The sequence below is a fragment of the Leuciscus leuciscus genome, assembly GCF_965113295.1.
Source record: "Leuciscus leuciscus genome assembly, chromosome: 1".
NCBI classification, from domain to species: Eukaryota; Metazoa; Chordata; class Actinopteri; order Cypriniformes; family Leuciscidae; genus Leuciscus; species Leuciscus leuciscus.
The window spans coordinates 71,821,562-71,941,352 of NC_138725.1; the positions used below are offsets into that span (position 1 = coordinate 71,821,562).

Here is a 119,791-nt window from a genome sequence, read left to right on the forward strand (position 1 = left end):
TTTTTATTAATCAGTTTGGGTAAAAGTGGTGTTTTATAAAAAATATATATATATAGAAATTAAATATTTGTGTGTGCTGTAAAGTGGTTAGAAAATGTTTTATCGGAATTGGCTAAAATTTGTATCGGCAGGTCAAACTCAATGAAAAATCGGAATCGGCCTAGAAAATTGTAATCAGTGCATCTCTATAATCTTTCTGATTGGCTGGTATCAAACACCATCACATAATCTGATGTTCACCTAGATGTTTTATTTATTTATTTTAACATTTGACGTAGTTTTGTCGATGGGTTCAATAACACATCCTGCAAAAGGGGGGCCTTGGCCAGAACCTAGTGGTATTTGGGGGGGCCTTGTCATGGAAAAGTTTGGGGACCCCTGGCCTAGTCCACAAGACAAAATACATTGTGTGTCATTACCTGAATGATCCACAACCGGTTTTCTTTTTTTTGTAATGGTTGTTCATGAGTCCATTGTTTGTTCCGAACAGTTAAACTGCTCAATGGTCTTCAGAAAAATCCTCCAGCTCCTGCACATTCTTTGCTTTTCAAGCATCTTCTGCATATTTGACTCCTTACTAGCAGTGACTATGATTGTGAGATCCATCTTTTCACACTGGTGACAACTGAGGAACTCATACACGATTATTACAAACCCTGCAAATATTTAGTGATGCTCAAGAAGGAAGCATTAAGAGCCAGGGGGTGTCAACTTTTGAACTGGATCATTAGTGTAAATTGTTCTTATTTTGTTTAAAAATGAATGAATTAATTTAGTCCTTCCCTTCAGAGGCTAAATAAAATATTAGCATGTAAAACAAAATAAGAAAAATTTAAACATCACCATCATCCTGCTCAAAAGTTTACCCCTGGCTCTTAATGCATCGTGTTGCATTCTTCAGCATTACCTTGCAGATTCTGAAAGATGTACAGTAGGTAAACATATGACTGTAACTATACATTGCAATTATTTTGTAAGGGTTAAAATATTATTTTAAGAGCTTAGTGTTGAGACCTTTCGATGGAATTTGATTGACAGGCGATCTGACCAATCATAATGCAGATAACCACCATTTTTGTCCGACAAACAAATCAAACCAGTTAGTAGATTAAGGTCAGCGGACTTGAACTTGAAAAATGGTGTGTATTGATGTCTTTTTTGCAGTTCTGATGTCATTCATTTTTAATTCGTGATATAACTAGAATAGATGATCAGTTAATGTGCTGCTTGAACCGAGGCCCTACACATTAAAGTGCCACAAAACAGTATTGTTTGAATTTCATAAAAATTACAAAATTTGAAAGCTGAGACTTTTATTTCATACCAAAAGTAGCCTGCTCTGTCTTGTCTGTTGGCGCAGTCAGTGTCCTCTTTGCTCTGCAATATATTTTTCACTGTGTGAGAACATGTGGAGTGAGAGTGGAATGGCTTGTCGTACGTAGCAACAGTAACTAAGAGGAATAACAGGGTAACTGACTTTGTGAAAGGTCAATTTCAAATAATTTAAATCTTTGTGGACTCGGCCTGACTCGGCTCGAACTCGGATGTTAAGGACTCTGACTCAAGTCCGACTCGGCCCTCTTTGGACTCGGACTCGATTGTCAAGGACTTGGACTCGACAAAGGTGGACTCGGACCCAATACTAGTTGGAAGTCTATTCCACTCATGTGTTCCTCTAAAAGCCAAAGATAGCTGACCAAAGGTAGTTCTTCAGGGAATGGTAGGTTGTCTGCTACGCCCACATCCAGAAGATAAGTTTGTCCTTTCACCTTGATGTACATCTGCCGTAGGAAACAGCTTTTCATCCCCATGAACACTGCGAGTGGATTTCTTGTCACAAGGATTAATCCAGACCGGTGAAATAAACTGTCTTTGCACCGAAGTCTGGTCGCTGCCAGTGTCAACTAGAGCATGTGGTCCTTTACCGTTTACTTCTACAGTGGTCAGGTTTAAGGACAGTCCAGGCTTTACAGGATCTGCATGAGCTCTAGGCATAACAAACTTGAGAGAGCTTGCCAACATTCTTTGGACAAACAGGTTTGGGATGACCCTCTTGGCCACACAAGTAACAAATATTGGCACTTTTTTAGGTGATTTAAATGATGTTATGGATTCAGATTTTCCTCCCACTTATAGGAGTGGTATTGTGACAGATGATAGACATGGGGTTTGCGAGAGTCTCTGCCACCCCGCCAACTCCATGGCTGGAACACATCTGCTAATGATGAAGCTTCGGCAGCCGTTTCAGGGCCTCGCTCACGGATCCATACTTGGAGCTCAGGAGAGAGCATTCGGAGATACTGCTCAAGAATAATTATTTCTCCAATTTCTGTTTTACCTTTTGGTCGAATCCACTTCCCATACAACTCCTTCAGCCTGGCATACAGCTCTTTGGGAGTCTCAGATGATTCAACTTCCAGAAAACAAGATCTTTGTAAATAAGTTTCTGTATTAATGTTGTACTTTCTCAGAATAGCAGAGTTAACACTATCATAATAAAGAGAGTCATCAGCTCATTATTGGCCGACGCTGGTCATGTGTGTGATGCGTGTGATGCTGACCAATAATGAGCCGACACTCTGACGTAGAACCCAGAAGCGCTGCACTGTTTACACTACAGCAACAGCGTAGGAGAATGACGTGGAAGAGAAGAGATTGTTGAATAATGTCATTATTTTGGGGGATTTTTGCGCACAAAAAGTATTCTCGTGGCTTCATAATATTAGGGGTTGAACTACTGTAGTCACATGGACTATTTTAACTCTGTCTTTACCACCTTTCTGGGCCTTGAAAGTTGCAATGAAGTTGATGTCAATGGAGGGACAGAAAGCACTGAGATTTAATAAAAAATATCTTCATTTGTGTTCTGAAGATAAACGAAGGTCTTATGGGTTTGGAACGACACGAGGCTGAGTAATTAATGACAACATTTTAATATTGCGGAGACCAGGGAAGAGAAGCGGGTGTTCAGATTATATAGAGGTCACACATTAAACCAGTTCATCACAAAGTTATCAAACGACTCTAAAGCTCTTTAGCTGACAAGTCATGAGTCAAAATCGACGGCGCTCATTTTTGATGAAGACATCGCTAACAACTGGCTGAAATTCAAGAGGGAATGGGACGTGTACAGCAAAGCAGGACTGTCGGACAAATCAAAAAAAGTGCAAGCTTACGCTCTCCTCAATTTAGCCGGTTCGGGTGCACTAGACAAATATGAATCATTTCACTTTCAAGAGGGTGAGGACAAAAAGGATCCTGATGTGTTAATTAAAACATTTGATGAGATATGCTTGCCAAAACGGAACATGATAATGGACAGACATGCATTCAATATCACAGTGCAAAAACCTGATGAAGGAATTCAGTCTTACTATAAGACTGTTGGCTAAAAAATGTGACTTTGGTACGCTAACTGATGAACTAATACGTGACCGAATTGTCTGTGGCATCTACAATGATGCAGTCCATTCTCAACTATTAAGGGAGAAAGACTTGACATCAGAATCAGCAATCAGAATATGTATGTTTGAGCGTTCTGGAAGGAGTATAAGGAGCTCAGAAGAGAGGCTGAAGTGTTTGCAGTGCAGAAGAACAAAAGACGATGTAACAATTGTGGAGGTGAGCACGATTATGAGCGCAACAAATGCCCAGCTTTTATCAAACGCTGCAACTCATGCAACAAATGGAATCACTTTGCCAAGTGTTGTCGATCCAAGCCTCAATATTCAGCTGGGCGGATGGCGCCATCTAGTGGAACTGGTGAAAAAAACCTACACAGAGTAAATGAAGTGGAAAGTGAAGTCCACCAAGATTATTTTCTTTGTGAAAGTGTGGACCTGCTTGTAAACAAAGGAGAAAATATTCACCAGTCTCAAAGCAACCTGTAACAAAAAGGTCAAGCTGAAAATAGACACTGGAGCTAAATGCAATGTTATGTCTGTATCCACATTGCAGCACGTTGACCCCAACGCTCAAACTGACTTTTGTGTATGGGACAGCATGAGGTTAAATCTCATACAACTTATCCCAGAAGTACATGCTGTACAACAACAGGCTCCCCGAGATGAGTGATTATGAGGACTGGTTTCGTACTGACACGGCTGGGAAGCCATCTTCATATTTTGAGCAAATATTATTAAACGACAACTTGCACGGATGAAGGTTTACCAGAAGACTACAGCAACGAGCTTGCACATCTGCTCCTGCATGAGAGGAATGACTGTCAACACCAGCAGGAGGCAGCAGCGTTCATCACTCAAAAGCAACTGGAACTTGGACTGTGGTTATACAAACCATTAACAAGCAGCACCTGATTCATTTTGATAACTTAATCTTCACTTTCTTCATTTCAAGACGGCATGGCATTCATGAGAACATGCTTGTTTCCTTAGTTCACTCAGGTAATCAGAAAAAAAGCCCCTGATGTTCTGAAATGTTTAAAACACGTCATAAATCAGTGTTAGAAACAGTGAGAGGCAAAAACACACGTCACAAATTTCACTAACTACTATTTTAAGCTCATTTTTTTTTTTTTTACTTTTCTTCTTGCCAGTATTTTTAATTAATTTATTGCTCCTTTATTGCTGTTCATGTACAGATGAAGATTCCCTGATCATTTGCTGTTAATGCTCGTGTGGTTGAATGATATAAAGATATAAAGAGCACAGAAACTGGTGATTTACACAGAGCTGATTATAACAGCAGGAGTTTACTGTGTGTCCGGACTTAAGAAATCTCCAGCGCTCACTGCATCTGCTAGAAGACAAACTTCAGCATGAGCTTTACAATCCAGATTCACATGATGTCGGATCATATGAATGTCAGGCCATCAGGAGCATTTTATTTCTCATAGTTTAGATCGTAACGTTACTGTATCAAATAATAGTCATTTTTCATTTGCCATTGAGTCACTCTAGATCATTATTAGTCATGTGATCGTCTCAATCTGCATAATCAACCATATTCAGACATTCATCTCTGCTGTGCTCTTAACAAATGATATTTACTAGCAGTAACACTGGTTTAATTTGCTCTTTCCACTGAAGATCAGAGGTTTCATATATTTTAAAACTGAAGACATGGTTTATTTGAGTATTATTTACACAATGATACTACTTTTATTATTCGTTCTTGATTATAGAAGTGAAAACTGACTTAGTAAGGAAGTAGTTCATACATTTTGAATGGTTAAATGCTTTATTTTTCTACAAAAATAACAAATCAATAAGAAAACTTGTTGTTTAACATGCGGTTTATTAAACAGGTTGCAAATCATCTTACATCCGCATTAAAGCCAGAATATTGTCTGCAGAAAATGACACAGTTCAGGCATTAGTTACAGTCTTGAACTATTTTAAATAGTTTCTATATTCATGATTTCTATTACACTACGTCAGAAGATATTATTACTCGTTTGATTTCTTGATGTTTGTGCTGGTGATTTTTGAGGCGACAGACGCTTCACATGTCAGATCTTGGTCTTTGTCCCACTCTGAGCTCTCAATGGTTAAATAACTGCTCATCTTGAGTTTCTGATCAGGCTGCTGTTCAGCAGAGCCGGTGAAGACGCCTGTAGTGAGTTCCCGTTCACAAGCCAGCGCACATCAGCAAAAGCCACAGACATGTGATTGATCAGACACACCAGAGTGACTTTACTGGAGCTGATCAGATCTTCTCTGGATGGACGGAGGATGTTCAGCACAGGAGGAGCAACATCAGCATCTGCATCAGCATCAACACAAATCACCATTAAGGAACTGATGCTCTCTCTCTGTAATGCATCTGATGTCCAGGCGAGTGCAAAGTTGATTGAGGTCCACTAAGGGCATGTCTGTGACTCTAAGCGCATCATGAAACGAGTTCCACCTTGTAGTTTCAGGGACCAGCAACTTTCTTTTGCTGAATTCCCCCAGGATCTCTGATGCCACAGTTGATCGACTAACTTTTGACCACAAGGCTGAACACTTTCCAGTTGCACTCCTGTTCACTGCTTTGCAATCTACCTTCACCCACACAACTTTAAGTACATCGTTCATGCTTATAAGGTTAAGGGTGTGGGATGCACATCGGTGATGTGGAGGGAGAACATATCTTTTGTTGGTCTCATTGTCATCCCGTAAAACTTTGTGCAAGTCTGTAAATATGACATTCGTCTTCATTATTCTCTGCTTCATCATCATCATCAGCTTGAAACATTCTGAATGCTTTTACAAATGTTTGCGCCATTGTCTCTGACAGTGGCAGTTATCTCATCACAAAGAGCAAATGAGCTGTAAATTAGCTCTATATTCACTGCAATGGCATCGTACGTACAGTATGTCTCCCATGAAATCGTCTGCAGGCGATTGCAGCTTTTTGTGCAAACAGCGGTAAAATACGTGTTTTTTTCATTTTTTATATATGGGATAGTTCACCCAAAAATTAAATGTACCCCATGATTTACTCACCCTCAAGCCAGGTGCATATGACAATCGGAGCTGTATAAAAAAATGTCCTGGCTCTTCCAAGCTTTATAATAACACTGAATAATAGAAGTCCATAAAAGTGCATCTGTCCATCATAAAAGAGCATCTCTCCATCATAAAAGTAATAATTAGTAAGTTAATAAAGGTCTTCTGAAGCGAATCATGTAAGTATAATATTTTTGGGTGAACTAACCCTTTAACTAGCAGAATTTGTTTTGATTCAGTCTATTTGCAAAAATGAACTGTGAATGATTCATCATTTTTTAATTATCACACACACACACTGTTAAAACTGTTTATAGTAAATGTATTAATAGCCTATATGTTTATGTATATGTTTATGTATAGTGTGCCTTTAGACAATGAAAGCTCTGATTCAGTGATTATGTTGCAGCATCACTCAACACTGAGCACTGAACACATTTATTAGGGTGTTTTAGTCAAATATATGTTGATAAATTTAGTCTAGGCCACTGATGTTTATTACTGTGTCCTGTTGTATGGGTGTGTATTACAGGTTTCCTCAATTTCTAACACTCTATAAATGATTCAGTTGGCACAATTTACCAAACCATTCATTCAGTTCTTAAAGGGGTCATATAATGGTACATGCACTTTTACAAGTTGATTGCACTGAAATGTCTGTTGGCAGTGCCTGTACACGACCATCCTATCATGATTAAAATCCATCCAGTGGTTTTGTTTTAATCTCCTTATATGTTTGACCATCTATGAAATCAAGCCGTTCGATATTGTGACGTCATAAGATCGTACGCCCCTCCCGCGATTGTGATTGACAGCCGTGCTTCAACACAAGACCCGCCCTGAGCAAGCTGTGACAGCCGTCGTCATAGTAGTCCACCATTGTTGATATTCTGGAGTAGAATGGAGTCTACACGATTGTGGTGTTCTGTTCTTAGATGTAATAAGGAACACAGCAGTCATTTGGATGTTCCTAAATCTGAGCCGTTATAGATGCAGTGGCTGAGTTTTGTTTTTGAATGCCCAAAGGATTGACGCGGGGATTCCCTCACGGGGATTCCCCACGATCGTCCATGCTTTCATGTTTACGAATCATTTCACACCAGACAGCTTTACAAACGAGAAAAAACGGATCGGTACCAACGTGTTACTGCTGAACCTCCAGAAGATGTGAGTGTAATCAGGGACGTGGGAACTATATTGTGAGAGGGGGGGCGGGATTCTTGGGGGGGGGGGGGGGGGGGGGGGTTAGTGTAGGCCTAGTAGCCTGTGTTATGTATCCTGATTGACTTTATGATTAGTTAAACCTGTTTTGCACATGCATCCCCACAGAGTTAACCATTTCAGACAGTAGGCTACCGGAACCGGACAGCCTCTGTCTCGTTCACTTCAAGTCTGTGGGCGTTACGCACAGCTCAGTGTGGCCGCTCCAATTTACCTTCAATGAAATCTATGTCAAAACGCGTCAAAAGAGGCAATGCATTTACGCAGAGCAGGGTCATAAACGCGCAGAAAACGTGGCCATGTGTGTCTGGAGTTCAGCGAGCTCCACGGACCACTCCTTCAGTCTATCCACGGAGCGCTCTAAAGTCAACAGCGCTGAATGAATGATGATCTGCTTTTATGTCATTTTTCCTTTTTTATTCAGAATATTCACAAATGTGTTAGCTATGGCATGAAATATCTGATATTCCGATTGTCAAATATATGCAAGTGGAAGTGTATTGTTGTTTAAACACCTTTATAACGATCGCGTTAATTGAGCTGTATGCGCGATGGGCGCCGCCGTGTTAATTTGTGCCGCAGACGCAGTTCAGAGAATCGGATCTGTTGGATTTACAACACGTGTAAATTTCACATTCATCCACTTCTCCCGAAATACATAAAAGTAAGTGGCTGGTGAACTGGGAAAAGAATAGAGTAAACATTAAAGTTACTTGAATAAAACGTGTCGAATTATAATGGAAAGGATTATTATTACCTCCGAAAACAATACATTTAGAATTTGTAAAATACACACTGATGTCTATAGACATCAGTGTGTATTTTACAAATTCTAAATGTATTGTTTTTTTAGTAGCCTACTTAGGCTATGTGAATTTATATGTCTGAAACCTAAAATAAACAGTATGTGGTTGAAAACACTGAAAAGTTGTGATATATGACAGCTCTGAGCGCGCCTGTCTCTGGCTAAATTCAACATTTGAATTTAGCAGTTGATCATGTGATGCACTGACCGTTCTGATCACACCGGTGTGAAACGCTCCAGGGACCAGCCTAGACTGATCACAGACTGATTTTGGTGTGACCGTACGTGCGAAAGGCTTAAAAACAAGAAATTTTATGACACAAAATGTTGAAATGTAGGCTTAAATCAAACACATTTAATTCAGATTCTGTATATATAAAATGGAAACCAAAAACAACGAAAAAAAACAGCTGGCTGACCCCTAGAGGGGTGGGGAAAAGGGGTGGTGATGGGGGGGGGGCGGCCGACCCCCCCGCCCCCCCTGTTCCAACGTCTATGAGTGTAATGTTTTATTAACCTTTATATTAGTATTTATATTAATCTTTGCGAAATTTGCAAACCTTGCTGCAGGCTTCACGATGAATGCATCTAAGGTTTACACTCAGGGTACATTACAGCATGTTTTCTATGTACGACGTTCTCAATATAATTCATAATCCCACGTTTATAATGAACAACGCGTGGTTATTGTGTTACAAACGGTGTACGCACAGAACAGAGGGGCGGGGTGAGCAAAGCTCATTATCATTTAAAGACACATGCACTGAAACGGCGTGCTGAAAACAGAGCTGTTTTTGACCAGGTAAAATTAGTGTTTTCTTACAATACTAATGAGAATTTTTAATTAAAGTATATTACAAACTTTTCATTTAGACCCTAAAGAATCATATTAGCTTGTACAAAAATGGCATTATATGACCCCTTTAAAACAAAGACACATTTCTCAAAACAAAAAAATGTATTTCATCTGTTTTCACACACATTACAATTTTCTCCATGATTTCTGCAAAACTCAACATAAAATTTTTACACGAGTTTAACCATGTTCTCATAATGATCAGACTCTCCACACACTCACAGTGAAGCAAGAAGAAGACAAACAGAAAAGAAAAAGCACAGAGTAAATATTTTCGTATTTTACTTTTCCCTAATTTCATAAGCATCCTTTTCAGCTGGAAATAATTATTTCATCAGCAACTTTATCAAACGTTGTGAAAGTCATTTATTTCTTGTAAAGAGTTCATGATTTCCATCCCTTGTGACCCAATATCTGAAATCTCAGAAAGTGCTTCTTCATCCCTCATCTTCTGCATCACAATTTTCCTCACATTTTGAACTGTGATTGTTTTCCAGCACTATTTTCTCCACTACTAATGTGATTTTCCACATCTTCACTCCTTACATTGTTCACAACCATTTCTGTTATTTCATTATTCAAAACCACACTATCCTCAATCTTTTCATGTTGTAATGAACCTTCTGTTTTATTATAGTAATAATAAAAATAATTAATTATGTGTCACTACAAAAAAAAAAAAAGAAAGTGATTTTCGTCAAAACAGAGTTTGGGAAAAGCACACACACACACACGCACGCACGCACGCACGCACACACACACACACACACACACACACACACACACTCTGCCATCCACCTGATCTAAAAGAAAATGTGATTCATCATACCAGTCAACCTTCTTACGTCTTCTCCAGTTCCGACGTTCACTTCTCCAGTTCCGACATTCACATGCCCATTGTAGACGCTTTCGTTAGTGGACGGGGTCATCATGGACCCTCTGACCGATCTTGTATCTTTCCTATGAAATATCTGTATAAAAAAACATTCTTTCACAGCACATGGACTTTAAAGGAAGGAAATCTGTGCTAGTCAGATTCAAACTGAAGCAGCTCTTTATGGCCGTAACAAGTTATCAAGGGGTTTATTGTGCACCAGCTGCATACAGTAATCACCAGTATGTTTCTATACAGACGTTTTAGCCTTTTATGTTCAAACCGAAGACAGACAATGATGGAGAGACTCAAGAACAAGAGACAACATGTAGACAACATTTCTGAATGGTTAGTTGATGAATGTATGTAGCTTATGTGTAGTTATCTTCTAGTCATTGATTAGCATGCTCTGTCTTGATAATCTATAAATCGCGTTCCGGGTCAGAGATTATGTAAATTTTAGGGTTGGTGATGTCACTAACCCGGGAGGAATGTCGTGTAGTCCCTACCAGCCGTTTGTTGTAGTCCTTAAAATGCAATTTCTTTAAAAGAAAATATCTCCCTTTGCTTTGAACTTTGAGTGTTGTAACTTTGCAGATGTTGTTTATGCTCAAACAGCAACATTACACACTAACTAAAGTTAGAAAAGTGAAATCATAATCAACCACCCCTTTAACTTCTTGATTGTAACACAGAAACCGACTATTTGCATAAAAATGCAAGTTTTGTCTTATGATCTCACGTTCCACAGAAACGAACGACAGTCGTTCCCAGTCGCTCCCGGTGTAAATGTCAGGTTACTCCGGATTCCAGTTATGATCTCCATAATGATGCCGGGAAACAAATGACTTTCAGCTTAAATAACACTAAAACACACTTCAGCAGCTGCTCATCTCTTTCTCAAAGATGTTGAGATGTTTTATGTTCTGTAAGCTCTCAGTCGTCCTACTGGGATTCCCTCATACAGACACATTCAACATCAACTGAAAAACACTGAGATTGTTCAGTGACTGGAGCCGTTGTTCCAGCATGTCTGTGGAAATGGAATTGTCATGGCAACAGCAATGATCATAAACTCTGAAGAGGAAAACACAAGTGTCCTTATCGTCTCTCCTAATCTTGATCAGATCGTCCTCTGTTTCTCTAACTTAGAATATTGTTCAAAAGAACTGCTAAAATCGGATAAATATGTTTAAAAAACTAAGTTCAGTAGCTTTAAATTCAGAAAAACTTTTATTAAAGTCTAGCACAATATTATGTTTCAAAATGAATGTATGCTGGATATGACACGAATATGGAAAAAGACAGATTTTTATTTCAATCAGTATCAGGTTATTATCGTATCCACAGAAATAACAAATCTAATAAATACAACACAGGATTGAATGCACAAGTTATTAAAAATACATTTGAAAACCGTTCAAGTAACAGTATGACACCTTATAAACGTCCTGTAAACATTTGTAATACATTATATCTAAACTGCCTCAGTACCATAACATTCAAGTAGAACTAGAAGATATAAAAACTAAATCAAGTTTTACTCGCCTAACTGACCAATCATTTCAGTCAGAGGAATGAGGTAAGTGTGTTTTCCTGAGTATAACGTCTCTCTTGTATTCTGTCTGCAGTAAACACTAGAGTTCAGGAAGTCAAACGGTTTCTACTCTTCTTCATGATGAAGAGGAGAAGATCAGGTAACCAATGGTGTAAATACATTACTGTATGTCCTTCAGTTTGGATGTTTTCATTATTAATGAGAGGGAAGTCGTGGACTAATGGTTAGAGAGTCAGACTTGTAACACAATGGTTACGGGTTTGATTATCAAGGAAACGACTGAGATGCCCTTGAGCGAGGCACCTAACCGTCTGTGTGTGTGTGTGTGTGTGTGTGTGTCGGTGTGTTTTCACTCACTGCTCCTAATGTGTGTGGACTAATTTGGATGTGTTAAATACAGAGGACAAATTCTGAGCATGGGTTACCAAACTGGGCCTTTGCGTCACTTCACTTCACTTTCCTTTCACTTTAACAAATCATTGCTGCTCTCTACTGGAAAGACATTGAAATTGAAATGGAAAATGAAAAATATCAAAAGCATCTTCAGCATTCACAGAAAAATAATGCCAGTATTTATACATACAAATCGCTCTTTTTGTTTTTAGGTGAAGTGTGTGATTCTAGCATCTACAAACAGTTAAAAATAAAATCAAAAATGCAAATCTGCAAAAATAAAATCTATCATCCGTCCATCAAATATTCAGATTATGCTGATAACACACATACAGGAATATTCCAACAGCAGTGAAGCACGTCAACATCTTTTACAGAATAAAAGCTTAACCACATTATGGATCCTCAGTGTTGCCGTGTCAGGTTTTTTAAGATGCTCAAACAAGTTGTGCTGTTGCCATTTGTGAAAACTAAAAGAAAACATATTCATTAAAAAATAAGATTAACATAATATGATATTTTCATGACTCCAAAACATACTAAAATAGACCACCAATTAATTTTACGTTTTGATACATGAAATATCAAACTTGAAACCTTTATAACTCGCCTGAATTAAACATGAAAAAGCCTCTATAGCAAAAACACTGGATTGAAAGACTTCGCTGAAATATTTAACCCTGTTTTTATGTTAAACGATTCCAGTTAGAATATTTACTCTAGAAGACATAAAAATACTAAAAAAATTAAAATAAAACATGAGAAAAATGACTGTATTAACTACACTAAAACTAAATTATAGTGAAAACTAAACTAAATTGAATATAACCGAAATAAAAACTAAATTCAAAACTATAACAGTTTAACAGTATAACTAAGACAGTTTAGAGATGGATTTAGTCATTTTACAAAAAAGTTAATGCAACAGAAACACACTGTTGATTATGACTGAAGATGATGATGAAACATGAATATGGAATAAAATCTGCTGCTAGATTCATCTCTGGGACTCTGATGGGCCGATTCTTCAAAAGTGTTCACACCTGTTACCTTTCCACGAGCCTCTAGATCTCTCTAGATCTGCATTGGTTGTTTCGCTTGTTGATTCCAGAGAGAGTTTATTATCATCACCAGATCTCAAATCGTGGGTCTGTGAGGAAGAGCTTTCTGGATTCAATCCTGTTGTTAAAGAGCCTACAGATACAAACACACATTTATATTAGAAACAGCAGCTGAAACAAACACACCATCATGAACAGAAATCAGATTTGTAGACATAAATTGTTCCATTGTTTTAATTTCTTTTTAATGGATGATAAATTGTAGTAGATAGCAAAGGAAAAGCAGTAACAAAATGGCCTCGAATCACAGAGAAATCACTTCAACTCAGAGATTGCAGTTTTATTTTTGAGTCTCATGTTTGTTGCATACTGTAAGACTTCAGCTCAAATAACTTTAGAAGGGAATGTGATTCTGTGACGTTCAGACACACACCTCACTGTCTTTATGTCACTGTTGCGACAGACGATACTGTAGATTCTCTGAGCCCCAGTGTCAGTGATGCTATTGCCACTAAAACTGCAGATCAAACAAACAAATCAGACAAAATGCTAAAATATTACATTATACTTCATACTTCTTTGTGTCTCAGTCACTCACTCAATGTTTTGTGCTTTGTGGAGGTTTGGGAGCAGCAGATCCAGGCTGGGATCAGTGAGACGGCACTGACTCAGATCCAGTTCAGTCAGTCCTTCAGAATATTCCAGAATCAGCGCCAGACCTCGACAGACCTGCGGCTCCAGAGGAGTCTGACTGAGGTCCACCTCGTCACCCAGAGCTCGAGAAAGAGACTCCGCTTCCTCAGGACTCACATGAGCCAGAAACTGAAGAAGCAGAGATTTATCACAGCTGAAACACACAGAGAAAGAGATGATTTACATTTAGATTTACATTAGATTTCTGTCTGTTTGTGTATGAATGTAATCTGTTGATGTTTCTCACCAGAGTTTCACAGCATGTAACACTGGGAACAGCTGGTCCATTCCAGCTGTGTTCATCTCACAGTCCTGTAGAATCAGCTGTGTGTGTGTGTGAGCTCTCTGAATGACTGTGGACATCACACGGCAGTCCTCAGTGGTCAGATGTAGAGTCTCAGAGTGTGTGTTTGCTGTCAGATCCAGAGCAGAACGGCAGGAGAAGTCCAGCTTGTGTTGCAGGACGGAGAGCAGAACTGAGGAAAACTCCTGCTGGACATCAGAGACACTGCAGCAGCGAAGCATCTTCAGTAACAGCAGCCTGTCAACCCTGAACACACACACACACACACACACATCATCAACACTGCAGCAGCGAAGCATCTTCAGTAACAGCAGCCTGTCAACCCTGAACACACACACACACACATCATCAACACTGAACACACACACACACACACACACATCATCAACACTGAACACACACACATCAACACTGCAGCAGTGAGGCATCTTCAGTAACAGCAGCCTGTCAACCCTGAACACACACACATCATCAACCCTGAACACACACACACACATCATCATCAACACTGAACACACACATCATCAACACTGAACACAGACACAGACACACAGTTTTTTGCCCTATAAAATACAACTAACAAAATAATTTGTCTTTAACTAGTTGCAAAATAACGCAAGCTTTTATCCATAAGGCTTTTATATCAAAACAAAATCTGTTGAATGTAACAAACAGGCCGAGAGAAAGAGGAGAAGAGAGAAATAAGGAGTTTCTCAAATGAAAGGCTGCATATCTCGACTTTCACGTCATTCAACACTGTTATATATTTATATATATTCAACACAATATATTTTTAATATCAGATACACTAGACTCCGGTGTTTAATGCTCCAGAAGGACCGGTAAAGGAGGAACGCAGCCTTCGCATTGAGAAGCCTCTCCAGAGAGAAGCAGCGAGACCTAATGTGGGAGACGTGTCTGAAGAGAGGCACAATGCTCTCCAGCTCTTCCTCTGGTATGGAGGTCCACAGCAGGTCGAGTGAAACTGCAGTGCAGTGCTGGAGTGTGAAGCGCAGCGCCGCACAGTGGACAGAGTCCAGATCTCTGCTCTGCAGGGTGATGTAGTTCTGCACTGAACTCAACAGACTGAACACACACTCAACAGAGCCGCTCTCATAGATCTCTGTGATTACAGACAGCATGAAGACAGAGCTCATCCTGTACACACACACACACACACACACACACACACACACACACAAATCATCATGATTAAAGCTTGATCGTTTCTATCACTTCTTGTTCGGTTCGAGATTTTATATGCAAAAAAACCCTTTAAATCTTGCCATTCATTTAGAGGTTTCATCTCTTTCATCTCAATGGTTTTCATATCATTTCTAAAGTGTTTTTGAGATAGAAATAATTTATTGAATAGCTTACCGTTTAAACTGAATCCTGTTCAGAAACGGCAGGATTTCTCTGATGTTGCACTGAATGTTGCTCTTTCTGAAGTTCACAGTGATTTGTTGAATTCTGTGCTGCAGGAAATAGTGAAGCTCTTCCCAGCTCAAGGAACAGGAAGTCAGATCTCCACCCACTTTCTGCAGGAAGTGCTGAGTCAGTTCCTCTTCCTGAGCTTCATACACACATTCAACCAGCTTCTGGAGACTCTCTTTAGGTGGTCTACACATACAGAATTCAATGTTTTATTTCTATGCCATGATAAATATAAGGTCAAACACTGCTGAAATGTGTCTTATACCTGAGCATCATTGGGCCCTGGTGACACAGTAGGACACATAGAGAAACAGACGCCATCTTGTATTCAGTCAGGTTCAAACACTGGACAGTCCAGAGTCTCAGAAAGACGGCCAAACTGCTCAGGACTCTGGACTGCTTCCTCTCTGACAGCCGTTTACCATTCAGATCAAGTGTGAGTTCATTAATAGTGACAGGAGTTCGAACCCTCATTGACCTCAACACCTGCACTATTCTCAGCACCATATAACCACTCAGCCTAAACAAAACAATACACACTGTAAATATTAGCCAATCTCAATTCAGGAAATTATTCAAGATCAACATTTGAAATGATTATTAATAATCCTGTATGTACCTGAGTGTGTGTATGTGTGTGATGTGTCTGAAGAGAAGCCTTGTTCCTCTTATAGAGATGGCTTTAGGTTTTAGAGAGAGGTTGAGTCTGTCAGAAGAGAAACGTAAGACTCTTCCCACAGACCTGCAGGTTTTACTGGGTAAACTTCCTTCCAGACTGACGGAGGAGCCAAGAACCTCCAACAGTGAAGTCACCAGCTCTGGATTCTCTCTGAGCTGAACCACTTTAACTAAAGTTAACAAACACCGCTCAGAACAGCTGAAAATACAATAAATACTTGATTACAATGACATATGACTCATTACAATTGGAAAAAGAAATGAACAATGCATTGTATTTCATTTGTAAAAACATCTAAAGACTCTTAGATTGACAGAACATGTTTTTCCATTCCCTGCGCTACTAGTCCATTGTTTTTCAATTTAATCATGTGCTAGACAGACGTGTTTCACCGCTGCGCTTGCGTCTCTCACAGGCTTCGTTCTAGGATTGTGTGACTTGGGGGGAATTTTGAAAACTTATGTAATGTTTGAAGGTCACACTTGGTTCAATTTATGATTCACTTTGATTTCTAATGAAATTGTATTAAATACTAGATAAAATGATTAATTTTTTTAAATACCTTTGTCTTTTTAATACTTTCTATGAAAAATAAACTACTTAGTATTGTTTATTGCATAAACAGTAATTTGAGAGGAACTTTAAATATATGCACAGTTCAAGTCACATGATGTTTGTTTACATACAGTATAGACCACAAGACATAATAATAACTGAATTTACACAAAAGATCCAGTTCATATGTGTTGTTACCTGAACGATCAAAAGCTGCAAACATTCACTGATGCTCAAGGCAACACAACACATTAAGAGCCGGTGGCTGTAAACCTTTGAAAAGGAGGATTGGATCATCCTTATTTTATTTTACGGTCTTATTTTTTAGTACTGCTCTACAGAAGCTGCATAAAATACTTACATATTTCCAGATGACAAATTTACCCCCAATCATCCTGTGTAAATATTTACACCCCCTGCATTTTAATGCATTATGTTTCCTTCTGGAATGTCAGTGTAGGTGCCAGGTTTGTGTTGATGTCTTTTATTTTGAAAAAATTTTTTTCGGTTTGTTACGTCACTTGTTTTAGGTGCATATTACCTGTTAGTTTGTGTGTGGTTGGCATGGAGGAAGGGGGTGAGTAGCTGGGACGCTCACTTTCTGTTGACCGTTTTCATTTCATTTAGATTTATTTCATTTCGTTTACTTTACTGTCATCATCATCATCTTCATGTTGCTGTTCTTTTCAATGTTATAATAAATCACCTGGATCAACAAGTGGAAACGCGTCAATCTTTAATCCCTCTACTCAGCCTCTTAGCGGTTACTGGCTGCCGCTAGATTTAGTCAACAGAAACGGCTACTGTTGGATTTTGATTATCGTGGATTGGAAAGGATTTCTTCGCACACCGCACGCGAAATGCTGACGCACACACTAAAGTGAGATCGTGCCTCAGTATCCTGACGGCAGAAGAGGTATGTGAGCGGTTTTGCTATGTTTGGCTGCAACATTGCTGTTTATTAAAAAAGAAGACGCTATTGTCGCAGGCCGTGCAGTGTTTGGATGGATTATTATTGGATGGATAGCGGTTGTGGAAGAAGTGCAAGTTTACTACGCGTTGTGGTGGTGCGCCCATTCATGAAATTGTTGGCTTGATTTATGCGTTGAATACAGCGCTGTTTGGATTACTGGGATTGCGTTGTGGGAAATGGACACAGATGAGTCTGTGCACGCTGCTATAAGCAGCAAAAGAGAGCCTAAGCTTACGGCAAAGGCCTTGGCGCTTAGAATTGAGACATTGCAAAAGGATCGCAAGTCTAAGGTGAATCAAATGAAGAGCTTAATTTTATCAATGAAAGATCTCATGGAATGTGATGAAAATGCTTTACAATTGTCTTCAATGGTGGTATCTTTAAAATGTTTGAAAGATGATGCATCTGTGTTGCATAAAGAAGTACTTCCTTTTCTTCCTCCTGAGGAACAAAACAAACAAAATGAGTGGTTTGATGCTATTTCTAAGCACAATGATGGATTTGTGGAAGATGTTGAACTATGGTTGAATGAAGCTAAGAATCTGAGGAAAAATGCTCAAATAACAGAATCAAATTCTACTCAACGTTATGCAAATCCTTGCCCATCACTTTCTGTCATTCATGATTCAAGAGCAATGAATAATTTTGCTGAACCTCAACTAAGTTGTGATTCTAATATTCCATCTTCTGCTGAACCAGTTTCATCATCTCATAATATGCATGTTCCAAGTGAATATCCGAACTGTGATCTGGACGATGGTGATGTGCAGAATCAAATACAGCCAAAGGATAGTGTCTCTAACGTGGGCAGGAAAACGACAACAACTCATGGATCTCGAACCAGTCGATCTTCCATTGTATCTGCTCATCTTAAGGTTAAGGCCGAAATGGCAGCCTTGTTGGCACATCAGAAAATGTTGCCACGGAAACATGTATTGGAGAAGGAGGAGGAGGATTTGAGGAGGAGAAAAGAACAAATGGAACTGGACACTAAAATTGCTGTATCCATGGCCAAGATGAAAGTGTATAGCGACGTGAGATCAAAACAAAGTACTTATACAAATTCTTCTGATGCCAGTGCGTTAAGGGCAAGAAATACTGGAACCAGTTCTCTTAACCCTAATGTGGAGCCATTTTTACCTTCGAGTTCACATTCAATGCCACAACAGCCACCTGTATTTCATACACAGGCTCAAGCAGCACCAGAGAATCCAATGCGTTTTCCAACTCAGTCCGCTCAACAACAGCAACAGATTGTAAATTCTAACACAAGGTTGACACATTCTACATTACCCAGCATCAGTCATGATGGTGGACATGGACCCGGAATGCAGGGTGCACATGGATCGAGTTTGCAGGTTGCACATGGATCGAGTTTACAGGATGGTTTGGAAGGAGGAAGTATCCTTAAGCTTATTGACAAGCAAAATGAAATTGCTGCCCTATTAGTTCAGCAACACAACTTGTCTTCACTTCCACCAAGGGAGGTCCCATTCTTTGATGGAGATCCATTGCGTTATCACGACTTTATGCGAACATTCGAAGAGGTAGTGGAAAAGAAAGCAAGTGGCCATGCAGATTGCTTGCATTTCTTAGAACAGTATACTAGAGGGCAACCTAAAGAGCTTGTTCGAAGCTGTCAACTGATGATTCCTTCTCAAGGGTATATGAAGGCTAAGGCTTTGCTCAAGGAGCATTTCGGCAATGAGGTAAGAATAGCCTCAGCTTACATGAAAAGAGCGCTCTCATGGCAAGCGATAAGATCTGAGGATGCTAAGGCTCTGCAGGACTACAGCTTATTTCTTAGGAGTTGCTGTAATGCTGTAATGATTTACAGGAAAGACGTAACCATCCAGCTTGCTTTTCTGATATTGTGGACTTTGTAGAAAGACAGGTAAAAATAGTTACAGATCCGGTATTCGGAAACATTCAAGATGTTCTGCCTAGTGGAGGTAGAAACCTGAATACCAAATTGCCTCATTCGAAACCTAAAAGTAGTTTTGCCACTACAGTCACTGCAAGTGGTGCAAAGGAGTGTGTTGGGAAGGCTGTGGATAAAACCTGTCTCTTCTGTGAAGGAGCACATATATTGGACTCATGTAAAAGGCTTGTTGAAAGATCTCATGCAGAAAAGATGAATTTTCTGAAGAAAAAGGGGATTTGTTTCGGTTGTTTATGTACTGGACATTTCAGCCGTGATTGTAAAGAGAGAAGCACATGTAAAATATGTCATCTCAAACACCCAAGTCTTCTTCATATTTTTCCATCAGAAAAAAGTGCCATTCAGCATAAAGATGAGTCAAAGTCAACTGTGGAAAGTGCTTTGGTCTCGCTCCAGTCCAGTGCTCTTACTGGGGCTGGTAAAGAAAATTGTGCATTGTCTATCGTTCCTGTATGTGTGAAATCAAAGAAAGGAAGTAAAGTTGTGACCACCTATGCCTTTTTGGACTCTGGGAGCTCTGCAACTTTCTGCACAGAGAGTTTGATGTCCAAGCTCAATCTCTCAGCAAAGAAAGTTAACATTCTAATGAGAACCATGAGTCAGGACAAATCCGTTTGCTGTTATGTTTTGAAGGATCTGGAAGTGTCAGGATTGAATCAAGAGCATTACTGTGCTTTACCAGAGGTATACACGCAGAAGACCATGCCTGTAGGTAAAACCAACATCGCCACACAAAACGATCTTGCTTGTTGGCCTCACTTAAGTCATCTGTGTTTGCCTTCAATTGATGCTGGTGTGGAGTTATTGATTGGCGCTAATGTGCCAGAGGCGTTGGAGCCATGGCAGATTATCCGCTGTCAAGACAGTGGCCCATACGCTATTAAAACCATGTTTGGATGGGCAGTTAATGGACCAATCAAGCGACAGGAAGAGTATGCTGTTAAGGAACATTCTCACATGACTGTCAATAGGATCACCGTTATGAAATTGGATGAGTTATGGGAGCAACAGTTCAAGGTTGACTTTCCTGAATGTGTTCAAGAGGAACAGCAAGGATTGTCAAAGGAAGATCATCAATTCATGGATTTTGTTTCACAGTCATCAAGACTGACCAATGGGCATTATTGCATTGGTCTTCCACTTAAAAACGAAAGGGTAGTCATGCCAAGGAATAGAGCAATCGTGGAACAACGTGCTCTGAATCTTAAAAGAAGGCTTCAAAGAAACGCTTCTTTTCATGCTGACTATACTACCTTTATGGAGAGTGTCATCGCTAACGGCCACGCTGAAAAGGTTCCCACAGCTGAACTGGAACGACTTGATGGACGCTTATGGTACATACCCCACCATGGTGTTTATCACCCTAAAAAGCAAAAGATCAGAGTGGTGTTTGATTGCGGAGCATCATATCAAGGAACATCATTGAATGAACAACTTTTGCAAGGTCCAGATTTAACATGTCCGCTGGTGAGTGTTCTTGTGCGATTCAGAATGGAGTATGTTGCCATGATGGCTGACATAGAAACGATGTTTCATCAGGTTAAGGTAAATCCTTATGATTGTGATCTCTTGAGGTTTCTTTGGTGGACTGGAGGAAACATTGATGCCAATCTGGAAGAATACAGAATGGTTGTGCATTTATTTGGAGCAACATCATCTCCAAGTTGCACTAGCTATGCATTGAGAAAGTGTGCAGAGGACCATAAGGATCTGTATGATGCCAAGACTGTGGACATTGTCTTTAATAACTTCTATGTAGACGACTGTCTTGTATCTGTGTCTACAGATTCAGAAGCTGTTCGATTGTACCAGAAGCTCACGGAAATGTGTGCTAAAGGTGGATTCCGATTAACCAAATGGATAAGTAACAGCCGCACTGTGTTAAATGCCATCCCTGAGGAAGACAGAGACAATAAAGTTAAGAACTTGGATTTGGAACATGACACACTACCTTTGGAAAGAGCATTCGGTGTGCAGTGGTGTGCGGAGTCTGATGTTTTCAAGTTCAAGGTGACCATCAAAGACAGACCTCTTACTCGAAGAGGAATTCTTTCTATCATTAGTTCCATCTATGACCCTCTTGGCTTTCTGTCTCCAGTGATTTTACGTGCCAAAATGATACTTCAAGATTTGTGTAGAGAAAAAATGGGATGGGACAGCACTATTCCAACAGTGTACATTCAGCGATGGACAAGTTGGTTGGAGAAACTTCATGAATTGGAGAAATTCGATGTCCGCAGGTGCTTAAAGCCGGAAAACTTTGGAGAAGCTATATCTGCCCAATTGCATCACTTTTCGGACGCCAGTGAGAAGGGTTATGGCATGGTGTCGTATTTATTACTTCATAATGATCAACAATGTGCTCATTCCTGTCTTTTAATGAGTAAAGCAAGAGTAACACCTTTAAGACCTATCACTATCCCTCGTCTGGAGCTCACAGCTGCCACACTTGCTGGTCGCATGGATAAGTTGTGGAAGAGAGAGCTGAAGATGAAACTTCAGGATTCGGTATTTTGGACCGACAGCACCTCTGTCCTCAAGTACATCCAAAATGAGACTTCTAGATTCAAATGCTTTGTAGCCAACCGAGTTGCTGAAATTCGAAGTGTTTCTGAAATCAGACAATGGAGGTATGTGAATTCATCCAACAATCCAGCTGACCTAGCATCCAGAGGTCTAAAGGTTGATTCATTCTTAAAGAACCAGATATGGATTTCTGGTCCTCCATTTCTTGTCCAACCACATGAGTTGTGGCCCGTGGATCCTACTGATGTAGGTGTGATGTCTTCTTGTGACCCAGAAGTGAAAAGGAGTGTTCTGGTGAATACTGTGCAAGTTCAACAAGAGTATGATTTTATGCCATATTTTAATTACTACTCTTCATGGATGCGATTGAAAAAAGGCGTAGCTTGGATCCTTCGATTCAGGAACAGTCTATTTGATCTCAGCAAGGAAAGGAAAAGGTTGATGACTGCTTACTCTTATATGGACAAGTTGCAACGAGAGACTGTTGTTAAGAAAGAGATACAAAAATTTAGATCCAATATGCCTGCAACATTGTTGTCTTCAGATGAGTTGGAAAGAGCTGAATTGGAGATTATTCGTCTTTGCCAAAAGAAGAGATATTCTGAGGAACTGGCTAGTCTACGGAAAGATGGATTGGTAAAACGGAATAGTGAACTCTATAGACTTAATCCCGTGCTTAAATCAGATGTCATCAGAGTTGGTGGGCGACTGGACAAGGCTATGATGCCTGAAAAAGTTAAGCATCCAGTAATACTGGCCAAGGATCTACACATTTCAGATTTGATTCTGCGACAGATACATCATGACATTGGACATTGTGGACGAAATTACATGCTGGCTAATTTACGGCAGAGATATTGGATCCCTGGTGCTAGCACAGCTATAAGAAGAATTCTGTCCAAGTGTGTGGTCTGCAGACGTCTTCATGGAATCCCGGGTCATCAGCAGATGGCAGATTTGCCACAAGATAGAGTCACACCTGACAAACCACCATTCACGCATGTTGGAGTGGACTGCTTCGGTCCCTTTGAAGTTAAAAGGAGAAGGAGCGTTGTAAAACGTTATGGAGTGATATTCACATGTTTAACAATAAGAGCTGTTCACCTTGAAATAGTAAATTCTCTTGATACGGATTCTTTCATCCATGCATTAAGACGATTTATTGCACGTCGAGGACAAGTTGTCGAGATCCGTTCAGACAACGGGACAAACTTTGTTGGTGCCCAACGTGAACTGCAGGAGGCTATAAAAACTGGAATCATAATCAGATCAATTCATTTTTGCTTCAAAAAGGAATTAAGTGGAACTTTAATCCCCCGACTGGTTCGCACTTTGGAGGAATTTGGGAATGGCTTATAAGATCAGTAAGGAAGATTCTAAATTCTATCCTTAGAGGGCAAAGTTTAGACGAGGAAGGTCTTTACACACTTCTTTGTGAAATCGAATCAATCCTTAACAATCGTCCAATATCCAGAGCATCTCTGGATGTTAATGATTTGGAAGCCCTTACTCCAAACCATCATCTCCTCTTAAAAACAAAGCCATCTTTATCACCTGGACTATTTAACAAGGATGATCTGTATTCACGACGACGTTGGCGACAGGTCCAATATATGGCGGATCTATTTTGGAAGAGATGGATCGGGGAGTACCTACTTCAACTACAAGAACGCCAGAAGTGGCTGGTGAAGAAACGCAATTTTCAAGTGGGAGATATTGTGCTTGTAGTGGATGATACTGCTCCAAGGAGTTCATGGATAATGGGCAAGATTATTCAGATCATAAAAGATAAAAAAGGATTGATACGTCAAGTAAGAATCAAGACCAAGAGTTCCTGCTTGACCAGACCCATTACTAAAGTTTGCCTTCTTCTTGAAACGGAGGATTTTAACTAGGCTATTCTACGACCGACTGACTAATTGACTGACTGACTTGTGAGAGCTCTCAAATGACTTACTGAAGACTTTGACTAAAGACCGTTTTGATTGACCTGTTTACTTCAGTTGATTACTGACATTGTTCACATTGAAGAATTGGACATTTACATACATACACACACATGTGTATACATTGTTTATTTGTGAAATTGCGATTATGTATGCAGGTACATATTCAACGATGTGTAACTTGCATGATTGTGTTGTATTATGATTATTACAGTTTTTGGGTGTAATAATCAGGGGCTGGAGTGTAGGTGCCAGGTTTGTGTTGATGTCTTTTATTTTGAATTTTTTTATTTTCGGTTTGTTACGTCACTTGTTTTAGGTGCATATTACCTGTTAGTTTGTGTGTGGTTGGCATGGAGGAAGGGGGTGAGTAGCTGGGACGCTCACTTTCTGTTGACCGTTTTCATTTCATTTAGATTTATTTCATTTCGTTTACTTTACTGTCATCATCATCATCTTCATGTTGCTGTTCTTTTCAATGTTATAATAAATCACCTGGATCAACAAGTGGAAACGCGTCAATCTTTAATCCCTCTACTCAGCCTCTTAGCGGTTACTGGCTGCCGCTAGAGTCAGTAAATGTTTTCAGTTTGTAAATTATGACTTCAGCTAATAGGCTTCTTTGACACAAAGAGAGCAAAATACTGCTAAAATAATTGAGAGCTGAGCATAACTGAACAAAACAATTCCATATTTTAGTAGAATAGTTATATACATATTTAAACTTTTTTTAAAATTCATTTTCTAGATTTTTCATGGCCTGAATCACAATTTTAAAATGACCAATTTAAATTTACAAGTTTTCCATGATCTATTTCACGTTTGTAACTGATTTAGTCTTTATATATTTTTTTAAATAGTGTGTGCTATCACAAACAATAATTGTATCCTGGGAATACACAGACACTGTGTGTCTAAACCAGACGTGAGCGGCAAATATAACCCATTATAATCAGTGATGCTGTCTACACTGGATGCAGCGCGACGACAAATTCCTGACAGTAAATTGATGCTTTCTATTCCTGACGTACTTCCAGCTCTCACACTATTTCTAACACAAAGAACAAATTTGCAACGGTCGCTTTGTCGCGTCCAGTGTAGACAGCGTTGAGCTGGGACTGCGCGGCATGACAACTGTAGCGTCTGATGTTGACACATTCTGTCACTAAAATAAGAATAGTATCAACCTGAGAACACTGACACTGTAAGTTGTTGTAGATTCTCTCACCTCAGCTGTGAGATGTAGGGCAGACACTGAAGGAAACTCTTCATTTTACTCTCTTCCTCTGAACATCCTCTCAGCTCTACTGGTTTCTTCTCTGTCTGGAGTTTCAGCACTTCCAGGAGGACGGAGGTCTTTCTCTGGGAGAGATCTATGATCCAGACATCAGGTAACTGGAAAACTGACTGTAATGCTGGAAGGAAACTCCTGCCTGTTTGAGTCTCATAGTTCTTCACATGTGAGTAAAGATCCAGCAGGAAATCACTCTGTTTAATTCTGTCAGTCTTTTGATAAGGAAAAGATGTGTAGGTGCAGACTGATGATAACAGTTTCAGCTTCTGCTCTCCTGTCTGTGTCTCAGTCTCTGCTGCTTTAGTCAAGAGTCTCAGAAGAAACTTCACTTCATCACTGATGTTCCTAAAGTCAAACCTGTTTCCAAAAGAAAATTAAAATGTTGTGTGTGTAGCAATCTATCACAAGGGAAATATGAGTATTTAAATATTAATTAAATATAATGAATAATTGTGTGTCTGATTGGTCCAGTCGGCACATATGAATAGACATTTCACAGAACTCTGAAAGGGGTCACACACACACACACACACACACACACACACACACACACACACACACACACACCGAATGAGAAGCGCAGCGATGGGTCTTTAAAACTGAAACACATTGTTTTCTATGAGTGTATGAACACCGGCAGCGTCACTCGACGTCTGTCCGCGGCGCACAGATACAACACTGTTCATAATCCTGACGCACCACTGAACATAGTTTATAATTCAATTATATTAAATTTGTCCAGAATTGTTGTTAATGTACATACTGACTTCACCCTGTGCTGCAAGATATATTTAGTTTTACAGAGTGAATAAAGTCTACCCTTACGAAAAAGAAGTTTATTCAAGTGTGCTATTAGAATACTTCTTTTAAACTAAAAATAAGAAAGTATACTTTCAGTCTACATTTTATGTACTTTTCAGAAATATACTTCAAATTGCACTTAAGTGTACTTGACTTATACCGACAGAAAAGTCTAATGGCCTCTACTTGTTGATCGAGATATACTTAAAAGTATAATTAGGTATTCTAAGTATTCTTGGCTTGTACTTTTGTTTACTATTTTGATTGAGTAGCTTATTAAATACTTTTTTTTTTAAACATAATATTACACACTGTCTTATAAACTAACATGGTCATGTTTATATAGTAACAAGCTTTCGGGTGGAATAGCTTATAGAGTAAATAAAATAAGCATGGAACTGAACCTGATCTTGTACACAGCGATAATAATAATGAGTTTATTCAAGTGTGCTATTAATATACTTCTTTTCAACTAAAAATAAGAAAGCATACTTTCAGTCTACATTTTATATACTTCTCAAAAATATACTTTATGTACTTCTCAGAAATATACTTAAAGTTACACGTGTACTTGACTTATACTGACAGAAAAGTCCAAGTATATTTGGCCTGTACTTGTACTCAATCATTTGATCGAGATATACTTAAAAGTATAATTAAGTATTCAAAGTATACTTGGCTTGTAGTTGTGTTAACACTTTTGATCGAATAGCCTATTAAATATAAATAATATTGATTAAAATATTAAAATATTATTTTTTGATTATTTTTGAATATTATTTTTTTGAAAATATTGATTCAAATATTGATATAAAACAGATATGTTTCTAATTATGTGTATCTGAATATTTGTTTAGGCTAGTCCACTGGTAGTGTACATAGGAATTTACTTTAATTCTACTTTACTCATTGACTGAATTTTCCAGCTATCCATATCTTCACTGTTATACGGTAGGGGGCGCTATATGACACATCTTCTTCTAGTACAGAATCTCCAGATCAAAACACAGGAGAAGAAGAAGCTGAAACAAGTGATAGAAGATTGCTCACTCAAATGTAAAATAACGTGATCATCAAACATTAAACAGCTTGTAAATTAAAACTGCCTAATGTTTCCAAATGAAATGAAGCGTAACCCATGAAGAGAAAACAACAGTGAAGCTTTGGGGGTGTTGGACTCGATCTACGCTATCTGTGTTTTGATCATCGTTCTGAATCTGATCAAGGCGTAGTCTTTGACAAAAATGAGATTTTCTCAACTTTTTTGTTTAAAATGTTTCCTTTCTTTATGAAACTCACTAACATTCAAGTGTTGATTAAAAAGGATGCATGAAGCTAATAAAATGTTTTGAAAATTAAAGTACAGTTAAAGGTATTTTTCAAGTATAAAAAATAACATTTGAACATAGTAGTATAGGCCTACTGCAAGTGCAAAAATAATATATAAATAGTCAACTATAAGTATAATGTTAAGTTCACTTAAAGAAAACTTGTATAAAACTACAAAACTAGTAGTTTACTGAGAGTACACTAAAACAAAACTTGCAAGTATACTTGCAGTATAAAAATACTTAACTAGTAGTTTACTGAGAGTATACTTCAAAGTGTACTTTCATAAACTAAAAATTTGCTACAAGTATTGAAATAGTAAACTTCTAGTATATCCATAAGTTCACTTGCAGTAGAAAAGAGAAACGTAATTATGAACTAGTTGTGCACTTAAAGTTTACTACTGTTACACTTATAGGACACTTAAACATATACTTTTATATACTAAAAGTGGGCCAATTTAGTCCCAAGTGGTATTAAAATAGTACACTTACAAGTTTACTACTAGTACATATTGACATCAGTAAACTTACTGCATAATGTATACTTCAAAATATACTTGAACATTACTTAAGTATACTTCATAAAATAAACTTGAAGTATACTTCTTTTTCATAAGGGTAAACAAGAATAAAGTCTAAACATATTGGACAAAACGTATAGTAAACTCAGCCCTATCTAATCTTTCATTTTGCCCTGTTGTGCCATTGCTAATTATTAAACTAAAGTATAGTATATTCATTTCATTGAAAGAAAAAAGTTTGGTTACTATTCTAAACTTCTACTGTATATCAAGTAAATCTGTTATAGTTTGGTTGACTTTGAAATTGAGCTTGTAGACATAAAATGTGCGCAGATTCAAACCGATTCAAAATACAGTGAAGTGAAACTGATAGAGAAGTAGGTGCAGTAAGTGAATATCCAAAAGTTCAGGTACCTCAGCTGTGAGATGTAGGGCAGACACTGAAGGAAACTCTTCATTTCACTCTCTTCCTCTGAACATCCACTCAGCTCTACTGGTTTCTTCTCTGTCTGGAGTTTCAGCACTTCCAGGAGGACGGAGGTCTTTCTCTGTGAGAGATCTATGATCCAGACATCAGGAGACTGGAAAACTGACTGTAATGCTGGAAGGAAACTCCAGCCTGTTTGAGTCTCATAGTTCTTCACATGTGAGCAAAGATCCAGCAGGAAATCACACTGATCAACAGGATCATCATCATTATACCACTCTTCATCAAAAGGGAAGGTTTTGTAACTGCACACAGACGACAGCAGAGTAGAGAATCTTGTTCCTGTAACTGTGACATTTTCAACTGCAGCAACACTGAGATTCAGCAGGAGTTTCACTGCAGACTTCCTCATTTCTTCATCATTATAGAACCTAAACCTGATAAAATACAGAGAAATACAAATCTCATTAATTTATGACAACATACAACATTTATAAATCAACTATACAGTACATAAAAACAAGTATTCTGATAAGAAGAAACATAAAAGCAACATTTATGTAAGAGGACAGAATCTAATGACATTTATTACACTTTTTCCCAAGGTCCATATAAAGTATAACGTGTAGCGTCTGGCCTGAATCACGATGACCAATTCAGTTCTAAACTTCAGAAAGCTTTTAATCTTTTTGGACTTCATGTAAATCACAGGCCTAGTGCCGATGAGTCTGGATCAAATTGCCCCCATTGTCACTTTAGTGTCCTGGCAGAGGCTGAACAGAAACACCTTTGTGAGCGTCAAAAAGATCTGAATCAACTCAACTTCCCTCCAACGCCAGGAACGAAAGAACATGTGGCTTCTGGAGAAACACACCTAATATACAGAGACATTCTTTCCATTTAACTCATAATTAAGTCATCCCAGAATGTATATGATATATTCCTGTGTGTATGAATGTCCCCAGCTTATATTAGCTTAGTTACAACTTTCTAGTTGTGTTAGTTAAACTCTAAGTGCTTATAGTCTAGTGTAAGAATGTTTCTCTGCTTTGATATCTTCCAGCCATTTCTTTCTTGGTATCGAAATATTCTTCTTGTTACGCCTTAATTAACAATGTTTAGTGTGTTACAATAAAATGTATAATACTATTTTTTACCATCTTTTAAAGTAAAAATGGGCAATTCTGACATCATCACTAAACATGCAGATTAGGCGTCAGAAGGAGACAAAGAAACTCTCTCCCGCTAAACGTTCCTAACTACTATTGGTCATTTCAGCCAAAATAGGTGTGGACTGATTTATCCTTAAAGGACGATGACAATAGCTCGTTTTCACTCATTCCTTCTTCCCTGTCCGCTCTTTTTCCTGTCCTTCGGATGAGACAACATCTTCTTGATTTCAGCAATTTTGCTTTTGAGTAAACCTCTTAAACTTCCCGTGAACGACGCACCCTCCGGAAGAACCCAAAGAACACTTCAAGCTCACGAACCACGAGGATCTACACACACACACACACACACACACACACACACACACACACACACACACACACACACACAAACACACACACACACACACACACACACACACACACACACACACACACACACACACACACACACACACGCTATGCACCAAAGAATAAGTGCAAGTATTATTTCTATGGATATTTAGATGTGTTTAAGATTGTTTGCCCCTGCCTTAAGGTGATTTGATTCTTTGCTGGCTCTCACAGATTAACTGTTTGTGATATTTGCCATTCTGTGATCTCCTCTCTCTCTCTTTCTTTACTTTTTGTTATTCTGTATATATGTATTCTTTTTTTACATGTAGTCGTATGTATTCATGGTTTCATTTATTAAAAACCATTATACGCTTGATTGTCTCTGTTGCTGCTCACAGATCATAATCACTGAAATGTTTGATCTTCAGCCATAAGCTTTTATACTGTTGAGTACTTTAGTTAGTAATCTAATAGAACAGAAAAGTTATTCATGACCAGAAGAATAATCTTTCTCAAGAGTTGATAAGAAGATCGTACTGTTTCCTTTTTGAGCTTATTTGCACAAATGTTAGTTGAGGTTTCTAGAACCTGTCAGTTTAATTTTCCTGACTATTTTCCAGCTTCTCTGTGACACTTAGAATAACAGTTTTTTCTTTTCTTTTTTTAAATCAATTTTACACATTTCTGCATCCAAAGGTAAATACAAAACAATATTTTTTTTAATGATCCATTTAATACACAAAGACCTACTCCAGCTTTTTTAAACATGTTGAGCAAAAGGCTGTAGAATATCAGGTACCTCAGCTGTGAGATGTAGGGCAGACACTGAAGGAAACTCTTCATTTCACTCTCTTCCTCTGAACATCTTCTCAGCTTTACTGGTTTCTTCTCTGTCTGGAGTTTCAGCACTTCCAGGAGGACGGAGGTCTTTCTCTGGGAGAGATCTATGATCCAGACATCAGGTAACTGGAAAACTGACTGTAAAGCTGGAAGGAAACTCCTGCCTGTTTGAGTCTCATAGTTCTTCACATGTGAGTAAAGATCCAGCAGGAAATCACACTGATCAACAGGATCATCATCATTATACCACTCTTCCTCAAAAGGGAAGGTTTTGTAACTGCACACAGACGACAGCAGAGTAGAGAATCTTGTTCCTGTAACTGTGACATTTTCAACTGCAGCAACACTGAGATTCAGCAGGAGTTTCACTGCAGACTTCCTCATTTCTTCATAATTATAGAACCTAAACCTGATAAAATACAGAGAAATAAAAATCTCATTAATTTATGACAACATACAGCATTTATAAATCAACTATATAGTACATAAAAACAAGTATTCTGATAAGAAGAAACATAAAAGCAACATTTATATAAGAGGACAGAATCTAATGACATTTATTACACTTTTCCCCAAGGTCCATATACAGTATAACGTGTAGCGTCTGGCCTGAATCACGATGACCAATTCAGCTCTAAACTTCAGAAAGCTTTTAATCTTTTTGGACTTCTTCATGTAAATCACAGGCCTAGTGCTGATGAGTCTGGATCAAATTGCCTCCATTGTCACTTTAGTGTCCTGGCAGAGGCTGAACAGAAACACCTTTGTGAGCGTCAAAAAGATCTGAATCAACTCAACTTCCCTCCAACGCCAGGAACTAAAGAACATGTGGCTTCTGGAGAAACGCACCTAATATACAGAGATATTCTTTCCATTTAACCCATAATTAAGTCATCCCAGAATGTATATGATATATTCCTGTGTGTATGAATGTCCCCAGCTTATATTAGCCTAGTTACAACTTTCTAGTTGTGTTAGTTAAACTCTAAGTGCTTATAGTCTAGTGTAAGAATGTTTCTCTGCTTTGATATCTTCCAGCCATTTCTTTCTTGGTATCGAAATATTCTTCTTGTTACGCCTTAATTAACAATGTTTAGTGTGTTACAATAAAATGTATAATACTATTTTTACCATCTTTTAAAGTAAAAATGAGCAATTCTGACATCATCACTAAACATGCAGATTAGGCGTCAGAAGGAGACAAAGAAACTCTCTCCCGCTAAACGTTCCTAACTACTATTGGTCATTTCAGCCAAAATAGGTGTGCACTGATTTATCCTTAAAGGACGATGACAATAGCTCGTTTTCACTCATTCCTTCTTCCCTGTCCGCTCTTTTTCCTGTCCTTCGGATGAGACAACATCTTCTTGATTTCAGCAATTTTGCTTTTGAGTAAACCTCTTAAACTTCCTACGAACGACTCGCCCTCCGGAAGAACCCAAAGAACACTTCAAGCTCACGAACCACGAGGATCTACACACACACACACACACACACACACACACACACACACACACACACACACACACACACACACACACACACACACACACACACGCTATGCACCAAAGAATAAATGCAAATATTATTTCTATGGATATTTAGATGTGTTTAAGATTGTTTGCCCCTGCCTTAAGGTGATTTGATTCTTTGCTGGCTCTCACAGATTAACTGTTTGTGATATTTGCCATTCTGTGATCTCCTCTCTCTTTCTTTCTTTACTTTTTGTTATTCTGTATATATGTATTCTTTTTTTTACGTGTAGTCGTATGTATTCATAGTTTCATTTATTAAAAACCATTATATGCTTGATTGTCTCTGTTGCTGCTCACAGATCATAGTCACTGAAATGTTTGATCTTTAGCCATAAGCTTTTATACTGTTGAGTACTTTAGTTAGTAATCTAATAGAACAGAAAAGTTATTCTTCATGACCAGAAGAATAATCTTTCTCAAGAGTTGATAAGAAGATCGTACTCTTTCCTTTTTGAGCTTATTTGCTACGAATGTTAGTTGAGGTTTCTAGAACCTGTCAGTTTAATTTTCCTGACTATTTTCCAGCTTTTCTGTGACACTTAGAATAACAGTATTTTCTTTTCTTTTTTTAAATCAATTTTACACATTTCTGCATCTAAAGGTAAATACAAAACAATATTTTTTTTAATGATCCATTTAATACACAAAGACCTACTCCAGCTTTTTTAAACATGTTGAGCAAAAGGCTGTAGAATATCAGGTACCTCAGCTGTGAGATGTAGGGCAGACACTGAAGGAAACTCTTCATTTCACTCTCTTCCTCTGAACATCCACTCAGCTTTACTGGTTTCTTCTCTGTCTGGAGTTTCAGCACTTCCAGGAGGACGGAGGTCTTTCTCTCTGAGAGATCTATGATCCAGACATCAGGTAACTGGAAAACTGACTGTAATGCTGGAAGGAAACTCCTGCCTGTTTGAGTCTCATAGTTCTTCACATGTGAGCAAAGATCCAGCAGGAAATCACACTGAACAACAGGATTATCATCATCATAATAATACCACTCTTCATCAAAAGGGAAGGTTTTGTAACTGCACACAGACGACAGCAGAGTAGAGAATCTTGTTCCTGTAACTTTGACATTTTCAACTGCAGCAACACTGAGATTCAGCAGGAGTTTCACTGCAGACTTCATTTCTTCATCATTATAGCACCTAAACCTGATAAAAATACAGAGAAATAAAAATCTCATTAATTTATGACAACATACAGCATTTATAAATCAACTATATAGTACATAAAAACAAGTATTCTGATAAGAAGAAACATAAAAGCAACATTTATTTAAGAGGACAGAATCTAATGACATTTATTACACTTTTCCCCAAGGTCCATATACAGTATAACGTGTAGCGTCTGGCCTGAATCACGATGACCAATTCAGTTCTAAACTTCAGAAAGCTTTGAACCTTTTTGGACTTCATGTAAATCACAGGCCTAGTGCTGATGAGTCTGGATCAAATTGCCCCCATTGTCACTTTAGTGTCCTGGCAGAGGCTGAACAGAAACACCTTTGTGAGCGTCAAAAAGATCTGAATCAACTCAACTTCCCTCCAACGCCAGGAACTAAAGAACATGTGGCTTCTGGAGAAACGCACCTAATATACAGAGATATTCTTTCCATTTAACCCATAATTAAGTCATCCCAGAATGTATATGATATATTCCTGTGTGTATGAATGTCCCCAGCTTATATTAGCCTAGTTACAACTTTCTAGTTGTGTTAGTTAAACTCTAAGTGCTTATAGTCTAGTGTAAGAATGTTTCTCTGCTTTGATATCTTCCAGCCATTTCTTTCTTGGTATCGAAATATTCTTCTTGTTACGCCTTAATTAACAATGTTTAGTGTGTTACAATAAAATGTATAATACTATTTTTACCATCTTTTAAAGTAAAAATGAGCAATTCTGACATCATCACTAAACATGCAGATTAGGCGTCAGAAGGAGACAAAGAAACTCTCTCCCGCTAAACGTTCCTAACTACTATTGGTAATTTCAGCCAAAATAGGTGTGGACTGATTTATCCTTAAAGGACGATGACAATAGCTCGTTTTCACTCATTCCTTCTTCCCTGTCCGCTCTTTTTCCTGTCCTTCGGATGAGACAACATCTTCTTGATTTCAGCAATTTTGCTTTTGAGTAAACCTCTTAAACTTCCCGTGAACGACGCACCCTCCGGAAGAACCCAAAGAACACTTCAAGCTCACGAACCACGAGGATCTACACACACACACACACACACACACACACACACACACACACACACACACACACACACACACACACGCTATGCACCAAAGAATAAATGCAAATATTATTTCTATGGATATTTAGATGTGTTTAAGATTGTTTGCCCCTGCCTTAAGGTGATTTGATTCTTTGCTGGCTCTCACAGATTAACTGTTTGTGATATTTGCCATTCTGTGATCTCCTCTCTCTTTCTTTCTTTACTTTTTGTTATTCTGTATATATGTATTCTTTTTTTTACGTGTAGTCGTATGTATTCATAGTTTCATTTATTAAAAACCATTATACGCTTGATTGTCTCTGTTGCTGCTCACAGATCATAGTCACTGAAATGTTTGATCTTCAGCCATAAGCTTTTATACTGTTGAGTACTTTAGTTAGTAATCTAATAGAACAGAAAAGTTATTCTTCATGACCAGAAGAATAATCTTTCTCAAGAGTTGATAAGAAGATCGTACTCTTTCCTTTTTGAGCTTATTTGCTATGAATGTTAGTTGAGGTTTCTAGAACCAGTCAGTTTAATTTTCCTGACTATTTTCCAGCTTCTCTGTGACACTTAGAATAACAGTATTTTTCAATCAATTTTACACATTTCTGCATCTAAAGGTACATTTTTTTTTTTTTTTTTAATGATTCATAGTACACAAAGACCTACTCCAGCTTTTTTAAACATGTTGAGCAAAAGGCTGTACAATATCAGGTACCTCAGCTGTGAGATGTAGGGCAGACACTGAAGGAAACTCTTCATTTCACTCTCTTCCTCTGAACATCCACTCAGCTCTACTGGTTTCTTCTCGGTCTGGAGTTTCAGCACTTCCAGGAGGACGGAGGTCTTTCTCTCTGAGAGATCTATGATCCAGACATCAGGAGACTGGAAAACTGACTGTAATGCTGGAAGGAAACTCCTGCCTGTTTGAGTCTCATAGTTCTTCACATGTGAGTAAAGATCCAGCAGGAAAACACTCTGTTCATCATCATCATAATTATACCACTCTTCACCAAAAGGGAAGGTTTTGTAACTGCACACAGACGACAGCAGAGTAGAGAATCTTGTTCTTGTAACTGTGACATTTTCAACTGCAGCAACACTGAGATTCAGCAGGAGTTTCACTGCAGACTTCCTCATTTCTTCATCATTATAGAACCTAAACCTGATAAAATACAGAGAAATACAAATCTCATTAATTTATGACAACATACAGCATTTATAAATCAACTACAGTATATAGTGCACAAAAACAAGTATAAGGGGAAACATAAAAGCAACATTTATATAAGAGGACAGAATCTGATGGCATTTATTACACTTTTCCCCAAGGTCCATATACAGTATAACGTGTAGCGTCTGGACTGAATCACGATGACCAATTCAGTTCTAAACTTCAGAAAGCTTTTAATCTTTTTGGACTTCATGTAAATCACAGGCCTAGTGCTGATGAGTCTGGATCAAATTGCCCTCATTGTCACTTTAGTGTCCTGGCAGAGGCTGAACAGAAACACCTTTGTGAGCGTCAAAAAGATCTGAATCAACTCAACTTCCCTCCAACGCCAGGAACGAAAGAACATGTGGCTTCTGGAGAAACGCACCTAATATACAGAGACATTCTTTCCATTTAACCCATAATTAAGTCATCCCAGAATGTATATGATATATTCCTGTGTGTATGAATGTCCCCAGCTTATATTAGCCTAGTTACAACTTTCTAGTTGTGTTAGTTAAACTCTAAGTGCTTATAGTCTAGTGTAAGAATGTTTCTCTGCTTTGATATCTTCCAGCCATTTCTTTCTTGGTATCGAAATATTCCTCTTGTTACGCCTTAATTAACAATGTTTAGTGTGTTACAATAAAATGTATAATACTATTTTTACCATCTTTTGGAGTAAAAATGGGCAATTCTGACATCATCACTAAACATGCAGATTAGGCGTCAGAAGGAGACAAAGAAACTCTCTCCCGCTAAACGTTCCTAACTACTATTGGTCATTTCAGCCAAAATAGGTGTGCACTGATTTATCCTTAAAGGACGATGACAATAGCTCGTTTTCACTCATTCCTTCTTCCCTGTCCGCTCTTTTTCCTGTCCTTCGGATGAGACAACATCTTCTTGATTTCAGCAATTTTGCTTTTGAGTAAACCTTTTAAACTTCCCGTGAACGACTCGCCGTCCGGAAGAACCCAAAGAACACTTCAAGCTCACGAACCACGAGGATCTACACACACACACACACACACACACACACACACACACACACACACACGCTATGCACCAAAGAATAAATGCAAATATTATTTCTATGGATATTTAGATGTGTTTAAGATTGTTTGCCCCTGTCTTAAGGTGATTTGATTCTTTGCTGGCTCTCACAGATTAACTGTTTGTGATATTTGCCATTCTGTGATCTCCTCTCTCTTTCTTTCTTTACTTTTTGTTATTCTGTATATATGTATTCTTTTTTTTACGTGTAGTCGTATGTATTCATAGTTTCATTTATTAAAAACCATTATACGCTTGATTGTCTCTGTTGCTGCTCACAGATCATAGTCACTGAAATGTTTGATCTTCAGCCATAAGCTTTTATACTGTTGAGTACTTTAGTACTGCTCTTTGCGGATGATGTTGTCGTGTTGGCCCCATCAGACCAGGACCTTCAGAATGCACTGGGACGGTTTGCAGTCGAGTGTGAAGCGGCTGGGATGAGAATCAGCACCTCCAAATCCGAGGCCATGGTTCTCAGTCGGAAAAGGGTGGTTTGCCCACTTCAGGTTGGTGGAGAGTTCCTACCTCAAGTGGAGGAGTTCAAGTATCTTGGGGTCTTGTTCACGAGTGAGGGAAGGATGGAACGGGAGATTGACAGACGGATCGGTGCAGCTTCTGCAGTAATGCGGTCGATGTACCGGTCTGTCGTGGTGAAGAAAGAGTTGAGCCGTAAGGCGAAGCTCTCGATTTACCAGTCAATCTACGTTCCTACTCTCACCTATGGTCATGAGCTGTGGGTTATGACCGAAAGGACAAGATCCCGGATAGAGGCGGCCGAAATGAGCTTTCTCCGCAGGGTGGCAGGGCGATCCCTTAGAGATAGGGTGAGGAGCTCGGTCACTCGGGAGGAGCTCAGAGTAGAGCCGCTGCTCCTCCACATCGAGAGGGGCCAGCTGAGGTGGCTCGGGCATCTTTTCCGGATGCCTCCTGGACGCCTTCCCGGGAAGGTGTTCCGGGCATGTCCCACCGGGAGGAGACCCCGGGGAAGACCTAGGACACGCTGGAGGGACTATGTCTCCCGGCTGGCCTGGGAACGCCTCGGTGTCCCCCCGGAAGAGCTGGAGGAAGTGTCTAGGGAGAGGGAAGTCTGGGCATCCCTGCTTAGACTGCTGCCCCCGCGACCCGGCCCCGGATAAGCGGAAGAAGATGGATGGATGGATGGATGGATGGAGTACTTTAGTTAGTAATCTAATAGAACAGAAAAGTTATTCTTCATGACCAGAAGAATAATCTTTCTTAAGAGTTGATAAGAAGATCGTACTGTTTCCTTTTTGAGCTTATTTGCTACGAATGTTAGTTGAGGTTTCTAGAACCAGTCAGTTTAATTTTCCTGACTATTTTCCAGCTTCTCTGTGACACTTAGAATAACGTTTTTGTTTAGTTTTTTTAATCAATTTTACACATTTCTGCATCTAAAGGTAAATACAAAACAATATTTTTTTTAATGATCCATTTAATACACAAAGACCTACTCCAGCTTTTTTAAACATGTTGAGCAAAAGGCTGTAGAATATCAGGTACCTCAGCTGTGAGATGTAGGGCAGACACTGAAGGAAACTCTTCATTTCACTCTCTTCCTCTGAACATCCACTCAGCTTTACTGGTTTCTTCTCTGTCTGGAGTTTCAGCACTTCCAGGAGGACGGAGGTCTTTCTCTCTGAGAGATCTATGATCCAGACATCAGGTAACTGGAAAACTGACTGTAATGCTGGAAGGAAACTCCTGCCTGTTTGAGTCTCATAGTTCTTCACATGTGAGCAAAGATCCAGCAGGAAATCACACTGAACAACAGGATTATCATCATCATAATAATACCACTCTTCATCAAAAGGGAAGGTTTTGTAACTGCACACAGACGACAGCAGAGTAGAGAATCTTGTTCCTGTAACTTTGACATTTTCAACTGCAGCAACACTGAGATTCAGCAGGAGTTTCACTGCAGACTTCATTTCTTCATCATTATAGCACCTAAACCTGATAAAAATACAGAGAAATAAAAATCTCATTAATTTATGACAACATACAGCATTTATAAATCAACTATATAGTACATAAAAACAAGTATTCTGATAAGAAGAAACATAAAAGCAACATTTATTTAAGAGGACAGAATCTAATGACATTTATTACACTTTTCCCCAAGGTCCATATACAGTATAACGTGTAGCGTCTGGCCTGAATCACGATGACCAATTCAGTTCTAAACTTCAGAAAGCTTTGAACCTTTTTGGACTTCATGTAAATCACAGGCCTAGTGCTGATGAGTCTGGATCAAATTGCCCCCATTGTCACTTTAGTGTCCTGGCAGAGGCTGAACAGAAACACCTTTGTGAGCGTCAAAAAGATCTGAATCAACTCAACTTCCCTCCAACGCCAGGAACTAAAGAACATGTGGCTTCTGGAGAAACGCACCTAATATACAGAGATATTCTTTCCATTTAACCCATAATTAAGTCATCCCAGAATGTATATGATATATTCCTGTGTGTATGAATGTCCCCAGCTTATATTAGCCTAGTTACAACTTTCTAGTTGTGTTAGTTAAACTCTAAGTGCTTATAGTCTAGTGTAAGAATGTTTCTCTGCTTTGATATCTTCCAGCCATTTCTTTCTTGGTATCGAAATATTCTTCTTGTTACGCCTTAATTAACAATGTTTAGTGTGTTACAATAAAATGTATAATACTATTTTTACCATCTTTTAAAGTAAAAATGAGCAATTCTGACATCATCACTAAACATGCAGATTAGGCGTCAGAAGGAGACAAAGAAACTCTCTCCCGCTAAACGTTCCTAACTACTATTGGTAATTTCAGCCAAAATAGGTGTGGACTGATTTATCCTTAAAGGACGATGACAATAGCTCGTTTTCACTCATTCCTTCTTCCCTGTCCGCTCTTTTTCCTGTCCTTCGGATGAGACAACATCTTCTTGATTTCAGCAATTTTGCTTTTGAGTAAACCTCTTAAACTTCCCGTGAACGACGCACCCTCCGGAAGAACCCAAAGAACACTTCAAGCTCACGAACCACGAGGATCTACACACACACACACACACACACACACACACACACACACACACACACACACACACACACACACACACACACACACACACACACACGCTATGCACCAAAGAATAAATGCAAATATTATTTCTATGGATATTTAGATGTGTTTAAGATTGTTTGCCCCTGCCTTAAGGTGATTTGATTCTTTGCTGGCTCTCACAGATTAACTGTTTGTGATATTTGCCATTCTGTGATCTCCTCTCTCTTTCTTTCTTTACTTTTTGTTATTCTGTATATATGTATTCTTTTTTTTACGTGTAGTCGTATGTATTCATAGTTTCATTTATTAAAAACCATTATACGCTTGATTGTCTCTGTTGCTGCTCACAGATCATAATCACTGAAATGTTTGATCTTCAGCCATAAGCTTTTATACTGTTGAGTACTTTAGTTAGTAATCTAATAGAACAGAAAAGTTATTCTTCATGACCAGAAGAATAATCTTTCTCAAGAGTTGATAAGAAGATCGTACTCTTTCCTTTTTGAGCTTATTTGCTATGAATGTTAGTTGAGGTTTCTAGAACCAGTCAGTTTAATTTTCCTGACTATTTTCCAGCTTCTCTGTGACACTTAGAATAACAGTATTTTTCAATCAATTTTACACATTTCTGCATCTAAAGGTACATTTTTTTTTTTTTTTTTATGATTCATAGTACACAAAGACCTACTCCAGCTTTTTTAAACATGTTGAGCAAAAGGCTGTACAATATCAGGTACCTCAGCTGTGAGATGTAGGGCAGACACTGAAGGAAACTCTTCATTTCACTCTCTTCCTCTGAACATCCACTCAGCTCTACTGGTTTCTTCTCTGTCTGGAGTTTCAGCACTTCCAGGAGGACGGAGGTCTTTCTCTGGGAGAGATCTATGATCCAGACATCAGGAGACTGGAAAACTGACTGTAATGCTGGAAGGAAACTCCTGCCTGTTTGAGTCTCATAGTTCTTCACATGTGAGTAAAGATCCAGCAGGAAAACACTCTGTTCATCATCATCATAATCATACCACTCTTCACCAAAAGGGAAGGTTTTGTAACTGCACACAGACGACAGCAGAGTAGAGAATCTTGTTCTTGTAACTGTGACATTTTCAACTGCAGCAACACTGAGATTCAGCAGGAGTTTCACTACAGACTTCCTCATTTCTTCATCATTATAGCACCTAAACCTGATAAAATACAGAGAAATACAAATCTCATTAATTTATGACAACATACAGCATTTATAAATCAACTACAGTATATAGTGCACAAAAACAAGTATAAGGGGAAACATAAAAGCAACATTTATTTAAGAGGACAGAATCTAATGGCATTTATTACACTTTTCCCCAAGGTCCATATACAGTATAACGTGTAGCGTCTGGACTGAATCACGATGACCAATTCAGTTCTAAACTTCAGAAAGCTTTTAATCTTTTTGGACTTCATGTAAATCACAGGCCTAGTGCTGATGAGTCTGGATCAAATTGCCCTCATTGTCACTTTAGTGTCCTGGCAGAGGCTGAACAGAAACACCTTTGTGAGCGTCAAAAAGATCTGAATCAACTCAACTTCCCTCCAACGCCAGGAACTAAAGAACATGTGGCTTCTGGAGAAACGCACCTAATATACAGAGACATTCTTTCCATTTAACCCATAATTAAGTCATCCCAGAATGTATATGATATATTCCTGTGTGTATGAATGTCCCCAGCTTATATTAGCCTAGTTACAACTTTCTAGTTGTGTTAGTTAAACTCTAAGTGCTTATAGTCTAGTGTAAGAATGTTTCTCTGCTTTGATATCTTCCAGCCATTTCTTTCTTGGTATCGAAATATTCCTCTTGTTACGCCTTAATTAACAATGTTTAGTGTGTTACAATAAAATGTATAATACTATTTTTACCATCTTTTGGAGTAAAAATGGGCAATTCTGACATCATCACTAAACATGCAGATTAGGCGTCAGAAGGAGACAAAGAAACTCTCTCCCGCTAAACGTTCCTAACTACTATTGGTCATTTCAGCCAAAATAGGTGTGCACTGATTTATCCTTAAAGGACGATGACAATAGCTCGTTTTCACTCATTCCTTCTTCCCTGTCCGCTCTTTTTCCTGTCCTTCGGATGAGACAACATCTTCTTGATTTCAGCAATTTTGCTTTTGAGTAAACCTTTTAAACTTCCCGTGAACGACTCGCCGTCCGGAAGAACCCAAAGAACACTTCAAGCTCACGAACCACGAGGATCTACACACACACACACACACACACACACACACACACACACACACACACGCTATGCACCAAAGAATAAATGCAAATATTATTTCTATGGATATTTAGATGTGTTTAAGATTGTTTGCCCCTGTCTTAAGGTGATTTGATTCTTTGCTGGCTCTCACAGATTAACTGTTTGTGATATTTGCCATTCTGTGATCTCCTCTCTCTTTCTTTCTTTACTTTTTGTTATTCTGTATATATGTATTCTTTTTTTTACGTGTAGTCGTATGTATTCATAGTTTCATTTATTAAAAACCATTATACGCTTGATTGTCTCTGTTGCTGCTCACAGATCATAGTCACTGAAATGTTTGATCTTCAGCCATAAGCTTTTATACTGTTGAGTACTTTAGTACTGCTCTTTGCGGATGATGTTGTCGTGTTGGCCCCATCAGACCAGGACCTTCAGAATGCACTGGGACGGTTTGCAGTCGAGTGTGAAGCGGCTGGGATGAGAATCAGCACCTCCAAATCCGAGGCCATGGTTCTCAGTCGGAAAAGGGTGGTTTGCCCACTTCAGGTTGGTGGAGAGTTCCTACCTCAAGTGGAGGAGTTCAAGTATCTTGGGGTCTTGTTCACGAGTGAGGGAAGGATGGAACGGGAGATTGACAGACGGATCGGTGCAGCTTCTGCAGTAATGCGGTCGATGTACCGGTCTGTCGTGGTGAAGAAAGAGTTGAGCCGTAAGGCGAAGCTCTCGATTTACCAGTCAATCTACGTTCCTACTCTCACCTATGGTCATGAGCTGTGGGTTATGACCGAAAGGACAAGATCCCGGATAGAGGCGGCCGAAATGAGCTTTCTCCGCAGGGTGGCAGGGCGATCCCTTAGAGATAGGGTGAGGAGCTCGGTCACTCGGGAGGAGCTCAGAGTAGAGCCGCTGCTCCTCCACATCGAGAGGGGCCAGCTGAGGTGGCTCGGGCATCTTTTCCGGATGCCTCCTGGACGCCTTCCCGGGAAGGTGTTCCGGGCATGTCCCACCGGGAGGAGACCCCGGGGAAGACCTAGGACACGCTGGAGGGACTATGTCTCCCGGCTGGCCTGGGAACGCCTCGGTGTCCCCCCGGAAGAGCTGGAGGAAGTGTCTAGGGAGAGGGAAGTCTGGGCATCCCTGCTTAGACTGCTGCCCCCGCGACCCGGCCCCGGATAAGCGGAAGAAGATGGATGGATGGATGGATGGATGGATGGAGTACTTTAGTTAGTAATCTAATAGAACAGAAAAGTTATTCTTCATGACCAGAAGAATAATCTTTCTTAAGAGTTGATAAGAAGATCGTACTGTTTCCTTTTTGAGCTTATTTGCTACGAATGTTAGTTGAGGTTTCTAGAACCAGTCAGTTTAATTTTCCTGACTATTTTCCAGCTTCTCTGTGACACTTAGAATAACGTTTTTGTTTAGTTTTTTTAATCAATTTTACACATTTCTGCATCTAAAGGTAAATACAAAACAATATTTTTTTTTAAGTATCCATTTAATACACAAAGACCTACTCCAGCTTTTTTAAACATGTTGAGCAAAAGGCTGTACAATATCAGGTACCTCAGCTGTGAGATGTAGGGCAGACACTGAAGGAAACTCTTCATTTCACTCTCTTCCTCTGAACATCCACTCAGCTTTACTGGTTTCTTCTCTGTCTGGAGTTTCAGCACTTCCAGGAGGACGGAGGTCTTTCTCTGGGAGAGATCTATGATCCAGACATCAGGTGACTGGAAAACTGACTGTAATGCTGGAAGGAAACTCCTGCCTGTTTGAGTCTCATAGTTCTTCACATGTGAGCAAAGATCCAGCAGGAAATCACACAGTTCTGGGTTGTTATTGCGTTTCATGTCAAAAGAGGAGCAATTGCACTGAGATGCTTTATGGAAGAATTCTCGAAAGAATGCAATTTTCTTCAGTGGTTCTTTCCAAATCTTTAATCTGCAACACAGAAATCATATATCAATAACAACAACACTAATAATAATAATAATAATAATAATAATAATTTTAAATTATAACAATTAAGCAAATTAATAAAGAAATACTTTACTATGCCAATCATTATATTGAACTGTAAAATAAAGGCATTTAATAATAATAATAATAATAATAATAATAATACAATTTAAATGTACAGAACATCAGTAAAATTATAATACTAATATTTATGTCTTAATTTTTTTGCTTTCAAATGTTAAACTTTTATTTTGGTGGAGACCTTAGAGCTTCTCTGTTTAGTTCATAACAAATCTCATTGCAGAAAGTTGAAACATATTGCCTTTTCAAACGCATGTTACAAGCGACCCAAACTTACAGCACTAGCAGAGAAGAGTTAGTGTGAGCCGATTTTTACTGACAATAGACGTGTTAAAAGTCGGCATGAAATGGAAGTTGTGACCGTTTCTTTTCCCCCATATTGTGACATATATCCAAGTGAAACGGGAATTGCTTGTTGGATTGCTGTTTACTTATTGTTACTTATGTCATGCAATAAAATACAAATTCATTATTTAAAAATCATACAATGCGATTTGCTGGATTTTTGTTTTAGATTCCGTCTCTCACAGTTGAAGAGTACCTTTGATAAAAATTACAGACCTCTACATGCCACGTAAGAAGTGCGTAGAGGAGGGGAAGGCATTCTGAATAAAGATTACGAGGGAACATGATTTAAAAAAAGTGATGTGCACAAATAAATATTTCATAATGAACACTGCAATATTCCATTTTGATTTCATGGTGACTTTAACTTTAACTAACTAACCCTGGCTGAGATGCTAAGCGTGTTCTCCACTCAATCGCTGATGGCACCGTCCACTAGCTTGTGCAGTCCTGACGTTTTTCTTGCATTTTGTGCTGTGGGCTGTACCATAGCACATGGGGTGGCCGCAGACTGTTTTACATCATTTATTGTCTCCTGCGTGGACGTCGAAAAGAATATAGTTTTAAAGGCAAACACAGAGGATTACCTTTATTCGCAATTGTTTTTGTGCTAAATTTAAAGTTCTTAAAAATGCAATAGTGTGAATCTTATCTCAGCAAATGACCTCTCGTTGCATCTATCCCCAGCCAGTTGTGGGGTAGATTGTAACTACTGAACTCTTTGTATTTGACATTAACTCACATAATCTGTGATTGTTTTGTATATGTCCAAGTGAGTTATATTTGTAGCAGACAAATGTGGCTGCCATGTATCACATTTTGAGAGATCTAGCACAAACAGCGGCTGAGTTACAGATGCACAAACATAAGGTGTTACTTTATCTCGGTCTCCCCTATACAACATATTCAGGCCTACATAGTAAACTCCCCAGATATAGATATTTTCATTGTTCGTTTCCACGGCAACATTGAACTTCCGTGCTTCTCGTTCCCTTAAATTCAGCACAGTCATTAACTCGGTTCACTACAATAGAAGCTGTTCGCCTGGGATGAGTTGAGGTTTTATCTTTCTGATAGGTTTATTATTAAATGGCGAATTCCAAAATAATTTGGGTGCATCAGGCATGCAACAATATAATAAAGTAATAAAGTAAATAAAGAGAAACGAGCAGGGCAGCAGGCAAAATAAGTTGCCGGGCCAGATCTGCCTAACATTTAGCACAGTTATTAACAATAACAACTATGGCACATCATGTGAAAAAAGGTGTTCATCTGTGTTAGCCTTTTAAACTATATACTTCTCAACGAGCACGCAGTAGACTATAAACCATAACTAATTTAAATGATGTTTGTGCTTTCAGTGTGATGTGTATGTGCTTCAGATGAACAATGCAATCAATCATCACAGTTTTAAACGTGTCAAAATAAATATTCCCAAACGTTAAGAGGTTAGTTAATACAAAAATTTAAATTCTGTCTTAATTTACGCACCCTCATGTCATTCTCACACATCACACACACATACATACATATATTTGAACGTCTGTGTTTACTACAATATGTGTGTTGATCAGTAATTATGTAAGTCATCATATAAAGCGATCATGTCTCTTCTCTTCAGAAGACTAGGATTAAACTGATCGATTGTTTTTTTAGTTTTTTTTTTACAATGTTTTTATGGCCTTGTTGGATCTTTTAAGTTTTAGGGAAATGGACTTTAAATAGAGGGACAGAAATCTCTCAGGTTTCATAAAAAAAATGTGATGAATGAAAATCTTATGGGTTTAAAACGACACGGGGGCGAGTGCATGATGAAAGAATAAATATTTATTCTTAAAGTATTTATAATACCTTTTAAATACAGTAAACTCAGTCTTGGAGTGAAAAAAACATATTGCGAATGATTTTTTTACATCCACGATACGTTGTCACTTTATTTATTTTTTCTATTGCTATTTATCGTTTCACCCCTATTCCCTAGTACCTGATCTTGGGTGAGCAGCTGAGCATCATGTTCATTCCTGCTTCAGTCATATTACAGTAATCCAGATTCAGATAAACCTCTTTATCTCTGGACTGAGTGATCACGTAAGCCAAAGCACAACACTGATGAGGGTCAAGATCCTCTTCAGGCTCAAGCTGATGGTCCATCTTCTCCAGAAACATTAAACACGCTTTAGGAGACTGGAGCTCATACAAGCACTGACACACATAGAGAAGATCAAACTCTTCACTTTCACTCTGAGGTTGGAGGAAAGTTTCCAAAAACTTCTCAACGAACCAGTCAGATGTTTTCTTTATCTGATCCTCAGGGAAGAGACATTTGATGAGTTTAATGTTGTGTTCTCCCAGAAGTCCACATAAGAAAGGAAGAACATGTTTCATGTGTTTATTCTCCTCAGTTTGACAGAGTTGTAGGACTTTCTCAATTTCACCTGGATGTAGAAGAAGCCACAAAGCTGAGAAGAATTCCTGCATTGTGTTGTGGAGAAAAGCACAGTACGTTGTTGCAGATGTTGGCGAGTCTTTTCTTTTGATCATCTTCAGAAACGCACAAGAAATGTCTGTCTCATTACAGCTAGTAAGGTTTAGGGTTTTCTGCATAGTTGCATTGAATGCCTTTTCCATCAAAAAATAAACCTGATCTTTGATGTCTTTCAAGTATTTATCTATTTGATCAATTTGTTTCTTGACAGCAACACGGAAAATGTGGATGTACATTTCTGTGACTGTGTTTGGATGGTTGAAAACGTGGTCGTTTTTAAATTGAATCAAGTCTACAATCATGAATGCATACATTGGCACATGGCTGAGACTGAACAGCTCTTGATTCTTCAAAACAACATCTAGAAGAACAGGATCGTGACCCAACATCTTCTGATAGTAAGCGTTGATAGACACTTCACTGAATCCTTGGACATACACTTTCTGTGTCGGCCAGTCGGAGAAAAGTGGATCATATTCCACCTCTGATCTGCATGTTATTATAATCTTGGCATCAGGCAGGAGCTCGCGGTTCATGATCTTCCATAAGGTGTAATTTTCTTTTAAATCTACTACGCCATCAAATACAATGACAACATTCTCAGAGTTTTCCTCAATATCTTGAAACACGTCCTTTCTGTCTTTTTCCATTGGTTTTAAATATACGTCAAAGAAAAAAGACTCCAAATTGGCAATGCTAGAACTGTGAGCCAAAGCACTTTCATCAATGTAAAACATGTAGTCCAGCTCTCGGTCATCTTTCTCTGCCCACAGACGCAACATTTCCTGGACAACTGTAGTCTTTCCTATTCCAGGTTTGCCTATGAGGAGGATGTTCTTTTCTTGGCATCTCAGCAGATCCACAGGTGAAAGTGCTTGTTGCTCAGTAGGAATGTAAGAGATCAGCTTTTTGCGCCGTAGCTTTTTGCCTTTTTTGTTTTTCCATTTTATTTTGCATTGAGGAGTTTTCTCCACAGAGTCTGTCTCTAAAACAACAGGTATAAAATGGAAATGTATTTGTGCCTTGTCATCCCGATATTTACCGCAACATTCTCTTTGGTCCTTCAGAATCCTTTTTGCTTTCTTCTTGAGTGCTGTTTGGTAGTTTTGACAGGGCTTTGTACCTGAGACAGCAACAAAAACCAAGATTTGTATTGAAATGTGTTAATTTACTGTCTTTTTATTGAAATGTTTTTCATTTATCTACTCACCAAATGAATAGCTGACCTCTGTATCTTCCCATCTGAAGGGAAAACAGCTGATCCAGGAGTGTAAATCAGGATGTAATGTCTTCTTCTTAGTGACATCCAAAATCCTGAGTAATTCATAGCATGCCATTTGCCCTTTCTTAATGACCCAATCCAATATACATCTGGCTTTATCAAACTCTGTCATCTCGGCTTTGAGATTATCGACCTCATGGTCATTGAAAACCCTCTGCTGATAAAGATTCTCAATGATCAGAGGAAGGTTCTTCATATGGGTCACCAGGTTTCTCCTGGCGTTTTTGAGGAACTCAATAGCAGTTTGCCGTGCACACGCCATGCTGCAGGCCTTTCAAACCTGAGGTACAAGACAGAAGTTTAAGCATTTTCATGCAACAGTATTACATGTCTTAATCATATTTATTAGCCGAGAACTGGAGAGATTGGATCCAGCAATTTGAACTGTATCTTATCTAGGGTTGGGTATTGGTTGGGTTTTATCCGATACCAGTACCTACTCGGTATTTTTCAAACGGTTCCGGTGCTTAAACGGTTCTTAAACCGGTACTTAAGAAAACGAAACCGCACACACTTTATCAAAAAAAATAATACCTGTGTGTGTTTTCTGAAAAAGATTTTCTGATTTCTGATAAAATTTTAAATTGTGCTGATGTAGCCGAAAACACTTAAGTTAAGATCAAAATTTTGTCTTCTCATATTATTTATATATATATATATATATATATAATATTATATTAGGGGAGAGTGGGGCACAAAGTAACGCTTTTTGACTTTCTCAGTTTGTGTAAATCTACTTATGGTTCAGAGTATTTATTTTTGCCCACATTAATTTCCCACATGTCTAGTACAATTATGTGTTTTTGTTTTATTAATACAGTATATACTTTTTTCTTGATATACCCCAAAAGAATGGAAGTGAAATGTGACAACATGCCCCATAGGTGGGGTACATTGTAACATGTGTGGGGCACATTGTAACATAACATATGACAGCTTAAAATGTTATCTGATCTCATAAAAAATATACAAAACAAACTAAAATATTTTCTAAATAAAATACAATTAAAAAACGTTTTCATATAAAATAATGGCAATTTTTAATAATTAAATATAAACTCATTTTTGAGTTTTGACTACGAACACATGAAAACACAGCTATACAACATAGTTCAAAAACAAATAAATAATTAGTAATTTCTGAACATTGACTCTCAGTCTTTATTCACCCTTTTCTCACGTTTTCTCAATAAAATTAATAAAAGTATAGAATATAATAGCATATTTCTAATAGGGGCACATTGTAACGCAGTGTTACAACATGTCCCCGCCTGCACAACTGGGATTTAAACCCTGCTAGTGTCTTCTGCTAGTGATGTAGTACTCGAGTCCGGTCTCGAGACCGATTTCTGCTTTCTCGGACTCGACTCGGACTTGTTCCTTCAAAGACTCGGTCTTGACTCGGACTCGGCATAGGCGGTCTCGTCCCCATCACTAGTCCACTAGAATACATACCACTAGAAAATTTTATTTGCTCTGCATGTCCGAACTATGATTAAAAAAGTCAGGGTGGGCTTAACATGTTGATGTCAGAGCAGCACTGTTGAAGCAGTTTAGAAAAATAGGCAGAAGATGATGCATGTGGTAGGGATTTTTTTAATGATAGTAAAAGCATAGTCCATTTTAAGACGTTAAGACTGCTCCTCTAAACAATTCCCAATCTAGCTTAGTCTGTAGGCCTAACTGTTTATTATTAACTGGGGTGATATTAAATCATGAATATGAAAACTGACATGTTTTTATGGTCTTGGTCTCGACTCGGACTTGCTTCCTCAAAGACTCGGTCTTGACTCGGACTCGACTGAATTTGAAAACCAACGGACTCGGTCTCGACTCGGACTCGACCCTTCAAAGACTCGGTCTTGACTCGGACTCGGCATAAGCGGTCTCGTCCCCATCACTATCTTCTGCTAGTTAGCGAAGCATTAAAGAACTATCTCAACTGTTAAATAACATCTTGGAGATTAAAATCATATCAGATTTGTCTTATTTTAAATAAACACAAAAAATAGAGATGAAAAATTAACTTAAGTAAGAAATTTACTTTTGCGATGGTTTAATAAATGTCTATGGATATCTTCCAAAAAAATATATATTTTGGCGGATTGTTTTTTTCTATATAGTGTTGATATGGCAACTAGTAAATACACAAAGTTTCGTCATCCAAGCATGTGCGGAAGTATTTAAAACAAGCGTGTTACAACCAGTGATGTAGTCTAGTTTTTTGTAGTGAGTATACTCTAATACCCCCCCCCCCCCCAGAGCGTCACCCCATAAGCACCACCACACTCACTATGCATACTATGCATCGACATGTAATTGAGAGCATTATGAAATACTAAGTGTTATCAACATGTCAATTTATTATAAACAACACAAGACTTTAACAGCCAATGACATTTACAGCTGGGGAGGCTGGACTGATTTTCTACTGTTTAGTGTTAATCACCATCTAACTCAGTCAGTTAAGAGCTACCTTTAGCCTTAGATGTTATATGAATAATGTTGCATTATTGAATTACCTGAAGCACAGGTTTTATCAGCTGACAATTTTCAAAAAAAAAAAATTAAAAAAAAATATTTTAAACATTATAGGCACAAATACAAATTTACTTTTAGAAATGGTGTTTTTGGGAAAAAAAAGTGTTATTTTAAAATACATTTTACTGTGCAATTTCTTTCTAATTAATTTGAGTTAGACCGAACTTTTATTTTGGTGGGTTGTAGACATTTGAGTTTCTGTGTGTTTTAATAAACTAATATTATTATTATTATTATTATTAGGCCTGAAGTATACTCTACTGTGCAATAGTAATATATTTCTGTTATAATTTCTTCAAGTTATACCGAACTTTTATTTTGACAGGTTGTCGTAAAGACATTATAGTTTCTGTGTGTATATGAAACGAATGAATGATGATAGTTTTATCAAATGAAATTGTGAAATTCTCGTCAAGTGACTCTCATAGCAGCTCTGCGATGAAGTGCACATGTGTAGCTGTAGCCTACATCATTCATGTCTCAATACAGTGAAACGCTGAAAACACCACGAGCGTGAGTCACCCGTGCTTCTGTGTGTGTGTGTGTGTGTGTGTGTGTAGTGGAGCACACATTGAGCGCTCATTCCCAGAGACGCGTAGAACAATTGCAGTCTCTTTTAGCTTTAATATTCATAGACACTAGTCCATATCGAGATTTGATTCATTGTACAGCCCTACTTTTGATTTATTCATTCAAAAATAGCCAAAATCCGTGACGTTCTGCCCTATAGCAAGTTCCATTTGTGACTGGATTCCGCGATTCGATCCGTCGCTTCGCAAACACAGACGGTGTGAATTTATGAATGAAAGTGAAAGTTCTGACACAAAACGAAGTTGTTACGTATCCTCACGCTTTTTTAAGTGGGTATACGCAAATCCTTGGCCTTTTCTAGTGGGTATACGGCGTATACCTGCGTATCACGTAGACTACACCACTACAACTAGCCCCGCGTTAGGTTGTGCCCCGCGCTCCCCTATATTATATATTATAGACTTTTACAAAACAGAAAAATATCTGACACTGAGCAGAAATATTTAACACACATAGTATAGCCTCATATAAATATACTTGATATACTTCATACTTGATATGCAAGATTTGCAGTTGGCATTAAAATACTAGACTTACCCGAAGAGGAACACTGCACTTGAACTTTAGTCACGAGTGTCAGAGGTTTTGGGTTCTAATCCGCATTCGTAGTTTTTTTTTTTTTTTTTTTTAACCGATTATGCTCATCAGTGGTTGTATATCAAGCAGGGACACTTTGTGTGCATTATATGTTGTGATTTCACCAGAACGAATAGATAAGAGGCGCCATCTAGGGCCTAAATCGAACTTTACACCTAAACATGACTTAATGATTTTATCATTTATCATATGATTTTAACAGTCATATAAAGTCTGTAGTTCGCTCATGTTTTTACCATCTTAGGAACATTGCTCAGATTAGATCGGTAGTCTCAAGAAAAGAGATGGAGATGCTTGTTCATGCCTTCATCTCGTCAAGATTGGACTACTGTAATGTTCTGTACACTTGTTTGAATAAGTCTTCTATGCAGCGACTATACAAGTTGTACAAAATGCTGCAGCAAGGCTTTTGACTGGTACCAGTAAGTGGTCTCATATAAGACCTGTTCTCAAGGACCTTCATTGGCTTCCAGTTGAATTCAGAGTGCAGTTTAAAAATTTAGTTATCACTTATAGAGCCCTGCACGGCCAGGCACATCTCTATATTCAAGATCTTTTACACAAACATTCACCGGGTCGGCTCCGGTCTTCTGGTATGGACCTTCTAATTGTCCCTAGAACTCGTCTAAAGACTAAAGGGGACTGTGTCTTTTGTACTGTGGCACCGAGGCTTTGGAACTCACTTCCATTAGCACTGAGAACTAAGGATTCTGTCAGTTCTTTTAAAAAACATCTGAAGACGCATCTTTTTGGGCTTGCTTTTATTTGACAGCATTGGTTACTTGTGTTTTTGTGTTTTGTGTGTTGTTTTGTTAGATCTATTGTTTGCATGTCTGATCTTTTCTTGTAATTAACAGTTTGTAAAGCACTTTGTGACTTTTTGTCTGTGAAAGGTGCTATATAAATACATTTTACTTACTTACTTAAATTTATGTGTACGTGAATGAATCACGTACACATAAAACGCTTGCATACACATATAAGTAGTCACACATACATGTATACTGCTGAATGCTCCAACTATATGAAATGCACAACATCACATCTAAAGTCGCTCGCACACACACACGCAAACTCCACACACGAGACGCGCGGAACTCTCCGCGCACATACTCATCTGAGACGCGAGCACACACACACACACACAAACTCTCCGCGCACATATTCATCTGAGACGCGAGCACACACACACACACACACACACACAAACTCTCCGCGCACATACTCATCTGAGACGCCAGCACAGACACACACACACACACACACACACACACACACACACACACACACACACACACACACACACACACACACACACACACACACACACACACACACACACAAACTCGCGCACATACTCATCTGAGACGCGAGCACGCACACACAAACTCTCCGCGCACATATTCATATAGACGGCGCCTCATAAATAGATCGATCTCTGCAACGTATTGAAGCGCGCGTCCGAGTGAAGAAAGTGCGATGTGCGCGAGCCACAAGAGAAAACACTGTATCCGCGCCACTGATCGCAGCGCCAACGAGCACTTTGATCACTTGATTTAAAGGGCACCTATTATGCAAAATTCACTTTTACATGGTGTTTGAACATAAATGTGTGTTGGCAGTGTGTGAGCAAAACCACCCTAGAATGATAAAAATCCACCCAGTAGTTTTTTTACTATCTCAATAAATCACAAGCACTGTCTCAGAACGCCCTGTTCTAGATTTCCCTCACTGTGACGTAGAAATGCGCTAAGCCCCACCGACGCGGTTTGATTGACAGTCTGGTTTTGGCATAGACCCCGCCCTCGGTGATCTGCATCCTCCATTGTTTCAACGACAGCCGGTGTGTAATGTCTCATAAGAAGTGTAACTTAGGTGTTCTGTTGTGGAATTTAAGAATGGACATAGTAGTCTTCACTGACATCAGAGCCACTGAAAATGCAGCTGATGGATTTTATTTATGAAGAAACGGCGCCACTTAAACTTCCTTCATTTTCTGACTGACTGTTTAGTGAACGAGGGTCAAAGTTAATCAAGTGTGGATCATTGCCTACAGTTCGCGATTCAACGTCACCTCCAGAAGTAAGTGTATTTTATGATTTTTGAGCAAATAGTCATTTCAATCGATGTCAGCCAGTTCAACAACAAATGCGTCTAAAGCTATTTATTGTCGTCGTCATAGATGTCTCAGCAAACAACGTCAGGCAGTTTTATGTCACGTAGGCTATCATTTTTGCAGCAATTACAAATGTAAATAAATTAAGGTCTGCTCTATCTCCATAGACAGTATATAAACGTCTATCTCCCTCCCCTTAAGAAAAAATAAAATAAATCGTTTGTACTTAGCAAACGTTATCACAGTATTTGTGTGTGTGTGTGTGTGTGTGTGTGTGTGTTGCACATCCATAATTGCAAAGGGGACGTGATTAAAACTTTGTAAGTACATAAATGTATCAAATAACCATTCCGAGACGTTTAGTCCATTCTCATTCGTGTCTCTTCATCATCTGGGTCCAGCAGCAGGGCGGGGATATGCAGCTCATTAACATTTAAGGTGGTACACTCCAAAACAGCTCTTTTTAAAACAGGCCCCAAAAATGACATTTTCAAATGGTTATAATAAATTAACTGTGGGGTATTTTGTGCTGAAACTTCACAAATGCATTCTGGGGACACCCAATACCAATATTACATCTTGTAAAAAGGGGCATAATAGGTGCCCTTTAAAAAAACACAGTTCAGCGCTAGATCGTCTCTTATTTAACAAACAAACTAAATGAATGCTCTGCTGCTGGATATGTTTTGTTATTGGATCATTCGTGCCGCGAGATGTTTTATAGGGGGCGGTGAAAAAAGTCAGGCACCGAAATCAGGCACCGAAAGTTGCGTTCTTATTCGGTCTCGATACTACCGTTTATGTCAGAACCGGTTCCCTATTGGAACCGGGTTTCGGTACACAACCCTAATCTTATCACAAGCGCAATCTTGTGAAAAAAGAAGTTGGAAAAAATGAAGTTTGACACTTTTCTGCACGTTGCTGTCAGGGTTTGGGTAGATGAAAGTAGCAAGGACTCAAGTGCAGGACAATGGGTATTATTAATTAGGTAAAAAATTTAAACAAACAAACAAACAAACAAACACTACCCCGTGGGGGAAAACTAGACAGGTGGTAAGCCTTCAACTAGACTCGAAACATGGACAGGAAACACAAGGAGAATAAATAAAGGAGAGCAAACAAAGCAGGTAACAAGGGAGGACAGATGGGGCAAATCAATAATCAGATAACAAGATGGGAGGGACTAGACCATCGACAGGAGAGCACATGGCACAAGGAAACATACTGTACATGACAAGCCATGTTCTCACACTAAACATGACAAAAACACGCACATAGCCAGTAAAACAAATCACAAGCCATGTGCTAACACAAAACGAGACATGAACACGCAGCCAATGAGAACACTCATAAGCCACGTGTTCACACAAAACATGACAACATGAAAGCACACAGCTAGTGTAAAATACAACCTGTATGCTGCACAGTACAAGACAAAACATGACATGAAAGCCCGTGGACAAAAGAGCGTACGGTTCAAGCGAACTCGAAACCGCACACTCACACAACAACACAGAGCACACGAGAACGAGCGAAAGCTCATCCTGTGCGCTCATAACAGAACACAAACATGCGGAGCATGAATGTCTGAATCCCGACACAGAACCGAAACCAAACTAGCCCCATGTGCCGGGATCCAAACACCACGCCCCGCACATGAAATAAGGCACACAGTCAAGACAAAACAGGAGTTTCAGGGCTCTGTCACAAAACCAAGAAATAGACTAGACAGAAGTGACAGAACCCTGACACTACCCCTCCTCTAAAGGGACGCCACCTGGCGCCACCAAAAAACAAGACAGAAACATGACAACACACCAACAGACAACACAAGACGGGCAGATCAAAAAACAGGGAGGGAGGGAGGGGAGTCAGGTCAGGGCTATCATGACAGTCCAGGAAGTCTTTAGCAGAGACCAGGGAGGGCCGGGAGGGTTGAGCCAGGGAGGCTCAGGCAGGGCTAGAGTCCTGACAGAAGGCCAGGGAAACCTGGAAACCTGTCAGAGGACCAGGGCGGTGCCAGAGGGACAGACCAGGCAGGTTCCGACGGGTCTGGAGCCCTGGCTGAGGGCCAGGGTGGTGCAGGGAGTTTAGGTGAAGCAGGCAGGGCAAGACACTCGGGCGGCTCTGGGGTGGCATCCTTGGCCATTTCTGTGAGAGCGGGTGGCTCAGGGACGACAGCGGGCTGCTCAGGAACAGCCTCCAGGAGCTTGAGCGGAACAGATATGACTCGCATGATGGACGGAGCCGGCAGAGCAAGGAGCTTGGGCGGCGCCGGCAGGGCAAGGAGTTTGGGAACGGCCTCTGGGCCGACAGCAGGCTTCAGGCCTTGTGGGACGCTCATAAGTTCACACAAAACATGACAACATGAAAGCACACAGCCAGTGTAAAACACAACCTGTGTGTTACACAATACAAGACAAAACATGACATTAAAGCATGCGGCCGATGTAAACACGAGCTGCATGCTATGAACAAGTGAAAGCTCATCCTGTGCGCTCATAACAGAATACAAACACGCGGAGCATGAATGTCGGAATCCCGACACAAAACAGGAGAGTCAGGGCTCTGTCACAAAACCAAGAAATAGACTAGACAGAAGTGACAGAAACCCTGACAGTTGCAGGAGACGATGCAATCAAGGTATTCAACACGTTTACGTTTGATGATGTTGACAACTTCAAGACGTTAAAAGAGCTGTTTGCCAAATACTGCGAACCATGGAAAAACCTGACACACCCAAGATATTTGTTCTTTATTAGAGCACAAGGCCAAACAGAGTCGATTAATGCTTACGTGACGGAAGTAGAAATACCCTGTACCTTGTGTCAAAATGATTTATGGCCCCCTTGATTTATTGTTTTATGACATGTGTTTATGACCGGATGTGTGTACATATTGGGGGTTTTATGACGATTCCGGAATTTTTATGGTTGTGTGTTTTATGATTGTAATCTGGTTGGTGTGAGAGGAAACGTTTTTGTTGGAGGGGTGTTTTTATTATGGATAATATTCACAGAAGTCTGAAATTATGAATATGAGAGATCTGTCATGGATTTGTTTTTCAGAGGTGTTTTGACTGCAAACTGCTTGGTGTGACAAGGAAGTGAATAAATATATATATATATTTTTTTTTGCAGGGATGTTTTTATTATTGGTGACGGATAATTTCCACAGATTGGTGAAATGGAAGTGAATGTTTTTTTGCAGGGATGTTTTTATTATTGGTGGGTAATGTTCACAGAATGGTGAAATTGTGTACATGAAGAAATCTGTCATGGATTTGTTTTTCAGATGACAATGCAGCTTCCATAATGTCTGTGGGGAGAATAAAAACGGGTGAATGAAATTAAGAAATAGCATAGACAAATTGACAATTGACCAGTGACAGTAACACCAGTGACAATTTTCATGAAAAATACCATATCTTATCAATCATGGTATACTAACTAAATGAAGTTGTTTATTCCATAAGTATTCTAGTTTATTTTAATTTTAATTTTTACATCCCCCTAACAGTAAAGTGGGTCATACCAGTGAGTTCAACTAAAGCTTCATATGAAATCATGAGATAAATGAGAAGATTTTTGATAACTGAAAAGAGGCCATGGGCCTTTCTTTATAGATATTCATGAATTTGGAAGAAGGAAGTCGAGTGATGTCATCAGTATGATTTTTATTTTAAAATATTAGATTTTTGTTGAACAGTAACGCCAGTGACACAACTCCAGGGGACCACTACTTTCAAATATTAAAAATCAAATATTGCCACATAGATGGCTCAATACGACGTAATTGTTCAAATAACATATTGTTTTATTTTAAAATGTAAAGAAATTGTAACCCTAAAGTGTTTTTCAAGTGTGATATTTCTGTAAAGGCTAGGGACAGAAAATGGACGTTGCCTTAAAATCACCCAGAAATGATTTTGCATAAATTTTACCCGAGCTATTATTTTACATAACAGCATCTGTTCAAAACTTTACAATTTTAAAGCACAAACTGTGCTTAGTCGTCTTAAATCTTATTTATCCAAGACAGTATTTTGTCCACCGACACACACCAGCATGATGTATTTGTGGCGTGCGTATGTATCTGTATATGCGTGCGTGAATGAAAAAGTATCCTAAATGAAAACCGTGCAACCCAGTGTCACAAAAAGACTTGTAGGCTATATATTCATTATAATTAGATTTTCCACTTTAAAGTGTTAGCTTCTTTTGTTCGTGATTTTTTTTTTTTTTTACGATTTTTTCAAAATAAAAATCTGTACATTTATTCACGTTTATATTATTTTTGTCTATTTAAATTCTATTTACAAACTCACCACACACACACACACACTAATGGCCAATAGCTGTAATTTATTGAAAGCCATCTTTCTTCTGAAAAAGATGACACCTTACACTTGAAGAGCGCACACTGTTTTAGAATTTTATAGTCAAAAACAAATTATGTGAAAATCACCAATTGTAGCTTCAGATTCTAAAGGGTTAATTCACTGTTCTCAAACCAAGCTCATGCTCCACTCGTCACAACGGTGGTAACCCCCAAAAGAACAAAATACCAGAAACTTTTCTAAACTATAGCAAAACAAAACATTAAACATTACTAAATCTCCCACTATAACATTAATCAGGTACAAAACAGTTTTAGCATTTACTCTCCCCTTTAAGTGTCATGGCAAAGCATGCTGGGGAATAGAGATCCCAGCCCAGTTTCAGTTAAATTTAAGTTTGTCTAATTAAAAGAAACAAGTTCATAGAACTCAAAACAATGAAACAATTCAATATAATTAAAATGTGTAAGTTTTGTGAACTCAAAAGAAAAGAAAGCTCTTAATACTCATAAAAGTTAATTTGATTGAACTAATTTGTATAATTTAAGTTGGCCCTACTCAACCAATTCATTATTTTGAGAGTTAGGGTTTACAGAAAATCAGCACACATAAGCCTCTGTGGTCCATGATGTAGCATAAGTAAAGTTGTCTTGAGTGGATATTTAATTGTACTCGTCTTCAGGTCTTCAGAAGTCATAACTTCAGGGGTCAGTGGGGATCCCGAGAATATTTAATTTCCCTTAAAACCAAAGGTTAAGCTAAAAGACACTAGTTTCCAGTGTTCCCTACCAAAATCAAATAGTGTATACAATTTGTATTACACATTTTTTTGTTGTGTTCTGACACAATGTCATTAATTGGTACTTTTTCTTTTATAAAATGTACTTTTCTTACGTCTACAAAGTTTCAATTTCAATTCATTTTCCTAGCAAGTATAAAGTAAAAATATGATAAATATGCCTGACGCAATGTTTTAAGAATTAGCTGTTGCAATACTCCAAACAGTAATAAGACGACTGTTACACTTAAAACAAATCCCTCAATTAAGTTACACATTACGAGTCAAGGTGTCACAGATAGACAATTTGTCATGTTTGTCTTCACAATGTGTGTTTTTTAAAGAAAAACAGTCTTTGTCCCTCATCAGTTTAACATATCTTAATTTTTCACGATTATAAATATTGATTGGCATCAGCTCACAGCTCAATCGTTACCAAATGCTAATGAAGAGATAATCTACACTGAATGTCACTGTCACATTAGTTTGCTATTACTAGTGATAGTGGCTCTGGTATCGTCACATGACTGTGAGTACACATATAAACCACAAAGTTTTGACTATGAAGCAAAAAACAAAAACAGCAATTCGTTTTAGCAGTATGGAGATTGAGTTATAAGTTTCTTTGATTTTGTTCTCATTTTTCTAAAACAGACTATTTTAAACTGTTTACCACGGTTTCATTCTTAACATCACCATTCTTATTGTAATGCCGGGTGTTATTGTAATGTTTTGTGTAGTGTTTTCTTTACACTTTCCCCTGGATATCTGTTTCCTATGTAATGTTAGTGAACTCGAGGTCTTCTCGTCTTCTATTTGTTCATATACGACAGTATTCACATGAATTTGCTTGATTTAATAACTTCCAATGCTGTGTATTATATCCATATAATGTGTTACATAACGCCAACATGTATTGAAAAGACCAATGTGTTACAGCAAAACCACTATTTGTAGAATGATATTGTAATGTATCGAGTTTTTGCCTCTGTTATTCTGTTACTCGACATTATCTCAGTGTTTTTGGCTATATGTTTATTTGTTTGTTTAACCATGATCTAATTTTCACACCTCAAATCTTACAGACGTAATATGTTTATTCAGAATTTAGACTACTGGTTAAAAGTCGACGTGTAGGGTTATATACAATCGGTACATTGTGTTTCAATTTCACTATAGCTACAATTTAATAAACACTTCAGGCGCTGCACTTTAACATTTTAATCTTTGGTAAAAGTTAACTTAAAGTCTGCACAAAAAGATATTCCATCCTATCTGTCCATTCTAAATGTATGTTATGGATCTATTGCAAACAATTCACCCATGTGTAACGATAACCAGCTGGAGTGCCCTAGAAAGCCTCCAGAGGGCACTCCACACCAGACTATCATGTTTCACTCACAAACTACATTTCCCATAACTCACTGCCCGGACTCATTATCACTGATCACATTCACCTGTACCTCATTCACTGATTGCATTCACCTGTCTCATCCTGTTAGTCTGTCTATTTATATCATGTTCATTCATTCACTCACTGCGAAGTCTTGTTTTAGTGTTACACTGCAATTCTGAGCGTTTTCCTGGTTTTCTTGTTTATTGGTTTTCGGATTTCTTGCCTGTTCCTTGGATTACTCTCTTGCCTCTGACCCCTGCCTGTCTTGTTTTTGTTTTGTCTTGTTTGTTTGGACTGTCTACCTGTGTTTTGACCTTTTGCCTGTACATTGGATTACGCCTCTGGATTACCCTTAATAAAGCTGCATTTGGATCCTCTACCCTCGTGTCTTGACCGTGTAATGTTTAATCAAAATTTTGTTGGAAAATATGGTAGATTTACTTGGCAACAGGCTCTACGTAACGGGGTTATGTGGCATTTAATTAACATTGTTTATTTCAGTAGAATTAAGTTTATTACATAAGGTTAATTCAATGTCATTTAGTAGAATCAGGTTAACATTCTTAATTTTGTCCAAGTTCAATTATCCTAAAATTAATATCAAACAAAAATGAAAACAAATAATCCAATTATTTAATCGATTCTTTTATTTAGTGAATGCATTCAGCAATTTGACAACTTTTACAAATGCTATCTAATAAGAAAACCTTTTACAAAATCTTTACTCCATAAAGACTATTAATGTTAGTTAGGCATTTGCTAGAAGACGGTTATGTTACATCCATTGTATGTCTGAAGTAGTTGTTGTTTTTATTATTATCAAATCCACTTTAATTGTTCTTAGCACGTCCTCACCCCAAACACATGGTCTACACCTCACCACGGTAACCTCCAAAAACACTAACATATCAGAAGTTATTTTAAATATAAGCATAAACGAACATTAAACATTAACAAGTCACCTATTTTTTTTTTTTATCATGATGAAAAACACATAAAAATTGACACCCCTATCCAGTCCTGTGCAAAGCATGATGGGAAGGGGAAATCCTGTTCCTAGTCTTTATTGCTATTTTAACCTAACTAAACTCATTTATGTTATCTCAACTCAAATGGATTAAGTAAAACGGTTGAAAAGAATCGTGTTGAATTAACTTAATTTACTTAAAGGGATACTTCACCTCTGGAAAGATGAATGTATATTTAAAATAGGTCACTTATGTATTAGAAATGTGAAATTATTTTTGAATTTGGAGCTTTCTAGACTGAGAAAAGCCAGAAAATGTATTTTTGACTTATGTGAATGAAAGACATCAACTCCCAGAATGCACTTGCTTCACTGCCCTAGGAGGCCACTCCCAAGCCGCGCCTACCGGTAAGAGAGCGCAGTTGAAAACAAGGCTAGGCTACTAGTGACGAGTTCGCCCACAATTCGGCTTTTGCGTTCTACAGTCGCCATTCATTATGTTTACTGTGGCGAGCAGGACGAGGCTGAGGGCCGTGGGAGAACGGCGCGAGGCCGGTGGCGTCATTACTGATGAGCGACACCGATCTCGTATCTCTCATGGAGGAGCGGGAATTTTCTTAGCAATGTTAAAATGTACATCGACCGATCACTTGTTTAGCATTCATGTAAACATTACATTCAGATTCACCAATAGGAATGAATTCAGTTAGATTGAAACAAAAGGTGTGCATGTAAACAATGAATGGCGACCACAGAAAGCAAAAGCCGAATCCCGGACCTTTTGGACGATCTCGACGGCCGGACATGTCCGGGAAAAAGAGGATGGTAACCCCTAATACTCAGCTTTCTCCTACTTCTCAGCTTTCTCCACAGAACAAGAGCCTGCTAGCTTAGCTTCCAAAGAAAGATGGCTGACACTATGTGTACATTCTGTGAGTGAGATCCCACCCTCTATGGGCGGGCTGAAAACATGCGGAACAGCTCCTCCTACTGGCTGTAGTCTTTAGCCTCTGGCCAGAAAATCCTCCGATGACGCAAAATGACGATTTTTGCGTCATCGGAGGATTTTTTCCAGACAAAAAATACATAAATCTCTCATCTCAGGGGGATATGAGGGTGGAAAGCACGGTAATTCGAAAATACTACAGGTTTTCTACTAATACAAAGCTTAATGCTAAATCCTTAAGTATCCCTTTAAGTAAATTGAGCAAGCATCAAATGTTATTTTTGGTCTACTTAACTGAAACATATTCTTTGGACATGAAAATATTGAGTTAAGCGAAACGCAACTGTTTCAAGTCTGTTTAAGTGTAACAGTCGTCGTATATGTGATAGAAAAACCATCAGGCCTCACTTTTCACACTGGGCCTGTTATGTGTCTTGTGACCGCTTCGCAGACAGACCTAAAAGAATATCGTAGTTATAATTTTTTCATTTTTGTAATTTTCTTATGCTATATTTGTTCATTAAATAAATTAAAACAAGCATTATTCACTTGTTTCATCGTGTGTTAACTCTATATTTATCCGGTTGAAATTTGTAGAAATAAGATCAGTAGGCTACATTTAACCAGTTAACACAAAAATAACCAGTTAATGGCTTTGTGTCAGAACACACCAGGTATGAAGCTATGATTGGTTTTTAACTTTTTTATTCTAACTTTAAAGCTAGAATATCCTTTGAAAAGTGTAATACAAAACATACGGTCTTTGTTTTGGGGGGATATTTGGAAAACTACCTTACACACGCTGTGTTTTCACCGAATGAGCCATTGACCGTCCTTAATGGTGTCATTGTGTGAGGAACTGTTTGGAGTATTGCAACAGCTAATTCTTAAAACATTGCGTCAGGCATATTTATCATATTTTTACTTTATACTTGCTAGGAAAATGAATTGAAATTGAAACTTTGTAGACGTAAGAAAAGTACATTTTATAAAAGAAAAAGTACCAATTAATGACATTGTGTCAGAACACAACAAAAAAATGTGTAATACAAATTGTATACACTATTTGATTTTGGTAGGGAACACTGGAAACTAGTGTCTTTTAGCTTAATCTTTGGTTTTAAGGGAAATTAAATATTCTCGGGATCCCCACTGACCCCTGAAGTTATGACTTCTGAAGACCTGAAGACGAGTACAATTAAATATCCACTCAAGACAACTTTACTTATGCTACATCATGGACCACAGAGGCTTATGTGTGCTGATTTTCTGTAAACCCTAACTCTCAAAATAATGAATTGGTTGAGTAGGGCCAACTTAAATTATACAAATTAGTTCAATCAAATTAACTTTTATGAGTATTACGAACTTTCTTTTCTTTTGAGTTCACAAAACTTACACATTTTAATTATATTGAATTGTTTAATTGTTTTGAGTTCTATGAACTTGTTTCTTTTAATTAGACAAACTTAAATTTAACTGAAACTGGGCTGGGATCTCTATTCCCCAGCATGCTTTGCCATGACACTTAAAGGGGAGAGTAAATGCTAAAACTGTTTTGTACCTGATTAATGTTATAGTGGGAGATTTAGTAATGTTTAATGTTTTGTTTTGCTATAGTTTAGAAAAGTTTCTGGTATTTTGTTCTTTTGGGGGTTACCACCGTTGTGACGAGTGGAGCATGAGCTTGGTTTGAGAACAGTGAATTAACCCTTTAGAATCTGAAGCTACAATTGGTGATTTTCACATAATTTGTTTTTGACTATAAAATTCTAAAACAGTGTGCGCTCTTCAAGTGTAAGGTGTCATCTTTTTCAGAAGAAAGATGGCTTTCAATAAATTACAGCTATTGGCCATTAGTGTGTGTGTGTGTGTGGTGAGTTTGTAAATAGAATTTAAATAGACAAAAATAATATAAACGTGAATAAATGTACAGATTTTTATTTTGAAAAAATCAAAAAAAAAAAAAAAAAATCACGAACAAAAGAAGCTAACACTTTAAAGTGGAAAATCTAATTATAATGAATATATAGCCTACAAGTCTTTTTGTGACACTGGGTTGCACGGTTTTCATTTAGGATACTTTTTCATTCACGCACGCATATACAGATACATACGCACGCCACAAAAACATCATGCTGGTGTGTGTCGGTGGACAAAATACTGTTTGAATATCTTTGGATAAATAAGATTTAAGACGACTAAGCACAGTTTGTGCTTTAAAATTGTAAAGTTTTGAACAGATGCTGTTATGTAAAATAATAGCTCGGGTAAAATTTATGCAAAATCATTTCTGGGTGATTTTAAGGCAACGTCCATTTTCTGTCCCAAGCCTTTACAGAAATATCACACTTACATTTAAAAATAAAACAATATGTTATTTGAACAATTACGTCGTATTGAGCCATCTATGTGGCAATATTTGATTTTTAATATTTGAAAGTAGTGGTCCCCTGGAGTTGTGTCACTGGCGTTACCGTTCAACAAAAATCTAATATTTTAAAATAAAAATCATACTGATGACATCACTCGACTTCCTTCTTCCAAATTCATGAATATCTATAAAGAAAGGCCCATGGCCTCTTTTCAGTTATCAAAAATCTTCTCATTTATCTCATGATTTCATATGAAGCTTTGGTTGAACTCACTGGTATGACCCACTTTACTGTTAGGGGGATGTAAAAATTAAAATAAACTAGAATACTTATGGAATAAACAACTTCATTTAGTTAGTATACCATGAATGACAAGATGTGGTATTTTTCATGAAAATTGTCACTGGTGTTACTGTCACTGGTGTCTCTTTTCTTATGGGAGAACCCCAGCGACACCGGTGACTCCCATTTATAGATAAACTTTATTCGAAGCTATTAATTTAGATTGTATGCCAAATGTAACAATTTAGTCTCATCTACATAATTATGGTTGAAGAATAATGATCTTTGGTCTTATGTGTGTCATTGGTGATTCATTGTGTCATTGGTGTCACTGTCTTTTCTATCACGTTAAATAAAATGTCACATGATAATAATTTTACATCTATTTAATTCTGATGCACTCAAAGTTAAGATTTAAAGGATTGCATCATTACTTGATTTTAACAGGTTTTTCAAATATTTTCATTGTAATAGCAAATACATGGTAGTGCAGATGAACTAACATCATTCAAGCATACTTTTAACAAACCTGATTAAAATAAATGAAACATAATCGCCTTATTTGTTGCACTATTATTATTTTCTGTAACTCTGACTACATGTGCTGAAACATAGAAATTATATTTCATAAAAACCTTTAATATTGCCAAAGAAGTAAGGTAACACAAGCGTCAAAATGGTAGGCCTACATGCAGTCTTTAAATAAATGCACAAAATATAAAAAATCATTAAGCTGTCATTTTTGTGTATTCATAAAGTCAAAGGGTGTTCTATAATGTGTTCTAAGTTTAAATGTTAGAAAAAGAAATCTGATCTTCAAAAGGTGTCATTTTTGGGTTTCATCTTTCTTTCACACGTTCTCCTAGAACAACAGGCTGGGGGACAGCTCACCCAGGAAGAGGACGATTGAGCTTATCAGCACAATCACTGGATACGAGTAGGCTATATAAAATGTAACTTCCTGACTCTTTTGTTTTGACCCCTGACTTTTATATGCTAATACATAGTAACTACGCATAGAGGAAGGGGAGGGCCTGTGCCCCTGCCATGATGGAACCAATCTTCATTTTCAATTTAGCAAACGGAGAGCAAACATCTCTTCTGCTCAAGGATTCTAAATTCAAGGATCTATGATTTTAACCAGAGACAAAAAGACCTCCTAATTTCACCGATGGTAAGTTCACTTCAACACCTTTAAACCTTAAAACACTTAATAATTTAACGTCTTATTTCAAACAAAACAACCTATTTTATGTTTTATCTATGTAAGTCAGTGTTTTGTTGTGTATTAGATTAAAATACTCATACTTGATAATTGAACAATTCAAATAATATGAACTATTATTCACTATTTTATGTTTTATCTATGAAACGCAGTGTTTTTTATGTTTTATCTATGTAAGTCAGTGTTGTTAGATTAAAATACTCATACTTGATAATTGAACAATTCAAATAATATGAACTGTTATTCACTATTAAAATACTTATACATGATAATTTAACATTTCAAATAATATGAACTATTATTCACTATTTTATGTTTTATCTATGAAACGCAGTGTTTTTTATGTTTTATCTATGTAAGTCAGTGTTGTTAGATTAAAATACTCATACTTGATAATTGAACAATTCAAATAATATGAACTATTATTCACTATTAAAATACTTATACATGATAATTTAACATTTCAAATAATATGAACTAATATTCACTATTAAAATACTTATACATGATAATTTAACATTTCAAATAATATGAACTATTATTCACTATTTTATGTTTTATCTATGAAACGCAGTGTTTTTTATGTTTTATCTATGTAAGTCAGTGTTGTTAGATTAAAATACTCATACTTGATAATTGAACGATTCAAATAATATGAACTATTATTCACTTTTAAAATACTTATACATGATAATTTAACATTTCAAATAATATGAACTAATATTCACTATTAAAATACTTATACTTGATCATTTAACATTTCATTATAATATGAACTATTATTCACTATTTTATGTTTTATCTATGCAAGTCAGTGTTTTGTTGTGTATTAGATTAAAATACTTATACTTGATCATTTAAGATCTTGTTTCATATAATCTAAATTGTTTTATTTATGGATGTGACTGTGTAATCTGAAAACAATTCACTCTGACATATTTCTTCGGCGCAGAAAATTCCTCTGAAAAACAAATCCATGACAGATCTCTCATATTCATAATTTCGGACTTCTGAGAATATTATCCATAATAAAAACACCCCTCCAACAAAAATGTTTCCTCTCACGCCAACCAGATTACAATTATAAAACACACAACCATAAAAATTCCGGAATCACGAAGGTCGTCATAAAACCCCCAATATGTACACACATCCGGTCATAAACACATGTCATAAAACAATAAATCAAGGGGGCCATAAATCATTTTTGACACAAGGTACAGGGTATTTCTACTGACGGACTTAAAGAATAAAGCGAAGGATTGTGAATTTGGAGAACTTACCAAGTCACTTATACCGGACCGGATTGTTTGTGGTATCACAACTGACCAGATCAGAGGCAGGAGAAAAAAAAATACTATGGAAGTCAATGGGGTCCATCAACTGTCTGGTTAACGACATTCTTAAAAATATCAATATTGTCTTCAGCAGAAGAAGAAAACATTTATTTGAAACTTAATTTTCAAATTCATTTGGTTTGAAACTACTTGAGGGTGAGTAAATGATGACAGTATTTTAATTTTTAAGTTAACTATTTTCTTTAACCCTACAGAGGGAAGGGGATATTTGCCGTGTCAGTGAAGGGAGTCAAAACCTATTAAAATCACTGCAAGAGTAAACAGAAATTCCCATGCAAAAAATTCACAAGCAGAAGAATGTGAAAAAGGAAAACGAATGTGTTCAGCCAAAGAAAGATTAATCCCTAACAGAATGCACAAGAAGTGGATTTAAACACAAGCCAAAAAATGCCCTGCATACAGACATATATGCAAAGCCTGCATATAAGCACACAAACAGAGAAACAATTAACTGCAGAATTCTTGGAATCGGAATTATCAAGCAGGGAAAAGCAGGATGTCCAAAAACAGGCTAATCATGGTGATCTTTCGTAGTGCAATTTTTATTCTTTGGTGTTTGGTGTTATCACTTATCAGTTACTAACGCAATATAAAGAAACTTATGAGCATCATATGATACAGTGTTATTGTAACAAAGTATGTTGTTATGGGAAGGAGGCGGGAACCGGCAAACATTTAAACAAATTAATAATAAAACAAACACAAAACGAAAGTAAAAACGGCAGCCCCTCACGGACGACTGCTGCACACACATAAAAAAAACAGAACTAAAAAGTCCAGGACTGGTCCTCTCTCGTCCTTCACTGTCGTCGCTCTCTTCCTTTTTTGGTTCCGTAGCTCCTCCTCCGTGCTCATTCTCATTCTCGCTCATTCTCTCACGGCCCTCGTCCTGCTTGCCACAGTCATCTATCTATACGATATCGTAATTAGGATTTTGCGAAGATGATGATGGTTGCGGCGGAGAGAGTATGCTCTTATGTGCGCCGTACCAGAGTTCGTTTGGAACCGGACCGAGACCAGTTGTTTGGTCCGCAACCGAGTGCGATTGCTGTATTCACACGTGCCCAAGGGGGGAAACAAACTTGAGTTTGATTCAATCGAACCAAACAAGACAGGTGTTAATACACCCTAAGACACAGGTGCAGATTGTAATGTCATATCAGTGCGAGAACTGGATGCGTTAAAGATTGACAGAAGTTACATGAGTGAATCACGATGGAGACTAGTGACGTATCCGGGTCACAAGATCAGGCCCTTTGGTCAGCAATACCTTGAATGCCAGTACAAAGACAAGGGCTGTGTCCGAAATCACACTCTCTTGAGTAGGTACTTGTTTTAAATAAGTAATTACTTCACGACTGTTAATAAAGTATATTCTATGTAGTATGAATGTGTGTAGTATGAATGTAATATAGACGTACTACATCTGCCATGTTGTCATTATCATGTGACCTACCAGCGTCGGTTGCATCACTTCACTGCCTCATGGGATAGGAAAGTTTCCATCGTATGCACACTTCAGAATCTTGCTGGAAGTAGTAGGTCATCTGGGTACTTTTTGCCTGCTCTTTTATGAGTACTGTGAATTTGGACATACTTATTTTGTCACATACTGTTTTTCACCGGCTATATAGTAGGGAAGTATGTGATTTCGAATGCAGCCAAGCTGTACACTCTTGAATTTCAGGTCATAGAGCAAAATGCCAGTGCAACTCTGGGAAGAAAATCGTGCAACACATTGTGAGTAATAAAAAGGATGCATGGAATAAAAAGAGACACCTAAAAATATATTCTCAGTCAATTTGAAGATTTGTTCACAGGACTGGGTTGTGTTCTGGAAGTCCACCACATTCAGATATAGCCTGAGGTCATGCAATTGATTCACAGTGGCCTTAAAAAAAGACATTGAAAGAGAACTGAAATGTAAAAAAAAAGAGATGGGTGTCATTAAAAAACAGACTGAGCCCACAGAATGGGTAAATAGTATGGTGACAATAGTAAAACCCAACAAGATTAGGATCTGTATAGAACCTCAAGATCTAAACAGAGCAATACGAAGGGAACACTATCCTCCTAAAATGCTTGAGGAACTTGTTGCAGAAATGCCAAGTGCCAAGATGTTCTCTGTGGTGGATGCAAATCAGGGATTTTACAGATCCAGCTGGGTGATGACACTTCTAAACTCTGTACATTTAATACACCCTTAGAGAGGTACATGTTTTACAAGGCTTCCTTTTGGGATTTCATCAGCTCCAGAGGTGTTCCAAAGATGTTTGTCTCAGCATCTGGAAGGAGTTGTTAATGTAAGACTCATATACAGCAGACTGAGGAAGCTGTTAGAGAAACTGAGAAGCATAAACCTAAAACTGAGCAAAGACAAATGCAAGATTGGCCAAAGTGAAATCTGCTAAACATAAGTCATGTGCTGAGCAAAGACGGACTGAAACCTGACAAGGAAAAAGTGAGAGCTATTCTTGAGATGCCGGAGCCACAGGACAAGTCAGCCCTGCAGAGGTTCTTAGGCATGTTGCAGTACTTAGCAAAGTTCATCCCAAATCTTTCAGAAGTGACTGCACCTCTCAGAAAGCTGCTGGAAGGAGAAACACTGGCACTGGGATAGTGAACAACAAGACAGCTTCAATCGCCTGAAAGTGCTAGTGAGCTCAGCACCTGTGTTGTAATTTTATGATGTGAGCAAGCCAGTTACCTTGTCTGAGGATGCCAGCTCAGAAGGCCTAGCTGTGATTCTTCTATTCTGTGATTCTTCAGGAGGGACAGCCAGTAGCGTATGGCTCGAGAGCACTGATAGACTGTGAACAAAACTATGCATAAGTTGAAAAAGAGCTGTTAGCAATTGTGCATGGCTGTGCAAAATTTCACCTGTGCAGTCACGTTTCCACTGTCACTTTCGGGCTTCCTCTGGGTCAACTGCCAGGGTTTTTTGGCCTACCGAATACCTTGGTCCAAAGCGGGCCAACTGGGGCCTTGAGGAGTAGTTATGAAGTCAGAGACAGAAACACCGCGGATGATTTCATATACCAGCTAACATCAGCATTAAAGACATTTTGTAATCTTTCTAACAGGCTATTTTGACGAAGACAGACAAATCCGTTTACAATTCATTTTCTTATATTTCTTCCTTGAGTCATATTGAGTGTTTGCTAGTTGAATAGCCTGTTATTATGAAGAAAACGAGGTCAACCAGAAGACGATAAATGAAATTTATTGAAGATTGGACAATTGATGATTATTAAAGAGATAACATGTGAGAAAAATGAGAATTTGCATTAAAAGAAACTAGGGCTGTCAAAGTTAACGCGTTAATAACTCGTTAACGCAAAATCATATTAACGGCACTAATTTTTTTAACGCGCGATTAACGCAGCGCGTATTTTCTGTTTGACCCGTGGCCCAACCCCTAGTTGGAGAAATGGAGATACACAGTGTTGCCAACTTAGCGACATTGCAGACCCCTTTAGCGATTTTTTCCCTTCAACAAAGCGCCCAAACCTTATTTAGTTTCTGAGAATCTACCGGTACCGCTGGTACTGCTCTCTCAGCACGCGCGCGCGCCTCTCTCTCTCTCGCTCGCTCGCTCTCTCTCTCTCTCTCTGCGTCTCACGCGGAGGAGCAGCGCTTTAATTCAGTTAAGCACAGATATTATGTTGCTTGACTAATTTTACAAGTATAGCCGAAATCAGAGCACAGATATTGTCTTTATCTTATGTGAATTTGATTTCACCAGACGACGGCTCGATTATCAGAATTGTTGTGCAGATTAACTTAACATCTTGGAAGGGAGAGCTGGTTATGTCTTAATGGGTCGCGTTTCAGTCACCATTTCAAATTCATTCCGTTGTTTGACAACAGAAACAGTAAAATATACCAATGAAAACAGTTTTATTGAGAATTTAGCTTCATCAAAATGAGCACAGAGAGAGACAAACTACAATGTAATAATAAATAATAAATGTACATTTAGCATTTTCAGAAGAGCTGCCCTGTCATGCAAAATCTAAACATGTTTGTGTTAGTAAATTGCTCAGTCCAAAGAAAGAGAAGTAATGGTAACCTGGCATTTTTTTGTTCTTTCTACATGTGTCTAATAGACATGAACAAGTTCTTTGAAAAACATCTATGACCTTTGAAACATGTCTCGTCCTAATGCTCTATATTGACTATGGTTTCAATAATAAACATACATTTGCATAAAGCATCTATATTTATCCATGCCCACGTTGATTAGAGTATTACAAACTTGAAAAGTATTAATTTAAGGTACATTTAGAACAAATAAAAAAATGTGCCATTAAATGCGATTAATCGCGAGTTAACTCATGACAATCATGCGATTAATCGCGATAAAAATTTTTAATCGATTGACAGCCCTAAAAGAAACACAAGTCTAGGAACAGTATATGATTCTATGAACAGTATAGGCTATGACCAGGTTTAACTGGCAGGAGGTGCGGCCGGGACAGTGTCCCGACAGCGCCTCCTGCCATTTAAACCTCTTTTGCCCTTAAACTAAAAAACTCTGATAATGCACACTTAAGGGTGTGTTGCAGTACTAATACACCTGCTTTATTATCATTACAATGGCACATCAAACAATAAATACAACTTGTCAGTAAAAAAAAAATACAGACCGAAAGAATTCACTTATCACACTCAAAAACAGCTTAGCGGCTTTAACTCCAAAATGGCACGATGTAAAGAAGAAATGTTTTTGCGGGTATGGTAGGCATTGCGTGCTGTACGTGCGAACGAAATTTGATGTACGAAACCGTACGTCAACCGTACGTCTCGAAATTTGATGTAACAAAAGCACAACTACCGTTCAAAGTCAAATTTTACTAAAATCATGCTATATTTGTACCGAATAACACATGATACTAAGAGAACACATATGTGAGTTGTTGATCACAAAAAAATTCAAAAATCTATCTGTAACCTTATCTTAGAAAACGACATTTATCTGAAAAGTGTCGACGAAATTTGACAAAATTTTTTAGTGGTTTTCAAGGAAATCTCAGTGTTTCATCCGTCCCGCATTTCAATCGTCCCGGCTCTCCCCCGTAATGGTAGGCGTGCATAGTCTTTTGCATCGGGTATAAATATTTCTACCTTCTACGGTGATCAAAATCTACATCGGATCACAAACAGAAGGCAATCAAACATGAAAGTGAGTTTTGAGGTTAATTATTTTAAAAGTCTTTAATGCTGGTGATGTTAGCTGACAGAATCATCCGGCGATGCCATGCCTTTCTCCCGGCTCAGGTAAACTCCGCCTCTGTTCGAATCGGAACCACTCCTCTAGCCTCGAGCTGGCCCACTTTAGACCAAGGTATTCGACGGGCCAGAAAATCCTGGCCGACCGTTGTGTGCCATGCTGCTTATATTTATCAGGCAGTAAAAATGAAAACGTAACGTAGCCCATGCCTGTAATGTATATTGAAATATCGTAAATGTGTTTAAAAATCATATCACCGTTATTGAAAAAAATTATATCGCGATATATATTAATATTGAATTATTGTCCAGCCCTAGGTAAAACATCAACATTTTAAATATTTAAGTAAACAACAAAAATCCCAACAAACAGCCGCTTTTATCATGTTCGTTTTGCGATCTCGCTAGTTTCCAGTGATTTCTTGATGGGTGAAATGACCCGTCAAGAAATCAACTCATGATGCACACATGGGTATTGTAAAGCACAAGGAAAGAGCCAGTTCTGGCCAGGGATGGCAAAGCAAATTGAAGATGTTGCCAGTAAATGTGACATCTGCAAAAAGCACAGAAACAGCTATTCCAGAGAACCGCTTGTCACATCCTATCCCAGAAAGAGCTCGGTCGAAGGTCTGAATGGATATTACACTTCAGAGATGCTGATTATCTCCTCTGTGTGGACTACTTTTCCAAGTAGCCTGAAATTGCTAAGTTAAATGATATGACAAGTAAGCAAATCATTGCGGTTCTCAAATCAACGTTCGCCAGACATGAAGTTCCAGATGAACTCTTTCAGATAATGGTAGAGAGATTGTAGGTGCTGAAATGCGAGTGTTTGCAGCCAGCTGGGAGTTCATTCATACTACCTCAAGTCCTGGATTTCCACAGTCAAACGGTCAGGCAGAGAGACGTTGCTCTCCTGGAGTATAGAAACACACCATTGGATGGGATAGGACTTTTCCCTGTGCAGTTACTCATGGGAAGAAGCCTGAAATCAAAGATTCCAGTGTCAAAGAAACTGCTGATGCCCAAGGTTTTCAGGCATGTGTGAAATCGACTGAGAAACAGGCAAGTCAGACAAAAGCAGTACTTTGATTGTGAGACAAGAAAGCTACCTGAAATGAAGGAGAAAGAGTTAGTATTAGACAGGATAGCACCTGCAGTGGTTCTCGACTAAAATGAACAAACACCAGACAGTCACATCTTCAGAAGGAATAGTAGAGACTGGCTGAAAGCAAAGGAAACAGTGTGTCCTTCAACTCAAACTGAAGCTGTGGAAGACTTACCTGTTGTTTCACCAGATTTAGAGCTGAATTCAGAGCAGGAACACAACATGGACAATAATGCCAGTGCAAGTTGTTAATCTTCTGTGAATGCCCCGAATTCACCAGTGAGAAATAGTAAATTTCATTCAATGAATAAAGAGAGACTGCCAATATTTGGTAGACCTATCAGAGTGCCTAGTAGGTACCGGGTGAAATACAGTGACTGTATAGTTCTAACCCTTGTGAAAAAAAAAAAAAAAAAAATGATATGAAATGCTAAGTATACTTGCAGCCAGACTAATTCAGTATACTTCAAGTGTGTTAATGATTAGTTAACTTTAAGTGTGCTATTTTGAAACAACTAATTTTGTACTAAGTATATTTTAGTTGTAATTAAATTGTAGTAAAGCATAACTTTAAGTGTATTTAGTGTACTTTTGTGTACTAAACTGGAACAACTTCAAGTAGTGCGTAAATGTAAAAATGTTTACGCATTTTAAATTTTATAAAATATAAAATGTGTAAATGTAAATATTACAGTGTACTTTATTTGTGTTACAAGTACAATACAAAATCATAACTAAAAGATTTTTTGTGTGTGTGTGTGAGGTGGGAGAGAAAGAGGGGGGATGGGATCGGGAAAGGTCACGAGCCAGGACTCAAATTCGGGATCCATAGGCACTTGCCCACGAGGCTATTGATGCCAACCATAAGTGTATACCAAAGTGCACACCTTGTCTTCAATAACAAATGCACATTAATAGACAAATAATAGGCTACTGAGCTATACTTTGTACAAAATACTATTGTATACTATAATGTATTTTGAAAGTATACTTTCAATGCATTGTTACAATGATCATTTCCAGCACATAGTTAAAATATACCTAAAATATATTTTTAAAAAGTGCAAATAAATACACTTTTAAAAAATAAACAGAATTTTCACTTCAAGTATATTTTTCTAAAATGTATTTTTAGAAAATATACTAAAGTACAATTATTTTAAAGTGTGTCAAAAGTTATATTGTGAAAATCGGTAAAAGCATGATGCTAATATACTTTTAATATATTTAACGATAGTACAATTTTTGTTAGTATATTTGCAATGTACTATTGAAAAGGGAAATATATTTCAAATACAATAAAGTATACTTTTTGTCATAGGGAAGTCCTAAGAGTAACATAAGTGTATTGTTATATAGAAGTTTTTTTAACATAAAAAAAAAAAAAAAAAAAAAAAAAAAAAAAAAAAAGGAGATGTCTTCACATGTATGATGTGTAGCCTCCGAGTTGTAATGTAATGTAGTGAACGCTGTGAGGCGCTATTGCATCATCATCTTCATTATAGGCAAACACGAGTAACAACCAGGTAACAACAGCCTGAACTTCAGTTCAACCACTTGCGATCTCCTGTCATCAATTACAGTGGCATTTATTATGAAATTTAATTTAATTATTAAATGATTATGCAACTGTTGTAAATTGAATCTTTAACTCAACGTTGTCATATAAAAAAAGTCATACTTCTAGATTAAGTTCCATGACTCTACACAAAGATAGCCTCGAGATCAGTCTCCGATTCACAAACAAGCGTAAAAACGAAACCGAAACCAAAACACTATTTGTCTCAATGAGGGCTAGATTAGTTCGTATTTAATTCGCGTAATTTATTAGTTTCACAGTATATTCTGAAAAGGCTCTGATGGGTGAACAGACGAAGACAATAATACCGTGTAGCCATTCATGCGACGCGATTATAGAGATTAAACATGACTTCAAAGACATGGGCTACAATTAGGAAATGCCACGAACGCATGAGTAGAAATAAATTAAACGAACTTTGATGAATAAAACTGAAGATGCGATCCATGCAGTACAAGCAATGTGCGGATTACCAATACACTTGGAAGAGTTTGTAAGTGTTTTTTGATCAGACTATTATGAAATTGAGTTATGAAATAGAACTGATTAAATTAGATTCCAGCGACACATAGTACATTTACAATATCAAACGAAGCAATGTTAACCATTTGGACTGGATATAAATTACCTGCCATTCACCTACAGCAACTTCCGAGTTCCAAAACTGTACTGGAAACTCCAGCAGAGTCTCTGCAGCGCTTGTTCTTCTTCTTGCTTGTTTATGGCGGTTGGCATTAAACTTTTAGCTGCTTTACCGCCATCTGCTAGTTAGGAGTGTGGGTCAAGAAGATGGCATCCCCCATTATTATATCATATTATATTCAAATATTAGGCACACAAATATTGAGTTGTGTTGAACTGACTCTTGAATTTCCAAAAATATATGTGGTCTTTTAGATTTTGTATTGGAAATTGGATTTGTTCACCAATTTGTTGCATTTGTGCCTAAAATTTATGGAAGCATTTGGGTAGCAATATTCAATTTGAAATGTAATATGCTAAATGACAATGCAATATGTAAAATGGGAATACATTTCTGTATTTCAATTTACATTTTCCATTACATTTGTGCAACGTTTGGTGCAAAATGAAAATGTAATAATATATTTTACATTTCATACACTAGTTTTAATATGTAAATTGAATACATGTTAACGCTTTATAAGTTGCAAAATTAAAATGAAAATGTATTGCAGAAATGATTAGATATGTTTAACATGTTCAAGCAAAAAATGTAGCAAAATTATCATTTACATGTTATTTTTCTTAATTGCATTTACACTCACAGTTGAGACAGTTGCGATTGCATTTTCATTAAATGTCTCGCAATGAATGTAGCAAAATTCAATGTGCAAATTGAAAATGCATTCCGAGCCGATCACATCCCCCCTCCCACCCAGTCAATCACTATTATAGTCACTATTGCATCACCATTCTTCATTATAGGCAAACAGTTTGTAAGTTTGTTTGTGTTCTTTAATCATGGCTTTAATATACCTCTGATATAAAATAGGACCTCTGTTATAAAATAAAACAGAAATATGGTCCATTTAACATAATAACATAACATTTAATATAAATTACCTGAGTCACCTCGACAGCAACTTCCGAGTTTCGACAGGGAGACCGGGGATGGTTGTAACACAGGTCAGTTGTAACAATTCCAATCTGTCCAATCAGGAACTAGTTACAAATCACCTGATTCATTTCGCACATGCTCAGTTTAGTCCTTATTCCACTTATGATAAAGAAGAGCCCTGGGGCAAACATAGCTGATGTTAGAGTGGAAAAAACTATTTTGAGGTAAGAAAGTAACTTTTTTTTACTTACTTTGTTTATTTTTGTTATGGGAATTTATCCTTTGTAGTTCATAAAACTCATCAAATTTAAATGTTTATTGTGTGCCTTTGTCTTTTAATGCAGGTTGTCAGGGCTAATGTTTTGCCTGTTACAGTAGCTGTAAGGTGAGCTAGTTCATGGCTACATGACTCTGGGTTAGTTAACAACAAGACTCGGGGTTAGTTGTAATAACGAAACATTAAACACCTCACACACACACACACACACACACACACACACACACACACACACACACACACACACACACACACACACACACACACACACACACACACACACACACGTTCAATTGAAATTTTATCATGGCCATTGGCCAATACTATAACTGACAGTAACAAACGTGCTCACACAAACACAATGTTCAAGTCTTCAATTTACATTTTATTATGGCCAATACTACGACTGACGGTAACAAATATGCTTACACACAAACAATGTTTGTGTTCAAGTTCAGTTTATAATGGTCATTTACTATGACTGAGAGTGACAAACACATTGAGACTGAGATTGACACACACAGAAACACACATCAGTCATATTGAAAAGTCAGTGTTGAATAAAAAGCTTTCAATATCCTTTTTTTTTGTGTGTGTCATAATCCTTATTTCATTATGTTACATATAACCCCGGTGGATATCATCAGATATCATAATCTCACCCCAGGGTATGTTACAACTAACCCAGACTATGGGGTGAATTTAACATTTCACTCCTCGTGTTTGAAACTAAACCATGCATTTCCTGTTTGTGGTGCAAAGATAATAGCATGTCATTTGATAGAAGACACTTGTAACTATTTTGAATCACATTTTGAGCACACTGACTTAAAATTACTTCAAGATATAGACAGAAAGGTAAAACATTTTACAACCATCCCCAGTCTCCCCTACAGGAAACTGTTTCTGCAGCGCTTCCTCTCCAGAACCGGGATGAAGTTTCTCACAGTATTATTAATGATACCTTATCTTTCACGAAACTGCAAATTACCAGTAACATTCCCTGAATCATCAACATTTATTTTCTGCAAATGCTGATAATAGCAGGACATTTAATCATAAGCAGGCCCATACAGAATCTATGGACTTTTTGCTTATTTATTTAAGACAATCTGAAGAATGGCTTTATATGTTAATATGTGTTAAACTGAACTAAGAGGACCTGAAGGGTAATAATAATGTTCAGCAAGACACATTATTGCCCAAACAGGGAATTTTTACATGCATCTACACACACATATACACACTCACGGTTCAGTGCCAGGCAGTGCTTGTCCTTTTCTCACAGGTAACAGGTAAGTCAAACTCTTAATTTATTTAATTATGGGTTACTTCTTTATCCTGAAATAAAACTTTACAGACAGATCAGTAATGAGTACATCAACTAGGATTTAGACGGTTATACAGAGGGACACTGTAACCTATACCGTTTTTTTCTCATTTTAAATTGAACAGAGAAGAGTAAAAACAAGAGTTTGCAATATTAAACGCAAGCGTTGAAAGCATATTCATTAATGTTAAGACTCTTAAAAAGAAACTTATCTGTGTCAAAATCACTTTATTGTAAATTATCTTCTCAGTGTGGAGCAGATCTTATGGTGTAAACAAAACCAAATGATGCAAGATATCATAATGATGACAGGAGACACTAAAGGTGCAAGACCTAAACAAAAAACAATTGGATAACCCTTTATTTGTTTACATCAGTATAGCCTACACATAAAAACATGTTTATTATATGTATATTAATGTACACAAATATTGACCTTTAATAGAATATCGTTTATCAATCTATAGCCTTTTTTTTTTCTATCTGTAAATAGCATTAAATAAAAATGCAATACTCTGAATACCTTAGATTTCATTTGTCTCGTATTTAATGAATTGCAAAGAGCACTTTGTATGTTAGTGCAAATTTATCTCCATGACATTGACTCATTATATTATTAGAAACGACAGCATCATGTAAGTTAAATATTAAGTTTTGCAGCTGAAATGTGGGGATGAGGATGATAGATGAAGGATGAAGGAACTTTGCGCAATGAAAAGAGTAGAATAATCTGATCTGGGAACTAATGCAAAGTCCAAGATATTACATCCCGGTGCCATCTTCTCCTGATGAATATCTTGAATTTGGAGGCATTTTAACTGCATAATAACAGTGAAAGCATGCACTCTCAAGGTGTGTTTGGGTTTTGCAAAGCGAGTGGCATCTATAATGTCAGTTTGCACATTGTTAAAACAATTATGGGTAACACTTTAGAATAATGGTCCGTCATTAATAAGTAACTATGCAGGAAGTAATGCAGGACTAATTAGTAGTTCTACATTAACACTTCAGCTAATACTATTAACTAATGTGTAAACAAGCTTAACTAATCATTAAATTTAGGACTCGAATTTAGATAGTTCCTTATTAGGTAATCAATAATTTATTTAATGAGATTGGCATCGTTAAGAACTAATATGTAATTATGACAAATTATAAAGAATTACTAATAAATTACTAATCACAATAATAATGTGTCAATCACGTTACTCTCAACGTGGTCATAAAATGCATCACTAATTATTCTAGTCACTATACAGGAACTACTAGTGACGTGGACCATTATTTTAAAGTGAAAAATTTGTTTTTCACTTTAAAATAATGGTCCAGATCACTGGTTTCAACCATATGTGGAACATTCTTAGACTTGTTCATCATATTGTATCCTTGAGTGGAGGCCCTCCTGTCACGTCCCAACACTCTTTACCATTCCAATACAATTCCATATTTGAATAAGGTTTGTGTGTGCTCTGTTACAAGACACACACATCTTAAAGATTTTTTTTTTTTTCACACTCACACTGAAGACTAACAACTTGACTGTTTAATGTTATGTATCTGTATTCTTTTTCTTTATTCATTTTCATAATAATTTCATAATGTATTGCAGGTTGGTGGAACACTTTTGGAAAAAGTGTCAAGTCACTTTGATTTCTTTTGGCCACTGATGATGGACTGTGCACATTGAAAATGACATTAAAAACATGTCCATATATGTCTCTGTAAGTCGTTTATTTACTAGACAAGCTATTGGTTTGGAATGCAGTTAAAAAAAAAGAGATGGGTGTTTATAGTTTATACAAGTTTAGAGAGAGAGGGATTTTCATTTTCTTAAGCTAAAGCAAAAACACACCTTTATGAGATACAAGTTAAAGAGAACTTGGTAAAGACAGAGTATAAAACCTACATTAAGTGCACATACTCTGCATTTTAGCCCAGACCAGTAAGCTATTTTAAGAAAAATGTATATAAGATATAAATTAGATCATTAGATCATCTCATTTATAAGAAACAACTCAAACCAGAATCTACATTCAAACCATATGGGAAAAGTTTTTAATGTGGGTTTTATCATGTATGACGATGGAAATAATAATCCAAATATTTGAGTGAGTGTGCAGTTCAACTCTTTACTTAGAGAGAGAGATTTACATACATACATACATATATACATACAGTATATGCCTATTATAAATATGTCTTTTGTGTGTTCACATATTTCCAATATCTACTGTAATGTTGCCCCAGAAACCATGTGGAGTGTGTTTTAATGCAAGGAGTAAACCGGGTCTTACCAGAAGAGGCCATCTCACGCAAGCAAAAGACAGGCAACAAAAGAAAATTAAAAAGAAAATTAATTTTGAAAGTGAGTAGAGAAGACGAGGGGCAGCTAAACCTACACGTGGTTAGCTAAGTTTGAGCCAGACAAAACATCAACCTGACCGTCCAGAACTTTTTGTCTCTCGAAATAAATTATAGACCCATTCATTGATATATAGAAATTACTCTAGCTTTATCTAGCTAATCGTTTATAAATAATAAATGTTGCATAATTGCTAAACAACAATAACTTTAGCAGATTATTTAACATACCTCAATTCGTGTCACTGTACAGCCTCCCCCTACTGGACACATCAGGAACAACAGGGGCGTAAAACTGCCTGGGGCGTATATCTACCGGCTCCAGGTCTGCAGCCTCCCCCTACTCTTTTCAGGACAGTAGCCTACAGGAATATACTGTGAATTAACAGCGCTCAAAGTCGACACTCAGAGGCTGTGTTCAAAATCACACCTCATACCCTCATTCACTATTCCCTGCATTAGTTCACTAATATAGTCCAGTTGACAGAGTGAATGAAAAGAAGAGAGTGAATTGAGACACCGATAAACACCCGATAAGCAGAATCACTGAAGAACAGAGAAACAAGAACAGTAAAGAGAGAAACACAAGAACTACAACTGACTTCCAGTCACACTGAGTGTGAAACCAGTTTACAAACCAGTTTAACATTATTTCTTTCATACATGTACAAAAGTTCTTGTTGAGAATAAACATATATTTAGTTGTTGATGTTTTATTGAGTATAATAAAGTGAGTAGTCACCATGATGGTGATCAGTATTTGCTTTAGGGCTCTTGACCCTTGACTTTTTACCATTAGTTTCTCTCTGGCTGCTGTGACTGTGTTTATAAAACACATTGGTTATGGCAAGAAAAGGCCAAGAGGAAGTTGATCACGTGTTTTTGGATATTGTGATGATACCATAATCATTCTGGACGTGCCTAATTCTCAAATGTTATCATGTGTGTAAGATTTTAACTTATGGTTATTTAATATTCATCATATATCTGTAAAGTTACAACATGAAATCCAGCAATGTTCCAATGGTGACAATCAAAAGTTTCATGTTGCAATGCATGCTGGGTTCCAGTACAAAACTCCCAGCGTGCACTGCTGCATGAATAAATAAATTATTGCCACCATTGTTGAGAGACGTGCTGATTTTTTATATCTCTTTGTTTCTACCAGACAGCGTAGCTCTGTTTCTTTGGTTGTGAATGATGTGTTAAAAAATAAATAAATCATCATTGTAACTCATTGCTGTAGTTTCACAGTGGTGGTAATGTAACACTTTTGATAAAGGATTAAACTCTGAATGAGATTAGTGAATGAACATATGATGATTTTGTCAACATAATCAATATAACAATTCCTTCTACTCCTATATGGGCTGGAATCAGATGAATTTTACTACTACTCCTACTCTATTAATTCTATAAACAGCTTGGGCTATTTCCAATAAAATATCCTGTCTTGCTTCTGATTGCATGTTCTTAATACTGGTTAACGCACTGCTTGAATCTGACCCTATTAACACTTCCCTTGACACACTATTTTCAACCCACTCAAGGGCTAAGAGAATGGCCAGCATCTCCTGTAAACACTGACATTTTATCATTTACTCTCTTATTTAACATAACATTCACTTCTGGTATAATGAACGCAGCTCCTACTCTATTACCTTCTGTTTTTGATGCATTTGTATTAGTGCTGTCAAAGTTAGCGCGTTAATAACGCGTTAACGCAAAATCATATTAACGGCACTAATTTTTTTAACGGGCGATTAACGCAGCGCGTATTTTCTGTTTGAACCGTGGCCCAACCCCTAGTTGGAGAAATGGAGATACACAGTGTTGCCAACTTAGCGACATTGCAGACCCCTTTAGCGATTTTTTTCCCTTCAGAAAAGCGCCCACACCTTATTTAGTTTCTGAGAGTCGCTGGTCCTGCTCTCCCAGCACGCGCGCGCGCATCTCTCTCTCTCTCTCTCTCTCTCTGCGTCTCGCGCGGCAGAGAGGAGCAGCGCTTTAATTCAGTTAAACACAGATATTATGTTGCTTCTCTAATTTTACATGCAAGTATAGCCGAAATCACAACACATTTATTGTCTTTATCTTATGTGTATTTGATTTCATCAGACGACGGCTCGATTATCAGGATTTTTGTGCGTCCAAGATTAACGTCTTGGAAGGGAGAGCTGGTTATGTTTATTGGGTCGCGTTTCAGTCACTATTTCATATTCATTCCGTTGTTTGACTACAGAAACAGTAAAATATACCAATGAAAACAGTTTTATTTAGAATTTAGCTTCATTAAAATGGGCACAGAGAGACAAACTAATGTAATAATAAATAATAAATGTACATAAGCGTTTTCAGAAGAGCTGCCCTGTCATGCAAAAATCTAAACATGTTTGTGTTAGTAAATTGCTCAGTGCAAAGAAAGAGAAGTAATGGGAACCTGGTATTTCTTTGTTCTTTCTACATGTGTCTAATAGACATGAACAAGTTCTTTGAAAAACATCTATGACCTTTGAAACATGTCTCGTCTTCATGCTCTATGTTGACTATGGTTTCAATAATAAACATACATTTGCATAAAGCATCCATACTTATCCATGCCCATGTTGATTTAGAGTATTACAAACTTGAAAAGTTTTAATTTAAGGTACATTTAGAACAAATAAAAAATGTGCGATGAACTGCGATTAATCGCGAGTTAACTCATGACAATCATGCGATTAATCGCGATTAAATTTTTTAATCGATTGACAGCCCTAATTTGTATATATCTTAGTAAACATAGAATAATTCTCCTCTATGTATCTACTAACCTGATTCCTATCAATACTATTCTCTTTTTTCCACTCTAAAAGGTGCAAATCTACCTCTAACTCCCCTAATAGCCACGCGCCGTCTCTCTTCAAACGGCCGCTCTTTTAAATCACCCGTTCCCAACACACGCTCCAATAGCTGCTTGATTATCCACTGCAGCTGTTACTCATCAACATAGGCGGCCATGACAGGCCGCCGGAACCGGCCTGTTGTCACACCGGAAATGTTTCCCCAGGGGGACTCGTTCTCTATTCGAAGTTCCCATTCGTCACCCGGTGACATTTATAGTAAATTTATTTATGTTTATGTGTTTATGTATAGTGTGCCTTTAGACAATGAAAGCTCTGATTCAGTGATTCTTTTGCAGCATCACTCAACACTGAGCACTGAACGCATTTATTAGGGTGTTTTAGTAAAATATATATTGATAAATTTAGCCTATCACTGATGTTTATTACTGTGTCCTGTTGTATGGGTGCGTATTACAGGTTTTCTCAATTGCTAACACTTTATAAATGATTCAGTTGGCACAATTTCCCAAACCATTTATTCAGTTCTTAAAACAAAGACACATTTCTCAAAACAAAAATGTATTTCACCTGTTTTCACACACATTACAATTTTCTTCATGATTTCTGCAAAACTCTAACATGTCCTGATTTTACACGAGTTTAACCATGTTCTCATGATGATCAGACTCTCCACACACTCACACATCTTCACTCCTTACATTGTTCACAACCATTTCTGTTATTTCATTATTCAAAACCACACTATCCTCAATCTGTTCATTTTGTAATGAACCTTGTGTTTTATTATTTCAACTGAAAGAAACTTTTGTTATTAATAATAAAAATAATTTGTCTCTAAAAAAACAAAACAAAAAAAAGAATGAGATTTTCGTCAAAACAGAGTTTGAGAAACACACACACACACACACACACACACACACACACACACACACACACACACACACACACACACACACACACACACACACACACACTCCTTACTGTCTCTATACGTATTCTGTTTTATTTCAGTGAAGTTTCTGTTATTTCGTAAGTATTATGGGTAAAATCTCTCTACAATCTGTTCTGAAACATCAACACAGTTTCACTGATGATCCATAATCAACATTAAACCCAGGATAGAGCGTCTGAGTGAATGTGGTCTGGACTGTGTGGATGAGGCTCATTGTGTCAGAGACGCTGTAGAAGGACAGAGTTCCTGCACTGTGATCCACACACACTCCTATTCTTCCGCTGATGGACTTTAGAGGGAGAGAAGTGTGTGTGTTATTGTGCCAGAATGTGTATCTGGAGGAAGAGCAGAACAAACTCCAGGACTGATCATTACCTCCAAACGCACACTCATTACCCGATCCCTTCCTGCTGATGCTCTTATATGACACTGATATATCAACACCACTCCCAGTCCACTCAATCTCCCAGTAACAGCGTCCACACACACTCTCTCTACACAACACCTGAGAATAATGATCAAATCTGTCTGGATGATCAGGATACGGCTGCTCTGTGCCAGTGTTAGTAATAACTCTTTTCCTCTTAGACAGACTGAGGCGTTTATTCACTGTGTTCAGATCCAGAGTGAGCTGATGGGAATCTGATGGAGAGAAAACACATCAGAAACAGGAATTATGAATCTGTCAGATCTTTTAATGTATCTGAACTCTTCATGAATCAATGTTCAGTGTATAATCAGTGTCTCAGTACAGCTGACCAAATATCCTGTGCAAATCATCATTTACATGATCAATTATAAAACTCTTCTATCATGATTTATTTCTCCTTCTACAGGAAGAACATGAACACATTCAGTGAGTTTTTCTGCTTGTTTTCTAGTGACTCACATTGTAGGAAGTCGTTCCTGGTCTTGGGATTCATGTTGGTGAAAGTGACTGTGGAAATAAACAGACATGAACAGTGTGAAGAGAAATGACAAGATAAAATACATTCATTTCTGAGATATTTCTAATATGATGTTCTATAATATTAGATGATGGACTCATTTCTGAGAGCAGATTAATAATCTCCAGGGGCTTCATTTATAAAACACACACATCGGATTGATCCTAAATTCCATGGATTTCATCCTCCGTCATGTGTATATAAACTAGGGCTGTCAAAAGATTAATCGCGATTAATCGCATCCAAAATAAAAGTTTGTGTTTAAATAATATATGTGTGTGTACTGTGTATAATTATTTTGTATATATAAATACACACACATGCATGTATATATTTAAGAAATATTTGCATACATATACTGTATATATTTATAGATCATTTATATTATATATAAATATATTTTTTATATATATAAATAACACATTTTTCTTAAATATATACATCCATGTGTGTGTATTTCTAGATACACATTTAATTATACACAGTACACACACATATATTATTTAAACACAAACTTTTATTTTGGATGCGATTAATCACGATTAATCTTTTGACAGCCCTACTATAAACGCTTGTCCACGATGATGAGTCCGTATTTCTGAACCATCAAGAGATATTTGTGGCCGTTCTGTAGGAGGATTTGATGGACTTGAATTTAATGTATTAATAACTGTGATTTATAAACTGGGATGCATTTAAGGACATTTTTGTGTAAATGGACGTTTTATAAATCGTAGGAACATTTCGGAAACGGTTGTACGTTCAGATTTGGGATCTTTCTCCACACGTCTGTATAAACGAGGCGCAGGACTTTACCTCCGTCTGAGATCTTCTTGATCTCCTCTTTGCAGAAATCCTCCAGTTTGTCTCTCAGCTGACGGACAGATTCTCTCATGCCATCAAAAGAGGAGAGAGAACTGAAGGAAACGTCGGGTTCGTCTGTAGATTCAGGAGGTGCTGAGAGAGACTGGAAACTCTACAGAAAACAGAAATCAAAACTCATCATCTCCACACTTCAGCCAATAACCTGCACTATATCAGATCTGAGCGGCTCTTGTTGACTTGACTTCTCTTCAGTGACTCGCTTCAATCCAGCACTTTCACACAATCAGCACATTCTTCTCATATTCATCATTTAATGCTACAAACTGTAGTATTTGACACTTAATAATAATATAATTGAAATATATATATATACTTAAGAGCAGATTGAATGTAATGCTTTCAGACACTTTATTATCTTTAAAATTATAATTAAAATAAGTATTTTAAATAAATGAATGTTTTATGGTCTAAATTTATATTAAATTAGCTAATATTTAGAGAGCTTTTTGACCAACTTAAGTATGATTTAAGTATCTGTATATGTAATTTCAGAATTATTTCTATTGTCTTTGAAATATGGTTAAAGTTACTGCTGAATGAACTGACACACATGTATGATAAACTTAAATATAGTCAATGTAATTTCTATTGAAAATTGTTTGTTCAATTTTGAATATAATATTGAATAACACACTAGAGTTTTAATTATAATCAAGTACTTTACATGTGCTTTAGTATGTTGGTCAACATCAAAATAACTGCACTTCTTTTAAAGTATGACAAAAGATTATTAAAACATAATGATTTCTAATATACAAATTAAAACTTTTAATTTGACTGTTACAAAGTGCAATTTTTAAAAAGTCTATTTAAAGTGTGTTAAAAACATATTTGTCACATGGACACTGTTTAGTTAATTTTCGTTTTGGTTTCACTTGTTTTGTTCTCATTTGTCTCCTAGGTTCCCTTATCGGTCAGTCTGCGTGTTGAGAAGATTTGAGGAAAAGCAGTTCAAAGGTTACGAGTAGATTGACTATATGTAATGTTTGACTGGTTAGTGGCACTGAAACTTCACAAGGACTCTTAAGGATCCCAAGGTCAGGTTTTGGTTGGTTTTTATACTCACTTTCTGTCTGGAGTCTTTGAGAACAAATTCATCAATGTGTTACAGGTAAACAGTAATGGAAATTAAAATCAATACTATCAACTTTGAAGATCACCTGACCCAATTTTGGTGCCAATTACTGAAAATATTTTAGTAGAAATAAAAGATTTCATTAAAAGAGGATGAAAAATCTAGTTGGCTGGATATTGATACCATCAAGTTCACCGATTTCATCAAGACAGAAGAAACCAGAAGGAAAAATGAGTTAATATTTAATGGTACATTTCCCAGGGCTTTGTAAGTGTGTCTCTTTAAACAGAGGATGATCAGATGAGAGTCTGACTGATGATTATATGATAACACAACACTTGACTGAATCTGACTGAATTCCTGACAACATCTCAGTCAACGGCTCATTCTGCTCTCATGAAATGTTTCTCTGTCATAGCAGGATCTTGCTCAAGTCCACTATGATCCTGTTCTTCTAGATCTCTGTTACCTGCAGGAACTGGATGTGATCTTGTGTGTGTGAAAGCTGCTCCAGCTCAGCGTCTCTCCTCCTCAGATCATTGATCTCCTGCTCCAGTCGCTCCAGTCGTCCTTCAGCTCGACTCACTGCAGTCTTTTCCTGATCTCTGATCCGCTGTGTGACCTCAGAGCGGCTTCTCTCAATGGAGCGGATGATCTCAGTGAAGATCCTCTCACTGTCCTCCACTGCTGTCTGTGCAGAGCGCTGTTACACACACATCACAATCACACAGTGGCTTCAGCACGACTGACAGAGTCCAAACTGAGACGTCTCAAACTTCTCTTCTTCTCCAGACTCACCTTATGAGACTTCACAGCCTCTCTCAGATGCTGAAGATCTTTCTGTCTCTGCTGGATTCTCTGACGGATCTTCATCTGCGTCTCCTTCAGCTGTTTCTGGAGGACAAACCAATGACAGGGAATGACACATAAAACTACTGTCATACAAACATTAAAGTTACATGAATCCAGAGTTGGTGAAGTGGTTAAAGATCTTGCATGGTAAGTTTTTTCTGTCTGGTTCAAACCACAGATTCATGGTTTCCTGAAATGAATGTCAGCAGTATTTCATCAGTGCCTAGTTTTATATAATTAGTATCATCATTTACTCTCCGTCATGTCACTCCAAACCTGTATGACTTTCTGTCTATTGTGAGACACAACAGAAGATATTTAGAAGAATGTCTCAGCGGTTTACAGAGGCCAAATAAAATACTGTATGGTGACACGTCAATAACATCAAACCTCATTGGTTCTTTCATGTCACAGTCACATGACTAAACACCATGATGTCATGACACAAACACCAGAGAAGCTTGATGTTTTTGATGTCATCATATTTGATTTGGGCTCCACATACATGAGTTTATTAATGATTTGATTTGATTTGATTTGTGAATAAATTTGGCTCTTTTAAAAGTATCATATTTTAAAAACTGCACTTATTTTGGAAATTATACACTTTAAAAGAATATAATTGTGAAATAAGTGTGAACTGAACGTAATGTTTTCAGACACGTAATTGCATGTTAATTGCTATTAAATGAAAATGTATTATAGTTTAAATGTACATATAAAGCAATTAGCTGAACTTAAGAGTGACTTTTTGACCCACTTAAGTAAGATTTAAGTATATAATGTAATTTTATAATTCTATTGAGTTAAATTGAAATATTAAATATTATTATATTTTTATATATTATATTATATATTTTTAAAATATACTTTTAATTTGAAGTACACTACAAGTAATAATAATAATAATACATTTTATTTATAATGCGCTTTTCTCAGACCCAAAGCGCATACAGTAAAATAAACAAATACAGCAAGAGCAATAAAAACAATTAAGGAAAAGCAGCCTTGAACAAATGTGTCTTAATCAACCCTTTGAATTGTCCCAACGTTGGCGCACTTTTGATTGTAGAAGGAAGTAGATTCCATAGCTTGGGGGCTTTGCAAGAAAAAGCTCTTTCCCCCATGGTCTTGAGCTTACACAAAGGCTGATGTAATAAGAGGGAATTTGCAGAACGGAGAGAACATGATGGAGGATAAGGGCTAATAAGATCACATAGGTACTCTGGAGCGATCCCATGTAGTGCCTTGTATGTTAGAATGAGAATTTTAAAATCAATTCTCGCCTTTACGGGAAGCCAGTGCAGCTGTGAAAGGACCGGTGTGATGTGCTCACGAGGAGAGGTACGAGTGAGCACACGAGCAGCAGAGTTCTGTATATAATGTAGCCTGTTTAATGATTTTGCTGGAAGGCCAGAGAACAGGGCATTACAATAGTCTAGCCTAGTCTAGCCAACAAGTGCGGACAAGTGCATGTCAATACACTTAAGCGTACTTCTTTCTTTAACCACTAGTTGTTTAGATTACTTTTATGCTTTTTCTCCTTTTTGGAGCTTGAAGCTTTTTTATTCCATTGACTTACAATGACTTTCTCACTGACTTTCAATGAATAGACTAAAATAGATCAGAAATTCTTCAAAATATCATCTTTTATATTCCACAGAAGAAACTCAGTCAAACCGGTTTGGAACAACATGAGTAAATGAGTGAGTAAATAAAGACACTTTCATTTCTGTGTGATCAATCCCTCTCAGTTCATACCTGTTTCTCTGTCCTCTGTGCTGCAGTTGATACAGTGTTGTGGTTTTTATGTTCACTCTCCTTACACCACACACAGATGCACTGTTGATCAGTGATACAGAACATTTCTAGCTCTTTATCATGTTTACGGCAGATCATGTCCTGCAGTCGTCCAGTGGCATCAATCACTTTGTGTGGTTTACGAGAGTGATATTCCTCATGACGGTCAAAATGAGTTTGACAGTAAGATTCCTGACACATCAGACAGGACTTGACGGCTTTGTATTTTCTCCCAGTACAGACGTCACACTGCACGTCTCCAGCTCCAGCGTAACAGTCAGCAGGAAGTTTAGTCTTCTTCAGTTTCTCCACCAGTTCAGCCAGAATGGTGTTTTTAGCTAAAGCAGGTCTTGGACTGAAGGTCTGTCTGCACTGAGGGCAGCTGTAGACTCTCTTCTCATCCTCCTGATCCCAGCAGTCTGTAATACAGATCTTACAGTAACTGTGTCCACAGGGAATGGCCACTGGATCCTTCAGGAGATCCAGACACACTGGACACGTGAACTCATTCTGAGAAATTCTGGCTTCTGCCATGTTACTGCATGAATACAGAGAGACACAAACACACAACAGCTCAACAATACTTCAGTTTCTGTTTCTCTGAACCGAGGAGTTGAAATAGTTTCCTGCTTCTGTGTTTGAGTGACGTGTGTAAAACAGGAGTGTCTGTAAAGCAGCTTCCTCATTCCTGGTGAAGGAGAGTCCCTTTACTGCTGTGTTTATGTGCTCTTCAAGTGGAGTCGAAAACATTCAATTGCATGCATGTTCAATGAGTGCATTCACACCGCGAGCAGTGTGAAAGCACACTTTTGATGGACAAAATACATATGATTTCACACAAAAAGTACCTAAAATGCACATAATTTGCATGTGATTTAACCCTTGTGTGGTGTTCATATTTTTGTTACTGTGGGTCTGGTGGACCCGCTGCATTTTTGGGTTTTTAATTCAACACAATCAAAAATGTTATGTTAAAATACTCAACAGATGTTTACTTCATCCCAATTACAAGCAATATAAACAGCATATATGGTTAATATTTTCTCTTTACCTTTGTTAGATCACATTTAAGAATTATAACCTCGTGTGGGAATGGCAGGAGTAGAAACACAAAACTCACTCTTGCACTCTTTCACACTTACACACAATCTCTCTCTCACACGCAAGCACACACACACTCATGCACACACATACACACACCCACAACACACCCACAGACACCCACAAAACACACACCCACACCCACACACACACACACACACACACACATACACGTCTATATTACTAACAGGGGACTATCGCTCTACACTGGCCAAGAGGGGACTAGTGTTTCTGGTCATTTTGAAGGAACAAAAATGACATACAAAATTTTCTTTTAAGCTCTTTTTTCATAATATAACTTCAAATATGCATTTTTTTATTTAAAAAAAAACATGCCAAGTGGGGACCTGAAACTCTGAACGATCTCTATCTATACTAGTGGGGACTTGATAGCCTACAATGGAGCTGTGTGTGTGTGAACAGTGAAGTGAACTGGCAGTGAAGTCTGCCTTCATTATGTAACTCTCTCTCTCTCTCTCTCTCTCTCTCTCTATATATATATATATATATATATATATATAACCTATCAGTTATCAAAAAAATTTAAATACGATTTGTTTTAGGAAAGACCATTTAAATCTACAACGGGGTAAAAAATACAGATGGCCCGACGGCAACAGTTCAAAAGCAGAGGCGAGAATATCCTCTTATCATTCATAATATTATTTTTCTTATTTAACGCTCTCTCTTCATAGATACTTTCTATGCTTGGTTATGCAGTCCCTAACAATTTACTTGTTACTACTTTTCTTAATAATTTCTTCTGTACCTCAGTAGCAGTTCCATACCAACAAATAATACAGAATATCATAACACTTTCAATGAAAGCACTATAAAACATCAGAAGCTTTATGTTGTGGACATTACAGCAAAGTTATTGCTTTAAGAAATTCATTCTCTGTTGTGGCCTATTAATTAAAACATAATTTCTACTCTAATAAAATCAATAGACATGTCCTTATTTTTCTGTTTCCTTTGTTTCTAGGATGTTGATGTACAGAGAAAGTCAGTGTTTGAAATATTGCTCAATTTAAATGCAACCAAACATATGTCGGTCGTTACCATCCAACAGTGGACCTTTCTTTAAGATCTAATTCAAAACTTTTGAGTTGACTTGCTGCATCTGGTCATTTTGAAGAAACAAAAATGAAATCATTTTTTTCATAATATAACTTTAAAAAAAAAAATAAAAAAAAATAAACATGCCAAGATTGAATCTCAACTCTGAACGATCTCTACCTATACAACAGTGGACTCACAATAGCCTGCAATGGAACTGTGTGTGTGTGTGTGAATAGTTAAGTATGTCTTTATTTTGTAACTATAAGTTATATATATTTACATATAGGCCTTCATAGATACTTTCTATGCTTGGTTATGCAGTCCCTAACAATTTACTTGCCATTGTTATGTGCCATTGCACTCACACATACATGTCTATATTACTAACAGACCAATGTCGCTCTACACTGGCCAAGTGAGGACTCAATGAACGATGTCTATCTATACAAGAGAGGACTTGAACAGTGTGTGTGTGTGTGTGTGTGTGTGTGAACAGTGAAGTGAACTGGCAGTGAAGTCTGTCTTCATTATGTATATATAGTATATTATATATTATGCCTTTTATCAGTCATAATATTTGTTTATTTTATTTAACACTTATTTTCTCTCTTCATAGATACTTTCTATGTTTGGTTATGCAGTCCCTTTAGGGTTTATAGGATTAATCAAACAGAAATAGCTCTTTAAGGTAACGATTTCAGGTCACTATAGTGACCTATATTTAGTATAGCGTAAAGCATACTTTATACAGTGAATAATGATTTTATTCATCAAAATGAACTTCGCGTCCCCAGTTGGATGGTAAAGAACGATACGTGTTTGGCTGCTTTGTACATTTCTTGCCATCACAAACACACTGTAAAGATTTTGGAGGTCAATCTCAAAATGTTATGTCGAAAAACTAAAGTGCAATAAATAATACACGCTTTAGGGTCTGTTTACACGACATCATTTTCAACTGAAAACTGAAAACGTTTTGGCCGTTCATTTCAACGAAAATGCCATTTTGGGGGCCTGACAATGAAAGCTTTTGAAAACGAGTTTTTGTGAGCTCATCTAAAGTGAGGACTAGTTATGCCTTGTAAAGCTTTTATAAAGGAGATTTAAAGGCTGTTAATATTTCTATGTTCTCTATCGTGTTGTGTTTGTTTCCTTTTTCTGTTTAGAATATAAATGAGTCTTTAAATCTCCTTTATAAATTATTTACAAAGCATAACTAGTCCTCACTTTAGATGAGCTCGCAAAATAGTGAACTGACCACTACTAAATGCTTTACAACTGCCTGAATCTACTACATTTACTAACACTTTCTAAGTGATCTTATTAATCACTGTAAACACCTAAATAACTGATTTGTAAATAATGCTATACTTCATTTAGAAATGATAAATTGATTTAATAAAGTATGAAAAAGCAATTATTAAACACATTATAGATATGCTTCTAACTCAATAATACAGCGTTTAAAGGTGTATTTATAAACTGCTTACTAATGTCTGCTTTATGAATTATGATTTATCTGTTTACCAATGCTTAACTAATGATTAATAGGATGCAGTTTTTATAAAGGGTTACCATATATATTATATTATATTTCTCAAAATATAACTTCAAATTTGCATTTTTTTTTATTAAAAAAAAAGCATGCCAAGAGGGGATCTGCAACTAAATGTTATAATTATAATGTAATTATTATTATATTAAGATATTAATAATGCGACTGATAGTATTGGCTGCCTATTAATTAAAACATAATTTCTACTCTTAAAAAAAATCAATAGACATGTCCTTATTTTTCTGTTTCCTTTGTTTCTAGGATGTTGATGTACAGAGAAAGTCAGTGTTTGAAATATTGCTCAATTTAAATGCAACCAAACATATGTCGTTCGTTACCATCCAACAGTGGACCTTTCTTTAAGATCTAATTCAAAACTTTTGAGTTGACTTGCTGCATCTGGTCATTTTGAAGAAACAAAAATGAAATCATTTTTTTCATAATATAACTTAAAAAAAATCAAAATTAAAAAAATTAAACATGCCAAGATTGAATCTCAACTCTGAATGATCTCTACCTATACAACAGTGGACTCACAATAGCCTGCAATGGAACTGTGTGTGTGTGTGTGTGTGAACAGTTAAGTATGTCTTTATTTTGTAACTATAAGTTATATATATTATATATAGGCCTTCATAGATACTTTCTATGCTTGGTTATGCAGTCCCTAACAATTTACTTGCCATTGTTATGTGCCATTGCACTCACACATACATGTCTATATTACTAACAGACCAATGTCGCTCTACACTGGCCAAGTGAGGACTCAATGAACGATATCTATCTATACAAGTGAGGACTTGAACAGTGTGTGTGTGTGTGTGTGTGTGAACAGTGAAGTGAACTGGCAGTGAAGTCTGTCTTCATTATGTATATATAGTATATTATATAGTATATTATATATTATGCCTTTTATCACTCATTTTGAAAACGATGCCTTTACCATCTGCATGTAAACAACATAAACGTGAATTTGTGAAATTGTTACGTCATTCCAACCCGGTCACACTAAATGCGTCTCTATAGCACACATTGTGTTTATTGTGCAATTTATACGTGCATATGATAGGCATGGGTGGGTTTAGGGTAGGTTTAGTAGTGGTGTGTAATATGTAATATGTATTATATGTTTGGTTAGGATTAGTTTTGTAGGATGTGTGTGTATTACACTCAATAAAGTGCGTATTATATGCAAGTAAAAAAATATATTTTCGCGTAAAAATTGCACGATAAACACAATGCGTGCCATAGAGATGCATTTTCATGAGATCAGGCAGGTCATGCACAAGTATATAACATGGTCACATGCGTACTTATCATCACGTGTTCACATGTTCATGAGTATTTGAGTTTTTTTTTGTTTTTTGTTTTTTGACAAAGTAAGAAAGGTTTGGGGTGTGCTTTTAGATGGTCCTTTAAAATTTGACAAACAAATATCTTCAGTAACTGGATCTAGTTTCTATCAACTCCGTCTTTTGTCTAAAATTAAACACTTCCTAACTGACAAAACACTAGAGATGGCTGTTCATGCTTTTATTACTTCCCATTTAGACTACAGCAACTCATTGTATTGCGGTATTTCCAAGTCACAAATCGCTCGCCTTCAACTGGTCCAAAATGCTGCAGCAAGATTTATTCACAAAAGTAGTAAATATAATCACATGATGATGATGATACATTTTATTTATGGCGCGTTTCCACCGAGTGGTACGGTACGGTACGGGTCGGGTCGGTACCCTTTTATTTGCGTTTCCACTGCCAAAAGTTGAGAATGGTACCAAAAAGCCGAACCGTACCGTACCACTTTTTGGGTACCCTTCCGTTGGGGTACCTAGCACAGTGGAACGGTACTAAAGGGTGGAGCTAGACTCACTGCAGAACGTTGATTGGTTGACAGAGAATCGTCATTTGCGCGTGCCGCAAGGGGAAAGACACAACACACGAGGCGCCATTTTTAAATTACAACACCGTCGCAACAATGTCGCCGCGCAGCATAACTTTACCGTGGTCGACCCAGGAGGTGCAGACCTTCTTGGGTATCATCGGTGAAGAAAGGGTGCAAAGGGAACTCGATGGCATGGTGAGAAACGAAAAGGTTTTTCAGCATGTTTCTGAGAGGATGGCTGTCGAGGGTTACCAGCGGACGTCCGAGCAGTGCCGCATTAAATGCAAGAAACTGCGGAGTGACTATCGTAAGGTGAAAGACCACAACAGCCGGAGTGGTGTTCACAGAAAAAATTGGAAGTGGCTAGAAATGATGGACGCCATCTACGGGCACAGACCGGCGAGTTTGGGACGAGAAGGAGGCATCGATACGGCTACCTCGTTGCTGGAGTCGATGATGGAGCCTCCCGGTAAGTTTGTAATTGTGAAATATAACGTTAGTATACATCGATCACGGGAAAGCTTACGTTCAATGCACAACTTTTGTGCAAGTCTGTTGTTTGTCTGTCAGCCAGCCAGTGTGGTATCAACCGATCATTTGCAAGCTAGCAAAACGCTAACGTTAGTTTATTAGCCTGTGGTGGACGGAGTACATGTCCAGTAACGTTACTTCTAGCCTACAGATACCCTAATAAAATACAACTGTTTTATTACTAAACATATTCTACTAAATATATATTAAAGAGAGATGGGTCTAATGATATAGCTTAAGGAAAGAGTAAGAACTCCGTCTGAAAATTATTATGAAATATCAGAGCAAGGTGAAAATGTCCACATTCAATAGGCTTAAACAGTACAGTAATGTTGTGGGGTAAAAAGTACAATATTATGCTTTGGAATGTAGTGCAATAAAAGTTACTCTTATAAAATTATAGATACTTGAAAAAAAATACTTATGTACATTATACAAAGTAAAAATGCTTTGTTTGGCTACCCACTCAGTCCTACTACGTTGTATGTTCTGTATTTATCTCAACCGCATTGTTGCCGTTTGTGTTATTAACGTGACTTTTGTAAATTTTCAGTTGAGCATTCTAGCTGTCAGGAGGAAATGGAGGCACTTGATGAGATTTCCACCCTTGAAAGCTCAAGTTCGCCTGCCAGGACATCAACCCCGACACCACCACCAGAATCTGCTCCATCAACTTCGAGTGAACCTCGGCGTATTACAATCGGTAAGACATGAACACCAGAGTGAAAAGAAATGTATAATACTGTAATAATATATACTAGAGGTGTAACAATATATCGTGCCATAATATATTTCGCAATACAAAAGCGCAACAATACGTATTGTGGATGTTGACAATATGTATCATGGATAGTTCTCCCAAAAATAAAAATTACTGTGTGAGAAAACATTCATGTTTTCAAAGTGTCAGTACTACATTAAATTACTATATAATGTTGCTTATGATGTATACTAATGCAATGGGGGAATATTTGTGGGTCCTCATAATGGCAAATGTCTTATTACCAGAACGTTAAGAATATTCGTCTAAAATAATTCAGTATTTTCAGCTTCAGAATCATGAATATTTTTATTCTGGTGTCACCATTGTCCTTGGGTTACAAGCACCAAGTCCAAGCCTATCCATTTAAACCCACAATGTAATATCCAAGTTTTCATTTTAATCGACAATAATTTTTTTTTTTACCTTTTATCATATGTCGTGGAGTATCGCAATATTGTATCATGAGTTCATTATCGTCATATGTTAATATATACATGTCCAATTTAGACATTGTATTGTAGTACTGTAGATATCTCCCCATAATATTGGTTGGCTCAAATGACAAGGATCAAAATGCTTCGCTAAACAAACCAACATTCCTGTCTCTTTTGCATTCCAGGCAAGAGGAAAAGGGGGCAACAGGATGTTCATGCGGCCCTGGTTGAGATGCAGGCAGCTGATGAGAAGCAGCAGGAGTGGTTGGAGAGGATGGAGGAACGCCGTGACCGGCGCTTCGAACTTATGCTGGAGGATGCACGTGAGGCAAGGCGGCATGAGGCTGAACTAACTCGCCAACACATGGAGCAGTCTGCAAGCTTCAATCAGGCCTTCCTCGGCACGCTCAGTCAGCTGGTGCAGGCGTTGAGTAGTCGCCCCAACCCTGTGCCATGATCCAGCCACTTGTGCTCTTTTGCACACAGCACTTTAGACTTGTTTACTTTTTTGGACTTGTTTAATTTTTTTGGACTTATTTAGTTTTTTGTTTGCACTCGTTTACTTTGTTTGCACTTTTAATTTTTGTTTGCACTTGTTTACAAAACCTTTTTTCAGTCGCACAGCTCATTTTTTTGTCAATAGCATTTGTTTGACTTTTTAAATTAAAGTACTTTTTCATTACCTCATGTGTCCTGTGTTCAATGGCCATCTCACACAATTCCTCCCTTACCCATTCTATAAATTGAGGTCGTTTTATTAATGTTCCTGTCATCTGGTGTCAATGACATCTATTGTTTGCTACCTTGGCCATAATGGCCATTTGGGAGATTATGCTTGCCTTAAATACAAAATAGTTAGCAATGTGTTACTTTACATTTATTGCAAAACAAAATCTGAATTTATTTATTTTTACAGTCATAGGTATTGCAGAGTAATAAGTCCTTTACCCCAAATATTAATTAATATTATAAATATTATAAATTGTTCCCTTATAATTACACGTGTACTTATAAAGTATGTACAATAATTACAGAAAGGTACGCTGTAAATTCGGTGTACTTACGCAGTACTTTCCGGGCTGTAATCATGAATTACTGCATAAATTATTTGTAATTTTCCATGTTTTTTAGCATAATAGGTCATAAGCTACATACCATGTAATATTAAAATAATTAGCCCTTAGTTGGGTAGCTTAGTTATGAAATACTGCATTTTATTTGTATTTTTCATGGTTGTACTTATTACTCCTTTATTCACCAAATATTATAAATTGTTCCCCTATAATTACATGTACACACTCTATAATTACCAAAAGGTATGCTGTAAATTATGTGTACTTGCGCAGTATTATCTTAAGCGTTACCAGTTTGGCCATTTGATATAGCTACCCAAAATGAATTATACCTCATGTTTAAACACCATCTACATAAGAGGCAGCGGCAAAAATATTTCACAAAATATGAAGAGGCAGGGTAAAAGTAAAAAGGATTTATTCATGTCCATAAAATCAAAACTTAGCGTTTACACAGGTGTGCCTTTGCTATCTGTACAACAGATTTAACTGTTCAAATAACGCATCAGACCCTCGCGTACATCCCTGCCCTCCTCCTCTGCACCCTGTGCCAGTGGCACCACAGGCTCTGCAGCAACAGGTGTATCCCATTCGTGCTGGTAATCCTCTCCATGCCTTTCACAAAGATTGTGCAGAGCACAACAAGTCAACACCATGGACTTCACCAGTTCGATGTCGCTGTCATTCCTCTTCATAAGGCACCGCCACCTTCCTTTGAGTCTCCCAAAAGCATTTTCTACCACCACCCGAGCCCTGCACACTTTTTTGTTGTAGGTCAGTTGTTCTGCTGTCAGCCGGCCATTGTCAGGGAATGGTTTTAGGAGCCAATTCTGCAAAGGGTAGGCAGAGTCTCCTAGCACATAAAAGCCAGCATTCACCCCACTGATGTTCCTGGTGCAAGCTGGGTAGAGGCTTCCACGCTCGACCAACTCCCACAATGTAGATAGTCTCAGAACCCGAGCATCATGCAAACTTCCAGCCATTCCTGCATATGCACTCCAAAATAGTCCTTTTCCGTCAACTACTCCTTGCAGGATGATGGAATGCCAGCCTTTTCTATTAAAGTAATCGCAGTGGTACTCCTTTGGGGCTATTATGGGTATGTGTGACCCATCAATGGCACCAACACACTGTGGAAGCCCCCACCGGTTCTCAAAGTAGGCTGCCATCTCTTTGAACTTCTGCTGGTCAGGGAAACATATCTGTTCTGGAACTAACAACATGCTAGCGGCCTTGCAGAATTCCTGGACGCACCGACACACTGTTGTTCTGCTGACTCCAAAAAGATGGCCAATACTTCTGTAGTCGCTGTTGGTTGCAAGCTTCCATAGTGCAATGGCAACTCTTTTCTTAAGGGGAACACACTCTCTGTAGTTTGTGTCCTGCTTTTCCATTGCTGGATGCACCATGGCACAAAGGAATATAAATGTTTCTTCAGACAACCTGAAGTTGTTCAACCACTGTGTGTGTGTGAATCCTGGAACGATCACATCCCACCAGTCATTTGAGCGGCTGAAAGTCCAAACGGTTGGTCTGCGGCGCTGATTTTGCACCAGATTGAGTATCTAGAAAACAAACAAACAAAAAAGTTAAGATTAATACAATGTCGCAGTGATGGTGGGTCATTTAATTAAAAGTGCAACTATCATACGCCGGATGAAAAAATACATAAAGTATTATATAAAGTATTATAAACATTGTAAGAGTTACCCTTGGACACGATAGAATATATAAATTTGTTAAAATATCTAATATACTGCACCAGAGAGGGAACTTTGGTGTCATTAAAGCACAAAGAAAAAATAGCTTACAGATATAACTATTTTCTCAAAATTATACTTCTAATCTATCATTAACCACAACTAGTATTGCACTTGTAATAATATAGGCATCAACAGATTCATGTAAAAGTTTAATGATCTTAAAAAGTAACCTTCATAGTGCTTAATGAATAGACTGTAGTTTACAGTTGGCACAGTTAAAATCTGGTTTCACAGGCAGGGCTTATTGTACTTATTTATTCAGTGTAGGGTTATTTAATCTATAACAATATTGCTTAGTTAGCACATAAGACGAAATACATTAATACATGACATAAAAAAGTTAGCTTAGCTCAAGCTTACCCGCCTGCGCCGTCGTGTTTGTCTTGCCTTGTCTTTACTCGCGCGGTTGTCTGTCTCGTCCCAGCTCCTTAAAATTTCCCGAATTCCCCTGTATTTTTCCGCTGTGTTTTTCCTTGCAGCATGTAGCCTTTGCTCAAACAAATATTGTCTCTTCCTTGAGATAAACAGCCACACACCGAGAAGCAAGAATAGGATCTGCTGTATGTCCTCCATTGTTGTTTGCGGTGAACTTTCCTCTTCCCGCGCGATCGAATGACGTCAAGCTACTTTCCGTCATACACCACGCCTATCAAGTGACGTTATCACTACTTTCTGGAATACACCACGCCTATCAAGTAAGGGTACTGTTGGCGGTGGAAACGCTAGCCAAATCATGGTTAACAGACCCGACCCGTACCGACCCGTACCGTACCGTACCGTACCACTCGGTGGAAACGCGCCATTATATTGCGCTTTTCTGCTTTACATATAGCCTCACATTCAAGCTGGGGGCAAGCTGGGGCCAGTTGTACTGTTAGAGGGGCCAGTTTAGACCTTATTGTTGTCATATCATTTTCTGCACTGCACTATAGGCATTAACAGGCAAAATACCATGATTACCAATCATTCAACAATGTATTTGCATTGCCATTATATTTTTTAAATTTGCATTACATATTCAGAATCAGTCACATTAACTGCATTCTACGATTTTTGTGTTTTTTTTGCAAAAAGATCAGCAAATTCATCTAGATTTAAGGCCTTTGCCCTCCTTGACTCAATACTTAGAACACCTAAATTGCTTAATCTGTCATCTGACATTGTGGACCTGAGATAGGTTTTCACCAGCTTTAGTGCATACAATATAATATACAATTAAATTATGCTTATTTTAAATGTATTGTGCAGGCTAGGTATAAAAAATATAGGAAAAACCATGATAATATGAAACGCTTCAAAACAGAGCGCACAAAGCGCGTATGCGCATCGCGGGTGCAGAATGATGTGCTCAAAGCAACATGGAGTCACAGTGTTCAGCGCTGCACAAGTGCGCATTTAAAAGTTCACGGCACAAAGCGAAGAAATTTCGAGCGCACAAATCCTAGTGTAGCCTATATCTGTCCAACAGTTTATTGATCATTTGTTTCTTCACATAGTGAAGTTTTAAATTCCAGTTATTGTGCGTTTGATGCCGATTCATAGTCCTTGTGGTGTGAACAGGCACACGGTAGCGAGTCGTTTTAAAACAGCAACAAACATAAAATACAAATACACAAAATAAAGTCATTTTATGCAAATCCACAGCCTTTTATCTACAGATCAAGCATTATAATGTGTATATATCATATTGGAGAGAGTTTTACCGTGCATATATATAACATAATATAAATTAACATTACAAAAGTTAATGATAGTACATTTCAAATACCTAAAAATTGACAATTAAGTGATTTTGTTCGAGTCAAAAATATTACTTAACATTAATGAACCAACGGTACACATTTTTTACTTTAGCAATCTTATGGGTTGTGGTCTCTCAGACATTGGCAGTAATAAAAATACAATAAAAACATAGTTTCCCTTTGGACTTAAATTACATATCTTTGTGGTATACGGTAGAAATATTGCACATTTCAGTCTAGCTTAGGTTTTTAAAATAAATAACACAGTCTTGGAAATAATATGTAAGCATGTGCAAATAAGCCTGTATAGTAAATCAAGTTCTGTTGGTCTTTGTGTTTAAGTGAGAAATTAATTCATTTAAATTGAAAGATCTCAATGTTTATAAGATCTTTCAATTATGTTTAACAGTTTTGAGCGTATAAAAGAGTGTATAAAAATGGGCTCTGAGTTTTGGCAGTGGTTGTGTCTAAGTGAAATATGTAGTTTGGAAGATGTAGTCACTGAATGCATTAATACAACATTGAATGACACAGACATTTGCAACACTTCTACAGTAATACCGTAGTAAAATATTTTCAGAATCTAAAAAATTAAATACTATCAAAACAATTAGATGTAGCTGAACACATACAGGTATTAATCTTTCAGTTTCATCACCATCTATAAAAAGGGGAAACTTGGGGGAAATGTGTACTGTACTGTAAACAATGACCATGTGACATAAAATGCTGTGAATTCTGAACAACAGAAAACAGCAGAAATATGTTAGAATTCTACCCGTTATTTGTGTGTTTTTTTATTTAACGTGTGTTTTTGGGGGGTAAAACCTTTTCTAGTGTTCTGGAAGAATGAGTTGATCTGAGAATGAAGTTTCAGTGCATTTTGAATGTGAAATGAACTGCTGTCAAGCTGTAAGTTGGTTTGGAGAAGATATCATGGTCTTTTAACCTGATATCATTTAAGACATCATTTAAGACTGTGGTATAAATGATTGAATGATTTAACCATAACTCATTACTATCCTTGATATTCTAAAATAGGTATTTTTCATGTGTATGTAGACTAGGGTGTGTGATATTGAGTTGTTGCACTTCCCCCCCACACGCAATTTACATATCAATGCAGGAAGGCCTTAAAGGCCAGTGTTTTTCTTAGGTGAGAAAACTGGCCAACAACCCCCAGAGTAGTGTTACCAATATCTGTGCAACTTCTCAAATACACTAGAATAAACTAGAGAAAACGCTGGGATTTACCCTGCCAAATTTATTTTGTAAAGTTTTCTTTTGTAAAAATGTATTTAAAAAATAAATAAAACAAGAATTACACTATCTACTGTTCACTGCAGTTAATGTTACATTATCCACGTTTACAATACTGTACAAAAATATGAAACTGAGATTAACACTTGTATAGGTGTTTAGTTAAATATATATTTTTTTGTTTTTGTTTTTTTTAGATTCAGAATTTAAATATTAGGTTTTGAACATCAGTTTTGATTAGAGAATGTAAACATCTGCAAATTGGCCTGTATAGAACATAAATGTCTGTTGGTGTTTGTGTTAAGTTAGAAATAATTTTTTTTTTTGCCAAAGCAATAATAAATGATCCACAGTTTGGCTCACATAAGCTCCGTTCACACAGAGATTCCGGAAAATACACCTTGCACAATTCTGAAATCAGTAGTATATATTATAATATAATATTTAAATATAAAATCTTGTTTACTTGTTTAGCACTATGTTTACAATGAAACTAAATTAATGATTATTCCAAACACAAATAAAATGTAAGTTTCCCAATTCTAAAGTCACTTTTTCAAAACTCTCTTCACACAGTGATCACACCTTCCGTCTATGTGAGCTAAACTGTGGATCACTGCTTTGAAAGATGTCATTGAATGCATTTTGTTCCATTTACATTAATTATTCTTAAACACAAACACCAACAGAACTTTATGTTCTATACAGGCTAATTTGCACGTTTACATACTCTTTTTAAAACTGTTAATAATAATAGTACTGTTAAACTGTTAAAAATTAATTTCAGTAATATCACATTGAAATAGATATTCTGATTCTAAAATATAATAATATCAAAATAATTAGATGTAAGTGTTAGTCTTTCATTTTCATCACCATCTATACAAAAGGGGAAACTTAGGAATATTTTAGTACAGTAATGTTAAAAAGTTAGTTTGTTAGTATACTTTACTTTATTGTCCTTTTTCAGGAAATTTGTCTTGGACTCAAAGCTGCATTAGTACACAACATATACATACACACACAAACCAAAAAGAGTTTAAAACTACATATATGTATAACTACATCTTGCTATTTAACATATTAATAGATACTCTAACGGTTCCTCTTACTCAGTGGGACTCTATACCGTCTCCATGATGGCGGAAGCTGATACATTGGAAATAAAACATGGCTTGAATCACTCACTATTGTCTGTGCAATTTTTTAAAAAAAAGACATGCAAGCTGTGATTTTAATTGGACCGAAAGATTGCCATATGAAGTTTGCATCCTATAATTTAAAAGACTACCTAAAACGGCATAATGAAATAATTGCATAATTCTCTGATTTACACCAAACAGCCTAAGTCTTCTTAAAAAAATACAATCGTTGCCGGAATTTTGAACAAAGATAATCAATGTTGGCTTTCCAAGTAAATGAACGATCAATGACCACACCTAGATACTTATAGGTATCCACCTGCTCAATATTATCATAGATGATAACTGGGCTGTAATCAAAAAGGATTATGTAACATCAACTGCAGTGAATTATAAACAGTAGATAGTGTCATTCTTGTTTTATGAAAGCATTTTACAAAAGAAAACATTGTGTAATGCTCCTGTTGTTTGTGTTTTTTTGTTTTATGTGTGACAAAGTGTATCACTAAGTGTATGGGTGAAACCTTTTCTAATGTTCTGGAAGAATGAGTTGATCTGAGACATGAAGTTTCAGTGCATTTTGATTGTGAAATGAACTGCTGTCAAGCTGTAAGTTGGTTACTGGTTGTTGGCCAGTTTTCTCACCTAAGAAAAACACTGGCCTTTAAGGCCTTCCTGCATTGATATGTAAATTGCGTGTGGGGGGGAAGTGCAACAACTCAATATCACACACCCTAGTCTACATACACATGAAAAATACCTATTTTAGAATATCAAGGATAGTAATGAGTTATGGTTAAATCATTCAATCATTTATACCACAGTCTTAAATGATGTCTTAAATGATATCAGGTTAAAAGACCATGATATCTTCTCCAAACCAACTTACAGCTTGACAGCAGTTCATTTCACATTCAAAATGCACTGAAACTTCATTCTCAGATCAACTCATTCTTCCAGAACACTAGAAAAGGTTTTACCCCCCAAAAACACACGTTAAATAAAAAAACACACAAATAACGGGTAGAATTCTAACATATTTCTGCTGTTTTCTGTTGTTCAGAATTCACAGCATTTTATGTCACATGGTCATTGTTTACAGTACAGTACACATTTCCCCCAAGTTTCCCCTTTTTATAGATGGTGATGAAACTGAAAGATTAATACCTGTATGTGTTCAGCTACATCTAATTGTTTTGATAGTATTTAATTTTTTAGATTCTGAAAATATTTTACTACGGTATTACTGTAGAAGTGTTGCAAATGTCTGTGTCATTCAATGTTGTATTAATGCATTCAGTGACTACATCTTCCAAACTACATATTTCACTTAGACACAACCACTGCCAAAACTCAGAGCCCATTTTTATACACTCTTTTATACGCTCAAAACTGTTAAACATAATTGAAAGATCTTATAAACATTGAGATCTTTCAATTTAAATGAATTAATTTCTCACTTAAACACAAAGACCAACAGAACTTGATTTACTATACAGGCTTATTTGCACATGCTTACATATTATTTCCAAGACTGTGTTATTTATTTTAAAAACCTAAGCTAGACTGAAATGTGCAATATTTCTACCGTATACCACAAAGATATGTAATTTAAGTCCAAAGGGAAACTATGTTTTTATTGTATTTTTATTACTGCCAATGTCTGAGAGACCACAACCCATAAGATTGCTAAAGTAAAAAATGTGTACCGTTGGTTCATTAATGTTAAGTAATATTTTTGACTCGAACAAAATCACTTAATTGTCAATTTTTAGGTATTTGAAATGTACTATCATTAACTTTTGTAATGTTAATTTATATTATGTTATATATATGCACGGTAAAACTCTCTCCAATATGATATATACACATTATAATGCTTGATCTGTAGATAAAAGGCTGTGGATTTGCATAAAATGACTTTATTTTGTGTATTTGTATTTTATGTTTGTTGCTGTTTTAAAACGACTCGCTACCGTGTGCCTGTTCACACCACAAGGACTATGAATCGGCATCAAACGCACAATAACTGGAATTTAAAACTTCACTATGTGAAGAAACAAATGATCAATAAACTGTTGGACAGATATAGGCTACACTAGGATTTGTGCGCTCGAAATTTCTTCGCTTTGTGCCGTGAACTTTTAAATGCGCACTTGTGCAGCGCTGAACACTGTGACTCCATGTTGCTTTGAGCACATCATTCTGCACCCGCGATGCGCATACGCGCTTTGTGCGCTCTGTTTTGAAGCGTTTCATATTATCATGGTTTTTCCTATATTTTTTATACCTAGCCTGCACAATACATTTAAAATAAGCATAATTTAATTGTATATTATATTGTATGCACTAAAGCTGGTGAAAACCTATCTCAGGTCCACAATGTCAGATGACAGATTAAGCAATTTAGGTGTTCTAAGTATTGAGTCAAGGAGGGCAAAGGCCTTAAATCTAGATGAATTTGCTGATCTTTTTGCAAAAAAAACACAAAAATCGTAGAATGCAGTTAATGTGACTGATTCTGAATATGTAATGCAAATTTAAAAAATATAATGGCAATGCAAATACATTGTTGAATGATTGGTAATCATGGTATTTTGCCTGTTAATGCCTATAGTGCAGTGCAGAAAATGATATGACAACAATAAGGTCTAAACTGGCCCCTCTAACAGTACAACTGGCCCCAGCTTGCCCCCAGCTTGAATGTGAGGCTATATGTAAAGCAGAAAAGCGCAATATAAATAAAATGTATCATCATCATCATGTGATTATATTTACTACTTTTGTGAATAAATCTTGCTGCAGCATTTTGGACCAGTTGAAGGCGAGCGATTTGTGACTTGGAAATACCGCAATACAATGAGTTGCTGTAGTCTAAATGGGAAGTAATAAAAGCATGAACAGCCATCTCTAGTGTTTTGTCAGTTAGGAAGTGTTTAATTTTAGACAAAAGACGGAGTTGATAGAAACTAGATCCAGTTACTGAAGATATTTGTTTGTCAAAATTTAAAGGCCCATCTAAAAGCACACCCCAAACCTTTCTTACTTTGTCAAAAAAAAAAAAAAAAACTCAAATACTCATGAACATGTGAACACGTGATGATAAGTACGCATGTGACCATGTTATATACTTGTGCATGACCTGCCTGATCTCATGAAAATGCATCTCTATGGCACGCATTGTGTTTATCGTGCAATTTTTACGCGAAAATATATTTTTTTACATGCATATAATACGCACTTTATTGAGTGTAATACACACACATCCTACAAAACTAATCCTAACCAAACATATAATACATATTACATATTACACACCACTACTAAACCTACCCTAAACCCACCCATGCCTATCATATGCACGTATAAATTGCACAATAAACACAATGTGTGCTATAGAGACGCATTTAGTGTGACCGGGTTGGAATGACGTAACAATTTCACAAATTCACGTTTATGTTGTTTACATGCAGATGGTAAAGGCATCGTTTTCAAAATGAGTGATAAAAGGCATAATATATAATATACTATATAATATACTATATATACATAATGAAGACAGACTTCACTGCCAGTTCACTTCACTGTTCACACACACACACACACACTGTTCAAGTCCTCACTTGTATAGATAGACATCGTTCATTGAGTCCTCACTTGGCCAGTGTAGAGCGACATTGGTCTGTTAGTAATATAGACATGTATGTGTGAGTGCAATGGCACATAACAATGGCAAGTAAATTGTTAGGGACTGCATAACCAAGCATAGAAAGTATCTATGAAGGCCTATATATAAATATATATAACTTATAGTTACAAAATAAAGACATACTTAACTGTTCACACACACACACACACACAGTTCCATTGCAGGCTATTGTGAGTCCACTGTTGTATAGGTAGAGATCGTTCAGAGTTGAGATTCAATCTTGGCATGTTAAATTTTTTTAATTTTTTTAATTTTGATTTTTTTAAAGTTATATTATGAAAAAAATGATTTAATTTTTGTTTCTTCAAAATGACCAGATGCAGCAAGTCAACTCAAAAGTTTTGAATTAGATCTTAAAGAAAGGTCCACTGTTGGATGGTAACGAACGACATATGTTTGGTTGCATTTAAATTGAGCAATATTTCAAACACTGACTTTCTCTGTACATCAACATCCTAGAAACAAAGGAAACAGAAAAATAAGGACATGTCTATTGATTTTTTTTAAGAGTAGAAATTATGTTTTAATTAATAGGCAGCCAAAACTATCAGTCGCATTATTAATATCTTAATATAATAATAATTACATTATAATTATAACATTTAGTTGCAGATCCCCTCTTGGCATGCTTTTTTTTTAATAAAAAAAAAATGCAAATTTGAAGTTATATTTTGAGAAATATAATATAATATATATGGTAACCCTTTATAATAACTGCATCCTATTAATCATTAGTTAAGCATTGGTAAACAGATAAATCATAATTCAGAAAGCAGACATTAGTAAGCAGTTTATAAATACACCTTTAAACGCTGTATTATTGAGTTAGAAGCATATCTATAATGTGTTTAATAATTGCATTTTCATACTTTATTAAATCAATTTATCATTTCTAAATGAAGTATAGCATTATTTACAAATCAGTTATTTAGGTGTTTACAGTGATTAATAAGATCACTTAGAAATTGTGAGTAAATGTAGTAGATTCAGGCAGTTATAAAGCATTTAGTAGTGGTCAGTTCACTATTTTGCGAGCTCATCTAAAGTGAGGACTAGTTATGCTTTGTAAATAATTTATAAAGGAGATTTAAAGACTCATTTATATTCTAAACAGAAAAAGGAAACAAACACAACACGATAGAGAACATAGAAATATTAACAGCCTTTAAATCTCCTTTATAAAAGCTTTACAAGGCATAACTAGTCCTCACTTTAGATGAGCTCACAAAAACTCGTTTTCAAAAGCTTTCATTGTCAGGCCCCCAAAATGGCATTTTCGTTGAAATGAACGGCCAAAACGTTTTCAGTTTTCAGTTTTCAGTTGAAAATGATGTCGTGTAAACAGACCCTAAAGCGTGTATTATTTATTGCACTTTAGTTTTTCGACATAACATTTTGAGATTGACCTCCAAAATCTTTACAGTGTGTTTGTGATGGCAAGAAATGTACAAAGCAGCCAAACACGTATCGTTCTTTACCATCCAACTGGGGACGCGAAGTTCATTTTGATGAATAAAATCATTATTCACTGTATAAAGTATGCTTTACGCTATACTAAATATAGGTCACTATAGTGACCTGAAATCGTTACCTTAAAGAGCTATTTCTGTTTGATTAATCCTATAAACCCTAAAGGGACTGCATAACCAAACATAGAAAGTATCTATGAAGAGAGAAAATAAGTGTTAAATAAAATAAACAAATATTATGACTGATAAAAGGCATAATATATAATATACTATATATACATAATGAAGACAGACTTCACTGCCAGTTCACTTCACTGTTCACACACACACACACACACACACACACTGTTCAAGTCCTCTCTTGTATAGATAGACATCGTTCATTGAGTCCTCACTTGGCCAGTGTAGAGTGACATTGGTCTGTTAGTAATATAGACATGTATGTGTGAGTGCAATGGCACATAACAATGGCAAGTAAATTGTTAGGGACTGCATAACCAAGCATAGAAAGTATCTATGAAGGCCTATATATAAATATATATATAACTTATAGTTACAAAATAAAGACATACTTAACTATTCACACACACACACAGTTCCATTGCAGGCTATTGTGAGTCCACTGTTGTATAGGTAGAGATCGTTCAGAGTTGAGATTCAATCTTGGCATGTTTATTTTTTTTAATTTTAATTTTTTTTAAAGTTATATTATGAAAAAAATGATTTCATTTTTGTTTCTTCAAAATGACCAGATGCAGCAAGTCAACTCAAAAGTTTTGAATTAGATCTTAAAGAAAGGTCCACTGTTGGATGGTAACGAACGACATATGTTTGGTTGCATTTAAATTGAGCAATATTTCAAACACTGACTTTCTCTGTACATCAACATCCTAGAAACAAAGGAAACAGAAAAATAAGGACATGTCTATTGATTTTTTTTTATTTTTTTTTATTTTTTTTAGAAATGATGTTTTAATTAATAGGCAGCCAATACTATCTGTCACATTATTAATACCTTTATAATATAATAATAATTACATTATAATTATAACATTGAGTTGTAGATCCCCTCTTGGCATGTTTTTTTTATTTTATTTTTTATAAAAAAATGCATATTTGAAGTTATATTCTGAAAAATATTATATAATATATATATGGTAACCCTTTATAATAACTGCATTTAATTAATCATTAGTTAAGCATTAGTAAACAGTTAAATCATAATTCATAAAGCAGACATTAATAAGCCGTTTATAAATACAGCTTTAAATGCTGTATTATTGATTTATAAGGATATCTATAATGTGTTTAATAATTGTATTTTCATACTTTATTAATTATCAATTTATAATTTCTAAATGAAGTATAGCATTATTTACAAAGCAGTTATTTAGGAGTTGTCAGTGATTAATAAGATCACTTAGAAAGTGTGAGTAAATGTAGTAGATTCAGGGAGTTATAAAGCATTTAGTAGTGGTCAGTTCACTATTTTGTGAGCAAAAGTGAGGACTAGTTATGCCTAGTAAAGCATTTATAAAGGAGATTTAAAGACTCAGTTATCTTCTAAACAGAAAAAGGAAACAAACACAACACAACACAATGATAGAGAACATAAAAATATTAACAGCCTTTAAATCTCCTACATAACTAGCATAACTAGTCCTCACTTTAGATGAGCTCACAAAAAATTGTGAACTGACCTCTACTAAATGCTTTATAACTACCTGAACTACAGTAGAAATACATGTTAATAAAGCATTTATTAACACACTAAGTAACTATTACTATATGTCTGAATAATAAGTGTATGATGTATGAATGTACATTGAATTAGTTTAATCATTTACTCACACTTTCTAAGGGATCTTATGAACCACTGACAACTCCTAAATAACTGCTTTGTAAATGATGCTATACTTCATTTAGAAATGATAAATTGATCATTAATAAAGTATGAAAATACAATTATTAAACACATTATAGATATGCTTTTAAAACAGGAATAAAGCATTTATAACTGCATTTATATACTGCTTATTAGTGTATATTAATGCTTTATAAATGAATTAACTCTTTACTAATGCTTAACTAATGATTAATAGCGTGCAGTTATTATAAAGTGTTACTGAAGCAGTTAAACAGCAGCTCTACAGTCTCAGAGCCTCTCTAGGACAGCAGCCATTCAGACAATAGAGAAGTGTGAACGACGTGTGTTAATGGGCCACTGCAGTTCCTGCTCCAGCCTACAGGAGCGCTGCTGAGTATGGACTTAAACACACACACACATGTAAGTCCCCACTTGGTCAAAAATGTACAAAATTAACCAGAGCGTGTTTTGGGTGATTTTAACATGTTTTAAAGCATGACCAACAGGGGACTTGAAAAATGTCCCCACTTGGCTCGACGGTCCCCTGTTAGTGAGTGTGTAACGACACCAAGGTCCCCAGTTAGATAGATAGACGAGTACACACACACACACACACACACACACACACACACATACACACGCACACACACACACTCACTTGGATATGTGGTGTACGGTCACTCTCCATAGGCATAATGGTTTTTCTAATGTACAAACTGTATAATCTATCCCCCCTACACTAACCCTACCCCTAAACCTACCAATCACAGACAACTTTTGGCATTTTTTTTATTTCAAAAAACACCATTTAGTATGTTTTAGTATGAGGACACAGATGTCGTCATAAACCATGTTTACGTTGTAATACCCATGTCATTATACACATTTGTGTCCTCATAAACCATATACAAGAACATACACACACTAACAGCAGGCCCTGACAGGAGGAGGACAGAGTAAAGGTACACAGGACCTACAATTTCCACACTTTTATTAGTCCCGGGTCCAGTGGACCCGAACATCCTGTGTGTAATGTAAATGTGTAGGGGGGGTGTACAGTGTGTTTTCATTGAAAATGTGTTCTGATATATATTCCTCACAGAAAATGAGCCATGGCCAATGAGTCTCAGTTTGAAAAAATAATTAATTGTATCATTTTTCTTTTGAGAGAGCTTGCCAACATTCTTTGGACAAACAGGTTTGGTATGACCCTCTTGGCCACACAAGTAACAAATATAGGCACTTTTTTAGGTGATTTAAATGATGTTATGGATTCAGATTTTCCTCCCACTTATAGGAGTGGTACTGTGACAGATGATAGACATGGGGTTTGCGAGAGTCTCTGTCACCCCGCCAACTCCATGGCTGGAACACATCTGCTAATGATGCAGCTTCGGCAGCCGTTTCAGGGCCTCGCTCACGGATCCATACCTGGAGCTCAGGAGAGAGCATTCGGAGATACTGCTCAAGAATAATTATTTCTCCAATTTCTGTTTTACCTTTTGGTCGAATCCACTTCCCATACAACTCCTTCAGCCTGGCATACAGCTCTTTGGGTCTCTCAGATGATTCAACTTCCAGAAAACGAAATCTTTGTCGATAAGTTTCTGAATTAATGTCGTACTTTCTCAGAATAGCCGACTTAACACTATCATAATTAAGAGAGTCATCAGCTCATTATTGGCCGACGCTGGTCATGTGTGTGATGCGTGTGATGCTGACCAATAATGAGCTGACACTTTGACGTAGAATCCAGAAGCGCTGCACTGTTAACACTACAGCAACAGCGTAGGAGAATGACATGGAAGAGAAGAGATTGTTGAATAATGTCATTATTTTGGGGGATTTTTGCACACAAAACGTATTCTCGTGGCTTCATAATATTAGGGGTTGAACTACTGTAGTCACATGGACTATTTTAACTCTGTCTTTACCACCTTTCTGGGCCTTGAAAGTTGCAATGACGTTGATGTCAATGGAGGGACAGAAAGCACTCAGATTTAATCAAAAATATCTTCATTTGTGTTCTGAAGATAAACAAAGGTCTTATGGGTTTGGAACGACACGAGGCTGAGTAATTAATGACAACATTTTAATATTGCGGAGACCAGGAAAGAGAAGCGGGTGTTCAGATTCTATAGAGGTCACACATTAAACTAGTTCATCACAAAGTTATCAAACGACTCCTCTGTTTTGTGCATGGTGTCAGAAGCTCGATAGCTGACAAATCATGAGTCAAAATCTACGGCGCATAGAACCGCTCGTTTTTGATGAAGACATCGCTAACAACTGGCTGAAATTCAAGAGGGAATGGGATGTGTACAGCAAAGCAGGACTGTCGGACAAATAAAAAAAAATGCATGCTTACACTCTCCTCAATTTAGCTGGTTCGGGTGCACTAGAAAAATATGAATCATTTCACTTTCAAGAGGGTGAGGACAAAAAGGATCCTGATGTGTTAATTAAAACATTTGATGAGATATGCTTGCCAGAACGGAACATGATAATGGACAGACATGCATTCAATATCACAGTGCAAAAACCTGACGAAGGAATTCAGTCTTACTATAAGCCTGTTGGCTAAAAAATGTGACTTTGGTAGAGCCCGAAGCCATTTGTTTTGAGAATAATGGCTGGCTGATGAAGTTATTGGCTGGCTAGCCGGCTCAGCCAAAACCTAAATGGCTGCTGCAGCCGCCAAACTTTTCATAGCTGCAAATGGCTGAAGCTGCCACTTCATGTCTACAGATGTCTATGTTATACTGATTTACTAGATCTCAATATTTCCAAGCAATGCATGGCTTACACTATATTTCTACAAAATGCAATACAATGTAATAAAGAAAACACCAGATTTTACTTTCACAACGTATGTACATATTTATTTTGTAGTCTGTATGCTACTAAACATTTTCAAATAGCGACGGCAGAGATCGCGGAGAAGTATGTTGATTAAGAACGCAAACTTTTGTTGAATTTAGGAGAAATCTACAGACGCGAACAGACAAAGTGTAGTAAAATAAAGACCTAAATGTGTATTTCGGACTTTTTTTCACCACAAGTCTGAAAGAAGACATGTTATTGAAGACAAATATCCAAAAATCTCAAAATTGACCAGTAAAAAAAAAAAAAACTATGTTTTTGCCTGCCGTGTCTCGCCTTAATATAAACACACACTGTTATCAGTATTATTTTGGACAAAGTTTTGCACATTTCACTTCAATGTACACTGAAGCATGCGTCGTGAATTAGCAATGTGGAAACGGTGGTTTGTTACTGCAGTAATATCACGTTCAGTGCTATAAATCTCTCCGTTCCAGAATATTTTGTTCATAACATCAATCTTTGATTCAGGTGTTTGTGCAACTGTGCCCTGAAGATTTAACAAAAGTCTGGGTAGGCCTAAGTTAAAAAAAAAAGTAAGTAGGAATTAGGAAAGTATGTGAGAAGTGAGATCAAAATTACCTTGCTTGCTTCTTTCCGCCATTTCACCTCAGTGCGAGAAAAAAATGCATCGCTTCTTCTGTACGGAAAACGAGCAATTTTAATTGGTCGTCAATTCACTGTGAGTCTGTGTATCGTAGCAACGAGCACAAGACTGTGCTGTTATGAATCCAGTGTGAAAATAGATCTTGTGTATTGTTTATATATTTCGTGTGTGTATGTCTCTATGTGATAGAATTATTATTTGATGCAAATAATTCTAGCCAGCTCAGCCAAACTTTATCAGATGGCGGCTCAATTTGGCTTACGAAATTATTGCCTGGCGGCGGCTGAAATTCTAAATGGCGCAAATGGCGGCGCCTGGCGGCGGCTTCGGGGTCTAGACTTTGGTACGCTAACTGATGAGCTAATACGTGACCGAATTGTCTGTGGCATCTACAGTGACTACGTTTACAAGCTGTTAATATTCGGGTTATGGTCGGGTTAAGGTCACTTTTGGGTTTCTGAAACATTCGGAATAACCCGTTTACATGCGTGAGCAGAGAGAGTTACTCCTGTATACATGGAATTTGTAATCAATTGGCAATATCCCGATGTAAACGGCGACGCACGGTTAGCGTCTGGACGTACGGACAACCTTAAGACATTGAAATGATCTGTCCATGGGGTAAGAAAAATAATCTTGTTTTAAGATTATTTTTCTTACCCTATGGACAGAAAAATTTGCTTGTTTTAAGCAAAAACTCACTTAATTTTCATTTATTTCCCCTGAAAACAAGACATAATATCTTATCTAATTTTACTTATCTAGTAAAAGATCTTGATTTAAGAATTTCTTGAATTTAGAACATCTTGATTTAAGAATTTTTAGATATTTGGACTAGAAACAAGACAAAAATACTAAGTAAGAAAAGCATTTTTTGCAGTGTGATAATGAGGACTTGTTTCGTACTGACACGGTTAGGAAGCCAATTCAGAAAAACGCCTCGGTTACGACTGTAACCTCGGTTCCCTGAAGAGGGAACTCGCGTTGCGTCGAAATTGACGCTATGGGGAACGCTTTGCGTGATGACGTCTTGAAGCACATGTAAAATCAGTCCAATGGTGTGGCGGAACGTCAGAGGCGGGTGACGTCACATACCAGGAAGCTATAAAAGCCAGCCCGAAACAGAAAACGAAAGCTTCGTAGAGTCTGAAGTCGTGCTGACAGGCATGAAGGAGATATGGCAAGGTGACGCAACGCTCGTTCCCTCTTCAGGGAACCGAGGTTACAGTCGTAACCGAGGCGTTCCCTTTCAAGGGAACTCGCGTTGCGTCGAAATTGACGCTATGGGGAACGTCTATACCAACGCCACCATAGCTACAAATGTCTGTCCTGTGTGAAATCAAGTGCGCAGCACTAGGAAGACAAAACCTGAGACCCTGGAGTAGAGTCTAAGTCCAGAGAGTAAAACCTGACGAAGGTGTGCGGTGAGGACCAGCCTGCCGCATCACAGACGTCCTGTAAAGACACTCCTGATATAAGGGCCTTAGAGGCCGCCATACTCCTAGTAGAGTGCGACCGGACAGCCAAAGGAGAAGGCTGCCCAGGCTGCTCAAAGGCTGCTCAAAGGAAGCCAGGGAAAGGCCTTGCAACACAATGGACAAATCCCAAGGCGGCACCCTAGAGCGAACTGCAGGCCTCAGTCTCCAAGTGCCACGAAGGAAACGAGATACCAAGGGGTCTTTCCCCACAGACAATCCACCCAAAGGAATGTGGTAAGCACCTATGGCCGCCACATAGACCTTTAAAGTGGACGGGGTCAGACCTGCAGTGAACCGGTCCTGCAGGAACTCCAGAACTGTACCAATTGGGCAGTTGACTGGATCCAACCGACGGTCACTACACCAAGAAGTGAATACTCTCCACTTCAGGGCATAAAGTTTCCTCGTGGAGGGAGCTCTGGACTGTAGAATGGTCTCAACAACCTCAGTTGAGAGACCTGACTCTATGAGCTGGGCCCCCTCAGAGGCCAAGCCCACAGGTTCCACAGTTCTGGTCGGGGGTGAAAAATCGAGCCCCCTGCTTGGGACAGAAGGTCCCTCCTGACAGGAAGCTCCAGAGGATGCCCGTCAAGGAGGGACACAAGATCGGGAAACCATACTCTGCCCGGCCAGCGCGGGGCTATAAGAAGCAGGCAAACCCGGTCCCTGCGAACTCTTTCCAGAACTCCCGGGAGCAGAGCCACTGGGGGAAAAGCGTACAGACGTAGCCTCGGCCACGTCTGTACCATAGCATCCAGCCCCAGAGGAGCTGGATGCGTGAGGGAGAACCAAAGTGGACAGTGAGACATCTCTCGAGACGCAAACAGATCCACTTGTGCTTGGCCAAACTCCCTCCATATCAGCTCCACCACCTCGGGGTGGAGCCTCCATTCCCCGGGCCTCGGCCCCTGTCTCGACAGAGTGTCTGCTCCTATATTCTGGACCCCGGGGATGTAGGCTGCCCTGAGTGACAGCAACTTCCCCTGGGACCACAAGAGGATATGGCGTGCCAGATTGGATAATGGGCGCGAGCGCAAACCCCCTTGGTGGTTGATATAGGCGACTACCGACGTGTTGTCCGTATGCACTAACACATGGTGTCCCCTGAGGTCTGTGATAAAGCTCATCAGAGCCCGGAAGACAGCTAACATCTCTAGGCGATTGATATGCCAGGAACGATGATGGTCTTCCCACAGACCTTGAGATGAGCGACCCTCTAGGATCGCTCCCCAACCTGTGAGGGAAGCATCCATCGTTAGCAGTTTGCGACGACAAGGAGCTCCCAGCACTGGGCCCTGGGACAGGAACCAAGGTTTCTTCCACATAACCAAGGCACGTAGGCATCGCCGCGTGACCTTGATTGTGCGAAATGGGTTGCCCCTCGGGGAAAACCCCCTGGTCCTGAGCCACCACTGCAGGGGCCTCATGTGCAGCAGTCCAAAAGGTATCACGTTGGAAGCTGCTGCCATGAGACCCAACAGTCTCTGGAACTGTTTGACAGTGAATAGCTGGCCTAGCTTTACACTTTTCACAGCTGCAAGGATGGAATCTATGCGTGGCGGTGACAGGCGCGCCTGCATCGACACTGAATCCCAAACCACGCCTAAAAAAGTGGTCCTCTGAAATGGAGAAAGCACACTCTTCTTGGCGTTCAGCCGTAACCCCAACTCTTTCATATGGGCGAGAACAACATCTCGATGTTGAACCGCCATCTGATGCGACTGAGCTAAAATCAACCAATCGTCGATGTAGTTCAATATGCGAATACCCTGAAGGCGCAAGGGCGCCAGAGCTGCATCCACGCATTTGGTGAAAGTGCGGGGTGATAAAGCCAGGCCGAATGGAAGAACTCGATATTGGTATGCTTTGCCCCCGAAAGCAAACCTCAGGAACTTCCAATGACACGGACGGATGGAAATATGGAAATACGCGTCCTTGAGATCTATCGTGACAAACCAGTCCTCGGACCTGATCTGTGGCACGATTTGTCTCAATGTTAACATTTTGAACTTGAGCTGCATGACTGACTCGTTCAGAACTCGAAGATCTAAAATGGGACGCAATCCCCCGTCCTTCTTTGGAACTATGAAGTACCGGCTGTAAAACCCGGTTTCCCTGTTGGAGGGAGGTACATATTCTATGGCCCCTTTCTCTAACAGAGTGTTTACTTCCTGTTCCATAACCAGAACCTGCTCGGGGCCCACCACTGTGGGCAGGACCCCCATAAACCGAGGTGGGCGTTTCTTGAATTGTATCTGATACCCTTTTTCCATGGTCTGCAGGACCCAACGAGAAACATTTGACAGTAGCTTCCACGCTGTCAAAGATTCTACTAGAGGTACCAGCCTCTCGAGACTGGTTTCTGGATTTTGTTGCTGTTGAGTAGTCGGTTCGTCGCCCTGTAACGGCGCACCGGCAGGGAACTACCGAACAGACTGCTCTAGCACCCTCCTCAGAGGGGGCGGGCATCCCGAGGCCACTACGTTTCCAGGTGGACCTTGAGATATGTGCTCGCCGGAGACCGCTGCGCCCTGAAACACCGGAGGCGGCAGGGTTGGCAGACCGGTCCCCTGAGGGCACCGAAGAGAGACGGGCACCGTAAAAAGAGGTGTTGACCGCTCTGCTTCGGGGGGGACTACCCTCAT

At 37.6% G+C, this 119,791-nt stretch overlaps 5 protein-coding genes across 5 annotated transcripts; 1 reads left to right on the forward strand and 4 right to left on the reverse strand.

Annotated features, from left to right (window-relative positions):
* Positions 1 to 11,503: 11,503 nt before the first annotated feature.
* LOC309510173 (uncharacterized protein) lies at positions 11,504 to 35,551 on the reverse strand. Its single transcript, XM_082185034.1, has 13 exons — positions 35,480 to 35,551; positions 33,234 to 33,686; positions 30,954 to 31,403; positions 28,637 to 29,086; positions 25,504 to 25,926; positions 16,274 to 16,531; positions 15,920 to 16,174; positions 15,598 to 15,840; positions 15,118 to 15,375; positions 14,161 to 14,463; positions 13,819 to 14,067; positions 13,654 to 13,737; positions 11,504 to 13,353 (listed from the first exon to the last, which is right to left on the reverse strand). Exons 1-13 carry the CDS (start codon positions 35,521 to 35,523, stop codon positions 13,287 to 13,289), a joined length of 3,537 nt encoding a protein of 1,178 aa, XP_082041160.1. The 5' UTR covers positions 35,524 to 35,551; the 3' UTR covers positions 11,504 to 13,286.
* Positions 35,550 to 76,605, reverse strand: LOC309476848 (nucleotide-binding oligomerization domain-containing protein 1-like; the record flags this gene model as incomplete). Its single annotated transcript, XM_082139983.1, has 8 exons — positions 76,547 to 76,605; positions 48,417 to 48,768; positions 46,706 to 48,329; positions 43,900 to 44,277; positions 40,820 to 41,266; positions 38,555 to 39,007; positions 35,590 to 35,926; positions 35,550 to 35,555 (listed from the first exon to the last, which is right to left on the reverse strand). The coding sequence occupies exons 2-8, from the start codon at positions 48,748 to 48,750 to the stop codon at positions 35,550 to 35,552; spliced, it is 3,579 nt and encodes a 1,192-aa protein (XP_081996109.1). The 5' UTR covers positions 48,751 to 48,768; positions 76,547 to 76,605.
* Positions 76,606 to 85,348: 8,743 nt separating this feature from the next.
* On the reverse strand, positions 85,349 to 91,356 carry LOC309512382 (tripartite motif-containing protein 16-like; the record flags this gene model as incomplete). Its single annotated transcript, XM_082187928.1, has 6 exons — positions 85,349 to 85,905; positions 86,153 to 86,200; positions 87,027 to 87,186; positions 88,640 to 88,873; positions 88,969 to 89,064; positions 90,784 to 91,356. 6 exons carry the CDS (start codon positions 91,354 to 91,356, stop codon positions 85,385 to 85,387), a joined length of 1,632 nt encoding a protein of 543 aa, XP_082044054.1. The 3' UTR covers positions 85,349 to 85,384.
* Positions 91,357 to 96,230: 4,874 nt separating this feature from the next.
* LOC309512204 (uncharacterized protein) lies at positions 96,231 to 99,027 on the forward strand. Its single transcript, XM_082187675.1, has 2 exons — positions 96,231 to 97,659; positions 98,339 to 99,027. The coding sequence occupies exons 1-2, from the start codon at positions 97,536 to 97,538 to the stop codon at positions 98,608 to 98,610; spliced, it is 396 nt and encodes a 131-aa protein (XP_082043801.1). The 5' UTR covers positions 96,231 to 97,535; the 3' UTR covers positions 98,611 to 99,027.
* Positions 99,028 to 99,627: 600 nt separating this feature from the next.
* Positions 99,628 to 101,778, reverse strand: LOC309511260 (uncharacterized protein). Its single transcript, XM_082186354.1, has 2 exons — positions 101,350 to 101,778; positions 99,628 to 100,791 (listed from the first exon to the last, which is right to left on the reverse strand). Exons 1-2 carry the CDS (start codon positions 101,560 to 101,562, stop codon positions 99,712 to 99,714), a joined length of 1,293 nt encoding a protein of 430 aa, XP_082042480.1. The 5' UTR covers positions 101,563 to 101,778; the 3' UTR covers positions 99,628 to 99,711.
* Between the last annotated feature and the right edge of the window lie 18,013 nt (positions 101,779 to 119,791).

What these genes read in the sequence shown, in the direction of transcription:
- LOC309510173 (XM_082185034.1), bottom strand. Translation starts at nt 35,523, where the DNA reads ATGAAGAGTTTCCTTCAGTGTCTGCCCTACATCTCACAGCTGAG. An exon ending in CCCTACATCTCACAGCTGAG is followed by an intron (nt 31,404 to 33,233) that starts GTACCTGATATT and finishes GTATTTTATCAG; the next exon opens with GTTTAGGTTCTATAATTATG. An exon ending in ACACACATACACACACTCAG is followed by an intron (nt 16,175 to 16,273) that starts GTACATACAGGA and finishes TGTTTTGTTTAG; the next exon opens with GCTGAGTGGTTATATGGTGC.
- LOC309512204 (XM_082187675.1), top strand. Translation starts at nt 97,536, where the DNA reads ATGGAGGCACTTGATGAGATTTCCACCCTTGAAAGCTCAAGTTCGCCT. An exon ending in ACCTCGGCGTATTACAATCG is followed by an intron (nt 97,660 to 98,338) that starts GTAAGACATGAA and finishes TTTGCATTCCAG; the next exon opens with GCAAGAGGAAAAGGGGGCAA.
- LOC309511260 (XM_082186354.1), bottom strand. Translation starts at nt 101,562, where the DNA reads ATGGAGGACATACAGCAGATCCTATTCTTGCTTCTCGGTGTGTGGCTG. An exon ending in AAACACGACGGCGCAGGCGG is followed by an intron (nt 100,792 to 101,349) that starts GTAAGCTTGAGC and finishes TTTGTTTTCTAG; the next exon opens with ATACTCAATCTGGTGCAAAA.